This window comes from Triticum urartu, chromosome 7A (genome assembly GCF_056163025.1).
Source record: "Triticum urartu cultivar PI428250 chromosome 7A, HENAU_Tu73, whole genome shotgun sequence".
Classification (NCBI taxonomy): Eukaryota; Viridiplantae; Streptophyta; class Magnoliopsida; order Poales; family Poaceae; genus Triticum; species Triticum urartu.
Window position 1 is genome coordinate 753,717,073 of NC_141879.1, and position 144,179 is coordinate 753,861,251.

Sequence of the window (144,179 nt, forward strand, 5' to 3'; positions counted from 1 at the left end):
CCTGCTGTTGACATAGTATTCTCTAGCCAACCTTGGACTTTACCTCCACAGCCGATCCTTCAAATATTTGAAAGCCCCATTCTTGGAATTTCCTATGTCAGATGGGTATTTTTCATTGAGTGTTTCATTTGGAACATTGAGAGTGTTTTTGATTACTGAAATAGATGGAAGATTTTGCAAAGTTAACCCGTTGGCCCGAAGCTTCACAATAACTGTTCAGTACCAGGTTCACCTCTTCAGCATCAGCATTACTCGCCTTACAAAACAGCAGGCTGTCATCAGCAAATAACAAGTGATTTACTTGGGCGCCGTAGGTGCCACTTGTAACCCACTCAGATTGGATGACTCACTCTTGGATTTTAACAGGCACAATAGGCCCTCTGCTGCAAGCAAGAACAAATAAGGGTTGATTGGGTCCCCTTGTCTGATCCCTCTTGATGGTTCAAACTCCTCCAACTTATTCCCATTGAAAACCACATAGAACTTAACCGAAGTGACTAAGTTCATTACTATATTTACCCACCTTTCCGTGAAGCCCAGTTTCATCATCACCGCCCTCAGATAGGGCCACTCGACCCTGTCATATGCTTTCATCATGTCAAGCTTTAGTGCAAAAGAACGGTGCTTCTTTGATTTGTTCCTTTTCATAAAATGGAGACACTCATATGCGGTGATAATATTGTCAGTTATGAGCCGACCAGGGACAAATGCAGACTACTCCTCAGATATTATATCAGGCAAAATAACTTTGAGACGGTTAGCGATCACTTTTGAAGCAATTTTGTAAAGCACATTGCACAGGCTAATGGGTCTGAACTGAGCTAGCAAGGTGGTTTTTTTACCTTTGGTATTAATACCAGGACTGTCTCATTAATGCATGACGCTGATTCTGTCCCCTCCACTATCCTTAGCACTGCCTTTGTCACTTCATTCCCACACACCTCCAAATGACGCTGAAAGAAATGAGCTGGGTATCCATCTGGGCCTGGTGCCTTCGTTGGGAACATCTGAAAAAGAGCTATTTTCACCTCCTCCTCTCTATATGGAGCATTAAGTGCATCATTCATCAGATCCGTAACTTTGCGAGGGATAGTGTCCAGGACCGGTTCCATATTCGCTACACCTTCTGATGTGTAAAGGTTCTTGTAAAAAGACGTTGCCATAGTCTCCATCTCCAACACATTGTCTGTTACCGTTCCATCCGGGCGCAAGAGTTCTTTAATTTGATTTTTCCTTCGCCTACTAGCCCGCAAGTGAAAAAAGTAGGTGTTCTTATCACCATGCATCAACCAATCAACTCATGCACGTTGTCGCCAGAGTATTTCCTCTCGATGAAAGAGTTCAACTAGACGGTCTGTCATTTTTGTTTCATCTCTACTCGGCCCTGATCGTCCCGGTATGGCGCGTAGAGTCTGCAATTTTGTCTTTAGTGCAGAAATCTCCTGCCGTATGCTGCCAAAATGCACGCGATCCCAGGTTGATAGCTCGCCTGACAGATCCTGTAGTTTCGCCTTGATCTGATCCATTGATTCGCCTGGCACCTCTGCCCACTTGTCGGCCACCACCGCACCCAGCGAGGGATCCCGCTCCCAGCAGACTTCATACTTAAATGATTTTAGGCCCCTCCTGCATGCATGCATCTCTTGCATCGTAAGTAGCAATGCTACGTGATCAGAACTCGCCGTTGCTATGTGTCTAACCTCCGCTGTTGGGAATTCCATCAACCAATCTGGCGTTGCTACTGCTCTGTCTAGTCTCACTCTCGTGAATGATCCCCCGGCGACTTTTTTCTCAAAAGTCCAGTTCTGCCCCTTGTAGCCGGTGTCAGTGAGGTTGCAAGTGTCCAAGGCATCTCGGAACATATCCATCTGCGCCTGGCTTCTTGCACCCACCCCGTCATGCTCGTGGCCATGTAACACTTCATTGAAATCACCAACTACAACCCAGGGGTGATTGCTAGTATTCGCAATGCCCCGCATCATATCCCAGGTTTTATACCTTTGTGGCACTTGTGCCTCGCCATAAACAAAAGTGATCCTAGTTTGCACCGGGACGAGCTCCCTCACAAGAACATCAATGTGATACTCTGAATAACCAAGAATTTCTAGCTTTATTGATTCATTCCAAAAGATTCCAAGACCCCCACTTCTACCTCTACTGCTTACAGCAAAACTCTTTTCAAAACCTAGCGATCCTACCATGCTTTCAACACGTGAGCCCTCTATTTGGGTTTCTAATATGCATACAATAGAGGGGACATGTTGCCTCGAGAGATCTTGAAGCTCTCGAACTGTCGCGGGTTTGCCAGCCCCGCGGCAGTTCCACACCAGGCAACTCATTGCGCCAGGCGCGACCCCCGGGAGGCCCGCCAAACGCGCATCAGAAGTTTTGTTTAGAGCATTGCTCTTTATGTTGGTAGGATCACTTGAACTGGGCTTGGTTCTCTTAGATTCTTGCTTCGAGGAGGGGCTCTCTGGAGCTTTCGCTGGTGGCAAGAGGGGAACTTTGTTTCCCTGGTGTGAAGGCGGGGGGCCGATGTGTTTGCTCCCCTGAGGAGCTCCTATGATACCCCTTTTCCTGTTCTGATCAGCTTCCTCCATGGTGACATCAGCTTGGCGATCATCTGATTCCATAAAATCCTCCCCATGGTTACCCCTTGCAGCACCACGACCCCGGCCTCCTTCAGAACGGCCACGGCCTCTGCCGCCTCTGTTATTGTTACCTCGTCCTTCACTAGGGCCACGTCCCGGACCCCTAAACCAGCTTGCCTTCAGGTCCTTGAAAACTAGCACTTTTGGTGCCCAAACTACATCGCCACACTCCTTAAGAAGATGCCCCAAGTTGCCACATACTGCACACCAATCAGGGAGCCTCTCAAATTTTACACGAAAGATCACCCTTTGCATCACGTCCTTCTTCTTGATAACCAGCGAGACTGCATTCTTTAGCGGCTTTGTGACATCGATCATAACTCTCACGCGGGCAAAGTTACCCTCAAAGTCCTGGGATTTGGGCTCAACATAGATGAACTCACCCACCGTTGCTGATAACGCTTTGATCTCGGGGAAGAAGCCGTCAGGAAGGTCATGAATTTGCATCCATATGTCTCTCTTGGTGAGATCTATCAGTGAGGGTTTAGTGAAACCATCGTAGGGCGCCATGATCACCGCTTTTCCTTTGAAGGTCCACGGGCCCTCCTCCATAACACGTTCCCAGTCGTCGAGGCACGCAAACTGCAACGTATACAAATTCTCCTCCAGCTGATTTTCACTTCCTTTGCCAGATCCCAAGCAACTCTCATATTCTTGTAGAACCAATACTGGCTGTATGTCTTTTCGGTGTGAACCCTAGCTAGAGCCATCCACCGGGTCGCTTCCTCCGTAAGTTCCTTATCCTCCACCACGACATCCTGAAGATCATCTTCCTTTAAGCCCAACTCTTCCATCATCGTTGCCAGATCTGATTCTGCCTCTGCCGCATCCGAGGATGCGCCGTCTTCTTTAGATCGCTTGCCCGAAGAAACCAAGTCCACGAGCGGTAGGGTCCCCATCGCTTCATCCGCCCCCGCCATGATTGGAGCCCCTAGGGCGCCCGAACGTCGGGAGAGGGAGGAGGCAGGGTAGATCAAGGTCTCTACGGCAGGGAGAAAGTCGCCACCGCCGAGAGTAGGAAAACCCTAACGAGAGGGGAACGAACGAACCAGGCCTGGTCTGTCCGCTAGGGCCCAAACCCAATGCCACCATGTTACTGCGTAGGACCGGATGAATAAAACCTACCTCATCTTCACCCCAGCCTTCCACGTGCTTCCGTCCGTCCGTCCCCACATCCATGTACGTCCGCCAGTGAGCAATGATGCGCTGCCACCGCACTTCTCCGCTCCAAGACGACGACATGCTCGGGGAGATCCTCCTTCACCTCCCGCCCCAGCCGTCCTCCCTCCCGCGCGTCTCCGCCATCTGCAAGTGCTGGAGAGGCCTTGTCGCCGACCCTAGATTCCTCCACTGCTTCTATGCACATCACCGGAACCCGCCCCTCCTCGGCATCTTCTTCCAACACGGCGATGAGATCAAATTCACTTCGATCCTACCCGCTCCAGACCGCATTCCTCATGGGCGGCTCAACATGCCCATCGGCAACTTGTCGGACCGGCTGCTCGGGTGCCGCCACGGCCTTGTCCTCATCTTAAACCGGTTGCGTGCGGAGGTCCTCGTGTGCGACCCCATCACCGGGAATCAGCAAAGTGTGCCAATTCCACCCGAGTTCAAGTATGGCTACATCCATGGGGCGGTGTTCTGCGCTGCCCGTGACCGTGGCCACGTGCATGACGGTTGCCACTCCACCCTCTTTTAAGGTAGTCTTGCTGCTTACGCGCACTATGGATGCTCGACCTCTTGCCTCTGTTTATTCTTCCGAGAACGACACATGGGTTGATATCATCGAAGCAGATGTTAACTATCGAGATTGTTTTGGCTCTTATATTAGTACCCTAGTTGGTAATGTTGTTTATTGGTCATTTAAGTTTGTGAAGGAGGGTATACTTGCGTTTGATTTGGAAAGGCAGAGCCTTGATGTGCTCGAGGGGCCTCCCAATATGGATCGTTCCTACAGCCATCAGATCATCCATACAGAGGATGGCGCAGTTGGTGTTGCCATGATGTCTTACCATTACCATAACATTGAAATGTGGCAGAGGAAGATCAATTGTCATGGTGTTGCCACCTGGGTGCTGTGGAAGACCATTGATATAGATAACATTCTTGGGTTACCTCCTCTGGTTGAAGGAGGGATAGTATACTTGAAATTTATAGTAGGATATGTTGAGGATACTGATGGAATATTTTTACGTGTGAAAGGCAGTGTCTATATGGTTAAACTTAACTCAATGTAATCAAGGATACTTTGTGAAGCCGGTGATATTAGTTCCTGTCATTCTTTGAAGAGTTTCTATGCGCCAGGTAATTGTTCAGTTAACCTATTTAACAATGTGTTGGTATTGCATGCCTATTGACTGACTGGCTGTGATAGTGGAAAACCTAACTCAGCTGGATGCATGCATGCGTAGTCATATACTGTATCTCATCCAGTTCAAATCTTAATGTGGACAGGTGCGGGGAAGACTAGCTAGCCGGGCCTGTTAATGGTCTTCACCCTAGTGCTCAGCTTGGTAACACCAAATCGCGTGCGTGCATGTGGATGCAATGCAGGTCCTTCATGGCAATGAAAGGGCAACCAAAGGCTAAAATCTGTGTTGTTGTATATCAGTGTATCTTATAATGTTGGCAGTAGTAAGCTTTTGTGATCGAGGAAACAACTAAGATTGCTTATTTGTCTCATCAAAAGGCATCAATCGAATTATCGAGATTTATGTAGTCCAGGTTATTTTATATTGTCTGATCGATGTGGTGATGATAGTTTTCTTACTAGTTTGTTATACATACAAAAAAATTCTTAATAGTTGGTTATGTAATTTCAGGGCGATTTATACCCATCCACCCCAAAGATTCATCCTTGGTCGAGCATGATCAACGTTGTGCTCACACAATAATTTTATTGTATTGTACTTTGTGCCAGTCTACATGTACTATCTTGTATAAATTGCTAGTGTGTTTGGCAGGACTGAATATAAAAGGATGACGGCACTGCTATCGCCCAGGAAGAATGATATACATTCAAATATGGAACTTATGATGGTGTCCCTCGGCTGCAGCTGCTGGACCTGAGGAACTACATACATTAGTCATCTAGAGTATTTTGATTCATATTTGCTTAATGATATTCTAATTCCAGAATTGAATGTTGGTATTTTGTTAATCTCTATGATTTCGATTAATAAAAGGATGTCGGAATCCTTTGATGTTTACATTCATTTCTTGCTAAATAAATGTTGTTAATATTCAAATGTTCTGAAAATATAATGATTCTATGAATGGTGAAAGGAAAAAGTGGTATTATTGATATCCTGGTGACCATGAAAATATAGTTAACGATAATAAAAGTGGTCATTATTTCCGCACAGTCAACGGTGACACACCATCACGTAATTTGAAAAATAACGACCAAAAAAATATGTGGTCGTTAAAAACCTTTTCCCCAGTGGTGGACGGCCCAGCAACATATACGCGTACTGAAGTGCAAGAATAAAAATGCCAAAACTCAAGCGCTCGCGATAAAATCGAACAAAGTTTATGACTGCAAGCTGCGCCATCGCAACTACCGAGGCTTCGAGTCTATAAAACAACAAGATATATTAAGCACCAACAACAGTGGTAAATCCGATTTATATAAATTTCAGACGTTTTTTGTTGAAAAATGAATATTTTTTAAAATGCGAACACCCTCATATTTGTGAAAGGCTATTTGAAAATGCGACCAATGTTTTGAAATTTATGAACAATTTTCAAAGTAGAAAGATTTTTTAAAATTCTTAAGAAAAAAAATGAAAATGTTAACTTTTTTTGAATCTGTCAACAATTATTCTTAAATGGGAACATTTTTTAAATTCTAAACAAAATTTGAACACTGAGACAATCTTTTGAATATTTTGTCTTCTAAAAAATGGGAACATTTTGGAAACTACCTAAAAAATTATAAAAATGCGAACATTTTTTAAAATCCACGAATAATTTTTTAAACCAGTATATTTTTTGGAATTCTGAACTTTTTTGTGAAATAACTAACATGTATTGAAAATTGTATTTTATTTTGAAATCGAGAACATTTTTTGAATTGGTTTTTTATAAATTTGAATATTTTTAAAAAGGTGAAGAAAATTTGAAATTCCTACGTTTTGAAAGCATGATTTGGTTTAAGAAATTGATTTTTTTTATTTCGGAAAATAATGACAGTTGACAGGTGAGTGAGTCTTGTATGTTGTTTATGCATGACAGGTGTTACTTTCACGGTTGAGCAAGTATCCGGTTCACATCATTAGACATAACAATTTGAGAGCAAAAGTATGCACGGCGAGACACTACAAGAAAGTCCAGCCGTGGATCAGCTTCTAGGATATGTCAGTAATGTGTTGGTTGTTCCTAGCCTACATGATACTAGGGTTTATGGTTCAACTGTACTTGGAAAAAATAATTTTATGCTGCTGAGGGAACACATATTTTTTGGCATGGTAATATGTGTACGTAGGTCCATCAGGGTGGACTGGCGAAGCTTCACTAGAATTAACATCTGGCGAGAAAATAAACAAACAAGATGAAAAAACATAACCTTGGAGATTCAATTTATTTCAGCTCAACGGGGTTTATTTATACTGACATTATAGTGGCCGCGAGAAGCAATCGATCAAGGCCGTCTGTTGTGATGGAGCATACTCTGACAAAACTGATATCAGAAAGAAAAAAAAATATCTTTCATATATCAAAAACGACAGGGAACGAAGGGCGAGGATTTAACACTTCAATGTGACGACCCTAGATCGACCCAAGACCAGATCCACCTCAGAGAGGAGGGCACCGCCATGATCCGCTGCCGCGGCGGTTCGCTGGCTGTGGCGGCGCTGGAAGACGACGACATGCTCGGAGAGATCCTCCTCCGTCTCCCGCCGCAGCCGACCTCCCTTGCGTGCGTGTAACGACCCTGCCGGATCGAAGCAAGAGAGGAAGGGGATCGGGAGGAATCAGATGAGCTTGAGGGAGAAGAAAGAGTAGGTGAGAGCTGGAAGAAGAGGAACGATACAGGATTCAGAATATTCTTTTACAACCATACCCTGGCCTCTGGCCTCACCCGCACATATACTCCCTCGGTAGCCTAGGACCCCACTGGTCACACACACACACGCCTACAAAGACTAGTCTTCTCTCCCTGTTGGTGGGCCCTCGTCATTCTCCTTGTTGGGACGCACCTGTGGTGCATCGCTGTCCGTCTTCTCCTCTATGTGATGAGCAGGAGGGGAAGACGTGACAGTGCGCCCTTGCCGTCTGCAAGCGCTGGCAAGGCCTCGTCACCGACCCCAGATTCCTCCGCCGCTTCTATCAACATCACCGGGAGCCGCCCCTCCTCGGCGTCTTCTTCAATCGCGATGAGAAGCTCAAGTACACTCCCGTCCTGACCGCGTCCTTCCTGCACACCACGACATGGGGGGGCGACTGCTAGGGTGCCACCACGGCCTTGTCCTCATCTTCTACCAGCCGGGCTGCGCTATGAGGTTCTCGATCGTGTGCGACCCCATCACCGGTGGCCAGCACCGTGTACCAATTCCACCCGAGTTCAAGATGGGCTACGTCAACGGCGCCGCACGCAGCAAGGGCCACATGCACGGTGGTTGCCACTCCGCCCCCTTCAAGGTGGTCTTGCTGATTATGCGCGTTACGGATAGTCGACCTCTTGCCTCTGTTTATTCCTCCAAGACTTACACATGGGGCGGTCTCATCTCAACAGAGGTTCCAGGTCCAGCCCTTTGATGCTAAATATCATCTGGGTCACGAATTGTGTGATATACTGCCAGAGTTCTGCTGCTTGTTTTCCTTCTCCGTGTGCAAGCAAACTCCTTGTTGCAAGCTCTACTCCCTTAGTATAAGATCGTTTTGCAAGTTATTTTAGCTTGCACAATGATCTTATATTATGAGACGGAGGAAGCAGTTAATCTCACAAAACTGTTAGCAATTAATGTACTGTACGTGGTAGGCAAAACATGTTAACTACGTTTTTGCAGCTAGTGCTTCCACTGCTGTATATACATGGGAAGTGAAAAAAATATTGATGCCTTAAACCCGGGTGTATGGGATAGGTGGTTTCTCTGCAGCTTATTAGCTTGGCTGTATATACTTCTAAACCACCTTTCATAAAAGAAATGTTTTTTCTTTTTCTAGAATAACAGGGAGAGCTCCCCGGCTCCATTCATAGAAAGAAGCCTGAACAAGACCAGGTCCGATTACAAGGTTCAGAAAAACCCAAAGGACTACAAAGCAACCTCCACTGTGATTCAACAGAAGGTACTACTGCACAAGTTCAGGCACGATACTGCATGGAGAAGACATCTGACCACACAAAACATATCAGCATGCAGCTGAGAATGAGCAATCTCCAACAGTTGAGAATGTAAAAACCGTATCCACACAAGTAGCCCAGTAAAGTAGACATCAATTGTACCAAGAATAAATGGCTCGAATGAATAATTTATGGATAGATAACCTCCATATTCTACACCAAAGGACAAGGCAGCCTCTGCCGAGATCCAAAAGAAACTGCACAGGTTCCAGGTACGACTGTACATGAAGATTGAGCTCTCCAGAAGTACATCACACCATACAAACGATAGAAGCTAGTACACCAACAACCAAAAGGAACACAATGAGATGAGGATAACAAAACAATACTTGTAATAATAACAATACACGTAGAAGGAGATGATCGCAGAAATCGGGTGCTTTGTCCTTTGGTGTAAACTGACGGGTCAACTGCAAGCTGAGAGCTTGAGAGAATCACTCCACCTCACTGACAGGCAATGGAGATGAGGTGCAGTGGCTTCAGGAACCCTGCTGTTCGTAATAAATGAAGAGGGGAAACTTTAGAATTAATGAAGGGAACTTTTAAATACATATAAGATATTGAAATATCAAAATTTTGTGAAATAAAATGTACAAAATGTTAATCTCTTTGAGAGAGAGCAGATGAGGACTTTACCTTTCTATTTCTACATGGTTGCATATCTGGATGAAGACTACCAAAAATATTTTGTGCGGACATGCTCAATCTTTGGCCAGCTTTCTCCATGAGGTGCTTGGCAGCTCTCCTTCAAGAGTTGAGAATTCCATATGCGTATGACCTGGAGAGAGGATGGCAAATCTGGTAAAGATGATAGATTGGAGCATGCACCAATTTGGAGTTCCCTCAGACATGAAAAGCGTTTCAGATTTCCTGGCAGTGAACTGATTTCACAATTCCTAAATATCAGGGTATTGACAGATGAGAAATCTGCTGATTCTTCAAATGAAAAGGATCGCTCCTTGCAATCTTCAAGGGAGAGATATTCTGGAACTGTAAAACCGTCAGCTGAGAGCATGTGGTTGAGTATTGCGGAGCTGCTAAAATAGAGAGCACGGAGCTGCAACCGTGAGATGCACTTCATACTAAGATTCGGGAGATTTCCAAAATGTGCACTGCCAAGTTGCAGCGAAGACAACCCTTCAAGAAAGCACAAGTCCTGTAAATTTCGTAGTGATAAGTGTCCCAGGGAGGTTAAATGACCAATCGACAATGATGAAGAGCTTCTGCACCAATCCATTGAAAGAAAACTCAGGTGCGGCAAGTCACCACTGAAGAAATCTGCTGCAACCACACAGTGTTTTATGCTGAGCATCTCAAGGGGCAATGGCATAAAATCTGATCCATGTGTCAACTCTACAGAAGGGCAGCTCCACAAAAAAAATGTTGAAAGAGTGGCAGCAGCTCGCAGCCCCCCTAATGATCTAAGGCACCAGCACGAGTCGATCTGCAAGTTATCAAGCTTTGTCAACGGTTGGAGAACATCCTGTGACGGAAGTGTAGTTAAAGTCATAATCTCTTTTAATGACAAACGTCTCAATGCAGTGAGACCAACAAGGCAAACCGCTAATGCTTCATCTGTAACGACACATGAATAAAGGTCAAGCCGACAAAGCCCTGATGGTGGAACCAGTTGTAGGCTGATGTTCCTTTTACATATGAGTCTTATCCTCTCCACATGGCAAAATATCCATGCGTTGATGATATCCTCTTTCACTAATACTTCACTCCCCTCTCTTTCTAGAGCACTTTCAATGGTTTCAAGATGAGAAATATCAACATCCATCAATTTCATCAAGCGCTTCAGAGATGAATGTTCTGACAACAGTATGTTCTTGATGTTTGATCCCGAATCCACCCCCCAGGTGGAAGAAAGCCGTGACTTCAGGCTGTATGTCATCATGGTGTTCTCCCTTTGGTCATACTGTTTTAGCTCATCGCTGGAAATAAACATAAGCAATATGCATTTCTTAATCACTAACTCTTCAAGGCTAGCTGGAAGAGAAGGTAATGTCTTCAAGTATGGGACATTCTCGAGGCGAAGTGAGGAGCAATTCCCAAAGAGAGCGGCATTCGATGGTAGGATTTCTAAGGCGCTGCAATTAACAAGGGCAAATGATTCCAAATTCTGGAAATAAGAATCCTCAAGTAACCAGCCTGGGTATTCTGCACATCTGTAACCTTTGATAGTAAGGCCCCTTATTTGCGGTGGTGGCACCAGACCTTCCAGGGTTTCCAAATGTAAGCTATCAGGTTCAGTCATGTCATTTTCTTCACTCCATTCAAGGTGCAATCTCCCGAGATGATTTTTCTGATGTAGCTTTGCTTCTAAGGCTTGATCCTTCCCAGCAACATTCTCAAGATTTGAGACACTTAAACTGCCTCCAAGGTTGTTCAGGTCTTTCAGCTGTCGCACCTCATAGCCCATTTGCTTTTGTACACAAAATTTGTTGAGATGTTGGAGCGAAGTTAACTTGCCAATGTAAGGGATTTGACCACCTTCAAGATATCTCAACTTACTTAAAGTGAATAGTTTTTCAGGCAAAATTTTAACATCGGGGCTAAAATGAAGTAATTGCAAGTGGTGAAGAGCACACAATGATCCAGGCAATTCAGAGATTGAAGTACGGACAACGTCCAAGTAACAAAGGTGCTTCAATTCACCAACAGAATCAGGCAGTTTGCTGCTGTTGTAGAACTGCAGAATAAGTACACGTCACTTCTTCAAATTCTGCAGCACCTGCTGGAAAATGTCTCTTGCATCATCTGTAAGTGGTTTAATGCAGACAAAGCTACGTAAATGATGTAGCATGCAGATAGAGTGCTTATGTTGCTTCAAACTCTTAACACAAACAGATAGATGTCGAACAGTGTGTGGTATTGTTGCCATCTTATCATCTTCTAATCTGAAGCAGACTTCTTTAGACAATGACTCGGCCAAATCATGAACGAGGTCATGCATAACATACCAGTGCATAACTTCGTCACCTCTGTAAACGGGTTGAAAGAATGAAACTGAGAGCATCTCATCAAAGCAGTCCCTCCCAATATCTTCCGTTCTCTTGTTCACATTGCACGAATCAATAAGTCCCTCTCCTACCCACATGCAAACCAACTTATCCCTTTTATAGCAGTGGCCTTTTGGGTGTAAACTGCAATACAGGAAACACCTCTGCAGACTTGGATCTAACTTCTCGTAACTCCACAAAAGTGCTCTACTGGGATCACTTAAGTTGTCAATCCTTAGAGCATCTTCCCATGTTGCCTTATCCTTTTTCCTGCTTAGTTGTGAACCCACAGTTTTTGCTGCCAGTGGAGATCTTCCAAGTCTTTTAGCAAGCTTCTCTGCAATCGTTTCTAGCTGCTCATGCAACCTCTGGTCTCCAATTGCTGCACCAGAAAAGGCATGTTCCTTCAAGAGTGCTAAGATATCAGTGTTTTCCATCTCTTTCAAAATAATAATTTCCTTACAGTAAAGAGCAGCTGGAAGTGTCTCAGATCGAGAAGTTACCAAAACTTTGCTTCCTGTGTGTCGAGAAACTAGAGGAGCCAGTAGTTGCTCCCAGTCCTCATTGCTCTTTTTTTCGAACCAGACATCATCCAACACAAGCAGGAATCTCTTTGATTTTTCCAGTATGTCCCTCAATATGCATTGGAGAGTATCAAGATTATCAACAGATGGACACTGCCCTCCTTTTGCTGATTCAATAATCAACCGTGTATGGCCAATAACATCAAGTTTGCGCGAGATGCAAACCCACATCCTGACCTGAAAATGTTCTTTTACCCTCTTGTCATTGTAAACATACTGCACCAAGGTGGATTTTCCCATGCCTCCAAGTCCAACAATGGCTAGACCAGAAAACCTACTTGTATCTGACTCAACAGCAATCGGCTTGGTAAGAATATCTGTAATATCATCGCGGTCCTTGTCACGACCAATCACTTTCGGAGGTGCTATTGATGTGGCCGCTCGAATAACAGCTGCTGGCATTGCGGAGGCCCCAGCAGTTCCCGGAGGCCCTTGGCTTTCGCAAGTATGAGCTTCAGTTCCTTGAGCTGGTCGAGTAGCTTTTTGTTCTTTGGGCGCAGATTGGACACAGTATGCACATGCTTCATAATAGTACCATTGGAAGATGCATGTTCTATCAAAGAATCCTTCCCACTCTCTGCTTTTGTGCTTGAGGATGTTGTACTCATGCTCGTCTAGCAGGTCCTCAGCTTTACAAAAGGCGTCTTTGAGCTGCTGGACCCAGTTGTCCAACATTGGCCTGTGTGGGCTCTTGTTAGCTGCTTCAACCAGTAGAGCAAACTGCGGCATGATGTTGGTCTCCAGTTCATGGAGCTCACTCACCATGTCCACACCAAGGCACCTTGCAGGGTCAGCTAGGAGCTTCTTTAAAATTGGTGATACCACCAACTGTAAGCCAGCCCGTACACCAGCCACAGCCAGTGCCACTTCCGCCATGGAAAGCACGCCGTGGGACGAGGGGGAGGATGAATCTCTTACTTTTTCTTTATTGGACGTAGTAAGAGACACGGTGGGAAAATTGGGATTTTTTTCTTTTTTGAGGAATGAAAATAGGGAATATAACGGAGCAAAGATGGGCAATAGGTAAAATTACTCTAAAGGCAGATTTGTGTGTGTTAACAGAATCTTCTGTTTGGATGGTGGTTGGGGGAGGGGATCACTAGGATGAAAAATGAAGCGAATAATGATGGCCTCTGGAGTAGCAATAGATGGAAAACCTGCAGGAGCGGGAAACAGGGAGATGAATCAGTGAGCTGCAACACAGAACATATAGTAAACAGAGCCACTGCAAGCTGATTCTTCTTCTTGCTTTTGTGCTAGTGGATGTATTTGAAGAAGAAAAGAGCAAGCAGAGGACTAAAACTGCCAAGAAGAAAACAGATGGGAGAGAGCTTACACAGATGAAGAGGTGCGGTGTTGAGGGACTTCTGTAGCCGGTGCGGCGATGAATGGAATGGGAGTGGAAATCAAAGGTAGAAAACCTGCAGAGCGGGAAACAGGGAGATAAATCAGTGAACAGATAAGCCGCTACAAGCTGATTATTCTTCCTGATTTTGCAGGAGAATATGTATTTGAATGAAGACTACCTCACACAAGAAAGAAAATGAAGGGCAGAGAGCTTACACAGATGAAGAGGTAAAGGATGACGAAGGAACTAGACCGTTGGAGACAGTGCAAGATAAACAAATCTATTAAGTACAAAGATAAACAATATATCAAGAGGGGAAATTAATCCATTATTGAGTTCAAGAAAACATGAGTCGGATCAAATTGGCAAATATTTTAAATGCTGACCCAAGTGACTCATAATTTTAGCATCAACACTCAAAGCAGGCACTTCAACCCAAGATGATATTCAATGAAATATAACACAAACATATATAAAAAAGTCATAGATTAATTCCCGATCGTACTTGTTAATACACATCAACAAAGAAGCCTAATAGTTGATCTAGTTAATACATAGTGGAGCTCATGTGGGTACGGAGAGCTAGGCCGATAAGAAACACCACCACACTCGACACCTCTCAGATAAAAGGCTAAGCGTTCACAACATAATAACCAGCTGGGGCATAGTTAATACATACTGGAGCTCATGTGGGTACGGAGAGCTAGGCCGATAAGAAGCACCACCACACTCAACTCAGCAGCCCTCTAAGTGTTGACAACATAATCGTCGGGTCAGATGAAAGGCGGAGCGTTGACAACATAACCCTCTAGTGTCAAAAAGAAGGTATGTTGAACAAGAGTTTGCTTGAGCAAATAATGAGTGGCAGTGATGCCTCCGGTATGGAAACTGGCAATCAACTTGCCATCGATATCAACCTGAAACAGCCATTCATCACAACTGATGAGAATGAGCAACCCACCGTCGTCTCCAGGCACGACCATGACAACTTGTTTGTGTTCGGAACACTGGCACTGCTGCCTGGTCTCCGCAACAGGCAATTTAACGCGACACTTGAAATCCCAGACCTCACTTTGGTGGTTCGGCATCACCCAGATATCAATGGCCGCGCCTTGTTCATTAGGACCGAAGAGGGCAAGCATGTCACCCATCATAAACACCCGAGCGTCGTGACTAGCAGGCGCCAACCGGGGCACGGATACGCCTGAACGACTCATTGGTGGTGTCGAATACGAGTATTCCAATGTCCGTGTACCAGTATATGCTGCCTCGGAATAGGATTCCGGCGCTATCTTCCAGCAAGAGCAGACGAGGGCACCCTATGCGCCTCAGCGGCTCGGCAGAGCCTAATGTGAAAACAAAGGCGCCATCTTCAACCCCTCGGAACAGCAACAGGCGGTACTTTCCGGTAGGGGGGTGAGGGTACATTCCCATAGCAGTGAATCCCTTGAGCTGGTGGAGAGGAGCATACTGCCGAGTTGCCGGGTTGCAGATGCAAAGGTCGAACGACGGGACGTGGCAGAGGAGGAGGAGGCCGTCGCGGGAGGCGCGCACATACAAGGGGTGAGTGGAGGACGGTTTCCACTCGCAGGGAGCCTTTTTCAGTCGCGCGACGGACTGTAACCGGCCGGCGGCGGCGACCCCTGCACGGTGGTCCAAGGAGACGATGTCGGAAAAGGCGGCGCGGAAGTCGTCGCTGCCGTCGAGGAGGGGGAGGTCGGGCTGGCGGGCGTGGTGGGAGAGGAGGAAGTCGCGGCGGGCTGACGGCGCGGCAGCGGAGCAGGGGTTTGGGGGCCAGGCGGATGAGGATCTCCCAGATGGCGATGTCGTCCGGGAGGGCGGGGAAGAGAGGAGTCGCATCCGCCATGGTCGCCGGCGGCTGAGAGTGGTGGAGTTGCGGCGGCGGCGGAGGTAGGTAGGTTAGGTCATCTGAGACTGAGAGTGGTAGAAAGAGTAAAAAGAGACGGCCATTTGGGCTGCTCTCAAACGGGCTGGGCTGGGCTGGGCTGGGCTTGGATCCACTTGAATGCATTTATTTAGCGTGTAAAAACAGAATAAGAAAACAAATAGATTATGCTCCTTGTCTAGTTTTAGATTATTTTTGTTTGAGATCTTTGGCAAACATTGAAATTCAGGCAGTTTTCAATCTTATTAGTTATCACACAAATTAATTCGTGTCGCAGCTCTATCACTACGTATGTATGTACTTTCGGGCTATTTTTTCTAACCTTATGATCGAGGCGCTCACCCGGCTAATCTAGCGAATTTCGGAACTAATATTTGCTAGCCTTACGTTTTGGTTTAGCGAATAGCTAAAGCAGCGGTATATGCGCCTCCTCTGGTTCTACATAAATTGAATGTGAAACTAAACATCAGATGTTGCTGGATCTTATGACAATTAATGGTCCTTGACACGGCAACACGCGTCGGGGCATTTCTGCGCGGGTTGGATGGGAGCAACGGCCCGTTGATTGTGCTACCTGAAAACTTCTTCGACGGCGAGAGGAAAATGATTTTTTAGAAAATCAAAAAATGTATACAGTATTTATTAACATATTTTACGAAAATGAATTTTCAAAAAAAAAATTATCACATGTTTTAAAAAAATAACCAGAGTTAACAAATGGAGAAAATATATTTGGAAAAGTATATATTTTTTGTATTGTAGATATAAATAGTTTTCACATAATTATATGCTTTTTTCATGTCATATATTAGTATTGTAGATATAAATAGTTTTCACATAATTATATGTTTTTTTCATATTTCATATATTGGTATTGTACATATAAATAGTTTTCTCCATGAACTAGGTAAACAATTCCAAAGTTTGACCTTTAAAAAAATCTATGTATGCACTACATTGTAGAATGGATGGAGTATTAGAGAAGAAAAGTAATAACATTCATGCACATAAATTTGCTTTCATACAGGTTGACATGCCAACAACCGGTTGACTAGAAACATAGATATATGATACATAAATAAAAATCCATGGGTGGATTGAAAAAAAAAGTACATCATAGAGTGAAAAGAAAATGAATTGTAACAAGACCTCGGACGGATGAAAATCTCTCTCCAAAATAGAGTGCAATCAAGTCTTTAGGAAAAATATCAAACGATCCTCATATCATAGGACAAAATCCTTAGGATTCATTCCTAACTACAGTATGTAGTAGTTTATCTGCAATAGCCCATAGTCGCTCTACGATAACAAGTTCCTTACATATATCTGAAAACAGAAGATGGATACTGTTTTTTCTTAAACTAGCATAACTGAACAAAAGATGGATTATATGAATCAATGATCTTTAGTAATAGAACTATACTCATGTCATGTAGGAGCTTCCTCGTCATATCATACAACAAACAAAACCTCATCACTAAAATACATACAAAAGCTGTGCAAAGTTTACACAAGTTAAACATCTCCAGCTTACTATAGTATTAAAAATGTCTAGTTCAAACACTGTAACAGCTCCTCACTGCTGTGCAGGGGATGCTCGCAAGATCCTGCCGACAGAATCCGGCTGAGATCGTCGTAGCAGTCATCTTTGGCCGGTCGACCTCGGTTTGGCACCGTTCGACGAGTTGAGGTGCAGAGAGACAAAGATCACCCCGATCACGACAATCAAGAAGCCGACAAGCGTGCTGAAGAAGAGGGCCCCCGGCTGCCTTGTCTGCACAAACCCGTACACTCCCCCGGATGTCACCAGGATGACGTCGGTCAGACCATCGCCGGAGAAATCCTCGAGGATGAGCGCGTGGGTCGGAGGCGCGGGGAGGTCGATGGATGTCAGTAGGCTACCATCAGGAGAAATCACCACGGCCTCCTGGTCTCCGCCCGCAATGATCACCTGCTTTGGGTCGTACGCTCGCAGAGAGAAGGTCTTGAGAGTAGGAACCACGACGTTCTCCATCATCCCTGATGGAGATGGAAGGTTGGACCATGTTGCGCCTGTCGACAGCTGCCATCTCCACATCGCATCGTGACCAAGTAGGCCTGGAGTGTACGAGGTCACCTACAATGACAAACAAACATGTCAGGGAAAACGAGTGTCATCAGACTTGCTGCATCTAAAATCGCTAAAAATATATACTGACCTCTCCCCTGCTTGTTAGAAAGATGATATCGCCATGACTTCCTCTTCTGTGTTTATGACCATCATCCCTCTCGAGCAGAACTGGGGTTGCCACCTCTAAGCCAGATGGATCAAATGACCTCCCAAAACTTCTTGAAAAGTCACCATGATGGAACAGATTGAGATGGCTGTAATGGCAGATAGAAACATTGAATAGTTGCTCCCGCACTGGTACACCGGATGTAGCAACTGCCCAACAGGGTTTCAGCACCTCCATTTTCTTTCTTTACCTCTTCATCATCCTTTACCTCTTCATCCCACAACAGGGTTACTGTGGGAGACAGTGCAGCGATGAAGGAGGATGGGAGATCGCAGGAGAGGCGAATCGGAGGCAGCACTAGACCGTAAGAGAAATAGGACTCATGACTCTCCAATGGGGGTCAACAAGACATGAATGGATCTGATCCAGCCACTCGCATTTTTTAATTTAAGCTGAGCCCAACTTGCTGAAAAATTAACCGGTACCCACAGTCTGTAGCGCACTCACTAATCAAACGATGATTAAATACATGAAGCGGACGCGTAAGCTATAGTTAATAAAAAGCAAGTGCCCATCCACTCATGTTTTTTAACAATGAAATGGTAGGTCATCTTACCTGCTTCTCTTTTTTTGTTTGTTTCTTTCTTTTCCATTACCATCACTGGTCCTTTTGTGATTTCCAAGAAACATCGCTCCAGTTCTGAAAGGAATAATAAAATTACGATCTCATATGCCTTCAATTTACAGGACATGTATGGCAATTGACAATTGCAAATGGGTAATATGATGTGCATTAAAGGAACAACAATGAAGACAGAACATGACATTGTGAAATACAGAGGAAGTGGGCCTGAACATAGGTCACCTTACCTGCTTCTCCTTCTTTTTTTCCATCACCATCAATGGCCTTTGATGGTTTCCAAGAACAAGCTGGAGCAGGTAGGCTACATCCCTGCATGAACATAGGTGAGAGGTTAACTAACTGCCTCAAGGCATAATGAAGTATGTTAAACACCATCATATGCGGCATATTAGAGATAAGGCTAGGTATATTAGAGATAAGGTTAGGAGGTAGTTTGTATTGAGATATTCTTGTAACCATCTCCTCCTTTCTTCTCTCACAAGATGTATCCTAGATTCTCGCTTATCTCTCTCTCTCAAACCGCATGTAAGCCATCTAGGGTTTCGGCTCCCCTGCTATATAACATGAACACGTCGCCTCGACAAGGGCAAGACGTTTTACCGCTCGCACATGGTAATCAGAGCCCCTCTTCTTCAACTCATCTAGCTACCAAAAACCATCTGTGCCAAAGCTACCATGTCTTCCTCCTCCGGCGCTTCCCTCTTGGCTAGTCTCAATGGCCAGGTCACCGAGAAGCTATCCCGCACGAACTACGTGATGTGGCGCACGCAGATGATCCCCCAACTGCGAGTCGCCGGGGTCTTCGGCTACGTCGACGGCACCCAACCGGAGCCGGCAAAGCTGCTCGTCACCACCGACAAGGAAGGCAAGCAGACTTCAACGCCCAACCCTCTCCACCCAATCTGGGTCCGGGAGGACCGGCAGGTCCTTGGCTACCTGCTGGGCAACCTCACAAAGGAGGTACTCCTCACGGTGACCACGGTCACCACCGCGGGCACGCTATGGACGACGCTCGCCGGCATGTACTCGTCACAATTGGTGAGTCGCATCAACAATATTCGCACCTCTCTCATCAATGCGCAGAAGGGCAACCTCTCCGTCGCCTCCTACTTCGCCACCATGCGTGGCTACGCCGACGAGATGGCCGCGGTGGTCAAGGCGATCCTCGACGATGAGCTCATATCCTACATCATCCACGGGCTCGATGCTGACTACCAGCCTCTGATCTCTGCTTTGGACGCTCGCGTGACCCCGGTCACCCTCGACGAGCTGTTCGCTATGCTCTCCAACTTTGATCAGAGGATGGTGCACTTCCACGAGTCTAGCGGCGGCGGCTTCAAATCCTCCGCCAACTCGGCCTCTCGCGGTCGTGGCGGCTCCTCTCGGCGCGGCGGCTCCTCCCGTGGCAGGGCGAGGTCCAGTGGAGGCGGAAACGGCGGCGGCTCCAACTCATGCAATGGCGGCGGGCGTGCTTCCTCCAACAACCGCACTCGTCGTGGCGGCGGCAACCCTCGCGCACGCCCTGATGCTCCTTGCTGCCAAATATGTGGCAAGTTGGGGCACACAGCAAAAGATTGCTGGTACCGCTATGAAGAGGACGACGACTCCTCTCAAGATGATGACAATGTGGCCGCGGCTGCAGATGGCTCCTACGGCATCGACACCAACTGGTATGTCGACAGCGGCGCCACCAACCACATCACCAACGAGCTCGAGAAGGTGATCATGAAGGAGAAATACCGCAGCAAGGATCAAATCCACACGGCTAGTGGTGAAGGTATGGAGATCCGTCACATTGGTCATTCAAGTTTTAGTACTCCTTCTCGTAAAATCCATCTTAGGAAAATTTTGCATGTTCCTAATGCCGACAAAAGTCTTCTCTCCGTCCATAGAATTGCTCTTGATAATCATGTCTTCCTTGAGTTTCACCCTTACTTCTTTTTGATCAAGGATCAGGTGACGAAGAGAATTATCTATCGAGGTAGATGCGTTCGTGGACTCTACCCGTTGATTCCGGAGCTTAGGAGACTGAATAAACAAGCTTGTAGTGCTATCAAGCTTTCATCCACACGATGGCATGATCGTTTAGGACATGCTTCTTTTTCTTTAGTTGAAAAATTACTTAGGAAGAATAAGCTCCCGTTTGTTGGTGAGCGCAATATTGAAACTATTTGTGATTCCTGACAACGAGCTAAGAGTCATCAGCTACCTTATCCCATATCCACTAGTGTGTCTACCAAACCCTTGCAATTAATTTTTTCAGATGTTTGGGGTCCTGCCCCCAACTCAGTAGGTAGACATACATACTACGTGAGTTTTATTGATGACTACAGTAAATTCTCCTTGATTTATCTTCTTAAGAAAAAATCCGATGTCTTTCATGTTTTTAAGAACTTTCAAGCACTCGTTAAACGCCAATTTGACAGCAAGATACTTGTTGTCCAATCAGACTGGGGCGGAGAGTACGAGAAATTAAACTCTTTCTTTCAAACTCTCGGCATCTCTCACCATGTGTCATGCTCCCACGCTCACCAACAAAACGGCTCTGCTGAACACAAGCACAGGCACATTGTTGAGGTCGGCCTAGCTCTCTTAGCTGGCGCCTCCATGCCTTTGAAATTCTGGGATGAAGCTTTTCTCACTGCCATTCACATCATTAACATGCTTCCTAGTCGCGTTATTAATAATGAAACTCCAGTAGAACGGCTACTCCACACCAAACCTGATTACACGTCGCTACGTGTTTTTGGGTGTGCATGTTGGCCTAATTTTCGTCCATACAATCAACGCAAACTTATGTTTCGATCAAAGCAATGTGTATTTCTTGGGTATAGTGCCCAACACAAAGGTGTCAAGTGCCTAGATGTGTCTACGGTCCGAGTTTATATCTCCCGTGACGTTGTTTTTGAGGAAACAAAGTTTCCTTTCGCTGATCTTCATCCCAACGCCGGTGCCTTACTTCGCAAAGAAATTCTACTTCTACCCTCTTCTCTCACCGGCCTTGATCATGGTGGAATTACTTGTGATGATTCAATGTCGACTAACCCTCCTAATGGTGCACCCGAGTTCTCTTGTGACGTTGCAGGAACAACCAGCAAAAAAAATGATGAAGAAAATGGCTCCCAAGTGCCATATTTGCTGTGTCCAGATTTGGGGAACAAATCCTCCTTGGGATCGGCGCCGAACCAGCTGCAGTTCAGCAGATCCGCGCCAGCATCTGCGCTGGCAGACGCGCCAGACCGGCCTGCGACGGAATCTGCCGCGCGTGTGGACCAGGCCCCGGCTGGTGGCGCCCCCGATGCTACGCGGCGGCGTCCCAGTGGAGCGGGCGGCGTGCGCTTCCCCGACCAACCGCAATGCTACAAGCGGCGGGCCCAGGCGCGGCCGACGGGCGCGAGTGCGGGTTCCAGTGCTGACCCGACCAGCCAGGAGGGCGCGGGCTTCGGTGCTGATTCTCGTGGCCCCGCGCAATCGTTGGCTCATGATGAGCCCGCCGGTCTGGCACGAAAATCTAAGCAAATATGGCCTCATTTGTTCTACAGATGAACATGCCGAACCAAGAACTCTGGATGAGGCACTTGGAGATGAAAAGTGGAGAAAAGCAATGATGGAAGAATATGTAGCACTGAAGAAAAATGAAACATGGCATTTGGCTCCCCCACGGCAAGGTAAAAATCTTATAGATTGCAAGTGGGTGTTCAGAGTTAAAAGGAAATCTGATGGAACTATTGATAGATACAAGGCTAGGCTTGTTGCAAAAGGTTTTAAGCAAAGATATGGTATTGATTATGAGGATACATTTAGTCCAGTTGTAAAAGCTGCCACCATTCGCCTTGTTCTATCTGTTGCTGTATCCAGAGGATGGAGTCTCAGACAGCTAGATGTCCAGAACGCGTTTCTTCATGGTGTTCTTGAAGAAGAGGTGTATATGAAACAACCTCCTGGGTTTGAGAGCAAGTCTAATCCCTCGTTTGTGTGCAAACTTGATAAAGCACTCTATGGCTTGAAGCAGGCTCCAAGGGCGTGGTATTCCCGTCTTAGTCACAAGATGCAATCACTTGGTTTTGTCCCTTCCAAGTCAGACACCTCACTGTTTATTTACAATAAGCTCAATACATGCATATTTGTTCTCATCTGTGTTGATGATATTATTGTTACAAGTTCATCTAGTGAGGCCATTGCATCATTGTTGAAGGATTTAAGTGCAGAATTTGCTCTCAAGGATCTTGGAGATTTGCATTTTTTCCTTGGGATTGAGGTGAAGAAACACAAGGATGGAGTTCATCTCTCTCTAGAGAAGTATGCAACCGATTTGGTAAGAAAGGCAGGCTTGCAAGGTTGTAAACCCTCTTTCACTCCATTATCTAGCTCAGAAAAGCTATCTCTCATAGAAGGGCACCTCTTGAATCAAGAGGATAGTACAAAGTACAGGAGTTTGGTAGGTGCATTACAGTACTTGACTTTAACAAGGCCTGATATCTCATTTGCTGTCAACAAGGTATGTCAGTTTCTGCATGCTCCCACCACTGTGCATTGGACTGCTGCAAAACGCATTGTCAGATATGTCAAACATACTTTGAGCATTGGTCTCAACTTCAGCAAGTCATCCTCAACTCTTGTTAGTGCTTTCTCTGATTCTGATTGGGCAGGTTGTCTGGATGACAGACGCTCCACTGGTGGATTTGCAATATTTTTTGGACCAAACTTGATTTCATGGTGCGCAAGAAAACATGCCACGGTGTCTAGGTCTAGCACAGAGGCAGAGTACAAGGCATTAGCAAATGCTACAGCTGAAATCATATGGGTCCAATCAATGCTAAAAGAACTTGGTATTCGAAGTTCTCAAACTCCATGTTTGTGGTGTGATAACCTTGGTGCCACCTACTTGTCTGCAAATCCAGTCTTTCATGCCAGAACAAAGCACATAGAGATAGTCTTTCATTTTGTCAGAGAAATAGTTGCACTGAAACAGCTTGATATTCGGTTCATTCACTCCAGAGATCAAGTTGCAGATGGGTTTACTAAAGCCTTGCCTATCAAAAGCTTTGAAGAGTTTAAGCATAATCTCAACCTCTTGAAGTTGTGATTAAGGGGGGGGGGGGGTTAAACACCATCATATGCGGCATATTAGAGATAAGGCTAGGTATATTAGAGATAAGGTTAGGAGGTAGTTTGCATTGAGGTATTCTTGTAACCATCTCAACCTTTCTTCTCTCACAAGATGTATCCTAGATTCTCGCTTATCTCTCTCTCAAACCGCATGTAAGCCATCTAGGGTTTCGGCTCCCCTGCTATATAACATGAACACGTCGCCTCGACAAGGGCAAGACGTTTTACCGCTCGCACAAAGTAAACATAGGTAACTAACATGTTTCATCCTCCTCAAAAAAAAAGAAGAAAGATTGCATCTGAATCGGATGGGTTTTTCCCCGCTCTTGGTGACCCAAATTGAGTTGTCAAGGCAAGAATCAGTGGTTACATGGAACAAATTGCCTGGACATAGATAGGTTAACTGACTACTGCCTCAGGCACAGTGAAGCCAGCAAACTCTGCTAAGGGGAATGGGTCTCCCCTGCCACCAACACCAACCTCCCTTACATGGAGCCAGGGGCGTGAGAATACTAACCTGACTTGACCATAGTGATCTGATCTACTCCCTCCGTTCCGAAATAGATGACTCAACTTTGTACTATTTCGGAACGGAGGGAGTAGCTAGTTGCGTTTTTCAACTTGCTGAAAAATGTAACAGGTGCCCTGTGTTCTGTAGCGCACTCACTAATCAAATGGTTATAAATACAACAAGTGGCCGAAGCTGCCGGCCTAAGCTATAGTTGTATCTAATAAGAACTAAGTGCTCATTTACTCATCTTTTGATGTTACTCGATCAAAGAGTATTTGTTGGCGTGAGGTAGTAAACCGAGGCAAGCAAGGTTTCTACTCAGTTGGGTATCAGTCAGCGGTTATATCAAAGTAGTGGTTCTGCAAACATGAGATGAGCGACAAGATAGAAACACTTGGGTTTATGTTTTAAGTTGTTAAACAGAAGGTTCACCGGTTTGAATCTCAGTAGCTAGTTTGCATACTGTGTAGAAGTAGAAGAATTCATGAACTACACACCCTGTGGTGTTGGCGGACCTGGTGGTGGCACATCAATATGAAGAAAGTCAGTGAAGATTGTTTTTTTAGAACATGAATAAAATGGCTTACTTTTTGTTTCTTTTCCATCTGCATTAGTTTTACCCTCCTCGAAACAAAGAAAGGAACAACGAAGATTGCATCTGAATGAATTCGGTGGACCTAATTAATTCAGTTGTCGACACAAACTGCATCAAGCATCTGCTAAGGGGCAGCCTCCAGTCCAGAGGCAGGAATAGGATGGAGCTCACCTGCTAAGGGCGCATGAATCCTCACCTGATCTGACCTCACCATAACTGCCGTCTCCTCGTCGCGGCCCTAGCTAGCAGATCTCAGCAGAGGCGGGGGGCGGAGAAGACTGGAAAACAGAGGAGCTCGATTCAGACATGAGAGGTCGCCGGTGGCGGCGGACTCTGCTCTGCCGGAGATGGAGGATTCTGCCCGGCCGGCGAGGGGATGCGCGAGCCGTCCTCCATCTCCATGGCCGGCCGCCGAGGCGCAGTGGAACTGATTTGATTTTGGTTTTGTGTCCATGGCCGGCCGCCGGGGCGGGGGGATTGGATGATTTGCCCCACTTTACAAGGGGTTGGATGATTTGCCCTGTGATTGTCTCAATGGCAATGGCCCCGGGCCCCATCTGGTAGCCTCTCGGGAGGAGAGGGGGCAAATGATCAAATGAAGAAGTAAAGTGGGGCAAAAGATCCAATTTCTCCCACCGAGGTTCGAGGACAGGAACTGATTTGATTTTCCCCTTGATTTTGTGTCCAAGCAAAACAGGCAGATGAAATGAAAGATAAAAAAGATGAAATACTATATGAAATCTTGGAGTCGAATTTCTGTGAAACATACAACGTTTTGTTTCGAACCAAAGTAAAAAGTCTCTCCATTGGTGTTCTCATCACCTCACATATTATTCTCACCGCAAATTAAGATTGTCCGCACAAGATTAGTTTTTTTAAAAAGATTGTCCGCACAAGATCGCTCCACGGGGGCGACATGGGTGGCCACCTAATCCTATCGCCGCCACCACCTTGGAATGGACTGGTACTCGTGGTGCCTCGGTGTGACCCGGGTGAGGCTCTGGGAGAAAGCTCGGCGCCATCGGTGGCGATGCACGCCGTTGTCGTGTCCTTCTTGTCGGCATCAGCGTGGTCTCTCTCTTTGTGTGTAGTAGAACTCCAGTTGAAAACCCCTGGACCATTTCTTTGGTCTTGGCAGCAGCGATGCGGTACGTCGTTACCCTCCTGAGGGCGTTGCCGGGGAGCCCAGGTTCATCTCGTTCGTATCACATCGTCGTTGGTACGCCAGGTTGGATCCCTTCTCAAAGCTTCTTCGACTCTGGTGTGAGGCGATCTTGCCTTCCTCCTACTTTATATACATGTCCTTGTTGACACCTCGCTCGGTCCTCAGTTTACACATGCAAGATCAGCGCTCCACAATCCGGAGCGGGAGAGCAGGGAGGCCTCCCCGGCGATGCCTTCAGGTGGAGCAATGCAACAAAGGACGACAGTCTTTCTAAGGAGGTGTGGTTTTTATCTCCTATTAATAGTTTCGATCGTGTTGGGGTTGGCTGTAGCTTCTCTTGTAATCTTATTTTTACTTTGATAAGATAGTAAGAGGGTATCCTCGTCACCTTGTATCGATTTGGCTATTTGCTTTATATAAAAAACGGGACGCAAGCTTTCTGGGTATTGCTTGCACAACACAAGGTGTCCAAAAGAACACACTCATATTTGTTTTGATGGCAGACTTCATGGTAAGGCGCGGCTTAAAGATTATGTAAGGCTAAAAAATACCCTCTCAGTAAACAAATATAAGACATTATGTAATTATTCTTTTCAAAGTTTTTGGGTTCACAAAACTAGGGTGAGAACTGAGAGGAGGCGCCCTTGTGGATCCAACACACCTGGCCCACACACCTTAGCCCTACAGTCAAGTGTTGTTTTCCTAAATATCGATCCTGTCTTTTCTTTCTTTTTTTGCGAGGACAACTTCCAATCTATTTATCAACTGACAAGATAGTACAAAGAACACCAGAAGTAAAAAAATACATCCAGGTCGGTAGACCACCTAGGCGACTACAAGAACTGGAGCGAATCGAAGGCGTGCTGCCGTCATTGCCCCTCCTTCATCAGAGCCGGCAAACTTTGTTATGGTAGACAATCAGGAAGTCATCATGTATCAAACTGGTCTTTGATAGCTAGGGCGCATCGAAAGTGTGATGGTTTGGTACCCGGTCCCGTCAGTACCTAATTCAAACAAATATTCAGAAAGTGTTACTTAAAAGTATGATAATATTGTATGGATACATATGAATGTTCTCGATTTATGTGGAAAGTTCCATTTTTTAGAGAATGTAAATTTTCATTAAGTAATACTCCTCCATTAGCAAATATAATATGTTTTAGATATTTCAATATGAATTATATAGAGTGAAATGAATGAACAAACGCACTATAAAACGTTAGAAAAACCGAGGGAGGGGTAATAAACTATATTGTCTTTTTATAAAATGTCTGTATAATATAATATACATATAAAATGTCTGTATACAATTGATTCACGAAAACGTTAGAAAAACCGAGGGAGTACAATAGTTTATGTGTGTCTCTCTTTTATGTGTGTCTCTCTTTTAATAATGCCACATACGAAAATGCATATAGATGCAAATATGTACACGTGTACTATAGATCTATATCTGCATGCACACAATATTCTAGAACGTTTTGTCATATAAAAACAATATTTTTCGCAAAAAGATAATAGTAAAAACAATTTATTTTGTAAAGCGCTCCATGGAGGGAGCCTCCTCTGAATCGGTTAAGCACCCCAAAACAATGCTTGTGTGTCGACTGTCCATCCTAATCATCGGTATAAATTCACTAGAAGAAAAGTATGCATGCGTGCTTGGCCACAACTTCATTAGAAGAAAAGTATGCAAGACCACGACGTGGACTAGGGTGTCAACTTGAAACAGGACGAGTCTTGAATTCAAATTCTAGCCACAGCCTGCTCTGCCGTGCTCTGCAGGGTCGAATGTCCGGATCATTACAAATTCTAGCAATAACTTCAGCATATGAAAAGTATACATGAAAAGACCAGTACGCGGACTAGCTTAAGATGCTTGTGGAGGAATAATAGAGATAAGCTGCTCGCTCCACTCCACTGTCTTCTTCGTCTGCCATTTCCGATCGACCAATATGACTAAGCTCGCGCTCCTCGTTCGAGCAACTGCACTACTCCTTTGCTTCCTCATCTCCCAAATAGCGTCCACTTCCAATGGTCAAGCGAGTGTATCAGAGGCTTGCCTTAGCAGTGAGCGAGATGCGCTCCTGTCCTTCAAGGCAGGCCTCTTAGACCCCGTTGGTCGTCTCTCGTCAGGGCGCCCTGGCGACGACTGTTGTCAATGGAAGGGAGTTCGGTGCAGCAACCGAACTGGCCATGTAATCAAGCTCAACCTCCGCAACATCGACATGGATAACTACGGCTATCCGAACATGAGCAGATGATTGAGCTTGTTGGCAGCAGAGATGAGCTCCTCTTTGGCTAATTTACAACACCTGAGGTATCTTGATCTGAGCTATAGTGACTTCAACAACACAAGCATACCTCTTTTCATGGGTTCCCTCGGCAACTTAAGGTATCCCAACCTCTCGTGGGCATATTTCACTGGGATGATACCTTCCCAACTAGGCAATCTCTTCAAGTTGCAATATCTCGATGTCTGTTGGAATTATAATGGTCTTCAAGCAGTGCATCTTGCATGGTTGCCACGCCTCTCTTTGCTGAGTCATCTTGACATGAGCAGACTTAATCTTAGTTTTGTGGGGGATTGGGTTCACAAGTTTAACATGCTCCCTTCACTTAAAGTGCTTCGCTTGACAAATTGTGGCCTTAATAGTACTGTGACTACTAGTAATTTACATTCCAAGTCCAACTTCACACATCTCGAGGTCCTTGATATGTCTGATAACTACTTATTTGGCACTTCATTCAAGCACAACTGGTTTTGGAACCTTACAAGCGTCAAGGAGCTCTACCTCTTTGGTTGCGCCTGGAATGGGTCCATTCCCAGCCAATTGAGAAACATGAAGTCCCTTCAGGTCATAGACTTGAGTTTTAACAATCTTGAGGGTTTGCTACCAACAGTGGTATAAATTTTGCTCCCGCTGTAGTCAGTCTCGTTGGTTAAATTTACGATCAAACTTGGATCTGAGGAAACACGGGCGCACTACATTGTGGAATGGAGGGAGTATCAGTACAGCTCGCCCTCTCACCCAGCTAGAAAAAATGCGTCAACATGTGACACTATAGCACAAATATAATACATGTGACCACTGTTGCAAGAAGCTTCCCCTTATAAGTATTGGTTGATTAGCAGACATCTTAGGATCATACCTTCAAGAAAGCCCACCAAGACACCACATTATAAAGAAAAACACTCCATCTTTCCCACGTGCCAAACCAAATAACAAAAAAAATGATATTACAACACACAGACGACACGCAGTGAAGTGTGCCAAACCCTTCTAGTATATTATATACAGGAACAAGATACATATAACAAGGATACAAATGATCCAAAATAAAAACAAAAAATACATATCTACGCTACTCTTTTGAGTTCAAATTCCTTACACTCAAGAGTGATCACTAGGTCAGACGGGCACGTTTTTGAGAGGCATGTGTATCTGGCTGAAAATGTACAAACAGAAGAATGTTAACCAGAGACATGGAAATGACGATATTTGATGGATATAATGTAATCATGGGAGTGGCTGTTTTCACATCCAACAACTATTGATGACAACATATCAGTAAGAGATAAGGATTAGATGATGCAAGCAATATTATTGTTGATGATGACTGGAGACAAAGAGTGCGGGTGTGCCACAACCCACAATGTTCATAAATCTCAAGGAAGACACACTATGGTGGCCAAGTGAAGACGAACATCAGATTGTTGAATTCTTAGGCAGCCTGCCGCATATGGAAGCCATCTGGTAGAGGATTATTCACGTTCGTAAATTACGATGTATGTGTTTTGCGATGTGAGCTTTGCTTGGTGCTACTGTAAATAAGATAGCTTGGAGCATACTGGTTTATTTATGTGCTTTCCTGAATGTATGCAAGGTTAGCCAAATTACATTGTACTTTTGTCAACAATTTATCATATCTTTCACATGTTACATTTAGAGAAATTTTGAAATAGATGGTTTATAGAGCCTTGGAGTACTTTAAGTTCGGTGTGTGCGACATGTGCACAATGTAGCTAGAAAATATGGGACACATGATGTGATGATGCCTTCAGTTACGTGTCTCTTACTATCTTTCCCATTTTTCATTATCCTGTCATCCTTCTTTCTATCTTTTTTGTTGAAGATAGCACATGTGTAGCCTGTTTGATTGAATTTATTTCTAGGATTTGAACATTCTAATTCTATGTTATGGAGGTTTTTCGTACATTTGGAAGAAACCTTACAAGTGTTTCCTATGAGCCACTTTATAATCGTGTCTAGAGGACAATCTTCACTAAATATAATTTCTTGGAATCCAACAACTCATGATTTCTAATGTTTTTCCTATAGGGTAATCCAGCACCTTTCGATGCCGACTCTTACGATTTCCAATCATGCAGGATTAAGAGGTAAGTCCACACATTTTAAAACCGACATATTATTCTTGTTCCTAGATTATTTTCACTGATATAATAAACATTACATCACCTATTTAGGGATGTTTTATGTGAAACCTCACCTATTTGTGATATGGAGGGAGCATTAACATACTATTCAATCCTACATGTAATTTTTTCTCAAACAAAATGTTTTGCACATAATCCACATCGAGGCACGTTCTTATAATAATCTATCAAATTAGAATAAATGACTACTCACTGCATCCATGTAATTAAGGTAATGGTAAAGATTATACATAAGAATATTTCATAGAATTGCGTTAGATTTGATTTGATTGAACATAGCTTTTATATCTTTATTCACGGCCTTTTGCTTAAAAAAAGTTTTAAATTTCAATTGTCTTCCGCCAATACAAAATAAACTACACAAAAAATCTAAGTTTGTTTTTGAAACAAAGAATTTTAAATATATAAATTGCAAACTTGTAATTTTTCGTGTTGATAAATCAGTACTAATTTAGTAGAGAGTATTATGAGTATAAAGTGATTCATATATGTGCATTGAATGTTGCCACTCAACGGATTGTTTGGTCTTTACTATTGTACTAAAATTAAAATAAATACAAATTAATAAAAGTCTTAATTGAAAATATGTAATTTAAAGAGGTGAAACTACGTGAGGCCATCTAGATTACAAATTTGTGTTGAAAGTAGATTAAGAAACTTGTATTATACTCCCTCCGTTCCAAATTACTCGTCGTTTGAACTAAAACCACGACGAGTAATTTGGAACGGAGGGAGTAGATATCATCTTCCACATCAAAATTATCATCAGTGTTTGGGGTATAAATATTTTTAACAAATAATAGAAAATACATAGTAGTCAACTCATAGAATCTTAGAATTTTCTATGAGTTGGAAATCAAATTTCGTTATGAAAGTAATACAATCAAGCTTGCAACTTTTACTTCTACGACAATCTAACAGTTATTTCCCCCAAAGTAAACTAAGAGTTCAATTAATGAACACATACTGGTAGGGATCCCGATGATATTAGAGACTCCCACTAGGAAATTCAGCGACCTCAATATTGCACAAGCGTGTGTGTTTCATATGCTCCATGCCTCCATGTGTTAAAATGCTAACCACTTGAAATTGTTGTCCACCATTTTCTATGTATTTTTAGTTCCTTTTTGCAAACAATGCAACATTAAATAATAGTATGAATCTTAAAATGACTACTAATATAGAAAAAAAATTGTTTTACTTACTAGCCCGTGCCAATGCATGGGTTAGGGACTAGTGAGTGGTCTGATTGGGTATTTGAGCTTGTTGAATGGGCTAAATTGTGATAATCCAAAAACAAATCCCAGATATCAACATCCCATGATATTACCAATACCATATCTACTAGATATCTGGTTACCAAAAATCTGTATCCATCAGATTCGTGCAAGTACATAACATGTCTTTAAAATCAAATGCGGATTCGAAACGGAGACTATATGTACCATGTACATCCCGACGCCTACTGCTACTTTAAGTATCGGTCGATCACCACTACCTCAGCACCTTCCTTGAACAAGTCTACAATGGCTAAGACTACTACATGAATGAGACCTGCTACTTTGATAATATTCAAGACAACTTCAATCATGGTCACTACTGCAACGACTACCATGGCCACTCTAACATGATCAACGATCTTCATGCCCTTGGCATCCTGGAGAATTCTCCGTGGAAACGGCTTGGGGACACTAATAACTTTTCACTTAAAGTACATTACCTTCATCAAGGACATGTATGATAATGTTGTGACAAGTGTTCGAACAAGTGATTGCGACACTCATAACTTTTCAGTTAAAATATGACTACAACAAGGTTCAACTTTGAACCCTTAACTTTTTTGCTTTGGTGAGCGATGAGGCCACAAGCGATACAGAAAGAGATATCTCGTGGTGTATGCTCTTTGCGGATGACGTGGTGCTAGCCGGCGATATGGACTATGGCTACAGGAAGTAAGAATTGTGGAGACAGACTTTGGAATCAAAAGGTTAGAGACTTAGTAGAACTAAAACTAAGTATATGAAGTGTGCTTTTAGTACTATTATACACGATGAGGAGGGGGTTAGCCTTGATGGGTAAGTGATACCTCGGAAGAGCACCTTTCGATATCTGCAGTCAATGTTGGAGAAGGATGGTGATATCGATGATTTGAGCCATTGAATCAAAGCCGGATAGATAAAGTGGCGTCAAGCTTGTGGCGTCATCTATGATAAGAGAGTGCTACTAAAGCTAAAAGGTGAGTTCTATAGGACGTCAATTTAACCTGAGTTTATGTGGCACGGAATGTTGGCCAACTAAAAGGTGAGATGTCTAAATATTAGGTGTGGTAGAGATGTGTATTCTGAGATGGATATGTGACCACACAAAAAAAAGGATCTGGTCCGACATGATGATATTGGTGATAGAATTATGATAGCACCAAGCTTGTCCAACATCATCTGAGAATGCTTAGCACATACCACACAGACCTCTAGAAGCGTCGGTAAATAGTGGAAGGTGTTGGAAATATGCCCTAGAGGCAATAATAAAAGCATTATTATTATATTTCCTTGTTCATGATAATTGTCTTTTATTCATGCTATAATTGTGTTATCCGGAAATCGTAATACACGTGTGAATAAATAGACACCAACATGTCCCTAGTAAGCCTCTAGTTGACTAGCTCGTTGATCAACAGATAGTCATGGTTTCCTGACTATGGACATTGGATGTCATTGATAACGAGATCACATCATTAGGAGAATGATGTGATGGACAAGACCCAATCCTAAACATAGCACAAGATCGTATAGTTCGTTTGCTAGAGTTTTCCAATGTCAAGTATCTTTTCCTTAGACCATGAGATCGTGTAACTCCCGGATACCGTAGGAGTGCTTTGGGTATACCAAACGTCACAACGTAACTGGGTGACTATAAAGGTATACTACGGGTATCTCTGAAAGTGTCTGTTGGGTTGACACGGATCAAGACTGGGATTTGTCACTCCGTATGACGGAGAGGTATCACTGGGCCCACTCGGTAATGCATCATCATTATGAGCTCAAAGTGACCAAGTGTCTGGTCACGGGATCATGCATTACGGTACGAGTAAAGTGACTTGCCGGTAACGAGATTGAACGAGGTATTGGGATACCGACGATCGAATCTCGGGCAAGTAACATACCGATTGACAAAGGGAATTGTATACGGGGTTGCTTGAATCCTCCACATCGTGGTTCATCCGATGAGATCATCGAGGAGCATGTGGGAGCCAACATGGGTATCCAGATCCCGCTGTTGGTTATTGACAGGAGAGCAATCTCGGTCATGTCTACATGTCTCCCGAACCCGTAGGGTCTACACACTTAAGGTTCGGTGACGCTAGGGTTGTAAGGATATGTATATGCAGTAACCCGAATGTTGTTCGGAGTCCCAGATGAGATCCCGGACGTCACGAGGAGTTCCGGAATGATCCGGAGGTAAAGAATTATATATAGGAAGTGCTATTTCGGCCATCGGGACAAGTTTCGGGGTCATCGGTATTGTACCGGGACCACCGGAAGGGTCCCGGGGGTCCACCGGGTGGGGCCACCTATCCCGGAGGGCCCCATGGGCTGAAGTGGGAAGGGATCCAGCCCAAAGTGGGCTGGGGCGCCACTTCCCCTAGGGCCCATGCGCCTAGGAGGGGAAACCCTAAAAGGGGGGGCGCCCCCTTGCTTGGGGGGCAAGCCCCCACCCCTTGGCCGCCGCCCCCCTAGGAGATTGCGTCTCCTAGGGCCGCCGCCCCCCTAGGCTCCCTATATATAGTGGGGGGGAGGAAGGGCTTCACACACACGCCATTGGTGCCTCCCTCTCCCTCTCCAACACCTCCTCCTCCTCCATAGAGCTTGGCGAAGCCCTGTCGGAGTACTGCAGCTCCATCACCACCACTCCGTCGTGTTGCTGCTGGAGCCATCTTCCTCAACCTCTCCTTCCCCTTGCTGGATCAAGGAGGAGATGTCACGCTGACCGTACGTGTGTTGAACGCGGAGGTGCCGTCCGTTCGGCGCTAGGATCTCCGGTGATTTGGATCACGTCGAGTACGACTCCCTCATCCCCGTTCTTTGAATGCTTCCGCTCGCGATCTACAAGGTATGTAGATGCATCCGATCACTCGTTGCTAGATGAACTCATAGATGGATCTTGGTGAAACCATAGGAATTTTTTTTTTCTGCAACGTTCCCCAACAGTGGCATCATGAGCTAGGTCTATGCGTAGTTCTCTTTGCACGAGTAGAACACAATTTGTTGTGGGCGTAGATGTTGTCAACTTTCTTGCCGCTACTAGTCTTATTTTGCTTCAGCGGTATTGTGGGATGAAGCGGCCCGGACCAACCTTACACGTACGCTTACGTGAGACCGGTTCCACCGACTAACATGCACTAGTTGCATAAGGTGGCTGGCGGGTGTCTGTCTCTCCCACTTTAGTTGGAGCGGATTCGATGAAAAGGGTCCTTATGAAGGGTAAATAGAAGTTAACAAATCACGTTATGGCTTTCACGTAGGTAAGAAAACGTTCTTGCTAGAACCCTCTTGCAGCCACGTAAAACTTGCAACAACAATTAGAGGACGTCTAACTTATTTTTGCAGCAAGTGCTTTGTGATATGATATGGCCAAAGTTGTGATGAATGATGAATGATATATATGTGATGTATGAGATGTTCATGCTATTGTAATAGGAATCACGACTTGCATGTCGATGAGTATGACAACCGACAGGAGCCATAGGAGTTGTCTTTATTTTTTGTATGACCTGTGTGTCATTGAGAAACGCCATGTAAATTACTTTACTTTATTGCTAAACGCGTTAGCCATAGTAGTAGAAGTAATAGTTGGTGAGCAACTTCATGGAGACACGATGATGGAGATCATGATGATGGAGATCATGGTGTCATGCCGGTGACAAGATGATCATGGAGCCCCAAGATGGAGATCAAAGGAGCTATGTGATATTGGCCATATCATGTCACTATTATTATTTGATTGCATGTGATGTTTATCATGTTTTTGCATCTTGTTTACTTAGAACGACGGTAGTAAATAAGATGATCCCTCATAATAATTTCAAGAAAATGTTCCCCCTAACTGTGCACCGTTGCGACAGTTCGTTGTTTCGAAGCACCACGTGATGATCGGGTGTGATAGATTCCAACGTTCACATACAACGGGTGTAAGACAGATTTACACATGCAAACACTTAGGTTGACTTGACGAGCCTAGCATGTACAGACATGGACTCGGAATATAGAAGACCGAAAGGTCGAGCATGAGCCTAGCATGAACTTAATTATCATGAACTTAGTCTAAAATATTTACAATATGTCTTGTAGATCAAACGGCCAACGTAGTCCTCAACTTCAACGCATTCCTAGAGAAAACCAAGCTGAAAGACGATGGCAGCAACTACACGGACTGGGTCCGGAACCTGAGGATCATCCTCATAACTGCCAAGAAAGATTATGTCCTACAAGCACCGCTAGGTGACGCACCTGTTCTCCCTGCAGAACAAGACGTTATGGACGCTTGGCAGGCACGTACCGATGACTACTCCCTCGTTCAGTGCGGCATGCTTTACAGCTTAGAGCCGGGGCTCCAGAAACGTTTTGAGAGACACAGAGCATATGAGATGTTCGAAGAGCTGAAAATGGTTTTCCAAGCTCATGCCCGGGTCAAGATATATCAAGTCTCCGACAAGTTCTTCAGCTGTAAGATGGAGGAAAACAGTTCTGTTAGTGAGCACATACTCACTATGTCTGGGTTGCATAACCGCTTGACTCAGCTGGGAGTTAATCTCCCGGATGACGCGGTCATTGACAGAATCCTTCAGTCGCTTCCACCGAGCTACAAGAGCTTTGTGATGAACTTCAATATGCAGGGGATGGAAAAGACCATTCCTGAAGTATTTGCAATGCTGAAATCAGCAGAGGTAGAAGTCAAAAAGGAACATCAAGTGTTGATGGTGAATGAAACCACTAAGTTCAAGAAAGGCAAGGGTAAGAAAACCTTCAAGAAGGACGGCAAGGGAGTTGCCGCGCCCGGCAAGTAAGCTGCCGGGAAGAAGCCAAAGAATGGACCCAAGCCCGAGACTGAGTGCTTTTATTGCAAGGGAAGTGGTCACTGGAAGCGGAACTGCCCCAAATACTTAGCGGACAAGAAGGCCGGCATCACGAAAGGTATATGTGATATACATGTAATTGATGTGTACCTTACCAGTACTCGTAGTAGCTCTTGGGTATTTGATACCGGTGCAGTTGCTCACATTTGTAACTCAAAGCAGGAGCTGCGGAATAAGCGGAGACTGGCGAAGGACGAGGTGACGATGCGCGTCGGGAATGGTTCCAAGGTCGATGTGATCGCCGTCGGCACGCTACCTCTACATTTACCTATGGGATTAGTTTTGAACCTCAATAATTGTTATTAGTGCCAAGTTTGAGCATGAACATTGTATCAGGATCTCGTTTAATACGAGATGGCTACTCATTTAAATCCGAGAATAATGGTTGTTCTATTTATATGAGAGATATGTTTTATAGTCATGCTCCGATGGTGAATGGTTTATTCTTAATGAATCTCGAGCGTAATGCTACACATATTCATAGTGTGAATACCAAAAGATGTAAGATTGATAATGATAGTCCCACATACTTGTGGCACTGCCGCCTTGGTCACATAGGTGTCAAACGCATGAAGAAGCTCCATGCAGATGGACTTTTAGAGTCTCTTGATTATGAATCATTTGACACGTGCGAACCATGCCTCATGGGTAAAATGACCAAGACTCCGTTCTCAGGAACAATGGAGCGAGCAACCAACTTATTGGAAATCATACATACTGATGTGTGCGGTCCAATGAGTGTTGAGGCTCGCGGTGGCTATCGTTATGTTCTCTCCCTCACTGATGACTTGAGTAGATATGGGTATATCTATTTAATGAAACACAAGTCTGAGACCTTTGAAAAGTTCAAGGAATTTCAGAGTGAGGTTGAGAATCAACGTGACAGGAAAATCAAATTCCTGCGATCAGATCGTGGAGGAGAATACTTGAGTCACGAATTTGGCACACACTTAAGAAAATATGGAATAGTTTCACAACTGACGCCGCCTGGAACACCTCAGCGTAATGGTGTGTCCGAACGTCCTAATCGCACTCTATTAGATATGGTGCGATCTATGATGTCTCTTACCGATTTACCGCTCTCATTTTGGGGCTATGCTTTAGAGACTGCCGCATTCACTTTAAATAGGGCTCCATCGAAATCCGTTGAGACGACACCGTATGAATTATGGTTTGGGAAGAAACCTAAGCTGTCGTTTCTAAAAGTTTGGGGATGCGATGCTTATGTCAAGAAACTTCAACCTGAAAAGCTCGAACCCAAGTCGGAAAAATGCGTCTTCATAGGATACCCTAAAGAAACTATTGGGTATACCTTCTACCTCATATCCGAAGGCAAGATCTTTGTTGCCAAGAATGGATCCTTTCTAGAGAAGGAGTTTCTCTCGAAAGAAGTAAGTGGGAGGAAAGTAGAACTTGATGAAGTATTACCTCTTGAACCGGAAAATGGCGCAACTTAAGAAAATGTTCCTGAGGTGCCTGCACCGACTAGAGAGGAAATTAATGATGATGATCATGAAACTTCAGATCAAGTTGCTACTGAACTTCGTAGGTCCACAAGGACACGTTCCGCACCAGAGTGGTACGGCAATCCTGTCTTGGAAATCATGTTGTTAGACAACGGTGAACCTTTGAACTATGAAGAAGCGATGGCGGCCCGGATTCCGACAGATGGCTAGAAGCCATGAAATCCGAGATAGGATCCATGTATGAAAACGAAGTGACTTGCCCGTTGAGCGGCGAGCCATAGAAAATAAATGGATCTTTAAGAAGAAGACAGACGCGGATGGTAATGTGACCATCTATAAAGCTCGGCTAGTCGCTAAGGGTTATCGACAAGTTCAAGGGTTGACTACGATGAGACTTTCTCATCGGTAGCGAAGCTAAAGTCCGTCCGAATCATGTTAGCAATTGCCGCATTCTATGATTATGAGATATGGCAAATGGACGTCAAAACGGCATTCCTTAATGGTTTCCTTAAGGAAGAATTGTATATGATGTAGCCGGAAGGTTTTGTCGATCCTAAGAATGCTGACAAGGTGTGCAAGCTCCAACGCTCGATTTATGGGCTGGTGCAAGCATCTCGGAGTTGGAACATTCGCTTTGATGAGATGATCAAAGCGTTTGGGTTTACACAGACTTATGGAGAAGCCTGCGTTTACAAGAAAGTGAGTGGGAGCTCTGTAGCATTTCTCATATTATATGTAGATGACATACTTTTGATGGGAAATGATATAGAACTCTTGGACAGCATTAAGGCCTACTTGAATAAGATTTTTTCAATGAAGGACCTTGGAGAAGCTGCATATATATTAGGCATCAAGATCTATAGAGATAGATCAAGACGCCTCATAGGTCTTTCACAAAGCACATACCTTGATAAGATATTGAAGAAATTCAATATGGATCAGTGTAAGAAGGGGTTCTTGCCTATGTTGCAAGGTGTGAAATTGAGCTCAGCTCAATGTCCGACCACGGCAGAAGATATAGAAGAGATGAGTGTCATCCCCTATGCCTCGGCCATAGGTTCTATTATGTATGCCATGCTGTGTACCAGACCTGATGTAAACCTTGCCGTAAGTTTGGTAGGTAGATACCAAAGTAATCCCGGTAAGGAACACTGGACAGCGGTCAAGAATTTCCTGAAGTACCTGAAAAGGACTAAGGAAATGTTTCTCGTTTATGGAGGTGACGAAGAGCTCGCCATAAAGGGTTACGTCGACGCTAGCTTCGACACAGATCTGGATGACTCTAAGTCACAAACCGGATACGTGTATATTTTGAATGGTGGGGCAGTAAGCTGGTGCAGTTGCAAGCAGAGCGTCGTGGCGGGATCTACATGTGAAGCGGAGTACATGGCAGCCTCGGAGGCAGCCCATGAAGCAATTTGGGTGAAGGAGTTCATCACCGACCTAGGAGTCATACCCAATGCATTGGGGCCAATCAAACTCTTCTGTGACAACACTGGAGCTATTGCACTTGCCAAGGAGCCCAGATTTCACAAGAAGACCAGGCACATCAAGCGTCGCTTCAACTCAATTCGTGAAAATGTTCAAGATGGAGACATAGATATTTGTAAAGTACATACGGACCTGAATGTAGCAGATCCGTTGACTAAACCTCTCCCTAGAGAAAAACATGATCAACACCAGAATTCCATGGGTGTTCGATTCATCACAATGTAACTAGATTATTGACTCTAGTGCAAGTGGGAGACTGTTGGAAATATGCCCTAGAGGCAATAATAAAAGCATTATTATTATATTTCCTTGTTCATGATAATTGTCTTTTATTCATGCTATAATTGTGTTATCCGGAAATCGTAATACATGTGTGAATAAATAGACACCAACATGTCCCTAGTAAGCCTCTAGTTGACTAGCTCGTTGATCAACAGATAGTCATGGTTTCCTGACTATGGACATTGGATGTCATTGATAACGAGATCACGTCATTAGGAGAATGATGTGATGGACAAGACCCAATCCTAAAAATAGCACAAGATCGTATAGTTCGTTTGCTAGAGTTTTCCAATGTCAAGTATCTTTTCCTTAGACCATGAGATCGTGTAACTCCCGGATACCGTAGGAGTGCTTTGGGTATACCAAACGTCACAACGTAACTGGGTGACTATAAAGGTATACTACGGGTATCTCCGAAAGTGTCTGTTGGGTTGACACGGATCAAGACTGGGATTTGTCACTCTGTATGACGGAGAGGTATCACTGGGCCCACTCGGTAATGCATCATCACTATGAGCTCAAAGTGACCAAGTGTCTGGTCACGGGATCATGCATTACGGTACGAGTAAAGTGACTTGCCGGTAACGAGATTGAACGAGGTATTGGGATACCGACGATCGAATCTTGGGCAAGTAACATACCGATTGACAAAGGGAATTGTATACGGGGTTGCTTGAATCCTCGACATCGTGGTTCATCCGATGAGATCATCAAGGAGCATGTGGGAGCCAACATGGGTATCCAGATCCCGCTGTTGGTTATTGACAGGAGAGCAATCTCGGTCATGTCTACATGTCTCCCGAACCCGTAGGATCTACACACTTAAGGTTCGGTGACGCTAGGGTTGTAAGGATATGTATATGCAGTAACCCGAATGTTGTTCGGAGTCCCGGATGAGATCCCGGACGTCACGAGGAGTTCCGGAATGATCCGGAGGTAAAGAATTATATATATAGGAAGTGCTATTTCGGCCATCGGGACAAGTTTCGGGGTCACCGGTATTGTACCGGGACCACCGGAAGGGTCCCGGGGGTCCACCGGGTGGGGCCACCTATCCCGGAGGGCCCCATGGGCTGAAGTGGGAAGGGATCCAGCCCAAAGTGGGCTGGGGCGCCACTTCCCCTAGGGCCCATGCGCCTAGGAGGGGAAACCCTAAAAGGAGGGGGGGCGCCCCCTTGCTTGGGGGGCAAGCCACCCACCCCTTGGCCGCCGCCCCCCCTAGGAGATTGCATCTCCTAGGGCCGGCGCCCCCCCCCTAGGCTCCCTATATATAGTGGGGGGAGGAAGGGCTTCACACACACGCCATTGGTGCCTCCCTCTCCCTCTCCAACACCTCCTCCTCCTCCATACAGCTTGGCGAAGCCCTGCCGGAGTACTGCAGCTCCATCACCACCACGCCGTCGTGTTGCTGCTGGAGCCATCTTCCTCAACCTCTCCTTCCCCTTGCTGGATCAAGGAGGAGACGTCACGCTGACCGTACGTGTGTTGAACGCGGAGGTGCCGTCCGTTCGGCGCTAGGATCTCCGGTGATTTGGATCACGTCGAGTACGACTCCCTCATCCCCGTTCTTTGAACGCTTCCGCTCGCGATCTACAAGGTATGTAGATGCATCCGATCACTCGTTGCTAAATGAACCCATAGATGGATTTTGGTGAAACCGTAGGAAATTTTTTGTTTTCTGCAACATTCCCCAACAGAAGGGTGACGTGTGTTGATAATATCAAGAGAGGTTGGGGCAGACCAAACTTAACATAGGAGGAGTCCGTAAGGATAGACCAAATTTAACATAGGAGGAGTCAAATTTAGTATAGAGGAAGCTAATAAAAAAATAGCTCCAACATATTCCCACTCGGTGAACTTTTTTCTGGGATCCCATACAATCCAGCTCAACCTCCTCAATATCCAGGGAAAAACCATGTAGTAATATTTTACTGAGCCAACAGGTTCATTAGTCACTTACCATGTTACTTCAGGTTCAATAACTTCGTACACATAACACGAGCTAGATGCAAAATTCTTATGCATTATGAGGGAGAGGGTTGAGGGCGATTTAATGCAATAAATCACATAATCTCATCACTTGATGCAATAAAAAGTTATTGGCATCCAAGTGAAGATGATAAATTGTGACAATCAGTTTATTGTATATGATACCTTACTGGAGTTGTTTTGATCTGGAATCACTTGAGCATTTCCATGAGCTTGTTGTGCCTTGCTTTCCATAGCGAGCATTTTCAGAGAAATCTTCCGCAAATAATCAGACTGGGTAATACAAAAGAAAAATGATGCAAAGTTCAATACCGAATTACTAATGGTGGTTTGCAATCAACAATTCTTGTGTGATTAGCAGTTTAACACGGTCCAGAAGGTGTTTCGGATTTCAAACATTTGGATCCAAAAAAATTCAACTAAGCAGCAAAACACACAACCTCAAATAGGTGATATGAACAGAAAATCCAAATCAAAGTAGTGGCAGTGTACCTCAACTTTATCAAATAAACAAATATTCACCATAAGTGAGTTAGGCAAAATGATGGAGAGTTGTAGACTGCTCCTAGGTTTGCCACAAATATGCAGACAAATAGAAATTTGAAATGGAATTAGTGATAATATGGTACACCCTAACCAAACAAATATGTTTTAAAAAAATTTCAAGACTGGAGTGGATGCAATTAAGATGAATCCCATTCAGGCAAAGGGGAGGAGGGAGTAAGGCATTGTTTGATTTTTAGTCTGAGATAAATGATTGCATACCATTGCTTATTCATCCCATGGACTTGGGTAGTACTATCGTTTTAACAAAAGGTAGTTTTGTTTCATCTATAACAAATTCGGATGCATGGACACATGGCGTAGGAACATGAATTGGAAGGTAACTAGCTCAAGACACTCAAGGTAGAAAACACTGCAAGATTCAATCTATGATCGACGATAACAAAGATTATGATCAATATTTCGGTCTATTACTAGCTCATAAACCCTGTTTGACTAAAGGAAAACTCGATAACTACTAATGTGTGCTTTGGTCCGAAGATAGGAAAAATTACCTGATTGGTTGCTAGAGTATACATCCTCTCTTCAAATCGCACAGCGATTTTTTGAAGCTCGTTCTGTCCCTCAGGCGCAGATATTGGCAGGTGCATCTTTAGAGTCACCATTCTGCATGCATAATGCAAAATGTGAATAAATCTAAGGGAGGGGCGTGATGCATTGCATTACAACTATTGTGGGCAATAAAACATGTTGCATCTTCTGAAATGTAAAGTGGAACGAGCAGGTAGAGCAGGCAAGGTTAGATCTCCAATTCTCAACAAAATGTTGTGTTAAATTGTTCAGACTTAGTGTACCTAGATTCAAAGCGGGGATTTTGACTAGTAATAAGGATAAAATAGAAACTGGGAGCTAGATCGGACGAATATGTTGTTGCTGCTATGAATATGGCTAGATCAGAACTATTATATCAGATGGAAATAATTGACCGAGGAAAGGAAATTACTCCTCATTTTTATCTTGTAGATGTGCGGGAAACCGGAAAAGGCGGAGGAAGGATCAAATTAATTAGACATTGGGGAAATCAACTCAACTCAAGTAGAGCCCACACATACATCTTATCGATGATCCTGCTGCGAGCCTCGGGCTGAAGTTGGGCACGCCAATCGCCTCCGGTGAGCGGCGGCATTTTATCGACGATCCTGCTGCGAGCCTCGGGCTGAAGTTGGGCACGCCAATCGCCTCCGGTGAGCGGCGGGTTAATGCCGCCGCCGCCGGCGGGTTCCGACCCGGTGGGTCCGTCAATTGTGCGGATCGGCGATTCCTGTATGCTACTTTGTTAGATCTCAAGGAAAGGGATGGTGTTATGTGGTTAACTTGACCGCCGCACTCAGTATGCATGCTTGGATCATCTCTAAAAAATCCCCTTTTTGACATAATTTTTTAGAGGAACTTGGATAAAGAAAACAGTTCTAACAGATTCCCACTCGATAATTAATTTTATGGGATAATGTATCATCCAGCTCAAACTCCCCACTAGATAGGAAAAAACCCTCCAATAATATTTCATTGAACCAAAAGGTTGAAACTACATAGACATGATACAAGCTAGCTAGATGCAAAATACTTATACCTTATGCTTGAGAGGGTGATTTAATGCAATAAAGCTCATAATCTCAGCACTTGATGCAATAAAAAAAGTATTAACATCCAAGTGAAGATGATAAATTGTGCAACACCCTGTTTGCTGTATATGGTACCTTACTGGAGTTGTTTCGTTCAGGAATGACTGTAGCATTTCTTGGAGCCTGTTGTGTCTTCATCTCCATAAAGAGAATTTTCAGAGAAATCTTCCGCAAATAATCAGACTGTGTAATGCAAAAGAAAATGATGTGAAGTTCCATACCAAATTACTAATAGTGGCTTGCGACCAACAGTTGTTATGTGATTAGCAGTTTCACATGGTCGAGAACGTGTTTCAGTTCTTAAGATTTGATGAAATGTCATCCAAGCAACATATATAACAAAGTGCCTCAAACAAGCAATGTGTGCTGTGCTTGTTAGATATATATTACCTGATTGGTTTCTTGAGTATAGATCCTGTTTTCATATCGCACAGCGATCTCTCGAAGTTGATTCAGTTCCTCTGGCGCAGATACTGGGAGGCGCTTCTTTAGAGCTTCCGTTCTGCACGCATAGTGCAAAATGTGAAGCTGGTTAATTACTGGAACGAGTAGGCGGAGCAGCCAATCAGGGTAGATCTCCAATTCAGTTCTATTATATGCCATGGTAAATTTGTCAATAAACCTGTGTTAAATTGTTGAGAGTTAATGAAGCTGAGAATTTTGACTAAGAAGAATCAAATAGGAACAGAAACTGGGAGGTAGATAGACGACGGACGAATCTGTCACCGCGGCTATGGATATGTGTGTACAGATAGATCAAAGTTCAAAGCTAAATCTTGGATGGATGAATGGATCGATGGCAAAACTGACAGAAATTCCTCTATTTTTGTTCCGAGTGGGAAACCGAAAGAGCCGGGGAGGGGAAACCAGATCAGATGAAACCAGATCGAATGAAATAGAGTGAGTCCCGCCCAACATACATACGTACATCTTATTGACGATCCTGCTGCGTGCCTCGGGCTGGTGCCAATCGCCTCCGGTGGCAGTGGAGGGCGGCTCAACGCCGGCGGCAGGGTCGGGCCGCAGGTTGGCGTCCATGGTTGGATCGGCGATTCCTCGTGTATGCTGCTTGGTCGCCTCCACCTTGTCTCCTTGACTTGGCCGCGGCTTTCAACTGAAACTCAAACTTGGGTTCAGACTCTCGTGTCTCTCTCGCCTTCAACTGAAACTTGTGTTGGCGAGCAAAATACGCTGCACTTTTCACCCCGTTTGTATCCGTCAACCTTGCATACCAGTGGAATAATATATCTATGAAATATGGGTCCCTCCCGCTTATCGACACAGCTGGGTTGGAAAATACTACTCCCTCCGTCCCATAATATAAGATCATTTTTTACACTAGCGAAGTAGGAAAGAATAATTCGTTAAGAGAAGAATAATATACGTTGAGTTGCTAGCTATCGGATCATCCAGCTAAATTTGTATTAGCTGGCATGCATCATCAAGGTTGACTTTGTTGAGTTGAGACAGCTGAGAGTTGTTGAGTTGTTAGCTATCATCATCTAGCTAACATGATTAATTTGAATGTGACGGTGAATACTAAATTAAGCTATAAGGGGTGTTGACATCGATCAGCGCCGTAATTAAAAACTCCTTCATCTTGGTTACCCGATACTGGTAGATAGAGCCTCCGTCCACGTCAACCCATTGTGGACTAGTTCTCGAGTTAGGCCAAATCATGGAGTTACAACTGAAAATCATCTAAGTCACTTACAGGATGGCGCAGCAAAGCTCATACTACTCTAGTTTGAAGTTTCGATCGTGTTGCAACTGAAAATCATCTAAGTCACTTACAGAGAGATGCCTACGAATTTTCGCGTTGATGATCGTTTGCATCTTGTGATGAGTACGTCATTGTTTGAAAAAGCAAATAGTGCATTCGTCACCTTAGCCTTACCATTGACGGGAGCTACCTTTGGACAAGCTGAGTCTGACAAATAGTTCAACGAACCTACACAGCTAGTTTTTTATACATCGTTCTGATGCAGAGGTCGGGGAGTCCCCTCTTTTTAGAAAAAAAAAGCTAGTTGACCTAAACAAATCCCGCCAATCAGGGCAACGAACCCTCGCTCGCAATGTTACACCGCATAGCTAGTCTTCGTCATGCGGCACTTGAAGGAGGAGAGCTGCTGCGCGTGGAGGCAAGGAGTGTCAGCGCGCAGGATCACCTGCAAGACGCGGCGAATGGTTAACTGGCTCCGGCTTTCAAATATTCAACCGTTAGGCCGTGGGCCTTGTAATACCAAAAAAGCTTTCGTCCCGCTCTATATATAAACCATAGATCAACATCATCCGGAATAAACGCACGCCAACACCACACACACCCAAGGCAGGATACATAAGCGCTGAACGCAGCAACACCACCCCTAGCACACTACCACGAAGAGATAAAGGCACATGCAACGAACCGTGGACTCCAATGCGGCGCCTTCAGGAAGGATACGTCACCGGAGCGCGCCGCCACCGCCCGATCCAAGGATCAGAGTTTCTCCTGAAGCCGCACGACAGGCAGTGAGAGCCGCGACGACGCCTTCAAGAAGGGAACGAGCTTCGCCGCCACCGGTCCGTCCGAAGATAGAACAGGTTTGCACCCCGGCCAACACTCACCGCCACACCCCGGCTACCACGCCGCCCACACGGCCATGGCCACCGGGCAGCACCAAGTCACGGGCTCTGCCCAAGAGCATCGCGCTACCGCCACCAGAGCCGCCGCCCCAGCGTCCAAGACCTTGACACCACCTCACCCGAGACCCGCAGCTACCCCAACCAAAGAGACGATCGGAAAGGTCCAACCTTTCGCACCACTAGGCGACCCCCAGCGTCGAGACCCACTAGGACGGCCAGCACTGGCATCCATCAGCCCGACCAGCAGCCCCTACCGCGAGACGAGTTCGGTCTTGCAGCACCGTGAGGGGGACGAGGTCAGTCCTGCTGCACCGTGCGCGAGATGAGTTCGGTCCTGCTGCACTGTGCGCGAGACAAGCTCAGTCCTGCTGCACCGGGCGCGAGACGAGCGATGGACCACAGCTGAGAGAGGGCCAGCCCTTCGATGGAAGTAGCACTCGGGCGATGAGTAGATGGGACGAAGGTCGAAACGGTCCGATCACAGACGAGCCGATGCCGGACAAGCCGGTTGACGCCGCAGGCAGATCCGCCGAGCCACCGTGAAACCGCCACGACACCGGGAGGTCACCATCCGGACCTCCCCACGCCGCCACCCACAGCCAGAGCAACGACCACGCCGGCCGGCCAGCTCCAAGCACCAGAGCCACCGGGCACGCACCACCACTGCCACAAGCCGCCGGCCGCCCCCCATCGCGAGGAGAAAGGCGGCCGCTTCCACCACCCGCGCCAACTGCATCAGCCGCCCCTGCAGCCACCACTAGATCGCAGCCGACCGACCCCTACAGATCCGCCCCGCCACCAGTGCACCTGCCGGCGCGCCCCATCATGCTGGAGGCCGGCCCAGGCTAGCTGGACCACCCCCAGCCCACGCCGCCGCAGCCCTTGACCCCTGCCGTCGGGATCTGACGAGGGAGCACCACCGCAGCTTGCAGCCTCGCCATCCCCACGCGCAGGCTCGCACCACCTGACCTCACGCAGTCGTCGCCCCCGTCGCCGAACAGCCGCACCACCGGCACGCCACCCAGGTCGCCGTCGTGCCGTCCCGCGCGAACGACGCGCTCCTCGCCAGGGCCCCGCGTCCCGCGCCGCAGTACACCAGGGAAGGAGGGAGTGGAGCCCCGCCGCCACTGACGCTAGGCCCGGCGGCGCCCTCCGGCGGTGGTGAGGCGGAGGGGAGGTGGGGGAGGTGCGCGGCCAACGGCGGCTAGGGTTCGCCCTGCCGCCCCGCGAGAGCAGCACGGGCGAGGTGGGTTCTTTATTTGTTTCATGCCCTAACTTCCTGCACATGAATGAATATAATATTAGTTCCTTGCATACCCCAAGGAAATTAAGGTAGAGTAATAAACTAGAACTAGCTATTGTCAGCAGATCTCAAGGCAAGCACACTGCAGTTGTGATCTTAGTTCGTGCCGACTGATGGTCATGGTTTTGGATAAATATAATCTTAGTTCGTGCCGACTAATGGTCATGGTTTTGGATAAATATAATCTTAGTTCGTGCCAGCATGGTCTCCAGGTAGTGGACTTTTTTAAAATTAAATCCAGATCCAAATCTTACTGATGGCACTTAACAAACTATTCATTTGTTCAAAATTGCAAATATGCAGGATCGGCATCCTGACAGCTAGGCCATGTTATGTATTTGGTTAGTTAATTAGGTCCATCGCGGAAAATAATATGCGGATCAGAGCTACCTTTCGACAGACAAGCCCGACAAACACGCCGTGCCTGCAACGAACCTACATAATTAGAGGCGTAGAGCTAGTTGACCTGAACGAATCATGCCAATCATTAAAAAGATTAAGCAAAAAATTAATCCGTAACATGACAGCTATAGCCCACGTTATGGAATCAATGAAGAGATGTGGTGGGGTCATGTCAATATGTTATAGTACAACGGAAGCTTCCCTTTTGCTAAACATCATTTAGCTAGTTCCCATTTAATTCATACACAATGGAAGCCTCATTTGATCTTTGCCAGGGCCGAGTGGCTCTCTAGAGCTGAATGAGCAGGACATCCGTCCGTTTCAAAGGTTGGTCAGGTAGTTCATGTTTAATTTTTCTCTTCTAATTACACCTAGCTGAGCTTCTTGCTCGTTTTCCATGTCTCTCATCTAGTTAACTTTCACCTTACCTTTATTATCACAGCAAAAGCCATCAAGTGCAATGGCAATGGTGCTGGATGCATTTGCTTCCTACTTGGCAGACTTGCTCATGCAGGTGGATGCAGAACAGCTGGGAATGCTGATCGGTGCTTCTGACGAGATCGACAAGATGGGGAACAAGCTTCACGACCTTAAGAACTTCCTCGCAGACGTCGATAGGAGGAGCATTAGCGACAAGAGCATGCAAGTGTGGGTGGGGCAGCTGAAGCGTGCCATGTATGAAGTTGCTGACATCCTCGACCTTTGTCATCTCAACATCATGGAGAGTGGAACATCACATGTAAACATAGGGTGTTTTGACCCCCTTCTATTCTGCATGCAAAATTTTAGAGGGTGTTTCAATCCACATGCAGAATCCCTCCCATGCTCATGACATCAGCACCCGCATCAAGGCGCTCAACCAGAGGCTTGACACCATCAAGGAGAAGAGTGTTGCCTTTGGCTTCATCAATCTTGGGTCCAATGAGTATCATAGCAGTCATATGCACTTCTCTCATCGTGGTAATCCTAGCTGGGAGATGTCGGGGGATCCCGACCGGTTCGGTGTGGTTGGAGAGAAGATCGAAGAAGACACAAAATCACTAGTGGCTCAGATCATGCAGGCAGGAAACAATGCCAACAACAACATCATGGTGCTTGCCATCGTAGGTGTCGGCGGGGTTGGCAAGACCACCCTTGCTGAGAAGGTCTTCAATGATAAGGCCATCCAAGGTGACTTCAGCAAACATATATGGTTGAGCATTGACAAAAACTTTCACTACAAGAAATATGTCAACTTGTGACCATCACTATTGGTCACTGAATGGTCACAAATTTCCATTTATGACCTTTTTGTGACCAAAAACATAAGGTCAAAAGCTGGCCATCGTAAACTGACTATAGCGACCTTTCTTCTGGAATGGTCGTAGACGTTTATGACCAAAATATGTCTACTGTGGCGTTTTGGTCACTAGCAACCTCCCCAGGCCACGTAGGCATCCAGCGTGGCAAGCTGATGTGGTACAAGATTCAGCTCGGTCCAATTCGGTTTTCTACATGGGCCTAGCCCAACAATTCAGCCTATTTGTGTTTTTTTTGTCTGTCAATTTTTGGTTGGGTTCATGGGCCAAGCCCAATATTGCAGCCTTTTTATTGTTGGGTTGTGGCCTTCTTACCATCAATTGATTTTTTATTTTTCAATCATTTTATTTTAGAGCTGGTCCCACTAGTCAAATGGGCACCACACGTCAAAAATTTCAAAATATCTCAAATTATATTCATAAGTGGGACATAAATTGGTCCTGCTGGTCATGTTTCCATTTCACATCTTTTTAACATACATAATCACTTTCAAATAGGACGGGATAAATATAATTCATCAAATAACACTACATTAGTCTTTTACAATCTATTACAATATTACAATTTACAGTCTACTACAGAACCAAAAAACTCTTCGCTAAGTAGGGCTTCACTCATTCGCACTTGGCTTCATGGCTTCACACTCCAAAAAAATTAGGCCCGAAGCTCCTGTAAAAGAGTGAACAACTTCAATATTAGTGTACTAGTGCTGAGGCCAGAACCAACAACTTTGATATTACAATAGAAAGAAGTCTCAGGTTTATCAAGCACAACAAAACAGCAGTGTGACTAAAAACAAGAGAGGTCTCAGGTTTAGACTGAAAAGGAAGAGTTAGATATGCATGATGTCCCAGGTTTAAAGAAAAGATCAAGAGCACAATTTTAACAAGAGATATATAGTCAGTCCAATTGAACAAAGGCTGGACTGTAGCATTATGAGTATTTAAGTGGAGATGTAGCAGACAATCAAATGAATATATTGTGGAGACCATGAATAAAATTAGGCAATCATCGATGGAGAGCGTCTAATGCTCCTAATTAAACAAACGGATATGGTTAGCCAACCAAGAAGGAAACACTAACCAAACAGTGGCAATTTGAGGTGGTGAGCTAGATGAGGTACAAACTGAGATGACATTCAATCATCCGGTAGCAAAACAAGCTTACTAGCTAGCTAGTACACTAGAATGTGACCATCCAACATGCAAACATGCATCATGCAGGAACATATATGAACATTTTCTGTAAGGGGGACATCAAGACCTTGTTTTGGAAGGACTAAAGAGCACTTGAACGAGTTTTGGTCGTCAGGTGCTTCTTCACCATCAGGCTCATTTGTTGCTGCTGCTCATCCTCCTACTCCATCTACATGGACAAGAGCAAGTTAGTTGTTTGCATGGCATTCACTTAATAAAACTGCATATATATTCATCTACATTACTTCTTCAGTATAGTATAGTACATAGCATGGATGGGTTTGAGTTCAAATGTTTGCTTGCACGTTTATTACCCATATACTTAGGCACATGGAAAATCAACTACAAGCGGGAACACGATGAGTCAAAACAAGCTAGTAAGACACTAGCAGTAGAGCAACCATAATGTGAAGCAAACAGAGGAATCACAAGGTAATTCTACTAATTTCATTGAAAGAATAGTGGCAATTTTAGGCAGTGTGCTAGATGAGGTACAAACTGAATACTAGTACGGATTAAAGCAGGTTGAATGTTGAGCGGCACATATAATATGATGGTAAGAAAATGATGGCATCAAACAGATTGACAACAAGAATTTCTCAGCTTGGGCATGGAGAGCTCTGTATAATTGACAGATCCTCAAAGCAATTTTCATTACGTCAGGATTACATCAGTTACAGCTTACAGCTTACAGGTTACAGTACTAACATGTCCTGGGCGTCAACACATCCACTCTCAACACAGAGAAACACTTGAGCATTGGGATTAGTTTGTTCATGTGGGTTGCGATTGGTGCGGCAGTGCCGGTTGAACCCCCGGGTTCAGACCATTTTAGGTTGTACGGCATCAAACCAAACCACCCCAGTCCAGTTCGATTTTCTGTTCAACATAGACCAATCCAGTTCGTTCCTATTAAGCACCCATTTGAACCCATACGTACCAAACTAGCCCAAAGCAACAACAGAACCAAATAAACCAAACTAACCCGCCTGATTCCCATGTTGAATGGACAGCAAGCAAGCACGCACTCTATTTTGATAGTACAAAGCTGTGCAAGCAAGCACACACTATAACATGGACAACAAGTTCAGAGATTCAGTGTATAAGCGGAAACCGGGAAGCAATGATTCTCCAAGAACTCACCCACGAGGCCAGGATCGGCACTGGAAACAGGGACAACCAGTGCTGGAGGAGATGAGGGCGTCGGCTTTCACCTGTCAGGACTAGAGGCGGGAGCAGTGGTGTCTGTGCTCTAATGGCAAGGGACTGGAGACGGGAGCAGCGGTGCCCTAGTCTGAGTCGGAGAAGATGATGCCGACGTCCGTGATCCAACCCAGTGCTCCCGGCCGCCTCCCGCAGGAGGAGGCCACCCCGCCCGCCCGCCCGAAGGAGGTGAACTCCGGCGCATGCTCCCGCCCCTCACCATAGCCGGAGACCAGGAACACGGTGAACGCATATGTACAAAAAGGAGCATGAGACGAGGTGAGGTGAGGAGATGCTGCACGAAGAAGGAGGGGAGGGGCTTACCGGTGCTAGATCCGGCCACCTCTGGCCTCGCCTTCATCGCATGTGGCAGATCCCGACGAAGTTAAAGTGGTGGCCGGAACCCTAGCCACGGGTGATGTTGCGGGCTTGCACTAGAGGGTGCGAGACACGGATCTGACGGGAGAGGGGAAGAGCTCCGTGAGGGGAGCCCGGGGTGTGCTGCGCGCCGGCGAGAGCCGCCTCAACTCGCCGGAATCGAGTGGAGCAGAGGAGTTGCGGGAGGGAGAGAGAGAGGGCTCGCGGGGGAGAAGGGCTCGCGGTGAGGGAAGGGGATGGGAGATAGGAGGAGGGCATGGGGAAGGCCATGGACGGCGGGGAGCTCGGCCGGAGGAAGGTGGAGGCGGCGATCTAGAAAGGAGGAGGTGGCGGCTGCGATCTGGAAGGGAGGAGGAGTGGTGTGCGGGGGAGAGAGGGGCTAGGGCGGATCTGGAAGGGGAGAGGAGGAGTGGTGTGCGGGGGAGAGAGGGGCTAGGGCGGATCTGGAAGGGGAGAGGAGGAGAAGAGAGCGAGGGAAAGAAAGGAGGCGGGGGGTGGATGTAAAATTACAACAGGGCAGAGCTAGGGTTTCGGGGATGGTGTGGAAGGACAGATGACTGCCGTTGGATCCACGATCATCCGACGGTGTTCGATGCATGATCCGCGTGATGTGTCCACGGACCAATCAGAATACAGTACGACGTTATGACCATCTAAATTGGTAAAAAAATTCATTTTCTATTTTTTGAGTGCGTAAATTGAGTTTTTTTTTAAATGACCTACCATATATTTGTTGCAAAATGGGACCAGATCATTTTTATAATATATTAGGCCATATTTAATGTTCAATTGACAAAATGATTGGTTGTCAAAAGTTTTCATTTTCTTTGGACGAAAAAACCATTTTTCATTTTTCGAGTGCCCGAAAGGAGGTTTTTTTGTGAAGGAACTACCAAATAATTGTTGCAAAATTGGACCAAATCAATTTTCTAAAATACTAGGACATATTTAATGCACAATTGACAAAATGGTTGGGTGTAAAAAGTTTTGATCCACCTCTCGTGAAAAAGACAAATTTCCGCCGATTCAGCTGGAAGCGGGTCAAATTTGAACTACAGCTGCCTCATAGTTCGCTATTTATTTTTTACAAAAATCATTTCTAGGTACATAAGTATCTATTTAATCAGAGAAACACCAAAAGTTTTCCAAGACTCAACCACTAGCTAGGAACGGTCAAGCCCGCCGTTTTGACCGCATTTTGAAACGAGCATAAAAAATTAAAAAAAAATCAAAAAATTGGGAAACCTTCGCATTGTGTCATTATATGTGGCCAAGTTCCCAAGAAAAATAACCAACTTGTAATACGGCAATTATTTTAAAAAAGTGTTCTCAGAAATGAGCTACCATCTGTGAAGATTCATGGCTTTCAAGCCAAATGATCAATCTTATGGCCACATTCGTGGCATAGTTTGTTCAAATGATCTCATATTGTGCACAAGGGTGCATATTGGAATGGCAAACAATGTTGCCTAAGGAAGTTTCCATTTTCTTTGGACGAAAAAACCATTTTTCATTTTCCGAGTGCCCGAAAGGAGGTTTTTTTGTCAAGGAACTACCAAATAATTGTTGCAAAATTGGACCAAATCAATTTTCTAAAATACTAGGACATATTTAATGCACAATTGACAAAATGGTTGGGTGTAAAAAGTTTTGATCCACCTCTCGTGAAAAAGACAAATTTCCGCCGATTCAGGTGGAAGCGGGTCAAATTTGAACTGCAGCTGCCTCATAGTTCGCTATTTATTTTTTACAAAAATCATTTCTAGGTACATAAGTATCTATTTAATCAGAGAAACACCAAAAGTTTTCCAAGACTCAACCACCAGCTAGGAACGGTCAAGCCCGCCGTTTTGACCGCATTTTAAAACGGGCATAAAAAATTCAAAAAAAATCAAAAAATTGGGAAACCTTCGCATTGTGTCATTATATGTGGCCAAGTTCCCAAGAAAAATAACAAACTTGTAATACGGCAATTATTTTAAAAAAATGTTCTCAGAAATGAGCTATCATTTGTGAAGATTCATGGCTTTCAAGCCAAATGATCAATCTTATGGCCACATTCGTGGCATAGTTTGTTCAAATGATCTCATATTGTGCACAAGGGTGCATATTGGAATAGCAAACAATGTTGCCTAAGGAAGTTTTCATTTTCTTTGGACGAAAAAACCATTTTTCATTTTCCGAGTGCCCGAAAGGAGGTTTTTTTGTGAAGGAACTACCAAATAATTGTTGCAAAATTGGACCAAATCGATTTTCTAAAATACTAGGACATATTTAATGCACAATTGACAAAATGGTTGGGTATAAAAAGTTCTGATCCACCTCTCGTGAAAAAGACAAATTTCCGTCGATTCAGTTGGAAGCGGGTCAAATTTGAACTGCAGCTGCCTCATAGTTCGCTATTTATTTTTTACAAAAATCATTTCTAGGTGCATAAGTATCTATTTAATCAGAGAAACACCAAAATTTTTCCAAGATTCAACCACTAGCTAGGAACGGTCAAGCCCGCCGTTTTGACCGCATTTTGAAACGGGCATAAAAAATTCAAAAAAAATCAAAAAATTGGGAAACCTTCGCATTGTGTCATTATATGTGGCCAAGTTCCCAAGAAAGATAACAAACTTGTAATACGGCAATTATTTTAAAAAGGTGTTCTCAAAAATGAGCAATCATCTCTGAAGATTCACGGCTTTCAAGCCAAATGATCAATCTTATGGCCACATTCGTGGCATAGTTTTTTCAAATGATCTAATATTGTGCACAAGGGTGCATATTGGAATGGCAAACAATGTTGCCTAAGGAAGTTTTCATTTTCTTTGGACGAAAAAACCATTTTTCATTTTCCGAGTGCCAGAAAGGAGGTTTTTTTGTGAAGGAACTACCAAATAATTGTTGAAAAATTTGACCAAATCGATTTTCTAAAATACTAGGACATATTTAATGCACAATTGACAAAATGGTTGGGTGTAAAAAGTTTTGATCCACCTCTCGTGAAAAAGACAAATTTCCGCCGATTCAGTTGGAAGCGGGTCAAATTTGAACTGCAGCTGCCTCATAGTTCGCTATTTATTTTTTACAAAAATCATTTCTAGGTACATAAGTATCTATTTAATCCGAGAAACACCAAAAGTTTTCCAAGACTCAACCACTAGCTAGGAACGGTCAAGCCCGCCGTTTTGACCGCATTTTGAAACGGGCATAAAAAATTCAAAAAAATCAGAAAATTGGGAAACCTTCGCATTGTGTCATTATATGTGGCCAAGTTCCCAAGAAAAATAACAAACTTGTAATACGGCAATTATTTTAAAAAAGTGTTCTCAGAAATGAGCTATCATCGGTGAAGATTCATGGCTTTCAAGCCAAATGATCAATCTTATGGCCACATTCGTGGCATAGTTTGTTCAAATGATCTCATATTGTGCGCAAGGGTGTATATTGGAATGGCAAACAATGTTGCCTAAGGAAGTTTTCATTTTCTTTGGACGAAAAAACCATTTTTCATTTTCCGAGTGCCCGAAAGGAGGTTTTTTTGTGAAGGAACTACCAAATAATTGTTGCAAAATTGGACAAAATCGATTTTCTAAAATACTAGGACATATTTAATGCACAATTGACAAAATGGTTGGGTGTAAAAAGTTTTGATCCACCTCTCGTGAAAAAGACAAATTTCCGCCGATTCAGTTGGAAGCGGGTCAAATTTGAACTGCAGTTGCCTCATAGTTCGCTATTTATTTTTTACAAAAATCATTTCTAGGTACATAAGTATCTATTTAATTCCAGAAACACCAAAAGTTTTCCAAGACTCAACCACTAGCTAGGAACTGTCAATCCCGCCGTTTTGACCGGATTTTGAAACGGGCATAAAAAATTCAAAAAAATCAAAAAATTGGGAAACCTTCGCATTGTGTCATTATATGTGGCCAAGTTCCCAAGAAAAATAACAAACTTGTAATATGGAAGTTATTTTAAAAAAGTGTTCTCAGAAATGAGCTATCATCGGTGAAGATTCATGGCTTTCAAGCCAAATGATCAATCTTATGGCCACATTCGTGGCATAGTTTGTTCAGATGATCTCATATTGTGCGCAAGGGTGCATATTGGAATGACAAACAATGTTGCCTAAGGAAGTTTTCATTTTCTTTGGACGAAAAAACCATTTTTCATTCTCCGAGTGCCCGAAAGGAGGTTTTTTTGTGAACGAACTACCAAATAATTGTTGCAAAATTGGACCAAATCGATTTTCTAAAATACTAGGACATATTTAATGCACAATTGACAAAATGGTTGGGTGTAAAAAGTTTTGATCCACCTCTCGTGAAAAAGACAAATTTCCGCTGATTCAGTTGGAAGCGGGTCAAATTTGAACTGCAGTTGCCTCATAGTTCGCTATTTATTTTTTACAAAAATCATTTCTAGGTACATAAGTATCTATTTAATCTGAGAAACACCAAAAGTTTTCCAAGACTCAACCACTAGCTAGGAACGGTCAAGCCCGTCGTTTTGACCGCATTATGAAACGGGCATAAAAAATTCAAAAAAATCAGAAAATTGGGAAACCTTCGCATTGTGTCATTATATGTGGCCAAGTTCCCAAGAAAAATAACAAACTTGTAATACCGCAATTATTTTAAAAAAGTGTTCTCAGAAATGAGCTATCATCGGTGAAGATTCATGGCTTTCAAGCCAAATGATCAATCTTATGGCCACATTCGTGGCATAGTTTGTTCAAATGATCTCATATTGTGCGCAAGGGTGCATATTGGAATGGCAAACAATGTTGCCTAAGGAAGTTTACATTTTCTTTGGACGAAAAAACCATTTTTCATTTTCCGAGTGCCCGAAAGGAGGTTTTTTTGTGAAGGAACTACCAAATAATTGTTGCAAAATTGGACAAAATCGATTTTCTAAAATACTAGGACATATTTAATGCACAATTGACAAAATGGTTGGGTGTAAAAAGTTTTGATCCACCTCTCGTGAAAAAGACAAATTTCCGCCGATTCAGTTGGAAGCGGGTCAAATTTGAACTGCAGTTGCCTCATAGTTCGCTATTTATTTTTTACAAAAATCATTTCTAGGTACATAAGTATCTATTTAATTCGAGAAACACCAAAAGTTTTCCAAGACTCAACCACTAGCTAGGAACTGTCAATCCCGCCGTTTTGACCGGATTTTGAAACGGGCATAAAAAATTCAAAAAAATCAAAAAATTGGGAAACCTTCGCATTGTGTCATTATATGTGGCCAAGTTCCCAAGAAAAATAACAAACTTGTAATATGGCAGTTATTTTAAAAAAGTGTTCTCAGAAATGAGCTATCATCGGTGAAGATTCATGGCTTTCAAGCCAAATGATCAATCTTATGGCCACATTCGTGGCATAGTTTGTTCAAATGATCTCATATTGTGCGCAAGGGTGCATATTGGAATGGCAAACAATGTTGCCTAAGGAAGTTTTCATTTTCTTTGGACGAAAAAACCATTTTTCATTCTCCGAGTGCCCGAAAGGAGGTTTTTTTGTGAACGAACTACCAAATAATTGTTGCAAAATTGGACAAAATCGATTTTCTAAAATACTAGGACATATTTAATGCACAATTGACAAAATGGTTGGGTGTAAAAAGTTTTGATCCACCTCTCGTGAAAAAGACAAATTTCCGCCGATTCAGTTGGAAGAGGGTCAAATTTGAACTGCAGCTGCCTCATAGTTCGCTATTTATTTTTTACAAAAATCATTTCTAGGTACATAAGTATCTATTTAATCAGAAATACATGGTTTGATGGAGAGACATCGAGGTTTGGACGGTGGCCGAGGGCCCCAACTCTAGAGCGCGTAAGCTCGCATGCCCGCCGCGTGGTCACCGGGTGACCGTGGCGTTGCCATGTGTTCTGGGCGGCCTAGGCATGTCTAGTGGGTTGGGCACTCCCCAGGTTGGTGCTAGGAAGAAAATTACAACATAAGATTCTCACGAGAAGACCGATCGATGCTCAAACATGAATTAGAAGCCAAGTGTTTGATTAGCGGTACGGGAAATGCACATGGCCAATGGGCGTGAGTTTTGGCTGAGGATGATCATTTACTAAGGAGAATGTCTTCACAAATTTTTAGCTCAAAAGGAGGATCCTAGGTGGTACTTGCTTTGCAAAGTACCACGTTGGACAAAAATATGAATGTTGAAGCTGGGCTCAAAATAATTAATGGATTGAGCTGAAATTTTGTGGAGGATGGTTATTTGGGCATAGGAAAGCATTGTAGAAAATTGATACCATTTGGACATGCCAAAGTAGTACTTCCTTCACAATGCTCTTCTATGGACAGAAACTTGGGAAAACTAGTGAGAGAGATTGGATGAATGAAATGAGCTCAAAATTGGGGTAGGTAAGTTACTTAGGTATGGTCATGCGCTGGTCAATTTTCAGATCATTTGGGTAAGCTTAGCTAGTACTTACTTCACAAAGCTTCTCTCAAGGTAGAAATTTGGAAATTTCCCGAGAAAGATTTACTAGGAAAATTGAGCTGAATATTATCATGTGGCAATGATTTGGGTATGGAAGAGTGCCCGAAAAGTTTGAGGGTAATAGGAGGGGTCTATATAACACTTGCTTTGCAATGTGCCAATTTGGCCATAAAATATAAATTGAACCTGGGCTCACATAGATGATTTGACTGAGCTGCAATTTGGAGGAGGGTGATAATTTGGGCATATGAAGAAACTGTATAAATTTCATGTCATTTAGAGATATAAAAAAGTTACTTCCTTCACAATGCTTCTAGGTGGACAAAAACTTTGGAAATTTGCCGAGGAAGATTTGCTAGGCAAATGGAGCTGAATTTTGTCATGCGGTAATGATTTGGATAGGAAAGAGTGCCCAAAAATTCGTAGGGCAATTAAGAATATATAAATAGCACTTCCTTCATAAAGTGTTGTTATGAACATAATAGGAAAATGAATATTGTTGAATTAGTTTTGAACTAGGCAAGGAAGGATTTTTACATATTTGATGAAGATATGACCCAAAGAATTTATGAGATTTTTTTGGGAATTTTGGGAATGATAGAAATATAGGTTGCTTCACAACCTAGGGCAAAAACTGCCACATGGACATGACACATAGGCAAAACTGATGAGATGGCGCCTAGTCATCGCAATCCACCACAATCTACAAGGCTATGACCATCTATATTGGTCATTAACAACTAGAAATAAGGCAGCGGACTAGCACTGTTTACTTTGTGACCATTTCGTGTAAGGAAATTACGACCTTTCTGACCAAAATGGTCGCAATGGTTTAGGGTTTGAAGCCCCCTGAACATCTTTTGACCAATTGGTCTAAAATGGTCATAAATTTATGACCAATTCTTTGAGGGTCACTGACAGAAGGTCATAAGTTGACATATTTCTTGTAGTGTTTAGTGAGGCTGAGCTCTTGAGAAGAGCGGATATTGAAGCCGGAGGAGACCACTGGCAGGCTGGAAATACGAAGACCACGCTTCATCAAACCCTCAAGGATGCCTTGATTGGCCACAAGACCTTACTAGTAATGGATGATGTGTGGGACCATGAAGCATGGGAGGGTGTGCTCAAAGTTCCCTTCAATGCTGCTGCTTCAGGCAGCCGAGTCCTAATCACCACCAGAGATGAAGGTGTTGCGCTGGGGATGATAGCCACATGGCCGTACCACCATGTCAACACATTAGCGCCTGATGAGGCTTGGTTATTGCTCAAGAAGCAGGTTAGTACATATCAATGGCTTCTATGCACTAATACCTGCTGGAGTGCAAGCCATGTTAATAATTTTATAGGTCTGATATTAATCTTGCTATTTTGCAAATAAATAAGTAAATAATAATGTCATCAAAGCATGGTGCTAAACAAAGAAATATATCATAATACCAACTGGATTTTCCATACTTTGTTGCCTACATGACACATTCAAAACACTAGGATTTTATTTTACCGAACTTTAGTAATTTGTAAAAAATCCGCATAATTAATAGATATGTTGTCTTTTACCATTGAAGAATTGTGGGGTGTATATACATGTAGTGATTAGATTGTTGCTAATTTTTAATTGTTTTGTCAAACCCAAGATGAAGATCTGAGTGATCAGCTGCTCTTCCACTACCTTAGTATATAACAGAAACAAAATATTATTTAAGACAAGAAACCAATAGTTTTTGTGAAACCTACCAATACAAGAAAAATCATAAAAAAATAACCAGACTAAAAGTTGCAGTGGTTTTCCGTAAAAATTGCACTCAGATTTTTGGCTGCGGTGTTTGTCTAGTATTATGATTTTTGCAATTTTTGCTATATTTGGAGTATAGTTTTATGTAACAATGATGAGAGAGTAGTGCAAAAGTATATTTTTCTGACAATGCATTCCATTTTATAAAGGAAATGAAAGAATTTCTTCATATATAGTGTGTACGTCATATGTGGAAGTCATTGCATAAACCTTTGGAGCATAGGAGCATGATAAGTAAATCCATCCATTGATTCATAGCATTTCCCTTTTGACAAGCACTTTCTGTACTTTGAATATTTAGATAGTCAAACCTACCTTGTGAAGGAAATATGCCCTAGAGGCAATAATAAAGTTATTATTTATTTCCTTATATCATGATAAATGTTTATTATTCATGCTAGAATTGTATTAACCGGAAACATAATACATGTGTGAATACATAGACAAACAGAGTGTCACTAGTATGCCTCTACTTGACTAGCTCGTTAATCAAAGATGGTTATGTTTCCTAACCATGAACAAAGAGTTTTTATTTGATTAACGAGGTCACATCATTAGTTGAATGATCTGATTGACATGACCCATTCCATTAGCTTAGCACCCGATCGTTTAGTATGTTGCTATTGCTTTCTTCATGACTTATACATGTTCCTATGACTATGAGATTATGCAACTCCCGTTTGCCGGAGGAACACTTTGTGTGCTACCAAACGTCACAACGTAAATGGGTGATTATAAAGGAGCTCTACAGGTGTCTCCAATGGTAGATGTTGGGTTGGCGTATTTCGAGAATAGGATTTGTCACTCCGATTGTTGGAGAGGTATCTCTGGGCCCTCTCGGTAATGCACATCACATAAGCCTTGCAAGCATTGCAACTAATGAGTTAGTTGCGGGATGATGTATTACGGAACGAGTAAAGAGACTTGCCAGTAACGAGATTGAACTAGGTATTGGATACCGACGATCGAATCTCGGGCAAGTAACATACCGATGACAAAGGGAACAACGTATGTTGTTATGCGGTCTGACCGATAAAGATCTTCGTAGAATATGTAGGAGCCAATATGGGCATCCAGGTCCCGCTATTGGTTATTGACCGGAGATGTGTCTCAGTCATGTCTGCATTGTTCTCGAACCGTAGGGTCCGCACGCTTAACGTTACGATGACAGTTATTATAAGTTTATGCATTTTGATGTACCGAAGTTAGTTCGGAGTCTCGGATGTGATCACAGACATGAAGAGGAGTCTCGAAATGGTCGAGACATAAAGATTGATATATTGGAAGCCTATGTTTGGATATCGGAAGTGTTCCGGGTGAAATCGGGATTTTACCGGAGTACCGGGAGGTTACCGGCACCCCCCGGGAGCCATATGGGCCTTAGTGGGCTTTAGTGGAAAAGAGAAGGGGCAGCCCTAGATGGGCCGCGCGCCTGCCCCCTCCCCTAGTCCTATTAGGACAAGGAGAGGTGGCCGGCCCCCTCTCTCTCTTCCCCCTCGGGGAATCCTATTCCAACTAGGATTGGGGGGGGGGGAGTCCTACTCCCGGTAGGAGTAGGACTCCTCCTGCGCCCTCCTCCTGGCCGGCCGCCCCCTCCCCCTTGGCTCCTTTATATACGGGGGCAGGGGGGCACCTCTAGACACACAAGTTGATCCTTGAGATCGTTCCTTAGCCGTGTGCGGTGCCCCCTGCCACCATATTCCACCTCGATCATATCGTTGTAGTGCTTAGGCGAAGCCCTGCGTCGGTAGAACATCATCATCGTCACCACGCCGTTGTGCTGACGGAACTCATCCCCGAAGCTTTGCTGGATCGGAGCCCGGGGAGCGTCATCGAGCTGTACGTGTGCTAAGAACTCGGAGGTGCCGGAGTAACGGTGCTTGGATTGGTCGGATCGGGAAGACGTACGACTACTTCCTCTACGTTGCGTCAACGCTTCCGCAGTCGGTCTGCGTGGGTACGTAGACAACACTCTCCCCTCTCGTTGCTATGCATCACCATGATCTTGCGTGTGCATAGGAATTTTTTTGAAATTACTACGTTCCCCAACACCTTGATGAATAGATGACTACATCCAATAGTACTCTTGTCTATTAAGAGGTATATTTGAGCGCCTTAGAGGAGCTTGGTACGTAGTCAATTAACTGTATCGGTTTGTTCAATAATATGTTTCCAGGTACTTTCAAGTGATATGGATGAAAACCACACCAATACGCTGAAGGATATCGGACTGAAAATTATACAAAAATTTGGTGGTTTACCACTAGCCATTAAATTAATGGGAGGACTCTTGCGTCAAAGAGAGGGGTTGCGCTGTTACTGGGAGAAGGTTTTGGATGATACTAAATGGTCAATAGCTGAAATGCCTCGAGATCTCAGTTATGCAGTATGCTTGAGCTATGAAGACATGCCTTCTTATCCGAGGCAGTGCTTTCTATACTACTCTCTTCTTCCTAAGTGTAAAAAATTTCATGTGGGTGAAGTAGTTGCCATGTGGATTAGTGAAGGATTTATTCATGGCAGCTTGAATGATTTAGAAGAATATGGAAGATATTACTACAATCAGCTGATATCTAGGAACCTAATAGAGCCAGATAAATCTTATTTTGATCAATCTTATTGTAGCATGCATGATGTTGTTTGCTCATTTGCTCAGTATGTGATGAAAGATGAAGCACTTATAGTTCACAATGAAGACATCAATATTCTTGCTAAACTCAATTCACAGAAGTTTCTTTGGTTGTCTATAGAAACCAACATGCTCCAATCAGGTGAAATTTATTGGCAATCTATGCACAAGCAGCATGTGAGAACATTAATCTCAAATATCCACATCAAGATGAAGCATGGTGATTCATTGGCTAACTTTTCTTGTCTGCGGGTTCTACATATTGAATCTACAGATGTGGCCACATTGGTTGAAACGTTGCATCAACTCAAGAACCTGAGGTATCTGGCACTGATAAATACTGATATATCTGTACTTCCAGGGAACATTGGCAATATGAAATTATTGCAGTTCCTCAACCTTTATGGATGCAGACAATTAGTGAATCTATCTGATAGCATTGTGAACCTTGGCCAGCTGAGGTTACTTAGTATTCCAAGCATAAGGATGATACCTAGAGGCTTCTGCGGTCTGACAAGTATGAGGAGACTACATGGCTTTCGAGCCCACATGGACGGTGATTGGTGCAGTTTGGACGAGTTGGGCCCTCTTTCCCAACTCAAACTTCTTAAAGTAATTCAATTGGAGAGTGTATCTTCTGCTTCGTTTGCTGCTAAAGCTAGGCTTGGTGAAAAAATACATCTCATCGACCTATTCTTGCACTGCACCAGCAAATTGGGAGATTATTGGTTTGGTAAAGAGTATGAAGGCATCTCTCAAGCAGAGCAGCAACGAATTGAGGAGGTGTTTGATGAGCTCTGCCCTCCTCCTAGTGTAGAAAATCTTCATATCGAAGGGTATTTTGGCCGTCAACTCCCGAGCTGGATGATGTCGACATTGACAGTGCCCCTCCACAACTTGAAGACACTATATTTTTCTGACCTGGCTTGTTGCACCCAACTTCCCAATGGGTTGTGTCAGCTCCCCTATCTGCATTTGCTTCAGGTCTGCAATGCTCCATGCATCAGGCGTGTTGAGAGTGGATTCTTGCAGGCAGCGGCAACACCATTTCCAAGGTTAAAAAATTTGTCCTTAATAGGATTGGTGGAATGGGAGGAGTGGGAGTGGGAGGATCAAGTGGAAGTTATGCCCCATTTGGATGAGCTCTTTCTCTGTAATTGCAGACGGAGGCGTGTTCCTCTTGGGCTTGCCTCCAATGCAAGGGCTCTGAAGAAATTAATCATACAAGATATCCAACACCTGTGCTATCTTGAGAACTTTCCTCTTATTGTTGATCTTACATTGCTTGGAAGCCCCGACTTGGAGAGGATCACCAATTTCCCAAATCTGCAGAAGCTTACCATCACCGATTGCCCAAAGTTGAATGTGCTGGAGAGTGTCCCTGCGCTCAATATGTTGGTCCTTGAAGATTACACCATGGAAGAACTCCCAGAATACATGCGAGATATAAAGCCAAGACATTTTCAATTATTCTGCAGGTTATGGCTGCTCTGTTCAGTAGCCACAGGCCAATCTAGTATCGAGTGGGACAAATTCAGCCACGTGGAGCATGTCAAGGCATATGCGTATGATGGTATGAACAAAAGGAAGTGGTATGTGATGTACACAAGAAGTGACAACTTCAAGATTGATTCGAATATTAGCCGCTCTTCCATATTTAAAGGTACAGAAAATTAAAAATTACTCTTTGCCTTAATTTGTTGGGCACTCTAACTCTGTCATTTTATAAGTTTGTTTCATTTCGTCTCCTATATATATGCTGCATGAAGACTGCATATATTCCATACTTTTTTGTTTCACATGATTAAGGCATCTCGGAGGACATGTAGACATGGTTGTACTAGACATGCAAATTAAGTCTTAGCCACAACCGTGAGCATTGTTTAAGGCCACTCTCTGATTTCGTTGCACCCCCTCATGTTGCTAAGGATTTGTTTTTCTACTTGTTCTGTAGATCAATTACCTCAAGTTAAACAAATCAAGAGTAATATGTTATGCATAACTTTCCTTGCCATGCAGAAATTTATCGTCTTGTATGGTATTCACACAAGGAATTGAGTCTTTGTACAAAATGAGAAGAAGTACCTTTAGTTACATCTGCAGCTTGGTGAAGGTGCCCCTTTCCGAAGATATGATGGTAAAACGTCACACCTTAATTGATGAGAGAGTGTTGTCTTTCCATGATGCAGTAGCCATTGCTCTGAGAATGTTGAACTCAGGTGAGACCCCAGAGATTATAGGATCATCATTTGGTGTGGATGGGTCAATGGTTTCGCTGTTAACTCAGAAGTTTGTTAAGGCTGTGGAAGGGCGAGCAATGCACCACATCAGTTTGCCAGGCTCCGCTCAAGTGGATAAGATCGAGCGCAAGTTTGACAAGATCCATGGCCTCCCAAACTACTGCGGTGTTGTACATACAACTCACATCAAATTTGGATCACAAAAACATGAGAATGAGGAAAATGATGGCATGCTAATGCATGCCGTGGTTGATGCGGATATGAGGTTCACGGGCATTTCATTGTGGCCGCAAGGTACCATGAACCAATCAAGATTTTTTCATGACGCTTATGTCGTCGAGTCCTGCGTGGAGGGTGTTCGGCTGAATGGTAGAAAGCTGAATGTATCATCAGGTGCGGGATCGGAAGTTAGTGAATACATAATTGGTGATGTAGGATACCCTCATTGCCCCGGGCTCCCCACACCTTACCGGTTGGATAATGGCCTCTCATTCTCAGACGCCAAAGTTGAGTTCAACAGGAGACATTCTGCAGCTACAGCTGTTGATCTGAGGCCGCTAACAAGGCTAAAAGAAACGTGGAAGTGCCTGGAGGGAGAATGGTGGCAACCAAATAATCAACTTGAGATGTACTGGACAGTGAGCACATGCTGCATGTTGCATAACATAGTGATAGACATGGAGGAGGAGGGTGTAGGCGTGCGCCGAGTGATCGGGAGGATAATTACATTGAGCAAGTGCTGCAAGTAGAAGATGAGGACGCCATCGGGGTGAGGGATGCACTGCTCCAACGCCTGATCGAATCTGGAGGTTAAACAGCAATACTCAGACAATGTTGTATTTCTTCATTTCGTTTTTGTTCCATCCTATCCTATTTGTTCCATCTTATTAATTTCGTCTGTTTGGACGTTAGTCCACACAATGGCTACAGAGGAAGAACAAGAAGCAGCAACAGTTGCACCCGGTTCAGGAGATGAAAACAAGGAACAAGAAGAACACCACCGACAAAAAGCTGGCCAAGAAAAAGAGAAAGTGCATGATAGCTAGCTGCGGACATCGGATCAGGCCGTTTTCTCCACCTAATTAATCTGGTATTCACTTACCTCTCCTATTACGAACTGTGCTTCTAGTGGCAGTTCTCTTCTGAGTCACTACACATGACACTAACTAATTAATGTCAGTTGAAACCATTATTAAATCCCTTGGAGATATATGTTAAATTGACTTGGAAAGAAACTAATCTGATCTATACATGCACCTATTTTATTAGCAATTGCTAAGCAGAACATTACCTATTAGGACTGGCTCTCATGTATTCCCTTTCTGCGCAGGCCCTGACTATGCAGCCAAATTGGTGTTGCCACATGATTGAAAAGATGGATTGCGGAAAAAGACCTGTGTTGTGTAGGATTGGTCACATCTTTGGCAAGACAAGTGTCATGTATTGTATATTATTGGCTGTAAGTTTTGATGTGTTGAGAGAACAATTAATAATGTAGCTGCACATAGGCTAAGAACTATAGTCAGTGAGTGGGTGTTGGTTGTTTCCGTATATTCTTTCAGCTGGTTGTTGTAATGTAGCTGCACAGAGGTAGTAAGTTTTTATGTGATTTCCATATATTCTTTCAGTTGGTTGTCGTAACCTGAAGGAAGAATCTGCAAACATGCATAATGTCAGTGAGTGGGTGTTGTATGTTTATAAATGACAGGTGCTTGGGCATGATTCTTTCATTTAGCTATAGCAGCAGTTAGCGCTAAGCACGCCGTGGATGATATTGTCATCATGGTGTATTTTCTGGGGCAATTTAGACAAGAACAGAGATGACAAGGTCGAGTGTTTGCGACAGTTGATCAACTGATTTGGCTCACCTGGATGGAAATTCAGATATGTGTCCCTTAAGTAGTGGAAGGCGTGTCCTGTTGCTTGAGGATAAGATCAGATGCAACAATTCATACTAGTACTAAAACTAAGGCTTGAGGACAACAATCCTTCTTATCACGTACATGTGCATTGCTTATGCATCTACTAGTTTTCATGTAATTTGGCTGCAGATATATGCTTCTGTACGACGATGTTACTGGTAAAGTGATCTCTCTCCGGTTCATATATAATGGGAGCTTTATGTTTTTCTTCTGTTTAACTTGCTAGAGCTTCTTACCACGTACATGACGCTGAACCTTGTGGATGGGTATGGCCAGCCGGTGCTGCTATACATCGTTCCTTTCATCGTGGGTAAGAAACCGACATCGTCTATCTATCACCGGCTTTTCGTAGGTGCAACATATGGCGCCAGTTAATTAATATGTCAGTTGGGAACCACTAAATGCCCTGGTGATATTTGAATTTGCTTGGAAAAAAAACTAGGCTGGTGACCCCTCTTATATGAGCAAAGTGAGTTGTGGCGTTTCCATAACCTCACAAGAAAGAAGAGAGCAGAGTTGAAGTTACCTGTCTACTTGTAGCTACACTTACACCCATGCATGTTGACATGTTGTTGCTCTTCGCAAAATCGGTCGAGGGTTCAGTTGAGAGGGAAGACAAGTGTTGATTAATTAATCTAACAATTCGCCAATCCGCAACCACAGCTGTTAATTAATTCAGCGAGATGAGATTAGCAAGTTCACGAGTCAACCTAGTCTGTACGACACTAATTATATTCAATTGTGGCTAACAAAAAGTCCATGACACTAAGATTTATCTTTTGCAAATACTAGTGTTTTGTATATTGTATACTATTGGCAGTAAGCTTTCATGCGTCCGGAGAACTAGCGATAATGTTCATTCATGCTGATTAATGTCTTGGTTGTCCCTACTCTACATAGAGAAGAGCAGAGCAGATAATAGTGTACAAGCTTTGTCAGTCGGCATTTTTCATATCAGTCTTCATTTTTTATGATTCTCAAGTAATGTCAATAATGTTTCATTCTTTAATTCTCTTGCACTAAAATTTGTACTAGCAACCATCTTTAGTTCATGGTCCTCTTCAGCCTGAAATCCGCAATAAAAAGCCTGAATCCTGTAGTAGCACTACCCAATGTTTAACTTGTACTGCCATAAAGATGCTAGACGTATGAGGCACTCAGTTGCCAACTCGATATGTTGCGAGAAAACAATTAAGAGTATGTTGAAAGCATGATGAGAGGTGAGCAAGTCTTGTATGTTGTTTATGCATGACAGGTGTTTGCCCATAGGATTCAATAATTTGGTCAGAGCAGCTGTTTTTTTTCCAAAAGGGGGGGCTCCCCGGCCTCTGCATCAAGGGTGATGCATACGGCCATCTTATTAACCAAGAAGGTCAGAGCAGCTGTTAGGAATGAAATTCAGAGAAGAGCAGAGTAGAGTGGGGAGATGACAGTACTACTTGTGTAGTAGCGTATTTATAACAGTCAAAGGTCAACAGATTTGGCATTCACCTGGAAGAAAATGCATAGGGTTCCGTTTTGTATCTTGCCAGCACAAGAGTGGTTGCAGAGGTGGACAGAGAGATGACTACTATCTGTCAGGAGCTGAGACTCTGAAATTTCCAAAGAAATCGACACTTTAGCATGGCTCTCACATAACGTTTCGGTGCTTGCAAGTCTTCTAATGGACGATGTACGTCTCCCATCTTATGGCACAGATTGCAACTTGTTATCGGTTCATGCTATAGTGCTCAACTTGTTATCTCTGAATTTTTTCTGAACTTTGTTGGAGCCTATTACTGCCATGTTCAGCTACCTAGTGCTAGTGGTCCAATATAAGAACAGAACCAACGGCTTGAGGGCAGAGATCCATAGGATGGGCACAGCATCATTCGTTAACTATTTGCGTTGCTTCCACATGCTTGCCAGTAGTAAATGTTTTGGACAATCAATTTAGCTGCTGTGCTGTATTACATGTTTTGTGCCTCTCCTCTTCTCTTGCTAAATGGGCAGCTCATGGTTGCATTATACGACTTGTACGCAGCAACCATGTACGTGCCTCCTGCACAGATTGGACTGTAATGCGCAGTGTGTGCGCCTTGCTTCACGTCAGCCACATGCAAGTGTGAGTTAGCTTCCCTCGCGACAGGACTCGCCATATCAGACATGCGTGCAACGTCGGCGTTTCTTGCTGCACCAGCGTTTCGTCCCGCCTTGTGATTTTTTAGCGCTACAACATCGGCATACTTTATGTCCTGGACTGCTGGCGCCATGACTTCGCCTAGAGTCGAAACTTTTATATCGCTCTTCCGGCCGCCTACAGGCATCTTCTCCAGTTGACCAACACAAAGACTGCTTCTCCATGATCGAGCACACGCAGCTATCGCTTCTTTCGCTCCAGCAAAGATAGCACTTACGCCCATAGCATTGTCGTAAGTTTCGGAATCACCTCCCGCATCAGTAGCATCGACACGAGTTTCCAAACCATGATTATGAACGTGAACTTTTTCTTCCACGAACGCGACAATTTCTTTAGCCGGCGCTTGAAGAACTGGATCCTCTTCGTCCACGAGTTCACTCATCAATGTCATGTCACCATCATCTTCTTGCTGGGCCATGAGCGCCTTCTGCTTCGGTGCTTCCTCGCAGTCAGCCTTGAAGTGGTCGAGGAGACCACAGTTATAACACCTCACTTTTCTGATGTCAAACTTTCTCCTCGGTGGCGGTGCAGCCTCATCGTCTGAGTCGTCGTCCCAGTAGGCGAAGTTCTTTCTCGCCGAACGCTGCTTCCCCTTCTTTTTGCTACTGCTCGTGGATCCGCCTTGCTTTTCCTTTGACAAAGCGACCCACTGCGCCCTTGTGAGCATCACAAGCTCGTCGTTCCTCCCGTCCCCAAGACTGTACCGCATCCGCTCATCGTGAGCCTTGTACCGTCCAACAAGATCGTCGATGGAGAGAGTCGCGAGATCGACGCACTGCTCGATCGCCGTGACAATTTGCAGGTACCGGGGAGGGGCCGCACGCAAGAACCGCCAGACAACCGAGGCCTCCGTGAGGTTTTCTCCAAGCGCGCGGATCCGATTGACGAGAGTTGCCACCCGTGAAGCGAACGCATCCACGGACTCATTGTCGCCCATGACCAAAGTCTCATAGTTTCTTAGGAGAGTTTGGAGATTAGCTTGCTTGACGCGGGTGTGTCCCTCGAACATGAGTTTCAGCGTATCCCACACCTCCTTCGCCGTTGCTTTGACGATTAGGTGCTGGAGAACATCCATCGGCATCACCGAGTAAATCGCCGACGCCGCCTGCCGATCCTTCCGGTGCTCGGCTCCCTCCTTCTTAAACGCGTCGCCTCTGGGATCCACCGCGTCCCATAGCTCGTTGGCGCGGAGACCACACTCCATGAGGGCCTTCCAGACCCCAAAGTTCTCGCGATCAAACTGTGGATACGACGAACTCGCCGGAGCAGCAATTACTTTAGCCGCACCGGAGTACTCCGCCAGCTGCTTGGTCTTCTCGTCGTCGAGTACTTACTCTGATACCAATTGTTGGCCCAGACCGTGCACGTCGAGTACTTTCCGACGACACGCAAACGACCGACGACGAACGACGATGAAGAACTTGTCGACAGTCTTGGTTTCTGCCCCAAGCTGGCTCGATCCGTCCGGATCGATCGAAACTAGCACAGCTAGCTACGTAGCCTGGTGAGTTGCACTCGTACACGAACTCCTACGCCGAACACGCACGTAGACAGCAACCGGCTGATTGATACGGCCGGCCTGCACTACACACACGTACGCACACGAGGAGGCTGGCCAAGTATTGCCAAAGGCTCGTATCGAGCCTTGTGTTTTATTTCAACTCACGGTACAAAGATTACAAGGGGTGGTTACATATTTATACTAGTATAGCTAGCCTATACGTAAACCTATCAGGTGACTGAGTCTTAGTCCGAGCCGGCTAGGAGACGGAGACGTGTTTAACTCCAACACTGGACAGAGGTGTCGGTTCATTCCCAGTTATGGAAACAATCGATGTGTGTTGCATCTTGCATAATATAGTGATAGACATGGAGGAGGTAGAGGAGGAGGAAGTTGCGGGCATGGAGGAGGTGAATTACATCGGGCAAGTGCGGCAGGTAGGAGATGAGGATGCTGTCAGGGTGAGGGATATATTGTCCCAGTACTTGACCGGATCTGGAGGTAAATCGACACAACTCTTGATGTGTTTGTTTGACCGCTAGCTTTGTCTATGTACTTTATTTGTAATTCCCTTGTATTAATTACTACATCTTTCTTATGCTTGCTTAGTCCACACAATGGCCGCGGAGGAGAAAAAAGAAGCTGCAGCAGTAGTTTCGTCCGGTCCAGGAGATGAAAACAAGGAACTGCAAGCCCAGCGACCACAAACATCAGACCGAGGAAAGGAGAGGGCGCATGATAATGGAGCCAAAGGCTGAAGTGATGCTGCAGCCGAACTGCAGAAGATGAATTAAACATTCGATCGACCAAATTATGAGTCATTGCCATATGTATTTGGATAAGACAAGTGCTCTGTGCTTCATATTATTGGCAGCAAAGCTTTTATGCGGTTGAGAGAGTAATAATGATGTAGCTAGCTGCATCGGGTGTATGTAAAATCTATTCGTGGTTTATATTCTTTTAGTTGATTTGTGTAACCTGAAGAATCTGCAAACAGAATGGGTGTCTGGTCATGGTTGATTTAGTTGTTGCAGCTGTTGGGATAAGTCATGGTAGCTATTGTGTTGGTTGCTCTACTCTGCTCTGCTTGGAGAAAGGAAGAGAAGAGCGGAGCGTAACAGAGTGGGGAGATGATAGTACGCCTGGAGTGTTTGTAAGAATTGATTTGGCACCTGGAATTCAGAATTGTGTACCTTGGCAAGTGGGTATAGTACAGCAATTCAGAATTGTATACGACAGCTAAAGTGAAGCGATGCTGCAAAAACATGAATTAGAAGTTGGACTGACAAATTGTTTTCGGTGCCATATATGTGGCAAAGACAATTTTTAATAAGCTTTTGTGACAGTAAGCTTTTGTGATTGAGAAAACCATTCATTAATAATGTAGCTTCATGGAGACGGGGTGTTTGTGATTTGTATTCTTTCAGTTGCTTTTCTGTAACCTGAAGCTTTCATGGGTTGATGAGTACACAATACCATAGCTGTATGAGGACTATTTGTGATGTCTATCCTTGACATTGAGTTGGCTGTTGTAACCTCAAGGAAAGATCTGCAAACATGCATGATCTGTATCATACAAGTTGTATGGTTTTGACAGGTGCCGTGTTTGGGCAGCAATCAATTCAATTGTCAAGTGCGTTTCAGGATATGTCATGGCAATATGGCTGTGACAGTTGAAATGACCGATGTGACCGATGTTTGGTTACTGCGTCTACCCGATGGGAGATGGTAGCTCGGGATATTTTCAACCAGTTTGGATGTCGGTCATGTAATAGGATAGGCATGCAGTGCTCCTATTGTATTTGCCAGCCGGTTGTGGCTTTGGGTTTTAGCTCTTTTGAGCTTTTGTTTATTTTTGCATTAGGACACTTGGAGACTTTGTTACTGGATTATCCTTTTAATAATATGAGCCGTATGCATCTTTCTGATGCAGAGGCTGGGGTAAACCCCCTTTTCGAAAAAAAGAAAAAAATGGAGTAGGCTCAGGAAGAGAATTAGCAGATGAGAACAGCATCACGGCTTGTTGGCCTGCAGATTGTTCAAGCCTGGTATGTTGGCTCAAGTGCTCCTTCCTACATTTTGATCCATTCCGATTATCTGAGCCTGTGAAAGTTGAGATGATGAAGGTGTGCTGCATGCTGCATAACATTTCCTGCAGGTAAGTGCTCCAGCATTTTAATTTTTTTTTCTAGCCACCAGGTTGCTCTCTTCACTTGGTTTGCTTTATAAATTTTATCATGTGGAGTAGATTCCATCTTCCGTCTGGCTCACGGGATGAAGTCAAGGAACACGAAGCAGAGCTAGGAGGCGGATCATCCTCACGGCGTAATGCTTCCACTATCATGCATGCATGTGTTTGGACAACCAATTGAGCTGCTGTGCTGTATTGCATTTTTTTTTTGACCCGGGCCACAACCCCTTTCCATTAAATGCATAACGGAGATACAAAGTTCAACGTTCAGCGAACACCGACCCAGCATAAGCGACTACAGCATAAGGAAACGAGAAAGGGGTAAGGCGAGATCAAAGCATCACTGGGAAACCCACTATGAGCACTCGTCATCGAGCAGCCCATCACGGGACGAAAACCCAGTGACACCTAGCATCACGCAAACCACTAGACCTAACCAGTTCAAGACAAACTTCAACAGGAAACATAACAGTACTACAAACGCCCTGCTCGCAGGCAAGACACAGGGGAGCAAAAGACCCTCGCGCAGGAATGCGATCCACCAAACAGCTGCGCACAGTTTCGAAGCTCTATTCTGCCTTGGTGGGGTAGATTCAGTTCGTCGCCGATGGAGGTGCACAAATCCTCATCATCGTCGAGGCATTCGATCTCAGCATCTTGGCTCCGCGCTCCATGGACTCTCGATCCTCACCAGCCATCAAACCTGCCCAGTATGTCAAAAAGCCACAAGCAGCATAAACCACATTAAAAGGACTTTTAAGAGATTTATGTTCAAAGGTAGCCTGATTGCGACGGGTCCAAATTGCCCAACAAATAGCTGCCAAACCAAATGTATAAAACTTGGCCCCATCGGGAAGGAAAATGTAACACCATGAGAAAAACTGCCAAAGGTTGTTTGGACACAGCGATGTGCCAAACACACACCCAACCGTCCTCCAAACCACCCGAGCAACAGGACAAGTAAAGAAAAGGTGCTGTGAGGTTTCCGCCTCATTGCAGAACGAGCATTTGGGATTTCCTGCCCATTTCCTTTTTTTCATAACTTCTCGAGTCAAAACTGCATCTTGGAACAATTGCCAGAGAAAGATTTGAATCTTAAGGGGGATTTTTGCTTTCCATATCCATCTGAAATCACACCCCGCCAGGTTTCTTTCCAAATAGGCATAGACCGATTTGGTCGAAAATTTACCTTTCTTTTTTCCCAATCTCCAACTAATATAGTCCGTCTCATCCGACAATTGCCAAGAGTTCACCACTTTAACTAGATCATTCCATTGATCCACCAGAGGTGGATGCAGGTTCCTTCTAAAAAGGTCACCACCCTCAAACTTTTTGAATTCAGCAACAGTAATCTCCTGATAGTTACAGATACTGAACAGGATCGGAAATTTGACACACAAGGGAGCATCACCCCTAATGGGATAATTCCAGGCTCTGGCTATATTCCCAGTGTTTAAAATCACCTCTCTGCCTGCCAGATAAGTTTCCTTTACTTTCATAATAGCTTTCCAAATGGGGGAATCCCCAAATTTACTCTTCACCGAGGGAACCGTGTCATTTCTAAAGTATTTAGCACGGATAATCTCCTGCCAAAGGCCTTGTTGGGTTTCCAGCTTCCACCACCATTTGGTGAGGAGACTGATATTTTGTCTGTGTAAGTCTTTAACCCCCAAACCCCCTTTATTCTTGGATCTGCAGATCCTAGACCATCTAGCCAGGTGGTATCTTCTCCGACCGTCAGTCTCTTGCCATAAAAACTTTTTTCTATGTTTATCTAGCTTCTCAATATTCTTCTTAGAAAGCATAAACATAGACATGTAGAAGAAAACAATGCTCGTCAGGGACGAGTTGAGAAGAGTCAACCTTCCTCCTGAGGAGGCCGCATTACCAATCTAGGATTCACAACACTTAAGGAATTTGTCATCAACAAAATCCCAGTCAATCGCACGGAGGGTAGAATAGCTCACCGGCACCCCTAAATACTTCATAGGGAAGTGGCCAATTTGGCAGTTGAAGAGTTCTGAATGAAACACAAGAACCTCATCATCCCCCCCAACACACAGAATTTCACTTTTCAGAAAATTAATCTTAAGCCCTGACATAAGCTCAAACAAATAAAGTAGGAGTTTCAAGTTAACCGCGGCCTCTATCATGCTCGAAACATACAACCGTATCGTCTGCATATTGGAGGATAGCTACCCCCCCCCCATCAATCAGGTCCGAAGCCAGACCTGTTATCAATTTCTCTCTTTGAGCTTTTAGGATCATTTTGGATAGGGCTTCCACAGCCATATTGAAAAGGAAAGGTGAGTGCGGGTCCCCTTGTCGCACTCCTTTGAAGCTTTGGAAGTAAGGACCTTTTTCGTTGTTCAATTTGATATTAATGGTTCCATTTTTAAGGATATTCTGGATCCATCCACACCACACTGGGCCAAAACCCCTGTTACTGTGGCATTCAAGGAGGAAATCCCAATTGATCTTATCATAGGCTTTCTCGAAGTCGAGTTTCAGCACCACACCAACTTTCTTTTTTCTGTGTGTGTGATGAAGTATTTCATGAAGGGTTAAAATGCCATCCATAATGTTTCTGTGCTTTATGAATGCATTCTGATGTTTGCTGATAAGAATATCTGCAAACATGGAGGCTCTATTGTCCAACACTTTGGTGATAAGTTTGTAAGGGCACCGTAGCAGACATATAGGCCTATATTGTTGGATTTTTTTAGCTCCATTCATTTTAGGAATAAGGGTAATCACCCCATAATTCAGCCGAGCCACATCCAATGTATTATTGTGAAAAGCATCGAATAACTTCATAATATCTTCTTTCACAAACTCCCAGCAGTGTTTATAGAATTCTGCCGGTATGTTATCTGGGCCCGGGGCTCGATTGCTCTTCATATTGAAGAGAGCCTTTTTCACTTCTTCTTCAGTAAATCTACTAGTTATTAGTATATTATCATCTTCAGTTAACTTCTCGTTATCAGCCCACATATCAGGGGATAGGTGGAAAAGATTTCCACTAGCGGGACCAAATAGCTCCTTATAGTATGCAGTTGCATGAGCTAGAAGGTTAGTGGTCCCCTCAATCACAACATCCCCATCTGTAAAGGATTGGATCGTATTTTTTCTCTTTTTGCCATTAGCCACTCTGTGGTAAAAGGCTGTGTTTCGATCTCCTTTTAAGAGCCAGCGTTCATTCGACTGTTGCAGCCAATACAGCTCATCTTTGAACAAAATCTCGCTGAGTTCTACCTGAAGTGTAGTTTTCCTCTCGTATAACTCAGGGTCGAGAGGTCCTTCCTCTTCTTTACTCTCTATATCTTCTAGCTCCCTCTTAATTTCTTTTTTTCTCTTCTTGGCATGGCCAAATATGTTCGAGCCCCATCCTTTAAAATATTTTTTGAGACGTTTCAGCTTGATATTAAGAATATCAATAGGATCTTCAGATCGTACAGGTTGCTCCCAAATCTCCTTGGCAATGTGGTAAAAGTTTTCATCACACAGCCAGCTAAGCTCGAATCTGAACTCGTGTGACTTAGGTTTATTTTGTCTCTCCTCTCCCGAGGACAAAAGGAGTGGATTGTGGTCCAAAACATCCCTCACTAGTTTGCGAACCGTAACCAAAGGAAACTTGTCCTCCCAATCAAAGCTCATCAAGACTCTATCAAGTTTTTCCAAAGTAGGGTGCTTTTGGTTATTAGTCCACGTATACTTGCCACCCCCCATATAAATCTCTCGAAGGTTTGAAGAGTTTATAATGGAATTGAATTTATCCAGATAAGGAGATCTATTCAAGATTTTGTTTTTATCACAAGCCTCTCTAAGGATATTGAAATCCCCCCCCCCACTATGTACGGGACATGAGTGTGGGCACACGTCGCAGCTAGTTCAGTCAGGAAATCATCTTTACTGTCATCATGGGCTGCACCATACACAGTAATGAGAGCCCAAACAAATTTACGGTTAACATCATAAAGGTTAGCCTACAAACAAAATCTACCAGGAATATCCAAGAAACAACTTCCAGGGTCTCCTTTTTAACACCACAAAGGATCTCCCCCCCCCCCCCCCGCTTTGCCAATCGACGGAATCCAGTTCCAATCAAAATGATCCACGGGGTCTATTTTCCTGAGATTCTTAGGAAGGAACCTCTTCTTCATAGTCTCCTGAATGCAAAGGAAATCTAGGGAGTGATCTTTTATCATGTCAGAGAAGCAGGCACTCCTCCCCTTTTTGCCTGCTCCCCTGCAATTCCAAAAGATACCATTCATTTAATCACATTGGATTTTCTTCCCCGTTTGGCATTCCTACCAGGGGGCATGGTAGGGCTACCATTTCCTCGTACAGGAGCTTTCTTACCATTCTGACTTCTAGTAACAGGTCTAGATATAATAACATTCACCTTTCTCTCCTTCTTTTTCCTAGACCAAACTAAAGTAAAAGGTTCCTCCTCCAGCTCATTTTCCTCACTCCATTTCATGTCCAAAGGTGTTTGGTCTCCTTTTCCATTAGTTAACGTCAGGATTCGACTGCTATCCTCTTTATTAATATCTTTATCATCCCAGAAGTCTCTATTTCTGGATCTTTCTAGCTCTCTTAAAATATCTATATTAGCAAAGTTTGCATCAGGTATATCCACCCCCATTTTAATAGCCCTAAGCATAAGCACTGGATCTGACAAGGTATCGAATGAGTTATGCTTTGAATAGTTACCTTCCATGTTCCTTTTCTTTGTTGCAGCTGCAGCCTTGTCCTCCACACGCTCCAGTTTACTCTGCACATTTCTCAAGCTGAAGCGTAAGTTTTCCTCAGAGACCAAAGGAGGGGTGGGAATCACCTCAATATTTTCAGGAGACTCCACCCTATATTCATTGACTACTTTCAGAGCTGAGTCATGATGCCCCACCACCTCCACAACCTATGGCAAGGATTTGACCACATCAGAATAGGATTTCACAATTTCCTTATATTCAATATTATTTTTTATAGGAGTGTTGGGTAAGGGTACTTACTTTCTCTTTCATTCTCTGCTCATGTTCATTTTTCATGGTTTCAATGAGCAGTGAAGTGTGAAGGGAGTCATCAGATTCCACACTTTCTTGAGATCCTCGCATCGGGTCAGGTACATGTTGGGGAATGGGAGGAGATTTCCCCCCAAGCCCAGATGAAGTACTGCCCATCTGCAAACCAGAATTCGTAGTATGATTATTCTTTTCATTTTTCCCTCCATCATCACTCGTAGGCATCCGTATCTCATTGTGTTCACGGTTAGGGTCCCTGATCAGCACCTGCTCTACCTCATAAGCGAAATCATAGAAATGCCCTCCTAAGACAGACTCAGCTATCCCGGGCATCACATCCACATTTCTGCACCCAATTTTCACACGAACAGAAGCAGGACGATGCAAAGTTGCCTTATCGATCTCTAAAGGAATCCCCACCAGCGAGGCCACAAAAGCTACATTCCTCTCACTTCTCTTATCAAGTGGAATATTGATCACCCTCACCCAAGCCACTTCCATAACACCTTTAGACCCCACAGCTGACGACCATTGAGTGGCATGTATAACAGCTCCACTTGTTTTCAGGGTAACTTTCCCCACATAGCAGATTTGAGCAACCGCACGAGGGTTAGGAAATCGCACCACATAAACCCCAGGACCAATGGCATGCGCAGAGCATCGCCATCCAGTAGCAAGATAATCAGATAAATCCAACTCCATCTGCCTAGTCGAAGTTTCCCCCTCAACAATTCTAACCATAATATTATTGGACCTCTCCTTAAGCTGACTAGCAGTGCAAGAGTCATGGATATAGTAAAACCCCTGCCCCTTTGACTGAAAAGCACACATCGGGGCAATACACTCCCATGGAGCGAACGCCGTACAGACAGAGGCCAGATGTCCTAAGTTATTGCATCTCTCACAGAAAACTTGAGGACAACTAGCAGGAGGATGATCATTCGACTTGCATATGGGGTAGGAGTTAGGGTTCTTGGTAGGAGGCACCTGAATGATGTTCTGTTTTCCACGGGGGCGACGAACTGGTGAAGAGGTCTAGCCGCTTCCAGTGTCCCCTGACGCCGCCGCCGATTGCTGCTTCTCCACCCAGATCCCACCGTCATGATGCTCTTGGCGCCTGGTGGTTGCAGCGGCCTCCCAGCGCGTCGTGTCCGCCGCCGCGGAGGTGGGATTGGACGAGGCAGAGATGGTGCGGTCGCCGTCGCCGTCGCCCTCGCTCCGCTTCCAGGAGTACATGTTCTTATCGCCGCCACGACCATTGCCACGGCCAGCGTTTCCCCCCGCGCCGCGACCCATGCCGCGTCCCGCACAGGCCGCATCCGCGCCTTGACGCCGGTCTCCCTGGATCCCGCGCCCCGCATCAAACGCCATGGGTGGCGAGGCAGCAACCTCCGCGAACGATCGTCTCCGCCAACCTTGCCTCTGTTGGGGAACGTAGTAATTTCAAAAAAATTCCTACGCACACGCAAGATCATGGTGATGCATAGCAACGAGAGGGGAGAGTGTGATCTACGTACCCTTGTAGATCGACAACGGTAGCGTTGACACAATGTAGAGGAAGTAGTCGTACGTCTTCCCGATCCGACCGATCCAAGCACCGTTACTCCGGCACCTCCGAGTTCTTAGCACACGTACAGCTCGATGATGATCCCCGGGCTCTGATCCAGCAAAGCGTCGGGGAAGAGTTCTGTCAGCACGACGGCGTGGTGACGATGATGATGTTCTACTGGCGCAGGGCTTCGCCTAAGCGCTGCAACGATATGACCGAGGTGGAATATGGTGGAGGGGGGCACCGCACACAGCTAAGGAACGATCACGAGGATCAACTTGTGTGTCTAGGGGTGCTCCCCTGCCCCCGTATATAAAGGAGCAAGGGGGAGGCCAGCCGGCCCTTGGTGCGCCAAGGAGAGGGGGGAGTCCTTCTCCTAGTGGGAGTAGGACTCCCCTTTCCTAGTCCAACTAGGAAGGAAGAGGGGGAAGGAAAGAGAGGGAGAGGGAGAGGGAAAGGGGGGCCGCCCCCCCCCTCCTAGTCCAATTCGGACTCCCCATGGGGGGGCGCGCCACCTCCTAGGCTGCAGCCCTCTCTCTCCCCTCAGGCCCACTAAGGCCCAATACTTCCCCGGGGGGTTCCGGTAACCCCTCCGGCACTCCGGTTTTCTCCGAAATCACCCGGAACAATTCCGGTGTCCGAATATAGCCGTCCAATATATCAATCTTTATGTCTCGACCATTTCGAGACTCCTCGTCATGTCCGTGATCACATCCGGGACTCCGAACAAACTTCGGTACATCAAAATTGCATAAACTCATAATAACTATCATCGTAACTTTAAGCGTGCGGACCCTACGGTTTGAGAACAATGTGGACATGACCGAGACACGTCTCCGGTCAATAACCAATAGCGGGACCTGGATGCCCATATTGGCTCCTACATATTCTACGAAGATCTTTATCGGTCAGACCGCATAACAACATACGTTGTTCCCTTTGTCATCGGTATGTTACTTGCCCGAGATTCGATCGTCGGTATCCAATACCTAGTTCAATCTCGTTACCGGCAAGTCTCTTTACTCGTTCCGTAATACATCATCTCACAACTAACATATTAGTTGTAATGCTTGCAAGGCTTATGTTATGTGCATTACCGAGAGGGCCCAGAGATACCTCTCCGACAATCGGAGTGACAAATCCTAATCTCGAAATACGCCAACCCAACATCTACTTTTGGAGACACGTGTAGAGCACCTTTATAATCACCCATTTACGTTGTGACGTTTGGTAGCACACAAAGTGTTCCTCCGGCAAACGGGAGTTGCATAATCTCATAGTCATAGGAACATGTATAAGTCATGAAGAGAGCAATAGCAACATGCTAAACGATCGGGTGCTAAGCTAATGGAATGGGTCATGTCAATCAGATCATTCAACTAATGATGTGATCTCGTTAATCAAATAACAACTCTTTGTTCATGGTTAGGAAACATAACCATCTTTGATTAACGAGCTAGTCAAGTAGAGGCATACTAGTGACACTCTGTTTGTCTATGTATTCACACATGTATTATGTTTCCGGTTAATACAATTCTAGCATGAATAATAAACATTTATCATGATATGAGGAAATAAATAATAACTTTATTATTGCCTCTAGGGCATATTTCCTTCAGTCTCTCACTTGCACTAGAGTCAATAATCTAGATTACACAGTAATGATTCTAACACCCATGGAGCCTTGGTGCTGATCATGTTTTGCTCGTGGAAGAGGCTTAGTCAACGGGTCTGCTACATTTAGATCTGTATGTATCTGGCAAATCTCTATGTCTCCCACCTGGACTAGATCCCGGATGGAATTGAAGCGTCTCTTGATGTGTTTGGTTCTCTTGTGAAATCTGGATTCCTTTGCCAAGGCAATTGCACCAGTATTGTCACAAAAGATTTTCATTGGACCCGATGCACTAGGTATGACACCTAGATCGGATATGAACTCCTTCATCCAGACTCCTTCGTTTGCTGCTTCCGAAGCAGCTATGTACTCCGCTTCACATGTAGATCCCGCCACGACACTTTGTTTAGAACTGCACCAACTGACAGCTCCACCGTTTAATGTAAACACGTATCCGGTTTGCGATTTAGAATCGTCCGGATCAGTGTCAAAGCTTGCATCAACGTAACCATTTACGATGAGCTCTTTGTCACCTCCATATACGAGAAACATATCCTTAGTCCTTTTCAGGTACTTCAGGATGTTCTTGACTGCTGTCCAGTGATCCACTCCTGGATTACTTTGGTACCTCCCTGCTAAAATTATAGCAAGGCACACATCAGGTCTGGTACACAGCATTGCATACATGATAGAGCCTATGGCTGAAGCATAGGGAACATCTTTCATTTTCTCTCTATCTTCTGCAGTGGTCGGGCATTGAGTCCTACTCAATTTCACACCTTGTAACAAGGCAAGAACCCTTTCTTTGCTTGATCCATTTTGGAACTTCTTCAAAATTTTGTCAAGGTATGTGCTTTGTGAAAGTCCAATTAAGCGTTTTGATCTATCTCTATAGATCTTAATGCCTAATATGTAAGCAGCTTCACCGAGGTCTTTCATTGAAAAACTCTTATTCAAGTATTCCTTTATGCTATCTAGAAATTCTATATCATTTCCAATTAGTAATATGTCATCCACATATAATATCAGAAATGCTACAGAGCTCCCACTCACTTTCTTGTAAATACAGGCTTCTCCAAAAGTCTGTACAAACCCAAATGCTTTGATCACACTATCAAAGCGTTTATTCCAACTCCGAGAGGCTTGCACCAGTCCATAAATGGATTGCTGGAGCTTGCACACTTTGTTAGCTCCCTTTGGATCGATAAAACCTTCTGGTTGCATCATATACAACTCTTCTTCGAGAAATCCATTCAGGGATGCAGTTTTTACATCCATTTGCCAAATTTCATAATCATAAAATGCGGCAATTGCTAACATGATTCGGACAGACTTAAGCATCGCTACGGGTGAGAAGGTCTCATCGTAGTCAATCCCTTGAACTTGTCGAAAACCTTTTGCGACAAGTCGAGCTTTGTAGACAGTAACATTACCGTCAGCGTCAGTCTTCTTCTTGAAGATCCATTTATTCTTAATTGATTGCCGATCATCGGCAAGTCAACCAAAGTCCATACTTTGTTCTCATACATGGATCCCATCTCAGATTTCATGGCTTCAAGCCATTTTGCGGAATCTGGGCTCACCATCGCTTCTTCATAGTTCGCAGGTTCATCATGATCTAGTAGCATGACTTCCAAAACAGGATTACCGTACCACTCTGGTGCGGATCTCACTCTGGTTGATCTACGAGGTTCAGTAGTATCTTGTTCTGAAGTTTCATGATCATCATCATTAGCTTCCTCACTAACTGGTGTAGGTGTCACTTTCTGTGATGCACTACTTTCCAATAAGGGAGCAGGTACAGTTACCTCGTCAAGTTCTACTTTCCTCCCACTCACTTCTTTCGAGAGAAACTCCTTTTCTAGAAAGGATCCATTTTTTGCAACGAATATCTTGCCTTCGGATCTGTGATAGAAGGTGTACCCAACAGTCTCCTTTGGGTATCCTATGAAGACACATTTCTCCGATTTGGGTTCGAGCTTGAAGGTTTTTCACATAAGCATCGCAGCCCCAAACTTTAAGAAACGAAAACTTTGGTTTCTTGCCAAACCATAGTTCATAAGGCGTCGTCTCAACGGATTTCGATGGTGCCCTATTTAACGTGAATGCGGCCGTCTCTAAAGCATAACCCCAAAATGATAGCGGTAAATCAGTAAGAGACATCATAGATCGCACCATATCTAGTAAAGTACGATTACGACGTTCGGACACACCATTACGCTGTGGTGTTCCGGGTGGCGTGAGTTGCGAAACTATTCCGCATTGTTTCAAATGTACACCAAACTCGTAACTCAAATATTCTCCTCCACGATCAGATCATAGAAACTTTATTTTCTTGTTACGATGATTTTCAACTTCACTCTGAAATTCTTTGAACTTTTCAAATGTTTCAGACTTATGTTTCATTAAGTAGATATACCCATATCTGCTTAAATCATCTGTGAAGGTGAGAAAATAATGATATCCGCCACGAGCCTCAACGTTCATTGGACCACATACATCTGTATGTATGATTTCCAATAAATCTGTTGCTCTCTCCATAGTACCGGAGAATGGCGTTTTAGTCATCTTGCCCATGAGGCACGGTTCGCAAGTACCAAGTGATTCATAATCAAGTGGTTCCAAAAGTCCATCAGTATGGAGTTTCTTCATGCACTTTACACCGATATGACCTAAATGGCAGTGCCACAAATAAGTTGCACTATCATTATCAACTCTGCATCTTTTGGCTTCAACATTATGAATATGTCTATCACTACTATCGAGATTCATCAAAAATAGACCACTCTTCAAAGGTGCATGACCATAAAAGATATTACTCATATAAATAGAACAACCATTATTCTCTGATTTAAATGAATAACCGTCTCGCATCAAACAAGATCCAGATATAATGTTCATGCTTAACGCTGGCACCAAATAACAATTATTTAGGTCTAATACTAATCCCGAAGGTAGATGTAGAGGTAGCATGCCGACCGCGATCACATCGACTTTGGAACCATTTCCCACGCGCATCGTCACCTCATCCTTTGCCAGTGTTCGCTTAATCCGTAGTCCATGTTTCGAGTTGCAAATATTAGCACCAGAACCAGTATCAAATACCCAGGTGCTACTGCGAGCTCTAGTAAGGTACACATCAATAACATGTATATCACATATACCTTTGTTCACCTTGTCATCCTTCTTATCCGCCAAATACTTGGGGCAGTTCCGCTTCCAGTGACCAGTCTGCTTGCAGTAGAAGCACTCAGTTTCAGGCTTTGGTCCAGACTTAGGTTTCTTCTCCTGAGCAGCAACTTGCTTGCTGTTCTTCTTGAAGTTCCCCTTCTTTTTTCCCTTTGCCCTTTTTCTTGAAACTAGTGGTCTTGTTGACCATCAAAACTTGATGCTCCTTCTTGATTTCTACCTTCGCAGCTTTCAGCATTGCGAAGAGCTCGGGAATAGTCTTATTCATCCCTAGCATATTATAGTTCATCACGAAGCTCTTGTAGCTTGGTGGCAGTGATTGGAGAATTCTGTCAATGACGCAATCATCTGGAAGATTAACTCCCAATTGAATCAAGTGATATTATACCCAGACATTTTGAGTATATGCTCACTGACAGAACTGTTCTCCTCCATCTTGCAGCTATGGAACTTATTGGAGACTTCATATCTCTCAATCCGGGCATTTGCTTGAAATATTAACTTCAACTCCTGGAACATCTCATATGCTCCATGACGTTCAAAACGTCGTTGAAGTCCTGATTCTAAGCCGTAAAGCATGGCACACTGAACTATCGAGTAGTCATCAGCTTTGCTCTGCCAGACGTTCAAAACATATGGTGTTGCTCCAGCAGTAGGCCTGGCACCCAGCGGTGCTTCCAGGACGTAATTCTTCTGTGCAGCAATGAGGATAATCCTAAGTTACGGACCCAGTCCATGTAATTGCTACCATCATCTTTCAACTTTGCTTTCTCAAGGAACGCATTAAAATTCAACGGCACAACAACACGGGCCATCTATCTACAATCAATATAAACAAGCAAGATACTATCAGGGACTAAGTTCATGATAAATTTAAGTTCAATTAATCATATTACTTAAGAACTCCCACTTAGATAGACATCCCTCTAATCTTCTAAGTGATCACGTGATCCAAATCAACTAAACCATAACCGATCATCACGTGAAATGGATTAGTCTTCAATGGTGAACATCATTATGTTGATCATATCTACTATATGATTCACGCTCGACCTTTCGGTCTCCGTGTTCCGAGGCCATATCTGTATATGCTAGGCTCGTCAAGTATAACCCGAGTATTCCGCGTGTGCAAAACTGGCTTGCACCCGTTGTAGATGGACGTAGAGTTTATCACACCCGATCATCACGTGGTGTCTGGGCACGACGAACTTTGGCAACGGTGCATACTCAGGGAGAACACTTCTTGATAATTAGTGAGAGATCATCTTATAATGCTACCATCAATCAAAGCAAGATAAGATGCATAAAAAAGATAAACATCACATGCAATCAATATAAGTGATATGATATGGCCATCATCATCTTGTGCTTGTGATCTCCATCTCCGAAGCACCGTCATGATCACCATCGTCACCGGCACGACAGCTTGATCTCCATCGTAGCATCGTTGTCGTCTCGCCAATCTTATGCTTCTACGACTATCGCTACCGCTTAGTGATAAAGTAAAGCATTACAGGGCGATTGCATTGCATACAATAAAGCGACACCATATGGCTCCTGCCAGTTGCCGATAACTCGGTTACATAACATGATCATCTCATACAATAAAATTTAGCATCATGTCTTGACCATATCACATTACAACATGCCCTGCAAAAACAAGTTAGACGTCCTCTACTTTGTTGTTGCAAGTTTTACATGGCTGCTACGGGCTTAAGCAAGAACCAATCTTACCTACGCATCAAAACCACAACGATAGTTTGTCAAGTTGGTGTTGTTTTAACCTTCGCAAGGACCGGGCGTAGCCACACTTGGTTCAACTAAAGTTGGAGAAACTGTCACCCGCAAGCCACCTCTGTGCAAAGCACGTCGGGAGAACCGGTCTCACGTAAGCGTACGCGTAATGTTGGTCCGGGCCGCTTCGTCCAACAATACCGCCGAACCAAAGTATGACATGCTGGTAAGCAGTATGACTTATATCGCCCACAACTCACTTGTGTTCTACTCGTGCATATAACATCAAACCATAAAACCTAGGCTCTGATACCACTGTTGGGGAACGTAGTAATTTCAAAAAAATTCCTACGCACACGCAAGATCATGGAGATGCATAGCAACGAGAGGGGAGAGTGTGATCTACGTACCCTTGTAGAACGACAACGGAAGCGTTGACACAATATAGAGGAAGTAGTCGTACGTCTTCCCGATCCGACCGACCCAAGCACCGTTACTCCGGCACCTCCGAGTTCTTAGCACACGTACAGCTCGATGATGATCCTCGGGCTCCGATCCAGGAAAGCGTCGGGGAAGAGTTCCGTCAGCACGACGGCGTGGTGACGATGATGATGTTCTACCGGCGCAGGGCTTCGCCTAAGCGCTGCAACGATATGACCGAGGTGGAATATGGTGGAGGGGGGCACCGCACACGGCTAAGGAACGATCACGAGGATCAACTTGTGTGTCTAGGGGTGCTCCCCTGCCCCCGTATATAAAGGAGCAAGGGGGAGGCCGGCCGGCCCTTGGTGCGCCAAGGAGAGGGGGGAGTCCTTCTCCCACTGGGAGTAGGACTCCCCTTTCCTAGTCCAACTAGGAAGGAAGAGGGGGAAGGAAAGAGAGGGAGAGGGAAAGGGGGGCTGCGCCCCCCCCCTCCTAGTCCAATTCGGATTCCCCATGGGGGGGCGCGCCACCTCCTAGACTGCAGCCCTCTCTCTCCCCTCAGGCCCACTAAGGCCCAATACTTCCCCGGGGGGTTCCGGTAACCCCTCCGGCACTCCGGTTTTCTCCGAAATCACCCGGAACAATTCCGGTGTCCGAATATAGCCGCCAATATATCAATCTTTATGTCTCGACCATTTCGAGACTCCTCGTCATGTCCGTGATCACATCCGGGACTCCGAACAAACTTCGGTACATCAAAATTGCATAAACTCATAATAACTGTCATCGTAACTTTAAGCGTGCGGACCCTACGGTTCGAGAACAATGTAGACATGACCGAGACACGTCTCCGGTCAATAACCAATAGCAGGACCTGGATGCCCATATTGGCTCCTACATATTCTACGAAGATCTTTATCGGTCAGACCGCATAACAACATACGTTGTTCCCTTTGTCATCGGTATGTTACTTGCCCGAGATTCGATCGTCGGTATCCAATACCTAGTTCAATCTCGTTACCGGCGAGTCTCTTTACTCGTTCCGTAATACATCATCTCACAACTAACATATTAGTTGTAATGCTTGCAAGGCTTATGTGATGTGCATTACCGAGAGGGCCCAGAGATACCTCTCCGACAATCGGAGTGACAAATCCTAATCTCGAAATACGCCAACCCAACATCTACTTTTGGAGACACCTGTAGAGCACCTTTATAATCACCCATTTACGTTGTGACGTTTGGTAGCACGCAAAGTGTTCCTCCGGCAAACGGGAGTTGCATAATCTCATAGTCATAGGAACATGTATAAGTCATGAAGAGAGCAATAGCAACATGCTAAACGATCGGGTGCTAAGCTAATGGAATGGGTCATGTCAATCAGATCATTCAACTAATGATGTGATCTCGTTAATCAAATAACAACTCTTTGTTCATGGTTAGGAAACATACCCATCTTTGATTAACGAGCTAGTCAAGTAGAGGCATACTAGTGACATTCTGTTTGTCTATGTATTCACACATGTATTATGTTTCCGGTTAATACAATTCTAGCATGAATAATAAACATTTATCATAATATGAGGAAATAAATAATAACTTTATTATTGCCTCTAGGGCATATTTCCTTCAGCCTCTCCACCACCCCCACTCCTCTCTAGATCTCGATCTAGGGTTTTTTTCCGCCGTCCAGAGATGGGCGAGGGCAGAATCTAGGTCAAGCAGCGGGCGAGATGGGGAATTTATACCCGCGCCGCACGCCCGTGGTCGAGGATGGACGCCCGGATGCGAGCCCACGTGTCGCGCATCCGCCATGGATGTTTGGGGGCGGAAGGTCGTGCTCGCGTCGTACCTCATCCGGGCCTCCGTGTACCGGGTCCTCGTGTACCGCTCCTCGTTGTCCCCGTGTACCGCACCCGCGTGGCTCGAACCCTCTGCCGACTCATCCGCCGACGAGCTCGTCGCCGGCAAGCGATCCCGAATCTTCGCGAAATGGCAAGGAAAAGAGATCACGTCTCCAATATCGATGTGTTCGCTCTCGCGGAGATACCGCGCATCCACGGTGACGCCACGGTCATCCACTAGCACGATGCGCAGCGCCCCTCGCCGGAGGGCGACCTCCCCGTTGGAGAAGCGGAGAGATCCCGTCATCCGGTCGGCAGCGAAAGAGACTCGCCATCGCACGTCGTACTCGCGAGACGCCATCTCTCCCAACAATACAGTCACGTTGTCAGCCAAAGTTGTACGTATCAACTTGCCTGCACATAAACCAGATTCATTAGCTCCGAAATCATTGCCAACCAAGCAGGAGTCATGACCAAAAAAAGCTTAATCCCTCCCGTAAAAAAAAGGCATAATCGTGCACCTGGGATTACCTTATCAAGAATTTTTAATTTTTACTTCCCATGCAATACAGCACAGTTTACAGCCATGGAACTGGATTTAGAAAGATTTTGCCGCCGCTGGCGGTGGCGACGACGCCCGGTTCCAAGGCACTGAGGCAAGAGGAGACGGCGGCAACCACTCAAGGCGGCTGGGGGCTTCCCACCACGGCCAGGGAGGCTCCCTAGCCGTGCGGCGGCAACCGACGACCCCATGGCTGGTGGTGCTGGTGATGGTGGGCATGGCGGCGGCCGTGGATTTGGATCCCACCCAGATCCGTCGTTGATTCTGCACGTGGATGACATACGTCCTCATGGCGAAGCTCCGCATGATTCCAGCTAGCCGCGAGATCGCGACGCGGCTTCCCGTGAAAGCCCCGCCTAACTGCGGTCTTGATGGACGATGGCGGCGTCTCCGACGTCATTTCCTTCTCGAGGCATCGTTGTTGCAGGTCATATCAACTCGACCAGGATGTTCTAGTGGAAACCCTAGATCTGGGTCTACCAAATCGGACGATAACGGCGCCTTCGGTGTCATTCTCCCTCCCGTGGGTATCGATTTTGAGCAAGTGCAGGCTGGAGGGGACAAGAGGAGGGCGGTGTTACATCTACGGCAAGGCCGACGGCGGATCCCAACGGCATGGCGTTGCGGAGTTTCGGTAGCGGGCACGTGTGGATGGATATGCGCAGGATGGCTGCATTGTCTGGCGCTATGGTGGCCTCGACGGCAGGTCTGGTAAGGTCAGTGTGTCAGTGCCTGCTCGAGAGATGGATCGGTGGAAGACCTCTAAGATTGCGCTGGACCGGTGTGTGACCTTGTCCCGACATTGTGGCTTAGCTGGGGCATCCGGCTTTAGATGTTAGACTTTGGTGCCATGTCTGTTTGGTATTCGGCTAGGACATTCGGCCCACTTTCATCAAGGGGATATGAGTAGCGACAGGTGTTGCCAAGATGGTGACTTCAGGCTTACTAATATATTACTTTATAAGGTCTTTGTGAATAAAATAAAATGGCTGCATGCATCACCCAGATGCAGAGGCCGGAGTAATATCCTCTTTTTTCTAAAAAGGAAAATCTTTTTTTCAGAATAAAAGAAGAGAGAATAAAAGAGAGAACTACTGGTCTCGTCCCCCTTCCCCATAGTGATGGTCGGCGTTATGGGCCGGGGTTGTGAAAATGAAGTGTTACTTCCTCGTGGGATATCCTCCCCCAGATTACAGATGCACAGCGTCGTCGCCTCCCCGACCTTATCAGCTTCCTCGCCGCCGGCCAAAACCAAATGCGTCCAGTGATGGCGACCGAGGCCCCCATTCCCCACAGCGGAGGAGACCACGGGGCATTGCGACGACGGCGGCGAAGCACACATGGTTAGTTGCGATTTCCCCTTTCCACCGACGGTTCTTAAATTATTTACCTTTTTTACCCTAAATTACATGCAACAATTACTTTTTCTTGATTTTGGTGGCATTCTATCGATTCGATACAGAATTATTTTGTTATCTTATTTTTGATGGAATCGACGCAAAGAGTAGGGTAATGCTCTAAAACAAAAACTGCAGACGCTAGTGCCTTCCTTGCACCAGCCATTGATCAGTTCATGCCGACAGATGGTCTTGAATGAATAATACTAGTTCCTGCCTGCCCCGAGGTAATAAACTAGACCTAGCCCGAAGATCTCAGGGAAATTTCACCGCATCTCTCACCGAATATGTGCCTTACCTAATTACTCCTTCCGTCTCATAATGTAAGACATTTTTTGACATTACTACAGGTGCCTACCTAATTATGATGTAAATTGTTATGTATTCAAACAAGATAATGTTACTTCCTGCCTGCCTCAAAGGTAGAGTAATAAACTAGACTTATCTAATCTCAAGGAAAGTACCCCGCATCTCTCATCAACTAGTTGCCTACCTAATTATGATGTAAATCAATCGCTATGTATTCAAACAAGACTTGCAGGCTAGACGAGCGCAAGTCATTCTTGTTAACAAGGCAGCAGTTGCATCAAATATTAATTGATTTGTCATATAGCCTAAGAGCTAGCTAGACAACACGCCAGGAGCCAGGCCCATTGGTCCCGGTTCGTCCCACCAATCGGGACCAAAAGGTCCTGATGAACCGGGACCAATGGCCCACGTGGCCCGGCCAGCCCCCTGGGCTCACGAACCGGGTCCAATGCCCCCATTGGTCCCGGTTCTAGATTGAATCGGGACTAATGGGCTAACCCACCCTGGACCGTTGCCCCCTTTTCTACTAGTGTTACTCCCTCCGTCTCATAATGTAAGACATTTTTTGACACTACTACAGGTGCCAAGTTAATGTTACTTCCTGCCTGCCCCAAAGGTAGAGTAATAAACTAACTAGACTTATCTAATCTCAAGAAAAGTACCCTGCATCTCTCATCAACTAGTTGTCTACCTAATTATGATGTAAATGTTTATGTATTCAAACAAGACTTTCAAGCTAGACGAGCCCAAGTCATTCTTGTTAACAAGGCAGCAGTTGCATCAAATATTAATTGATTTGTCATATAACCTAAGAGCTAGCTAGACAACACGCCACATATCGATGGAGGACTTAATCAATCCTTGCCAGTTCATTGAATCCACACCACGGTGCATGTGATTAGATGGATAAGAGCGTGCTGCACGACTAGTCGCAGGCAGGTTGTCCGGCATAAACAACTCAAAACGCACTGGCCCAATACTCATATTAGTTGTTTCGAGTTGAGTTGCTCCTATTATCCAGCTCGATCCGAGTGTGATGGCGAATACCAAAATTTAGCCAACATGCATCCTCAAAGTAGACTTTGTTGATTTAAGAAACTTGGGGGTTGAGTTGCTAGCTATCATCCAGCTCGATCTGACTGTGATGGCGAATACTAAAATAAAGCCATCGTGCATCATCAAAGTAGACTTTGTTTTGCGTGCATACCTCTCCACACAATCTATATACTGTACAAGAAGTAGCCATAAGAAGTCTTGACATCAATCGACGTCCTACATAAGAAAGCTCATTTATTTTTCTCAGCCAATCTATGGAGAGCTCTGTACGTTCACGCTAACAAAATGTGGACCAATTCTGGAATTAGCTAAAACGTAGATTTACATCTGAAAGTTAGCGAAGTAACTTACCGGATGGAACAACTGAGAACCCATACCCGCAGCTCATACCGGATGTAATGTTGATTTCGAACCTATTCATTAGTTCGTTTTTCCAGCGAGTCTAGCACCTATATTTTGAAATCTGCTACGATTCACTATGTGTTGACTTTGAACTCTGTTTGTAGACAAGAGTATGCACTTGATGGCTCATGAATTTGTAATTTAAGTTGTTGGTTTTGAACTATTGTTTATGTGAATTTTTGGTTCCCATGGATGACTGCGAAACATGAGTTGGGTTACGTTTATACTGCATCGGTTTAAAGTTTCAGTTCACTTTGCTTGTTGAGTTGTACATGGTCCATCTTCCCAGCTCTCCTTTTGTTCCAAACGGCATGTGGATGGATCAAGTAGCGATGTGGATGGAAAGTTAAACTAATGGCTAAAATTACTAAACAAGATCAGCAACATGACATCAGACCATGTTATGTAATTAGTTAATTATAATAAGCCCCGCCCAGTTCAGCTGTCTGCAGCTCTTATTACTCCATTCAATGCCCCCCGCAGTCTCACGCCTTGCTCCTTCCCGTCCATTTCCACCCACCTGCACCGTCGCCTTTGCCTTTGCCAGAGAACACCTGCTGCTACACCTGTGGCTGTGTAGCTCCACACGGAGGCGACACGCCGAAGGAGGAGCTAAACTGCTGCTCGCGGTGCCGGAACGCCAGAGGGGTTGCTAAGCTGCTGCTCCCGGAGGCGACGCGTTGGAGAGGAGCTGAGTTTCTGCTCCCAAGGCGACAATCCATCGGATCGACAATGCATTTTCTCCGCTGACCCCCGCGTCTTCTCCGTCTCAGAGATTGGTGAGGCAGTTCAAGTGTTATTTGTCTCTCTTTACAACTATGTAGCCAATTTTCCTTCTTAGATTTAATAATACCTTTATTATTACAGTAAAAATTGACAGCAACAATGGCGATGGTGTTGGACGCATTTGCGTCCTACCTGGTGGACATGGTCACGCAGGTGGCAGCAGATGAGGTAGGGGCGATGCTCGGTGTCTCGGGTGAGATCAACAAGATGGGCGACAAGCTCCAAGACCTCAAAAACTTCTTGGCCGACGCCGATAGGAGGAACATCACCGACAAGACCGTCCAAGAGTGGGTGGGGCAGCTCAAGCGTGCCATGTATGAAGCTAATGATATCCTCGACCTCTGCCAGCTCAAGGCCATGGAGCATGGATCATCCTCTATAGATGCAGGGTGTTGCAATCCCTTGCTCTTCTGCATGCGAAACCCCTTCCATGCTCATGAGATCAGCATCCGCATCAAGGCACTCAACCAGAGGCTTGACACCATCAAGCAGCGAAGCGTCACTTTCGGCTTCATCAATCTCGGGTCTTATGAGGATCGTAGCGGCAATTCCCTTGCCTCTCACTATGGTAATCCAAGTCGGGAGACGGTAGCAGACTTTGACCGGTCGGCTGTTGTTGGGGACAAGATTGAAGATGACAAAAGAGCATTGGTGACCCATATCATGCAGACAAGAAAGGAGGTCGACGATGACATCATGGTGGTCGCCATTGTAGGTGTCGGCGGGATTGGCAAGACCACACTCGCGCAGAAGATCTTCAATGACGAGGCAATCCAAGGTGAGTTCAGCAAAAAGATATGGTTGAGCGTCAACCAATACTTCAGTGAGGTTGAGCTACTAAGAAGAGCCATCATCGAAGCCGGAGGAGACGCCCAACTAGCTGGAAATGCAAAGGCCACACTTCACCGAAGCCTCAAGGATGCCTTGATTGGCCACAAGACCTTGCTTGTAATGGATGACGTGTGGGACCGTGAAGCATGGGAGGGTGTGCTCAAAATACCCTTAGCCAGTGTTGTTGCTTCAGGCAGCCGAGTCCTTGTCACCACTAGGGATGAAGGTGTTGCTCGAGGAATGCTAGCCAGGTGGCCCTACCACCAAGTCGACACATTATTGCCTGAAGATGCTTGGTCATTGCTCAAGAAGCAGGTACGTACTTAATTAAATACTAATGTCTATCTCGAGTCAATAACCACTGAAGTCAATTAAATATTACTATATGTAGTTAATTAGAGCAAGTACAATAGTGGGCTTATAGCCTGCTTACATGGCACTTTTGCCTATGTGGAGGAGAGAGATGTGAAAAATTAAGGGAAGTGGGCTCTGATGCAAGAGCCTAGCTATATACGCATTCGTAGGTAAATGCAATAAATGTGAAGAAAGAGATAGAGAGGAGATGAAAAAAAAGTATTAATGTAATAGCCAATCTTATAGCCACACTATTGTATGAATGCATATAGATGATGGCTATAAATGATACAGCAGTTCCTTATAGCCATCGGTTGGCTATATTATTAACAATGCTCTTAAGAGAAACATTAGTATGCTCCCAGATTAATATGAGCCATTAATTACGTGTAGTTCAATGACTTGTATGTACTATTAGCTCTTGGCTCTTGGAAGGTTAGAGGTTGTCGATAATTTTGCAGGGCAATGGTGCTAAACAAGGAAATATGCCACAGCACCAACTGGGCTTTCCTCAATTTATTTATGCGAACATGACACATATTCAGACACACTTAAATTTTGTTTAGCCGAGCTTGATTAATAATTAGACATTCAGATAATTATATATGTATGGTTTTTACCTGTGAAGACATGGGTCCTATATTCAGGTAATGACTATTTTTTTGTGGATATCTAGTCTAATATTCCAACTTACGGATGAAAGATCTAAAAGCATCTATAGCCGGACTTTGCAAATCTGCACCCCTATACGTCCGCGGATGCGCCCGGCTGCTCCCGCAGACGCATCCGGACCATCCCTTATATCTTGTGCCAGCATCCACATACCTCAAATCCGGACTCTCAAATACATGCAAATCCATGCACGTACATCATACACACCAATGTCGCACGTAAATAACAAATATTGATAGCGAAAATACATATTTCTTATAAAATTTTTATTTTGAGTGCACAGCTCAAACATTAACTCTTTAGTTTCCATCATATGTCCACATATGCTTCACAAGATCACTGAATATAGGAAAAAAGTTGACCGCAACAATATCTTATGAGCTTGAAATAGTCATCGTGTGCCTCCACTTCCTCCATAGTATGCAAAAACAATGGTTTCCGCATGCAAAATGGCGACGAAAACATGGATTGTCCAACAAAGTTCGGTCTGGAGTAAAGAAGTCCTTGTATGCTCATGAGCATGAGCATGTCCAGAGCAAAGTTCGGTCCGGAGGAAAGTTCAGTCTGAAGTCATGCTCCAGAGACCCTATCCTGATTGATCACTCTTCTCCCTTTGATTGAGCCCTTAAAGTTGAGAATATGTTCCACCTGTAGGTTCATTTCCTCTTGCATGCTCATGCGCATAAGCATGTCCACTTCTTCTTCCGAATCCGACAAATCGAAGAACTCATCTTGAATTATTTGATCAAGCTATGTTGGTCCATACTCCTCATCCCATGTAGTATCTGAATTCGTTATTTTCCCTACAAATAAATTGCAAAAAACCGGGTCGAACATTGCGTCAAACACATAAAGCGCAAGGGACAGCCCGAGAGTTGCCGGATGTAGCACGCTGGCATCCGGGCCTGCGACGATCTCTGCAGTGACGAGAACAGGAGAGAGGATTGTTGTGCTGGTGTTGGCGGCGCAGAGGATCAGAACGGCTGCAGAGCAAGGGTGTCGGTGGAGCTGCCAGACGTCCGGCGCATAGGAGGAAGAAGAGAGTAGAGAGCAAATGGATCCGGTAGGTTGAGGGGGTAGATTTGGTGCAATTTGCGGTGGGGTAGGCATGTCGGGTCCGACGTGGTGAACTCGCCCAGGTGCGCCCGGGCATCCCTATGTCCGCCATACATTTGGGCTGGATTGAGGCGTGCCGGTTAGTCCGGGCATTCGAGGCCCGTTTGAGGCGCCCGTCTAGGTCGGCTTTTTTGACCGGTCACTGTGCGGAGCATCTGCCCAGGCGTGCGGGGGGGGGGGGGGGGGGGGGCAATAGATGCTCTGAGTGCTCAGCTACTCAACAGTGACATAGGATGTAATATAAATGAAAAAAGATTAAGATGGAGAAAATAACAATTTCTGTGAACCCCTGCCAATATGACAAAATTATATATAACACAAAAAAGTAACTAGACTAGAAGTTGGTAGTAATATTGCTAGAAAATTTGCACACAAATTTATTCATTAATGTTTTCCTTGGTATTATGAATTTTAGGTGATTGAGAGATAAGATAATTTCACATAACCTTAAAATATTTTCAAAAACTAATAAAATAATATACAAATTCTGCTAAATTTGGAGTACAACTTTGTATAGCAGCTATGACAGAGTATTGCAAAAGTATATTTTCTAGCAACACGCTCGATTTTGTGAAATAAAAGGAAGAAGAACTGTTTACTAGGTAAAGTATGTATGCTATATGTGGAAGCCATTGCACAAATTTACGGTATGTAGGAGCAAGAAAAGTAAACACATTCTGTACTTTAAGTATTTACCATCAATCATAACTTCTACTGTATGTTCACAGGTAGTCTCAAGTGTGATAGATGAAGAGCACGTCAATACGTTAATGGATATTGGATTGAAAATTATACTAAAATGTGGTTGTTTACCACTTGCCGTTAAAGTAATGGGTGGACTCTTGCGTGAAAGAGGGGGGCTCCGTCGTGACTGGGAGCAGGTTTTGGATGATTCTAAATGGTCAATAACTAAAATGCCCCAAGAGCTCAACCACACAGTATACTTAAGCTATGAATATATGCCGCCTTATTTGAAGCAGTGCTTTCTATACTACTCACTTCTTCCTAAAAGTAAAGTTTTTCATATGGATGAAGTCATTGCAATGTGGATGAGTGAAGGATTTATTCATGGAAACTGTAGAGATTTAGAAGAATTGGGAAAAAAGTACTACAAGGAGTTGATATCTAGGAACCTTATAGAGCTAGACAAATCATATGCTCATATATGGGTTTGTAGTATGCATGATGTTGTTCGCTCATTTGCTCAGTATATGACTAAAGATGAAGCACTCGTAGCTCAAGACGGAGACAATGATATTCTTACAAAACTTAGTTCACAAAAGTTTCTTCGGTTGTCGATAGAAACAAACCGATCACAATCAGGTGATCTAGATTGGACATCTCTACAGGCGCAACAATCAGTGAGAACATTAATCTCAACTATTCAGATCAAGATGAAGCCTGGTGATTCATTGGTTACCTTCTCAAGTCTGCGTGTCCTATATATAGAAGCTGCAGATGTGGCTGCATTGGTTGAATCATTGCATCAACTCAAGCACCTGAGGTATCTGGCACTATTAGATACTCATATTTCTGTACTTCCTGGGAACATTGGCAAGATGAAACTACTGCAATTCCTTGACCTTCGTCGATGCACAAAATTGGTGAATCTTCCTGATAGTATCGTGATGCTTAGCCAGCTACAATTTCTTTACATTCCCAACATACATATGATACCTAGAGGGTTCCGTGGTCTGACAGACATAAGGAAACTAATTGGGTTTCCAGCCCACATGGATGGTGATTGCTGCAGTTTGGACGAGTTGGGGCCTCTTTCCCAACTCAAAAATCTTTTCTTAAATGAATTGGAAAATGTATCTGCTGCCTCATTTGCTGCTAATGCTAGGCTTGGTGAGAAGATGCATCTTATCGAACTATTCTTGTGGTGCACCAGCAGACTGGGAGATGATGGGCTGATCAAAGAGAACCAAGGTGTCTCTGAAGAAGAGCAGCGACGAATCGAGACTGTGTTCGATGAGCTCTGCCCTCCTCCCAGTGTAGAGATTATTAATATCAAAGGGTATTTTGGCAAACAACTCCCGAGGTGGATGATGTCCACATCAACTGTGCACCTCAACAACTTGACGATTCTATTTTTTTCTGACCTGGCTTGTTGCACACAACTTCCCAATGGGTTGTGTCAGCTCCCCTACCTGCAGTTTCTTCAGGTCAACCATGCTCCAAGCATCAAGCGTGTTGGGACTGAATTCTTGCAGGCAGCAGTAGCAGCTCCATTTCCGAGGTTAAACAATATGACCTTAAGTAAAATGTTGGAATGGGAGGAGTGGGAGTGGGAGGACCGAGTACAAGCCATGCCCCGTTTGGAGAAGCTACGGCTCATTAATTGTAAACTGAGGCATCTTCCTCCAGGCCTTGCCTCCAACACAAGGGCTTTGAAACAATTAACTCTACAATATGTCCAGCACCTCAGCTACATTGGGAGTTTTCCTTCTGTTGTTGAGCTTACAGTGAATGGATGCCCTGACTTGGAGAGGATCACCAATCTCCCCAATCTGCAGAAGCTTACCATCATAGACTGCCCGAAGCTGAAGGTGCTGGAGCATATCGCTTCGCTCGAGCGGTTGGTCCTGGAGGATTACATGATGGAAAAACTCCCAGAATACTTGCGAGACATAAAGCCAAGGCATTTGCAGTTATTCTGTAGGCTATGGCTGCTCTCTGCGGTAGCTGCAGGACAATCTGGCATTGAGTGGGACAAGTTCAGCAAGGTGGAGCATGTCAAGGCATATGCACGTGATGGAGACAACCAAAGAAAATGGTACGTCTTATACACGAGAGGAGACAACTGCAAGTTGGATTCAAATATTAGCAGCTCTACCATATTTGAAGGTACAGAAAATCAAACATACAAGCTTTGTAACTTCATTTGATTTTATCTCCTGCTTTTCGTCCATATATATTGCATGATGACCGAATATATTCTGTACCTTCCTAGTGCATGTTGCCAAGTATTTGTCTTCTTACTTGTTGTTCCAGATTTTCTCGAGATTAACTTATCTAGAGTATCATGTAACCACTTCTGTATTTTTCTTTCCATGCAGAAACCTTATCATCTTCTATGGTGGATGCACAAGGATTTGATTCTCTGTACAAAATGAGAAGAAGTACCTTCAGTTACGTCTGCGGCTTGGTGAGGATCCCATTTTTGGAAGATATGATGGCAAGGGATCACACTTTCGTTGATGGGAGAGTGTTGTCTTTACAAGACAGAGTGGCTATCGCTCTGAGAATGCTGAACTCTGGTGACGCTCCGGTTACCGTAGGATCCTCTCTTGGTGTGAGCGAGTCAACTGCCTTGCTGGTAACTAAGGTTTTTCTTAAGGCCATGCAAAATCCAACAGCGCACCACTTCAAATGGCCATGCTCCTATCAAATGGACAAAACCAAGCGCAAATTTGACAAGATACACGGCCTGCCAAACTGCTGCGGTGTTGTACACACAGCCCAAATCACGTTTGGATCGCAAGATGGTGACGGTGAGGAAAATGATTCTGTGCTAATGCGAGCCATTGTTGATCCAGATATGAGGTTCACACAGGTCTGGTTGGCCTCTGATCTCTTGGAGTTGGACTCTGATCTCTTGAAGTACTATGAGGAGGGTGCTTCACTGAATGGCAGCAAGCTGAAGTTATCATATGGCTCGGAAGTTGGAGAATACATAATTGGTGATGCAGGATACCCTATTCGTCCCTGGATCCTCACACCTTACCTGTTGGAGGATGGCCTCTCAATCTCAGACGCCAAAGTTGAGTTCAACAGGAGACATTGTGCAGTGACAGCTTTTGCGCTAAGGGCGCTAGCAAAGTTAAAAGACACATGGAAGTGCCTCCAGGGAGAAGGGTGGCATCCAGATAATGACATATTGAAACGGACAATCTGGGTATGCTGCATGTTGCATAACATAGTGATAGACATGGAGGAGAAGGAGAAGGACGAGGATCAGGAGGAAGGTGAGTATGAGGATGAGGGTCAGGAGGAATTGCGGCAGGTGGCAGACGAGGATGCTGTCGGGGTGAGGGGTGCACTGTCCCAGCACTTGATCAAGTCTGCAGGTAAATGAGCACAACTCTTTATATGTATTGAATCGAAGACTTTGTCAATTAAATTTACTTTTTTGGCCCTATTGATTCCATCTTTCACCTGCCGCAGAGGAGGAACAAGGAGCAGAAGATAAAAACAAGGAAGAAGAAGCACAGCAAAGGAAAGGAGAAAGTGCATGATAGCTAGGTAGGCAGATCAGACCAAACTGCCATCTCCACTAAATCAGAAATTATTTGAGCCTCAAGTCGCAGTGCTCTTCTTAATTCAGTCGTTTCATATGTCGCTAATTGGTTAACTAATGTGAGCGGAAATCATTTAATTCCCTTTCTGATTTGGTAAAACAATACAGGGGAAGAAACTAAGCTGATGGATACATGTACCTATTATGATAACAGTACCTATTAAGGCTGGCTCTCATGTACTTCCCTTTCTGTGCAGGCCCTGTCTGGCAATGGAGGCAGAGTGATCCTGCGGCATGAATGAAAAGTTGGATCAGAAAAGAAGAGTGCCGTGCATTGTGCATTATCGGCAGGCTATTTGTATTGTGATTTGTATTTGCGCTTTTATGCGGCTGAGAGAACCAAGTAATTAATAACGTAGCTGCATGTGAGGAGGCTAAAGACTACTTGTGATTTCGTTATACGTATTACTTTCAGTTGTTTGTTGTAACCTGAAGGAATAATCTGCAAGCAAAATAGCAGTGAGCAAGTCCTGGACTGGATGACATGTGTTTGGTCATGATTCATTTGGGTGTAGCATGATCTCTAGTGTTAAGCACGTCGTGGATATGTCATTGTAGTATATGTTTGCTGTCGCAGTTTACAGAAAAAGAGGGATGACAGTGATAGGAGTTGTTTCAAATGATTTGGCAGACCAACTGATGAAAGGAAGGTAATGCAGAGGAGGATGGAGATGCCCCCTGTCATGACGAAAGGCTCCAGCAAGGATCAGTTACAGTATTATGGAACAAAAGAGTATTTGTGATTTCTAAATCCTTGAGTCTCTGCTTGCAACCTCAAGCGAGAATCTGCAAACATGCATAATGGCTGTGAGTCCTGTATGTTTTACTCCCTCGGTACCATATTACTTGTCTCTCAAACGGATAGTGCTAGATACGTCTGTTTGAGTGACAAGTAATATAGGACGAGGGGTGTGGTTGATTCAGTTGTTAGGATTTGCCGTGGTTGATTCAGTTGTAAATTGGGGCCATTTGTGCTTTACATTTGAGTTTGTTCTCCTGATCGATCAGGTTGCTCTGTTCATGCCTGGAGTATGGTTTGTAATTTCCTCGTGTTGATTCAATCTTCCATCAGTTTAATCGACTAAACTGTAGTATTTGGTACACCTTTTTGCACCAAACACATGTTCAGTTCCATTTTTCGTCTGTTGCCATTTTCTTGTACTAGTATTGATAAGACTGATGTTCCTAAAGAGTTGTAACTCCCAAGTTCTCTGCATCCTACATAGTACATATCCAAGTCATTCGCAAATGGAGAAGTTTTTCTTTTGTACGTGTTTGGCACTGAGAGTAACTTACCGTTAACTTATTCAGAAGTACGTTTTTGTACTGTTAACTTACTGTGGAGCTGATAGATACACTCCAGTTTGATTAGATAAGATTAGATTAGGTAGATACCAATTGCTGCTGGTGGCTCCGCAGCATGCCGTGTGACTCTACCTGTAGTATCTGTTGGACGCTACCTGTAACACAATGTAATCCCAACTCCAACCTTGTCTTAAAAAGCAAAAGAAAAAAAAGGTATGCTGTTTGGTACCTTATTTTTCCCACATCAACAACATTCAAGGCAAGAGTATACATGAAATTCATAAGAAATTATTTTAATTAAAAATATAGAGAGTCTCTCCTTTTTTGTGGTCTTTTTTACATTTCGTACAAAACCATGATTTTTTAGAAATAAAATATGAAAAACAATAATAGTTCAGCAAACAATTTTTAAACCACGTGAACATTTCTAAAAATATGTGAATATTTTATAAATATTAATGTTTTAAAAAATATCCGAACATTCACATAAAAATGCATTCACATTTTTGTAAAAATACATTCAGCGTGTATATCAAAATGATTATCATGTACTAAGAAAATGTTCACCATGTTTTAATGAATCTTGGTAGGCTTCAAAGCAAGTTCATGGTGTACTAAAAAAGTCCGACGAGTTAAAAAAAATGTTCACCATGTATTAGAAAATGTTCACCAGGATTACATTAATGTTCATCCTGTCATAAGAAATGCTTATAGTGTATTGCCCATCATCTACAAAATATGTCCACCGTGTTTTTTAAAGTATTCACCATATATTAAAACATGTTTTTTGTTCAAAAAAATTAAACATGTTTACTGGGCTGAAAAAAATATTCACCATGTATTAAAGTAATGTTCAGCGTGTGTTAAATAAACATTCTGGCTTAAAAACTCATTCAATATGTATTTTAAAATTATTCACCAGGCTTTAAAACATGTCTTTTGTGTTCTTTTTTCACAAATACTCATATAAACACAAAGACAAATGCTTTTACTAATGAAAAAGGTAATAAAGGGGGGGGGGCATGAGCAAAAAAAGAAGTGAAAAAACAAAGAATGGAAAAGGGAAAATGAAAAAATAAAAAGGAAATAGGATAAAATGAGTCTCCAAAATTGGTGCGAAGGAAATAATTCGGCGATAGAAGTACTAATGGGCCAGCAAAACTCAGTGCAAAACTACACCAAACAACCATGCCACCATCGAAATTATACTAATCCTCGGGTAAATTACCATAATAAGAATTTACACTAATACTCAAATTATATCAATCCCTCATACATATTGTCTCACAAATTACTCCAATTTTGCAATTGCACACGAAGAAGCGAGGCCATCATAAATATTCACCAATATAAGCTATTAATTGTCTATACTACAATCCGAAAATTAATATCCATCCTAAATATTCTCCTGAGATCCAATCTGACATGGCCTTCACTGCTCATTGGTTGAAGCCACCAACAACTCCTCCCATCCCATCAACGAGCTAAGGGTGGGAGAATATTGATCTTACCTGACTAGAGACCGCGGCGGAGGTCCTCGTTGGTGCCTTGGCAGATCTCAGAGAGTGGGGGGTGCGCGACGGTGAAGAAGACGGGAAAGAGAGGAGATCTATCGACTCAGAGATGAGACGAGAGGTCGGCAGCGGAAGACTCTGATTTGGCGGACAAGGGAAGCCCGGCTGACGAGGGGCTGTGCCAAGGACAGCCAGACACACACAAGGACTGATTCCATGGATTACCATTTGCAACAAACAAAAAATGTATTAATTGAATTTTCTCTGGGAAAATATGTATTCTGACATGTTTGGATAAAGAAATATTCTCCTTTGATTTTTTTTCTGTCAAAAATCTGGAATTCTATTAACTATGCAATGGTAATAGAAATGTACTTTTATACAAGAACAATCATGAAGAAAGGTCGTAACAAAGTTGATACACATTTTAAATAGCCTGTTTAGCACAACGACGAGCCACTACATTGGCCTCCCACCTTACATGAGTTAACCGAAAGCTTCTGTTCATCTCCTTAACCGACAAGTCACATAGATATCCGATCTGACATAGTCTCAAGAATACCATGGTTTGACCAGATCTTGTGTTGGCATGACCCAGGCCCAATGTGACTAGTCAATCTAACAACATCTCTAACTGCACAAGCCTCCTGCAACCTTTGCGTTGGTGCCACAACTTGATCTTGCTTTTCATGTTTGTCATCTCTGCAACTCGCAATTTTCACAAGAGAACCAAATCCAAATTGGCGAAGATCATGATTTGGGCCAAACAAATTACTAAAATACATTGTTTGTAGCGCCCCCACTAATCAAATGATTAAATATCATGTGGCCTAAGCTTCCGGCCTAAGCTATATTTGATAAGAAGCATGAGGAAGTAAACTGATGTAACAAAGGTTTCAACTGGGTTGGATATCACTCCGCTGTTAATTAAAAGTACTAGTTATGCAAACACGAGAGCAGTCACAAGAAAGAAGCACTTGGTTTGTGTTGAGTTGCTAACCTGAAGTTCACCAGTTTGAATGAATTTCCTCTAGCTAGTTTGCATACCGTGTATGAGAGTAAAAGAATACATTTTCTACCCTAGGGTGCTGGCAGACCTGGTGCACACATCGAAATGAAGAAAGTCAGTGAAATTTGTATTAAAGAAAGGGGAAATTTTAACATGCTCCCTCTTACCCCCTATTTTTACATGTGAGGTAAGAAGGTAGGGGTTAATATCAGACCACTAATTAATGAGATCAACGACTCAAAGCTATTATATACTCTAATCTTTTATGTGAAAAGAGGAGGTAAGAGGGAGCATGTTAAAACTGCTTGAAAGCTCCGCTCCCCTCGAGACGGCTGATCACCTCATCTTCGGATGCGCGTTCGCCCGACGCTTCTGGGCTGTGGTCGGGAAGAGCTCCCTGGAGACTACCTCCGTCCGCTCGCTTCACCTCCTCGCCGCGCCGCCACGGGTGCCGGAGGGGACGGGCCCAACCTTCCTGCTCCTCTGCTGCTGGCACCTTTGGAAGCACCGGAACGCGGTGGTCTTTCAGAGGGCTCCTCCGTCGCTCCCTGGACTCCTCAGCCGGTGCAGGGACGACGCGGTGCTCTGGCGTGTTCGTCTGCCTCGCCCCCTAAAACACGCGGTGGATGCCTGGCTGCCCTGTTTTTCCAATCCTGTTTGAGCCCCCTGCTGCTGGGTTTGAACCCCCCCCCCCCCCCCACCCCTCTCTCTCTCTCTCTCTCTTGACCTTGTGAATGTACGATGCCTCATCTGGGCCTTTGGTCCACATATCTATACAAAAAATTCAGGTGGGGAAAACTCCCCCCCCCCCCCTGTGAAAATTCAAAAAAAAAACTGCTTGAAAGAATATGCACAAAAATGGTACGCAGGTCACCATCACTGGCCCTTCATGGTTTCCGAGCAAATATTTGCTCGAGTTCTAAAAGCTACTTTAAAGAGTGTGAACAAAATGGTAGCTCACGTTACCTGCTTCTATTTCCTTCTTTCCCATCACCATCACTTGCCCTTCTTTTGTGATTTCCAAGAACCAAAGCTCTAGTTTGGAAAGGTCTGACGAAGAACAAAATATAATATCATATGCCAATTAAATAGGTAAAATGCAACGACAAACAGGTAATATGATGTGCATCAAACTACCAATGGGGCAGCGATGAAGAAAGATTGTGACAATGTGAAACACAGACGAAATGGGAGGATTCCGTTACCACCGGTGGATTGTTTCAAAGAACAAATTGGAGTAGGCAGCCCTGCCTTAGGCATAATCAGTAGTGAAGGCCATATGCATCAAAGGAGCAAAAACGAAGGCACATTATGAAGCTGTTATGACAAATTGGGCCTGAACATAGCTTGACTTACTTGCTTTTTTTATTTTATTTTTCCGTCACCATCAATGACCTTTCTAAGAAAAAATTAGAGCAGGCAGGCAATGTCAATGCCTGAACATAGAGATTAGCTAAGTGCCTCAAGGAATAATCAGCAGCAGTGAAGATTGGTTAGAGAACTGCCCCAGGAATAGGAAAAAAAGAGAGTTTTAGCACATAAACATGTAACCTCGCCACGCTGGTGCCAAAGAAAGATTCTGCTAAGGCCTTGTACGATGCAAGACGCTTAGAGGAGGTGCTTAGAGAAATAAACCAATCTTTCTTTAAGAACCGGTGCTTATTTGTAGGGAGTAGACACTTAATTAGGTGTCTCTCCTGTAGAATAGGCACTCGTGCTTCAGAAAAAGTCAGTTTATTTTTCTAAGCGCCTCCCTAAGCATCTAACATAGTACAAGGCCTAAGAGGAATGCTTCTCCGTTGCCCATTGGTTTCAACCGCCAACAACAGGCTCTCCCCCACTGATGGAGCGTCGCGGCCGGGGCGGAGGTCCTCATGGGGGCCCTAGCAGATCTTGATCAGGTCAGAGAGGTCAATGATCTATAGTGAACAAGGGAAGAAGCTCCGCTGCATGCGGAAAATAATGGAGGTTCTTTTAACAGAAAATAAAAACGCTAAACGGGCTGGCCCAATGGAGAGGGATGGTGTGCGCCCGTTTTGAAAAACAAAGAAACGGTCGAACATAAGGCGAATCGGAAATCCTGGCCACCAAGCCGTGCCACCCCTATATCTCGTCTTTAGCAAGTCTAGATTCCGACTCGCTAAAGGGAGCGAGCAAGATAGGCCGACCCATGCGGGCGGGATGCCACGACCTCCTTTTCAGATTTTTTTTCTATTTTTGGTTTATTCTTGTAGTTTTTTTATATTTTAAAATATTCTAAATATATATGTTACAAAAAACACTATGGAAAAAACATTTGGAAAATATTGAACAAGTATTTGAAAAATATTAATCAAGCATTCATAAAATGTTGAACAAGTACTTCAAAAATGTTGATCAACTATTTGAAAATTTTAGAGCAAGTATTTAAAAAAAATGTTAATCAAGCGGTCGGAAAATATTGAACAAGTATTTGAAAAATGTCAATCAAGTATTAAAAAAATGATGAAATTGTTTGATCACGTATATAAAAATGTTAATCAAGCATTTTGAAAAACAATGTTGAACAAGTATTTGAAAAATGTTAGGTGTGTATAGAATAAATGTTCACCATGAATTACAAAAATGATGAAAATCTTTTGCCATGTATATACGAATTTAGTCATGCATTTCTAAAAATGTTTAAAACTATATAAATTTTTTAATCAAGCATTTAGAAATATTAATTGTGCATAGAAAAAATGATTATCATGTATTAAAAAATGATGAATTTTCTGATTATGTATAAAAGTTTTTAATCAAGCATTTAAAAAAAGTTGAAAAAGTAATTGAAAAATGTTAATCAAGCATTTGGAAAATGTTAAATCTGTATAGATGAAATGTTAATATATTATCTGAAAAATGTTAATCAAGTTTTTAAAAATGATTAAAATATATAAGAAAAATGTTGATCAGATATTCATAAAATGTTAATCTTTTATTTTATAATTTTTAATCAATGGTTCATAAAATGTTACATAAAATGTGTATAAAACTTGTAACCATGTATTGAATTTTTTTAATTTTTTATTAGAAATATAAGTTAGATATACACAAAAAATTGTGGATAGAAAAATAATGAAAAACTAAGGGGAAACCGAGAGAAATAAGGAAAAAGGAAAGGAAAGATAAAAGCATTGAAAACCAAGAAATAAACATAGAAGACCGGACAAAACAAAGAAAAAGAAAGGAAATAAAAAACCATGAGAATGGTGGAGAATAAATAAAACCATATAAATTGAAAGAAAACCTGTGAAAATGTAGAAAAGAACGAAGAAAAATTATGAAAAACTAAAGGAAAAATAAAAAATAGCCCAAAAAATCCTATGACAAAACGGCTCTATACCCATTAAGTCGGTCGCGCCCTACAGGATTCCACGAACCAGACGATCACTAGATAGTAGCTCATCTTATCGTCTCGCATAATGCTAGATATAGGCACCGGCGCAGTGGAGACAGACAAACTTCCTTGTCATGGCCCCAACTTTCGCTTGATCCATTTCCTGAGAGACGAGAACAAATCGGCTTATTGGTCTTACGTTGTGGAAAGATAACCTGGTGGACTTTCGTTCAACCTAATACTTTCCTCCAGGTCCCCACATTTTTCATATACATTGTATATTTTTATATACATCTAAAACATTTTTTATACACATTTCACATTTTCCAAATACGTGATTAACATTTTTTCAAATATATGTTTTCCAATATGTGATAAAAATACAAATACATGATGAAACATTTTTTCCAATGCGATTAATTGTTTTTAAAACTATGTGTTTTTTAAATTTTATTAAAAAAATGCCACGAACATATTTTAAAACTAATATTTCATTTTTGTAAATTTAATGTATTCTTTGAATGGTATGGAACATTTATTTTTCATTGTACAAACATTATTTTAAATGGCACATACATTTTTTGGAACATAAGCATATTTTTTTAAATGTCACAAGATTTTGTTTGAATGCACTCAACATTTTTAAAAATTACCTTAACAAATTATGTAGACTACATTAAAAAAATTAAAGTAAATTGAAATTTTGGTATATATGTATTTAGAATATTTTTGATAATATGAACAAAAGAGAAGAAATATAACTAACCTAAGGCGAGACATAGCCGCTCCGATGCAGTTCCACCGTCAGCTTCATCTCTAACTCACGCACGACTGTATCGGCTTCCACGCTGACATGCAAATCCATATCCAAATGGGGAACTCCAGGACATTCCGCCAACCCAACGTCCGCTCCCCACCATCCATAGCTCCCCCTCCCTCCCCACACCAACTAAGGAAATCCAGTTTTCTCCAAACCGAAGGTGCGCTCGTGGCATGGCATCGGAGGTGAACTACGCAAGGTCAGTCACCATTTGAAAGTAAATAAGTTTCCTCCGCATTTGAAAACATGATCCCATGATAATATCCCTAGATATCTCACTACACATAACAAAACATGCATATTTACACACATAGAGTTGCCATGCACATGGACACAATGACACACACTATGGAGGCATTGCTATCACATCACATACCATGTGCTAAAGGTTACAATAGGTACATAGTCATCCTACTTTCCATCGTGCACAATAACCAACCAGTATACGATGATGTACACTAATCTGTTGATACGAGCTTTAGGTAAACAAATGGCTTAATGTTAATCTCCATATTTTTTGAAATTGTGCCCGTGAAGATTTTTTGAAACACCGTGAGTATACTTCAAAAATCATCCAACCATTCTGTTTTTGCACAACACCACTTCTCATGTTGTTTGCTGTCTGGAGATTTCAGGGATTTGCTGTTATCATCCAGTGTGTGTGTAGGGGGCTGATTTTCCCTCTCTCATTGCAATGCACAGGCATGTTTGCTACTAATCACTAACGCAGGTTGACATCTGATCATGAATGGACTGTCATGATCCCTGTTCAAGAATTCATCCGATTAACCAGTTAACTTGCCGATTAATCCCTACTCGTAGGGTCACCGAGTAGCCGATAAACTCAAAAATCGTCCGATTAATTGATTAAATGGCCGATTAACTTGCCGATTAGCCGATTAATCCCCTACTCACCAGCCAACCGAGCAGCTACCAGTTAACGATTTCCTCAACAATGGTCATGATATAGATATGTATCCACCTCCGAGAGCCTCACGCCCCCAGCACTTCCCCGCGTCTTGCCTTGCTTCGTACCCCCACCCCACCCAGTCTCGGACTAGGACAAACCTATGTGGATCACCGACACGGTCATCGTTGGAGTGAGAAAATGAGGGGGAGCCGGATGCAGTGTGAGAAACGACAGAAATGGCAACCATGGGATGAAGCACATCTCAACGAAAGTCACAAAAAAAGATCATGGTGATCACGGCATCGGGTGCCTGCTTCCTACAATGATGTCCCCATCATCATGGCGATTGCAGCGGATGGTGCTTGCTTTCTCCGACGATGTCACTATCATCCAGATGGAGAATCTTGCCAGCAATAGCAAGTCCATCCCGATCTAATAGTTTGTGTCTCTTACCCTTCCTTGCATCCCCCAATTTTGATGGATTTAATTACTCGATCTGATCTCGGTGTTGGTGGAATGGGAGATGAGTGGAGGATCAGTCGACGTATTCAAATTGCAAGAAAGCGGAGGCTTTCCAGTTCAATTTATTCCTCCTTATCATGCAGGTGTTAGGGTGGCGCCCACCTCGAGGGGCGCCGCTCACGGCAAATCGTTGTCTTGCTGGTGCAGGCCGGTTGAACCGGTGTCTTGGGTCCAATACAACTTCTACACTTCTGCCCTACATCGACTCTAGCCATGTCTTCCTCCAAGATGTATGAGGAAAAGCACACAGGAGGACAAGGAGGACCACACCTCTATCATGTATGTCTTTGCACGTTATGAAATCCAAAACAGATTACCTTGCAAGGTCAGTACTACCTTTTGATGTTTGTGGTTACCATCATTTTATTGTTACTTTTATAATGTCAAGCCACCAATCCTTCTCCATACTAGCACGATGTCTGTGCATTGCTACGGAACCATTGGCTTAGAGGTGGTGAAATAACATTAGTGCCCTTTATCAATGTCGTCCGAGAATATTAAATGACCATATTAGGTTGGGAGAGAACTAAAATCATGATCGATTTGGGTTGAAGTCACCTCTTTGTCTTTGTTATTTATGTCTTTTACAAAAAGTTGGTCTCACATGGAAGTAGTGTATTTGTTTATTTATGATATATCTCATATCTGAGTAAATTACATTTGTTTATATGTCTTTTGGAGTCCCTTTGGGGACATCCAATAAAATATACTCCCTCCGTTCCAAAATAGATGACTCAACTTTATACTAAAGTTAGTACCAAGTTGAGTCATCTATATTGGAACGGAGGGAGTATGTCTCAGGGAAGGTTGCTAGTTTCACATGTGGATGTTGGACCCATATGTGAACTCACCACCAACTCCAATCTTTATACGTAGCAAAGATATATGCAGTTGTACAGTTCTACAACCGGAAATTTACATGTTATTTTTTTGCCTGATTCACACATAAATATTTAGAGATGGTTCAATGCATAATACAGGAGTAAGATGTATGATAATTATCTTACTCTGCTAGCATGAGGGGCTTGAGCTTTCTGTGTGGTATTCTGCACTCCTCTCACCATCAATTCGTAGTCAATAGTATTGACAAAGGATGAAACATACTGGTTGCTCAGCTTCCTGTATTGTGAGTTCTTTGACGTGACAGATGTCAACCTGATGGTATGACTGACAAGTTTCAGAAGCCTGCAGAACTTGATCTGGGCATGTCTTTGGATCCCTGGAGGTAGGTGTCACAGGCTGCCAGTTGCCTTCCATGAGACACTACAAGAAACCTGTTAATCTATGATGGATTTCTGATGACGTTTTCGAATACTGTCATGGACGGACAAGTACAGCCCCGCAGGCCCACTCAAGCCCGATCGAGCCCGGCTAACCGTTCCTGGTATAAAATGCTAACCCTAATCCCTTCTCAGCCGCTCCTCTCTCCCTCTGCAGCCCCCATATCTCCTCCCACGCGACTCCTCGCCACCGCCCCATGATTCCGATGACTTCCGGCCGCTATGGCCGGCGCGCAGCCTACCTCCATCTCCCCCTCTCTCTGCTCCTTCCTCCCCTTCGGCTAGATTCACCACTAGCGCTCTCCAGCAACCCATCCCCGTGGCAAGGGTTTCGGCGACGGCGCGGCTCCGGCCGATCCTCTTCGTCGCCTGCCACCTGCTGGATGGTGCTCCTGGAATAGGGCCATGCGAGGCCGACCTCCCGCAGGATGTCCTGATGGGCGCACCCTGCAGCGGCATGTTCGGGATGAGTGCTTGCCCGATGGCCTTATCCCGCTCGACGATGGCGGCGGCGAACGCCAGTGCTCCTCGTCCCTGAACCCGTCCACCCATCCGGCGATGTACAGCTTGTCGTCATGCGCGTGTACGTGGTGGGCTTCCTCTCTCTCCCCCCTCTACCCCTAATCTGGATGGTATTTGCATCTGTTACATATATAAATATGAACTAGCACATATGCCCATGCGTTGCAACGGGAAAAAAGAAAATTCTCGCACACTCCAAGTGACCTATCCATGTTACCACTCTCTTCGTCATCATGGTCACGTTGTCCACCTCACAACAAACATGACAACCTCAAGGCAATGAGCTTGGTCATCACACTCTAGCACACTGCTTTCGAAAGACCTTACGGTGTGTCACAACGGAAAATTTTATCCCCATAACCAGCCTCCGTCTTAAAGAACAGAATACATCTAAACTAATAAATATCTACCTAAATTTTTTGTTACAGTGAAAAATGCAAATTATGTCAGCTATGTTTGAATTGAAAAATAATAGAATAATTATTCTTAAAGCTAGCAAAAGTTTGATTAGCTGTTACCACTGAGACATAAAGTTTGGAATTGGAACACATATTTTTTATGATACTTTTCTAGAATTGAAACACGTATCATTCAGTACATCCAGATATTCAGAGTGACGGTGGAAAGAAGGAAAAAAAAATAAAAGCATTCTTTGTAAGAAAACGACATAAAATATCATATAGCCCAAGCCCAATAATAACACATAAAATCAAGTGAAACATCTATTTAATTATCTTCTAAAAATGAAGGATGTAATTAAAGAAAAAACAAATTAGGGCGAAAAACAACATAGATCATTTAATCAATCACTTTTTTCATGCATGTCTTCCTCATACCGCAACTATTGTTAAACATATTCAATGATTCAAATACACATTAGAGGAAAACAAACCACATAGCTAGTACAACCACTCTAGTGCACTTCATTTGAAAGAGTCACGCACGGATCAAAATAATGAATAGATCTACTTAAGAAAGTATCAGCTTGCAACCGATAAATAATAAAGAACAAAATAAAATATGGCAGCTACGAATTTTGAAGAACATACATAAACATGTATGTCAACATGCCACCAATCTTTGCAGCAGTCACGAAATCGCCTATCTCATAAAGACCGACAAATAATGGCAGTGGTAGTTACCGACCGAACGGTCGCCTTCCGAATCTTTCCATCACGTGGCTGGGCCAAAGTTTTTCCATTCCACATCCCTTATTATTCTTGCTTACTGATTCACGAGAAGCTTCCTTGATACCTAAGAACTTGAAAGAGATATATAAATTGAAAGGATTGAATATAAGAAAGCAAGATGGGACTATTTAATAATTCGAGGCTAGATAATCAATTAAATGTGGCTGCGTTGATAAACGGGTTGAGGCCAGGTGGTCCATTACTTGGGCCGGCCTCATTGCAGTTGACGATATCAAGTACCTAACTTGCCCCTAAAAGGAGTACCTAACTCCCCTAGCACGGCTCCTGTATGTACCTTATATACGCACGCCTACTCTTGTATCAAAAAGAGTCAGGCGATTTATTTTAACACACATAGCAGCGTAGCTGAGCTGGTTGGCACCGTGATTATCAAGCCAGCATTCTAGGGATCAAATCCCACCAGTGGTGCTTGTTTTTCTGGTTCAGGATTCTTCCTTTTTTTTCCCTTAAAAACGGACAAGCCAACACAGCTAGCAACAAATCGCGGGCTTACGTAAGAGGCACCAAAGACGGACCAAAAAACTGGTGGTCCCGCTATGGAAAAAAAAAGTGGAGAAACAATCCTTCCTTTAATATTAGGTAAAGATAAGCACCACGGTTTGGTATGCATCTAGATCGGGATGGTACCTGTAGTAAACGGTCGCTCCCCATCTGTATGCGTCCATGAGTCTGCACACGGTAGCTACTTGGCTTTTATTTTGAACAAAACTCCTCCCTAATCTTCCTGTACTCCATGTTTGTGGTTGCTGTCATGTACTCGATGCCTTTCTTGTTTCAAAATTCCAATACCTGAAAGTGGCACATCATATTTCCAGTTGTGGTCCTGTATACATGGCTTTTTCTGATTTAGTTTCGGTCAAGTTTATGTGAAATATAATCTCCTTTTCTCTGTTACTTTGGTCTGAATATTTACATTTTAATTACCATATACGTACTAGTGCAGCATCCAGATATTTTGTTGGTGTTATCTTCCAAAATAATAGTAAATGCAGTCCTCAGATAGAAGTAAAAGTAGCATGTCTGCAAACAGAGTTGTACATGCAAACTTACTACAAGTGATGTAGATGATTGCTTGGAATCATAAAGATCTCAAATAAACATACAAAAACAGATTCTTAACACAAATTAATATTGACTCATCAAATATATATATATATATATATATATATATATATATATATATATATATATATACTCAACTTGTGATGCCATGCAACCTATAAACAACAGTTTACAGTTCTATGATCATTTCCCTCCTGCAGTTCTAAATATTATGCGAACATACATTGCTTTATACAAGAGAAAGAAGTATGTGTACTTTAGAAAGCAAAATGTTGAAGAAACATATAAAAAAGATGTTGCATGGCTGTTGTTTAGGTCACTTCTTTATAGGTTATAATCTCTGAAAATCCACAAATTATACGGTTGGTTCACAATTGCTATTCAGGTCACTTTTTTATAGGTTAATACTTGCTTCATCCATTTATGAATGTGCAGGAAGGACTGTAGAACAGAGAAGGGGTTCATTGTAGAACAGAGAAGGGGTTCATCCACTAGTAGAAAACAGGGCTTTCGTTCGGCCAGAAAAGAGCATTAATCCCGGTTGCGTTACGAACCGGGACTAATGTGAGCATTAGTCCCAGTTCGAGCGGCGAGGGCACCGTACAGGCATTACTCAAGGTTCAAATGGGACCTTTAGTCCCAGTTGGTGCCACGAACCGGTATTAAAGGGTGCGATGCCCATTAGTACCGGTTCATGGCACGAACCGGTACTAAAGGTTAGCCTTTAGTACCGGTTCGTGCCACGAACCGGTACTAATGGTGTTGAGACCTTTTCAGTTTTGTAAAAAGCAAAAGGAAATGATAAAAACTTCAAAAGTTAAAATCCTTTGAGATGTAGTTATGTTACCACATCTACTAGTTAGGAAAATTTAAAAATTTAAATTTGGACATGTTTTGCAAAAAGTGCAGGGAAAATGTAAAACGGCTATAACTTTTGCATACGATGTTAGAAAAAAAACATATAATATATCAAAATGTTCAGCACGAAAATACGACCTGTTTGCAAATTGTTAGAATCCTCAAGTTCTAAAAGGAAAAAAAGTTATGCTCAAATTTTAGTTTTTTTGAATTTTTGTTAAATCTGGTCAAACTACTTATTCAAGAAGTATTAGTGTTACTAAATAATTATTCAAGTATATTAGTGTTACTAAATAATTATTTCAGTTTTTTTGAATTTTTGTCAAATCTGGTCAAACTGTGGTCAAACAATGGTCAAACTACTTATTCAAGAAATATTAGTGTTACTAAATAATTATTCAAGAATATTAGTGTTACTAAATAATTATTTCAATTTTTTGAATTTTGGTCAAACCTGGTCAAACTGTGATCAAACTATGGTCAAACTGTGGTCAAACTACTTATTCAAGAAATATTAGTGTTACTAAATAATTATTGTTTTTAAGAACAATAGTTTCAAACTCAAACAGTGAAATGTGTGACTTCATGCTCAAGCTGAATTCCTGAGGGTTAATAGGATTGACATCTTATTATTGTTAGGAAAACAACAAGTGCAGAGACTTGGAAACGAGGGAGAATAGAACCCGGAAGTTAAGCGTGCTCAGGCTGGAGTAGTGAGAGGATGGGTGACCGTCCGGGAAGTTAGATGATTTGGAATGATGAGGGGTGATTAGATATTAGAGGTTAAATTGAGCAGTGATGAGGGGTGATTAGAGATTAGAGGTTAAAAAATTCAGAAATTTGAAAATAAAAAAATCAAAAAAAAATTCAAAAAAAAATCATAAAATTTCCTTTAGTACCGGTTGGTGTTACCAACCGGAACTAAAGGTGGACCTCCAGGCAGCAGCCACGTGGAGGACCTTTAGTCCCGGTTCGTATAAGAACCGGGACTAAAGGCCCTTTTTCTACTAGTGATCATGTTGTTTGGGTTGGTTTGCGCTAGCTCCGGCGATGGTGTTGTCGTCCTCAGCCACAAATGTTGAAGGTATCCCCCTCCCTTCTTCCCTTTGCTCTTGTCATGTGTTCATTTTGCTTGCTTTCCACAAGATACTATCCCAGCTTGTTGGCAAACAAGCTCATTTCATTTGCTTTTCTCATATGTGAGTTAAGTATGTTTATACCATATAAAGTGAGCTAACCAAAGATCGTTCCCTTATCTGGTAGAGAGACTCGGCTGCGTTGTTGTAGCAGAAAACAAGATATTAAAATGATAATCATTAGTGCCATTTTTATTACCTTCTCCAAGCAAAATCTTGGTAGCAAATTAACTAGACTGTTTGCTTCTAGTCATGGAAACTAAATAAATTTTATGGTTCTTATTTTTCTTAGTAGAGGGGTTGTCCTTTCCCACATAATGACATACCTCGATAGATTTTTAGAACGCTCTGGGAGCTGGAATGCGTTGTTACATTCAGACCTCTAACGCGGTCACTCCATTGAGTTGTGATAAATTTATTTCACCAAGTTGTCGTTCCAATCTTCAGTTTGTGAAATTCGTTGCCTGATATTTATGAAAATTAAAACTCATGAACCATGGTTAGTACTATGTATATTATATTCTGTGGACCTGGAACTTTCTTAGGCAGGGCTATGATGTTACTAACATCTTATAATGTACTTATGCTAAGAAACTTTCAGGACATCTTATAATGCTCTGGGAGCTAGCTTTGCACGTACGTGTGTGTGCTGCTGCTATCTGGTGAATTTATCTAGTGATCAAAAGCCAACAAATGATGTAATGTTCTATACCAAATTACTAATAGTGTCTTGCAACCAACAATTCTTATAATCCCTTGAGCACCGGAGTCCCTCCATTGTGCCCATGGCCGCAATGACCATCGCCCTGCTAGGCTCGAATTCGAGCAGAGCAGCACCCCCACCCCCTCTCATCCCTCCACCAGTAGACCTCCCAGATCCTAGCACATCTCCCACCCCTTCTATTGTCACCGGAGCACCCGTGGCTGTGCCCCCGAAGTTCTGTCGCTGCCCGTGTCCGCGGCCACCTCGAGCTGCCGCTGCTCTGCCCTTCCTCGATGACCGTGTCCAGGCTAGGCGGGCGCAACCACTACTAGGGAAAACCCCAACAGTAGTGCGGTGTTTTCGGCTAGCAATAGCGCAGGGCCCCGCGCTATTGCTAGGGCTCTACAGCAAATATTTAATAGTGGTGCAGTTTGACCTACGCTACTGCTATGGTACCTAGCGGTAGCACTGGCGGAACCAGTGCTACTCCTAAACATAGTAGTAGCGCCTGTCATACCAACGCTACAGCTAATTATTTTTTCTTCTGCGTGTTTGCACTGTGTTTGTAAATTTTTTATACTGTAGTTTTATCACATTATTTTATGATCATCATTAGTTATTATATCAGTGGGTGAATGAGACATGGATTAGATTCAAGTGGAGGCAACATGGCGCAGATCTAAAGTACTACTAATCAAAGTGACTTTGTTTGGATTGGTAGTACTTTATATTTGTACCGTGCCGCCTCCACTTGAATCTCATGCACGTTTCTTTCATCGACAGATATAATAGCTCATCATGCTCACAATGATATAACAACTAAGCATCATCATCATAATAATAACTCATCATCATTATCATGATAACACAAGGCATACCCATCATTATCATAGTCATCTAGCAACTTCAACTCGTTATCATAGTCATAAACAACCCTAGTTAATTATTTTTAGCACATGATCATGAGTATTTGCTAGGAACTGCTACGCTCTCTAAGGTGAAAAATACCATATAACCAAATAGCCCCTAACTCTCCATTATGAAGAATGAAGATTACCTTGTCTTCAATTCATGCGCTTCGCTCAATGTTGCTTCCAAGTAGCTCCCTATGATTATTCATAAAAAAAATCCATTCTTTGATTGTGAGGTCTTCATTGGTTTTAGAAATCTTGTATGAAGAGCGGTGAACCTAGGCGGACCTGGCCTATAAGGTAATAACATCAAGGCGACCTTTCGGAAACATCAGATGCGGCAAACAATCCTTCAGGATTTTTTGTTAAAGAACGTAACAATAACGTCGTAGTTAGCAATGTACATTAGCTTTAGAAGAATGTATGCTAAAGATGCATTGATGTCGTAATATTACAAAATCTTACCATGCCACCTCCATGGATGTTGACGTAGTTCAACACATGCACTAGTGGACGTATTGACCATTTCGGACTAAAGGGGTTCTGCAATTTTCAAACTCTACCCCCCCCCCCCCCCATCGCCATTTCAGTTTAAAAAAACAAAAGAAAATGATAAATACTTCAAAATTTAAAATCCTTTAAGTTGTAGTTATGTTACTACATCTACTAGTTAGGAAATTTAAAAAACATAAATTTTGACATGTTTTGCAAAGAAGTGTTATGAAAAATTAAAACGGCTATAATTTTTGCATACGATGTCGAAAAAACGTATAATATATCAAAATGTTCAGCACAAAAAGTCGGTTCCGAATTCGAAGGCCATAGGCCGCCTTGCATATTTTTAAAATCCTCAAGTTCTGAAAGGAAAAAAGTTATCCTCAAATTTTAGTTTTTTTGAATTTTTGGTCAAACTCTGGTTAAACTGTTGTCAAACTATAGTCAAACTACTTATTCAAGAAATATTAGTGTTATTAAATAATTATAGTTTTTGTAATAATAGTTTCAAACTCAGACGGTGAAACGTGTGACTTCATGCTCAAGTTCAACTCCTAAGGGTTAATAGGATTGACAGCTTACTATTGTCAGGAAACTAGGGGGAATATGACTCGAAAGTTAAGCGTGCTTAGGCTTATAGCGAGGATGATTAGCAGTTTCCCAAAATTAGCAGCAGCAAAATTGAATGGATCTAACACATATGTCAGAGGTCCTAATGGTACTAAAATTGTTTCTTATGTATATTGTGTGTGATTTCATGTGGCATTACTACTGTTTCATTGTCAATGTCAATAAGAACTTTGAGATCCAGACATTCAAAAAAATTAGATCCTTCTCAAGTTTTTCTGTTCCCATAACAAACTAATAAGGAACTGAAGTAGCATGAATAGTGAATAAGTTTTATTGTTGCAAGCAGAGAGGTGCATCTATGCCATGTATACTTGATCATGCCTCGTTACTGTTTATCAAATGTTTTATTCTCTCTCAAGAAATTTGTTCATGGAGATTGAAATCATTACAAATCCATGTCCTCCACCTCCAACTTCCATATAGTACAACACATAGCAGAGTGCCCGCAATGAAGCTTGATAAAAACTGTAATCTCATCATAAACAATTCAGCGGAGATAACTGTGCATCCTGAGTTCTGATACAAACCTAATATAGGGGACTATTATTTTTAGATAATCAAAATACTGGAGCTAAAGAAAACTAAGCAAAACGATACAAACAAAATCAGGTGAAAAGCCATCATGTCTCCTTTGGGGGAAAGGCAAAAAAAATGCGGTGAACAACATCAGCTTGGACAGGTGAATGGGTGATGACGGCAGAGTTTACGGGATGGCACTTCGTCTTGTCAGCTTGAGTTATAGGATCTTCATTTTGTTGTCACTTTGAACGAATAATAAGTTGACACCGCACATGGAAAAAGAAACCCAAATCTAGAAAAATGGACCTTATTTTTTTATGTGAAAAAGGGAGTTTATAGGCATACCTATGTTGCATGCTCCTAGTAGCCCTTGCAGAGGCAGAAAAAGGTCGTGATCTACATGTATAGCATCCTAGTAAATAACATACCAGAACTTGACAAATTTGTACATTCAGTAGGCAGAACCCCGCTGCACTTTGCCAAAAGAAATATGTAAATAATTCAGAGGATCTTGGAGATAAATTGAAGCAAATACAAATAAACAAATTATGTAGACATGTTTAAGAACAGGCGGCCCACGATACAATGAGTTTGGTCAACAAACAGCATCATAGATCGCTAGTTTGCTGCATCATGAAGAAAGAGCAGCATATATCTCTACCCTGTAACTATTTTGGCTTCCACCAAAGTATATGCGTGTCCTTCCGGCATCTGCGATCTGAACCTTCTTCCACCAAAGGTTTCGTGGATGGAAATCAAGTCGTGAGGGAGAGGAAGAATGAGGAATCTGCGCAGAGAAGTGTAGAAGATGAGGAATTAGATGGAGAATAATCATTAGCGTGTTAGGGAAAGAAAGCTATAGCATGAGAGATGAGAGATTAGATGGATATCAAGTGTTACCGTGCTAGAGAAGGAAAGCTACAGAAATTCTACAAAGTTTAGCGTGGGAGATGAGCGATTAATGGATATTATTGTTACCGTGTTAAAGAAGAAAGTAGCATCGTACGTGCCATCTCTTATTTATCGGATGCTCAAACAAACTCGGTCCGAATGCCAATCGTTTTCCTCCTGTCCCTGGCGGCTGGAACCCTAGCCGCCGCCAGGAGAGCCAAATCTTCCAGCGCCGTCCTCCGGCGGCTCCCCTCCACCGGCAACCTCGGTCGTCAGTGGTGAGGGGGGTCGCCGGATTCATGCGTGTGGATCATTTTTACTCCCTCGTATTCTAGATTTTTAGGCTGTTCATCGTCTTTGCTTCGGCGCTACGATGATAGCACTGAATAAAGATTCTTTGGATCCTTCCTTACAAAGGCCATCGGTCCTATGGTTGGGGATGGATTTGGAAACCAGTCTGTTCAAGCAAGGATGGCGTGGCGGCGGCGACATCCTCGTGGTGGATCTGTGTCCTCGGGCTCCGCCGTTGCGACGGCGTTTGCTCCAGCGTCGGTGTGAAGCTTGGGAGGTAGTCCAAGAGCGGATGCAGATTGTGGTCTGCATCGATGACGTCTGGAAGACGGAACATGTGCTGGGTTCGTGGTTCGTGGATGGCAGGTATGGTTTCCTTCTGCGACGTCTTAGTCGTGGTGGAGTGTCAGATCTGGAGTTCGATGGCATTGTCCGGGGTGTTGCCCCGGTCTGATTCGTTCAATGGTAAGGGCTTCACTTTTGGTGAGCCACCTTGGAGGTCCGCAAAGCTGCATATCAGCGATGGAGCCGCGTCGAGCTCGGGTGAGGAGGTGATACATCATTCTTTTCTTCGGTGGCTGCTGTCGTGGTGCCGGAGGCAGGTGATGGGCGTTGGTGTCAAGCTCAGAGATGTTCTGCTATCTTTTCAGTTTTGTCATGTCGGTCCTTACGTGACATGTACTTTAATCCTTTTGATATGAATGAGACACGTATTACCATGCAAAAAAAGGAACTCGTGCGATTTTTTTTACGTTCCATCTCCTGTTTATTGTATTCTAACTAAAGGAGAAGGAAATTATGTGATGATATTTGTTTTAGAATGTCAGATCTCTTTTTTTGTAACGGTGATTCAAGTCTAATGTTTTAGGAAAGCTATATCGGGCGATATCTTTTTTACGTGACATGTCCGGTTTATTGTATCATGATTAAAGTGGAAGTATATTCTGTGATAATATTTCTTGTTTTAGGAGGTGAGATCTCTTTTTTCTTAAGGGTTATTCAATTCTTATTTTTTAGGAAAGCAAGTATCCTGTGATATCTTTTTTTATCGTGGCATGCATCTCCTGATTATTGTACCGTGATTAGGAGAAGGAAAGTCTGTGTTTTTTAGGCATGAGATCTCTTTCTTTTTTTAATGCTGATTGAAGTCTAATTTTTTAGGCATGATTCAAGGAGATAGGTAGTATCGTGTCATATCTTTTTTTTTTTGAAATTCAACCACGACTTCATTCAATCATAAAAGGCAGGGATTTCTGCCGAAAGAATTTGCAAAATACAATCTGGGGGATCATTCACCCAGAGCTTACTAAGATTATTTGCTACTCCCTCCTTTGCTAGTTCGTGCGCGGCTCCATTCGTAGTCCTTCGGACCAAAGACACCTTCCATTTCCTTAACGCCAGCATGGTTTTCACCTCCTTTATCATTCGTCCCAACGAGGAGAGGTCGGCATCTGCACTTTGCAGCGTGCGTACCACTTCTTGGTAGTCCATCTCAATGTGCAGCTTGGCAAAGTTTAAGTCCCCCGCAAGTTGCACTGCCCTCTTGCAGGCCTGAAGCTCCACCAATGCTGGGTCACCACCCATAGGATAGTATTGGCACGCTCCCGCAATGAAAGTTCCGTCTGCGTTCCTGAACCCCCCCCCCCCGGCTCCCCCTTTCCTCCTCCCTTGGCAGTTGCACCATCTACATTCGCCTTGATCCAACCATCAGCTGGAACGCTCCATTTTTGGACCGGGGTTACTCGGGGCATCTTGCTCCCTCTGCCATTGACCTGCTGTCACTCCTCCATAAGCCTCTTGACCATCGCAGCCATGTCACCCGCCTCCTCAATTCTTGTCCCTTCTCGCGCATTGTTCCGTGCCATCCACAGCGCATATAGTCCCTGCACCATTATAGCTCGAGCATCATCCGAAGCATCAGCAAACCAAGTCATGAGCCACTGAGATAGCGCACTCTGAGAGCGAACTGACTCTGGCTGGATTGCCGCCGGTGCTCCCAATTCCGAGTGCAAAAATTTCCAGAATTTTGCATAGTGGGGACACCGCCAAAACCTGTGTAAGTTCGTCTCCTCCCTTCCACACACTGCACAAAAACACCCTAGGTTTGATCTTGCGCCTATGCAGCTCCGAGCCCACCGCCAATCCATTACGGATCAGGCGCCAAGTGTGGATTTTCACTCTCCCCGGCGCCACCATATCCCACAAGTTCATCCAAGCTTTGGGGTTCACGACCGATGACGGCGACCCCGGGCTCCCGGTCTTTGCCTTTTTCTGCGTCATGCCAAGATGGTAGGCTGATCTAACTGTGAACACACCATCTTTTGTATAATTCCATGCTAGGTAATCCTCCACCATCGCCCCCCACTGTTATCTGCATGATATCGCATGCTTCCACTGGGGGGGGACATATTCTGCACCTTCTCCCGATCCCAGCTCGAGCTAGTTTCATCTAGAAGATCTCCAACTCTAGTTATGCCCGGGACAAACACTTGGCCCAGTGGCTTCAGGATGCCCTTACGCGGAATCCAGTTGTCATGATGTATACGGACTCAGGATCTATCTCCAATATGCCAAATGAGCCCGTCCCGGAGTAGTTTACGACTATGAATGATGCTCCTGAACGTGAATGACCCCCCATCGGGACAAGTGGCATTGAGTATCGAGCTGTCTGGGTAGTACCTCGCCTTGAGCACTCTTGCACACAATGAGTTTGGGACCTGCAGTAGCCGCCAAGCTTTCTTAGCAAGCAACGCTTGGTTGAAAACTTCCGGGTCCCTGAATCCAAGTCCCCCTTCGTGCTTCCTCGTGCACATTTTATCCCATGCAATCCAGTGTACTCTTTTCTCACCATTTGCCTCACCCCACCGGAAGTTTGAAGAGATAGAAGACAGATTCCCGCACATTTTTTTGGTGAGCTGAAAGCTGCTCATGGTGAAGATAGGAGTAGATTGTAACCCCGATTTGATTAATACCTCCCTGGCCATCTTGGATAGGCCCTGGCCCTTCCACCCTGAAACTTTCCCCTTAGCACTCTCTTTGACATATTTAAAAGTTCCATCCTTGGATTTCCCCACCACCGTTGGTAGGCCCAAATATCTCTCGCTGAGAGCCTCCGATGAAATGCCCATAGTTTGTTTCGGAGCCTCCTTTTCCTCCTCAGCACACCCATTCCCAAAAAATATAGCCGATTTCTCCAGGTTTACTTTTTGTCCGGAGGCCACTTCATGATCCTGCAAGATAGCACGGAGGCAAACAAAGTTGTCATGAGACCCTTCTAGGAAGACAATACTATCTTCAGCAAATAGCAAGTGAGTGACCGTGGGGCCAGTGCTCCCAAACGAGACACCCTTAATCTTCTTCTCCTCTTGGGCATGCTTCAACAAAGCTGAGAAACCCTCCACACAAAAGAGAAAAAGATATGGTGACAACGGATCCCCCTGCCGGAGGCCCCTAGACGGGAGAAATCTGTGTGAAAGGCCACCATTTAACTTCACCGAGAAACTCGCTGTCCTGACACACCTCATGATCATCTCTCTCCAGTGAGCTGAGAAACCATACTTTGTCATCACCTGGTCCAGAAAAGTCCACCCCACCCTGTCATAAGCCTTCATCATATCAAGCTTAATCGCACAAAGTGGTTTCCTCCTCTTCCTTTTCCTAATTGCATGAACACACTCATAAGCCACCAACACGTTGTCCGTGATTAATCTCCCTAGGACGAACGCACTTTTGCTCCTCCGCAATCAACATAGGCAGCACCTCCTTGAGCCTGTTTGCCAAAGTTTTTGACGCGACCTTATATAGTACGTTGCACAGACTAATCTGTCTGAACTGAGTGAGCATCTCCGGCGAGGCCACCTTGGGAATCATCACAATAACTATATCGTTGAAACCTTCCGGCGTCGTCCTCCCTACCAAGAAATCCCATATAGCTGCACACACCTCCTCTTTTACCAACGACCAGTGTCGTTGGTAAAACATCACTAGGAAACCGTCTGGTCCCGGGGCTTTTGTTGGCCCCATCTAAAATAGTGCTTTCTCAATCTTCTCATCTGCAAACGGTGTTGACAGCCTATCATTCATGTCGTCCGTCACGGTCGTCTCAATATGTTGTAGAATCTTGTCACCGTCCCGCAACCCCTCTGATGTGAATAGCAGCACATAAAAATTTGCGGCCTTCACTCGCATACCCTCATCATCAGTGCATTTGGTACCATCCTCCCTCTGTAACGCCTTGACAGTATTTTTCCACTTTTGATGCGAAGCTCTGTTCTGAAAATACTGAGTATTCTGATCACCATATTGTAGCCAATCCACTCTTGGTCTCTGTTTGTAATAAATCTCCTCCCTCTCGTACAACTCATGCAGCTGATCTTCAATGTCCATTATTTCCTGCCTATACCCTGTTCGTAGAGCCCGTTCCTTCGCATCTTTCAGTTGCCATTTTAAATGCACTATCTGCTTTTTTATGGACCCAAAAACCTCCTTGCTCCAAGTTTGCATCGCCTTGGCCATCAAGGCAAGCTTCTTGTATGCCGCTCCCACTCAGGGCTGCATCTGATTGGCCACATGGGCCTCTTCCCATGCATTGGCTACCATGGTCTCGTAGTCCGCATGCCTAGCCCACGCCGCCTCGTACATGAATGACCTCTGCGCCCGCGCCGATTGGTCGACCAGCGTCGACGCAACCCGCATGAATAGCGCCTGATGATCAGACTCCTCCGTTAAGATATGTTGCACCTCGGACGCCGGGAACAGCTGCATGAAAGAAGCAGAACACATGGCCCGATCCAGTCTGACTTGAATATTCTCTGTTGCATGCCTCTTATTATCCCAAGTGAACGGGTACCCTAAGAACCCCATGTCCGCAAGCCCACAGTCGGCCAAACAATCACGAAACTCGTCCATCTGTCTGATGCATCTGGGTTTGCCACCAATCTGTTCCTTTTGCACCATTGCTTCATTATAGTCTCCAACACAGATCCACGACAAATTATCTTGGGTCCTCAATACCTCAATACTTCCCACGTTTTCGCCCTTTTTTCCACACATGGCTCCCCATAGATTCCAGTGAATCTATAGATTTTCCTGACCACCTCTAGTTGGGCATCTATATAATACTGACACCACGGCCTAACTATTGCATTGACATGATCTCGCCACCACAGAGCAAGCCCTCCACTCTTGCCCACACAATTCACCGCAACTCCTTGACTAAACCCTAACCTCTACTTGAGCCTCTCCATTGCTTTTGCCAAAAATTTTTTATCTCCGATAAGAACACCATCGCTGGGTTGTAGGACCGTATCAGGTCTCGAAGCTCGCCAACTGTCGAGTCCAACCCCAATCCTCGATAGTTCCAGGCAAATAGACTCATTGTGACCGGCGGCCCTGCCTCGCAGGGTCCGCCGATGTATCATTGCGCTCTTCAATACGATCAAACACTGACGAAGTCTTCTGCCTCGTCTCACGAACAAAAGTATCATGCCCCTCCTGCCTCTCTCTGTCACCTTTAGCAACCCAGTACTGTTTAGGCGTCCTCTTCCTCTCTTCCTTAGCCTCGTATCTAGGGCTGTCCGGGGTGCGCTGCTCTGGCCTATAGTCTGGTCTAGGTTTTCTCACATAGTAACCTTGCCTCCTTTCTCTCTCCCTACCGTGGCTCGACGATCCAGCCCCATCATACCACCACTGCCCGTACTGTCTATAGCTGGCCCTGAGCTCTGACTATCTTTCTTGTTGCCGTTGTCTCAGTTTAGAATGCAGCTCCCTTTCTCTATTCTGATCTAAATCATCTTGAAGGTCCCTCTCTTTCAAAGGAGAGCCACCCTGCTTCTGCTTGTTTGAGTTTTTCCCTTCCTCATGGACTCCCTTACCATCCCTGCCAGTGCGCGAGACAGCCGGAGTGGTGAACTCCTTCTGCAAGTTGCATTTTGTCGGGAGATCTCTGACAGACCCTGTCTTCTTGCTATGCCTTTCTCCCTCGCTTGATCTTACACTTCCAAAGCTGTTGGCACTTCCTGATGGACCACGTACCGGTCCCTCCTTATGTCCCCAAGAACGCCTAGGAGATGCCCGTAGCCACCCTCCCCATTGCTAATCCGGATCCCTGGCCGGGGCACAACCCTTCTCTCCATGAACCAGACACCCACAATCAAACCACGTTTTCTCTACATCATCTTCAGATTTCTTCAAGTAAAAACCCCTCACAAGAGGCTCCATAATAGGCAGCTTAACCCTGAATCTCAGCTCCGAACCTTTTGCGAATCCATCTTTCTCCACATCTACCCGCACAATCTTACCCAACCAATTCCCCAGCCCTTCACCAAAGGCCTTTGATTGTTTGTTGAGTGGAAGATCATCAACCCGGACCCAAACATCGACATATTCAAACGTCATCTCAGATGGCCTCGTTGCTCCATCATAATCCTTAAGCACTAAAACATTGAAATCAAATTGCCATGGACCATTATTAAGAGCGTGTTTCTAGTCTCCTTCACTGCCGAACGTCACGGCGAAAAGATTCCTACCGATGATCTTGAACTGCGCTTCTCGATGAAGACCCCGTGCCCTAGCCATGGATTTCTCACTAGTAGAAAACGGGCCATTAGCACCGGTTCGTAAGGCCCTTTAGTGCCGGTTTCGGAACCGGCACTAACATTTCGGCACTAAAGGCCCCCCCCCCTTTAGTACCGGTTCAGCACGAACCGATGCTAAAGGGCAACCACGTGCTACGAGCCAGCTCCGGGGGCCGGGAGCCCTTTAGTACCGGTTGGTAACACCAACCGGTACTAAATGTTTGGGGGATTTTTGGTTTTATGATTTCTTTTTCATTTAATTTTGTGTTTTCCATTTTAATTCTTTTTCGTTTGCTGGTATTTTACGGTACTACACATTGTACACGTTATGCATATATATATATATAAATAGAATTTCTAGTAGAACCAATCATATATATATATATATCATCAATGTCTCACAAACCACCATATTAATTTACACATACACACATGTATAGCTATATACAATTTCTCCTACATATGCATGTTGCCTTCGGAGCCAGTGGCATTAGCCTAATTGGTGCCTTCGGAGCACGATGACAATTGGAAGTGGTTCATGACATGTTCGATGGGGGCGGTAGCGGGTAATAGTATTCTCCCTTCGGATTTATGACCTGGTCGAGCAAAAATCCCGCTATTTCCTCTTGAAGTGCTTCTACACGCTCCGTTTCTAGGAGCTTGTCCCGCACCTCTTTGAACTGTTAAGAAGGAGATCAATATGCATGTGTATTAGTTGTGTGACTAGATATCGATAATGGTGTAAAAATTGTGAATAGTGTTCTGACAAGCGTACCCATCCTGTCTTTGAGATCTGCTCCTTTCGGACGCCATCATGCGAATGTTCTCGCAAACGCAGTATGCACACAGATTAGTCCCCTGCGCCTGCTTCAGGGCCTTTATTACGAGAATGGAATTTAATTTGATCAGATAATAATTAATCAAGCATGATAATTAAAGAGATGGCAGCTAGCTAGCTAGCTAGTACTACTTAATTACTTACCTTGGATCGAAACCATTTCAGCTGTGGTTTCCATTCGCCTTCCGTGACGCTGATGAACCTTGCCCAAGCCCTGCCCGCCGACAAAGAAAATGAATAAAGGGGTTATTAAATAGTTCATATCATGAAATGACGAACTAAATAGGCCGAGATATATAGTTAATAATGATTGAAATTACCTGTTGACTATCCCATACAAGATGTTGTAGTCACTATTTGCTTTGAGTAGCGAGTCCAGTATTTCAACTGTTCCGGCGTCAACTTTAATGATACACAAGATCGAGTGAAATCTGCATGCACACACGTTTGCATGTCTTAATTAAAGTAGCTAGCTAGTAGGCAAAAACATGTAGCTAGCTAGTAGGCAAAAACAGAGAATTTGTAGTACAAGAAAGTGTGACTCACTCGAAGTTGTAAGGAAGTAGTATATCTTCATTGTATTTGAGGCCCTTCAAGAACTCTACCATGCTGTCCTCTACCTACTTTTCATAATACTTGCTCATTTTCCATGTGTATTGATTAACGGTGTTTGGGTCAATGAACCCAATGCCATAGCGTCCACCTTTTCTCATTTCATACATCTTCATCCTGCATAATACCACAGAAAAGAATATAGTGAGGATAATTACAGGTAATGATTGATCAAAAAGATCACTACAGCTAGCTTGAGACTTAAATTAATTACAGAAAGAAATCACTTACAGACAATAGCAACTGACGATAGATTTGTCGAGTGCGTCTTGATTGTATAAATGAAACAGTTCAGAATACTCAACGGCCACAGCTTTCTCATGGTAGTAATGATCCTTCTTGACATACACCATGAGGGACTCTCGATCGGATCTCTTGGTAATGTCCATGTACCATTGATGCAATTCATACATTCTCGTTGGGAGCTTCTTGACATCTTCTGGCTTGACCAAAGGTTGGCCCCGGACATATTTCCGTTTTATTTCCTCCTCTGTAATCACAGGCATGTCCTCGATCTCGAGGAGTTGTCCAACAGTGATCTTGAGTTCTTCAGCCTGCATTATATGCTCCTGGGTTATTACCACATCGCCCACCTCGGGAACGTAAAATGTTTGGCCACAATAATATTGGGCGCGCGTACTGTCACGTGTTGTCGGCACAACAAGCGGGGGGGGGGGGGGGTCGATTGCACCGCCTATTCTCCTAGCTGGGCAACGGTTTTCCCGCATTTTTCGACAGCTGCTTGTTGTTTGCTCGAGCTCGAGCTCGCCTCCTTCTGTAGACATTGTCGATGTAACTTCCTGATGTGGCGCTCATAGTCTGTGTCAACAGGCTTAGGAGCTGGTGGTTGAGCCATACGAATGAAGTGGTCAACTACTTCCACAGGCACTTTCTCCCTTGGCGGCGGTGGCGGTTTCGGTCCAAAATGGGCGTCGACTTCTGCCCGCACTATGGCATTGGTTTGCTCCTCGGTCCTGTCGTAAGCCCTCACAGGAAGAGGAGTAGTGAGGTTTGGACCATATTTATATCGCTTGCCTCCTCCTGTACTTCCTGTACTATGACCTCGACTGATACCGCTACGCACCATAGCTGCGGGGTGTCTCTTCTGCGATTGCTGAGGTGGCGGAGACGGCTGACGGGGCTGAGTTGGACGAGGAGGAGTGGCCTGAAGCTGTGCCGGACTTGGAGGAGGAGTGGCTTGACACTTTGCCGGACTTGGAGGAGGAGGAGTGGCCTCACGCGTTGGTGGACTTGGAGGAGCGGGAGTCTGCTGACTCGGTGGCGGACTTCGACGAGGAGTCGGGTGACGCGGTGTCGGTGGCCTTCGAAAAATGATGCAATCCTTTCTCCATAGGATGATACGATGTTTGGCATCTCCGAGTGTGTGCTCCTCATCACCTCCGGGAATGTCAAGCTCTAGCCCCGAATATTGGTCTGCCACCTCATCAACCAAGACATGAGCATAGCCCGCTGGAATCGGGTTGCAATGGAAGGTTGCCTCGGGGGAATTTGAAAAAGCAACGGCGTCCGCCACCTTCATGGATATGTTCTTAATTTTGAAGTGTAGCTCGCAGTTAGTGTTCTCCGTGATGTCATCCACGGGGTATCTATCCAGCACTACTGCGTCGCTCGGGGCGGAACCCACGCTGCTTCTCGGCATGGATGGGGCGGTGGTATCCAATGCTGGATCATCCGCTAGCTGCTGCAGCTGCTGAGACCCCCTTTGCTGGCTAAGTGAGTCGATCTGCTCCTGCTGCCGCTGGAATTTAGCTGCCAATTCCGCTTGACTTGCTTCTAGGCCTTGAAGGCGTTCATAGTCGAGCTTCCTTTGCTCCTCCTCCATCTTCCTCTTCTTCTCCTCCGCAATTTTCTTTCTCGCACGGGTTCTGTAGTCGGCGTTCCAGTCCGAAAACCCCTCATACCACGGAATAGCGCCCTTGCCTCGTGTTCTTCCCGGGTGTTCAGGATTTCCCAGGGCACGCTTAAGCTCGTCGTTCTCTCTGTTGGGCTGGAACACCCCCGATCGAGCCTCTTCTATTGCAACAAGTAGCGCATCGTCGGCTCCGTTCAGACATGCCTTCGTCGAAACATTGCCTGTCTTCGGGTCCAACTCCCCCCCATGCACATAGAACCAAGTCCTGCACCTGGGGGGCCAGCTCTTACTAACCGGAGTGACACCTACATCCTCCATCTCTTTCTCAGACTTATCCCACTTAGGCATTGCCACCGCGTAGCCACCTGGCCCCAGCTTATGGAACTTATCCTTTTTTTCGGCATTGGCCTTGTTTATTCCCGACCGTTCCTTAGCTAATTCTGAATCCTTGAATTTCACGAAATCGTCCCAATGAGCACTTTGATTCTCTAGTATCCCCTCGAATACTGGAGTCTTCCTTCCTCCCTTGACGTACTTCTCCCACGTCATTCTCTTGTGGTTCTTGAATGCAACCGCCATCTTCCTAAAAGCAGCGTCCTTGACTTTCCGCACGTCTGCTTCTGTGAAATTATCTGGTAAGGTGAAATGTTCCATGAGAGTATCCCAAAGCAGATTTTTTTGCTTCTCGTCGACAAAAGTAACATCTGGACGTGGATTTGCTGGCTTTCTCCATTCTTGAAGGGAGATCGGGAGTTGGTCCTTCACAATAACTCTGCACTGACGAACGAACTTGTCCGCAATCTACTTAGGCGCTAATGGTTCGCCATTAGGTCTGATTGCCTCGATATTGTACTTTACGCCCTCCTTCAACTTTTTGTTCGGGCCTCGTTTTGTCCTTTTGCCTGAAGATTTGCTCGATCCGGATGGCTGAAAGAAGAAAGATCGATTCGTTAATATATCTTCAACTCATTTAAAACATGCGACGATCACCAGATTCCTGCTTATATAAATATATATACCTCGCCGGTGTTTGTTGTTTCAGGATCAACATGTTCTTCGTCGTAGTTCATGACATCATCTTCTCGGTCGTCGCGATCGAATATCATATCACCCTCTCCGGTGTTGTTTAGAAATTCGGAGCCGTCAAAATCTTCTTCATTCTGATCATCATCTGGCCCGCGTATGATATCGAGCATGGTCTGTTCTCTATCTCTGTCGGTATTGTCCGCCATAGCTTTTATTTAACTATGCCAAAAGAAATATAAAACAATTTAGTATAATCTCGAATAATAGATATAATCTCGAATACATCGTCTCGAATAATAGATATAATCTCGAATACATCATCTCGAATAATAGATATAATATTGAATACATCACTAGCTAGCTAGCTAGCAAGCTAATAAAGATCGAATAGTATAGAGTAATCTAGGCCACTCGCGGTTCCTGAGGTGCGGGCGGTGGACACCCAAAGAGAAGGAACCATCACTGGATCATAGCTCGGGTGATCTCCCCAAAGAACCTGCCAGGTATTGGAGAACCTGACGTCCATAGCAGCCATGTAGCGATGGACGTGCTCGTCCTCCTCCCTGACACGGCGACGTACCACCTCCGGCGGGGCCGGCTCCCTCCGCACCGAAAGTGGCCCACGTGAATGCCACCAAAGGAGATGAGGGTCGACGACGGGACCCGGGGCCGGGTTCCTCACCAAGCGTCGCACCCCTGAAGGTAGCACCTCCCAGTGCCAGCCCGGCGGAGCCCAGTCCCGGACATGGGTCCTCTGAAGCAGGACGTCGTCGCGGACGTGTCGACGGCGAGGATGCGGGCCGGGCATCGTCGACAACAAAATACTATATGCCGCAAAAGTAAAGTAACATTTTTTAAATGATGGATTGTGATGATTTCATATATGCAAATTCTAAATTTTATAACTAAAAATATAAGAAACTAAAAAAACATCGATCATCGTCTAACAATTTGAAATTAATCTAATTCATCTAGCTAGCTAAAACTAACATTTCCAAAATTTCTAACATTTCTATATAACTAACATTTCTATAACATTTGACATTATATATATTATAACTAACATTTCTACATACTATTTGACATTAATCTAATCTAATTAATTAATTCATCTAAAACTTTGTATGAAAAACAGAAAAACAGAAAAAACTAAAAGCTAAAAACAGAAAAATTGTGTGTGTGTGCGCGTCTAGTGTGTGTGTAGTGTGTGTGTGTGTGTGTGCATGTAGTGTCTGTGTGTGCGCGCGCGTGTGTGTGCGCACGGTGGGCGCCGGCGCCGGTGCCGGTGTGCGCTACGATCGATTGGAGGGAGGAGAGGGGCCGGGGGAGGGGCTCACAGCGCGCGCGGGCAAGGTCGAGGCGACGGCGACGGCGACGGCGAGGTCGATCCAAAGGCGACAGCGACGGCGAAGCGAGGGGATCGGCGACCGGGACGGCGACGGGGGTGCCGCGGAGTCGACGGGGATGACGCGACGAGGACGGGGGCGTCGCGGAGTCGACGGGGACGGTGCGACGGGGGCGGCGACGACGCGGGACGGGGCGGCGGCAGAGAGAAGTGGGAGATGAGAAACAGAAAATTTTCGAAGTGTTTCTTATATAGGGGACACCTTTAGTACCGGTTGGAGCCACCAACCGGTACTAAAGGCCTGTTTTGGCCAGGCCAAGCGGGGGGGGGGGGGGGAGCACCCCCCTTTAGTACCGGTTCCTGGCTCCAACCGGTACTAAAGGCCCCCCCTTTAGTACCGGTTGGTGCCACGACCCGGTACTAAAGGGGGTGCGCTGCCAGGCGAGGGGCGCAGAAGTTTAGTCCCACCTCGCTAGCCGAAGGGCGCTCACACCTGCTTATAAGCCCCGCCGCCGCTGCTGTCTCGAGCTCCTCTCTAAAGCAGGCCTTCTGGGCCTACCTCTGCTACTCTGCCCTGTGGGGCCTATTGAGCTTGCGGGCCTGCATCCTGGCCCAACAACAGGTTGGGTTTCTAGTCGTATGCAGGCCGCTGTGGCCCGGTAGGTGGGCTTTTTTCATTTAGTTTTTTCTTTTCTGCTTTATTTATTTTGTTTTATTTATTTTTAGTTGTTTTTTTGCTGTATTTAGAGTTTCTTTGTGAATATTTTTGATAGTTTTTAGAAACTTTCAGTTAGTGTCGGTAGTTTTTAAATTTGAATAGTTTAAATTTTGAATTATTTGAAATTTGTGTGAATCACTAGTTTGTGAATAACTTAACTTTAAAAATACATTTTCCAGTGATTCTTTTTTATTATGTTTAATATTAGTGTGTTTTATCATTATATTCAATTTGGTAATGCTTAAGTTATTTAAAAATGAAATGCCTTTGTAACGGATGAGTTTTCGTCCGAAACCCTGATACTTCGAAACAGATTGTCCATTTTGTACACGAATTGTATCCAGTTTTTGCGGTAACCCTCTCTACTTTTTTGCACATGCTATGTGGGTGAAATTATGATACCATGCCAACTTTCATCCTTTTCTGAGTTCATTTGAAATGCTTTTCAATTTCAGGGTCATTTAGCTGAAAAAATCAATAAATGCATGAAAGAATTTGCTTGCACATAAAATTTCTTCGCGTTTCAAATGCCAAAACACATAACTAGCTACCCTAACTATTACAGAGATTCCCTCCTGGGTGTGAAACACAGAAGAAAGTGATGATAGCTAAGCCGATCACATCCCAGATCTTTGGGTGTGAAACTTTTTCTTCGCGTGTGTCCCTTTGCGTCGTAGCCATGGAAAATCTTCATCATTTAACGGGATGCTCGGGTCAATATTCACTGTGAATGGAGCAATTTCATCAAACTTTTCATAATCTTCTGACTTGTCTGTCTTGTCATCCACTCCCACGATGTTTCTCTTCCCAGAAAGAACTATGTGCCGCTTTGACTCATCGTACGATGCATTCGCTTCCTTATCTTTTCTTTTTCTTGGCTTGGTAGACATGTCCTTCACATAGAAAACCTGTGCCACATCATTGGCTAGGACGAATGGTTCGTCTGCATACGCAAGATTGTTGTGATCCACTGTTGTCATTCCGTACTGCGGGTCTTCCGTTACCCCGCCTCGTGTCATATTGACCCATTTGCACCGAAACAAAGGGACCTTCAAACCACGTCGATAGTCAAGTTCCCATATGTCCTGTATATAACCATAATATGTTTCCTTTCCCGTCTTGGTTTCTGCATCAAAGCGGACACCACTGTTTTGGTTGGTGCTCTTCTTATCTTGGGCGGTCGTGTAAAATGTATTACCATTTATCTCGTACCCTTTGAAAGTCATTATATTCGAAGATGGTAACTGGGACAGCAAGTACAGGTCATCTTCAATAGAGGTGTCATGCATGGTAGGTGCTTGCAACCAGCTGGCGAAACTCCTGGTTTGTTCACGTGTAATCCAGTCATCAGACCGCTCCGGGTGTTTGGAGCGTAGCAAATTCTTGTGTTCATCCATATACGGAGCCACCAAGGCGGAATTCTGTAGTACTGTGTAGTGTGCTTCAGTGAGAGAATGTCCGTCCATACATATTATTTGTTCCCCTCCTAGCGTGCCTTTTCCATCCAGTCTGCCCTTATGCCGCGATTCAGGAACACCAATCAGCTTAAGGTCAGGAATAAAGTCAATACAAAACTCAATGACCTCCTCATTTTGACGGCCCTTGGAGATGCTTCCTTCTGGCCTAGCACGGTTATGAACATATTTCTTTAAGACTCCCATGAACCTCTCAAAGGGGAACATATTGTGTAGAAATACAGGACCCAAAATGTTAATCTCTTCGCATAGGTGAACTAGGACGTGCGTCATGATGTTGAAGAAGGATGGTGGGAACACCAACTCGAAACTGGCAAGACATTGCACCAAATCATTCTGTAACCTTGGTATGATTTCTGGATCGATTACCTTCTGAGAGATTGCATTGAGAAATGCACATAGCTTCACAATGGCTAATCGAACGTTTTCCGGTAGAAGCCCCCTCAATGCAACCAGAAGCAGTTGCATCATAATCACGTGGCAGTCATGAGACTTTAGGTTCTGGAACTTTTTCTCTGCCATGTTTATTATTCCCTTTATATTCGACGAGAAGCCAGATGGTACCTTAATACTGAGCAGGCATTCAAAGAAGATTTCCTTCTCTTCTTTGGTAAGAGCGTAGCTTGCATGACCCTGATGTATGCCGTCTTTTCCGTGCATACGTTGCTGGTCCTCCCGTGCCTCAGGTGTATCTTTTGTCTTCCCATACACGCCCAAGAAGCCAAGCAGGGTCACACAAAGATTCTTCGTCACGTGCATCACGTCGATTGCGGAGCGGACCTCGAGGTCTTTCCAATAGGGCAGGTCCCAAAATATAGATTTCTTCTTCCACATGGGTGCGCGTCCGTCAGCGTCATTCGGAACAGGTTGTCCACCAGGACCCTTTCCAAAGACCACCTTCAAATCCTTGGCCATATCATGTACATCAGCACCAGTACGGTGGCGAGGCTTCGTCCGGTGATCTGCCTCACCTTTGAAATGCTTGCCTTTCTTTCTTACGGGATGCCTGCTCGGAAGAAATCGACGATGTCCCAGGTACAAACAGCCAAATATATACTGTCGGTATCGTCCAAACAGTGCGTGCATGCGCGGTATCCCTTGTTTGTCTGTCCTGAAAAGTTACTGAGAGCAGGCCAATCATTGATGGTCACGAACAACAACGCCTTTAGGTCAAATTCTTCCCCCATGTGCTCATCCCACGCACGTACACCTGTTCCATTCCATAGTTGTAAGAGTTCTTCAACTAATGGCCTTAGGTACACATCAATGTCATTGCCGGGTTGCTTAGGGCCTTGGATGAGCACTGGCATCATAATGGACTTCCGCTTCATGCACAACCAAGGAGGAAGGTTATACAAACATAGAGTCACAGGCCAGGTGCTATGGTTGCTGCTCTGCTCCCCAAAAGGATTAATGCCATCTGCGCTTAGACCAAACCATACGCTCCTTGCGTCATCTGCAAACTCCTTCCCGTACTTTCTTTCGATTTTTCTCCACTGCGACCCGTCAGCGGGTACTCTCAACTTTCCGTCTTTCTTACGGTCTTCTCTGTGCCATCGCATCGCCTTGGCATGCTCTTTGTTTTGGAACAAACGTTTCAACCGTGGTATTATAGGAGCATACCACATCACCTTGGCAGGAATCTTCTTCCTGGGGCGCCGGCCCTCGACATCACCAGGGTCATCGCGGCAGATCTTATAGCGCAATGCACCACATACCGGGCAAGCGTTCAAATCCTCGTACTCACCGCGGTAGAGGATGCAATCATTAGGGCATGCATGTATCTTCTGCACCTCTAACCCTAGAGGGCAGACAACCTTCTTTGCTTCGTACGTACTCTCGGGCAATTCGTTGTCCTCTGGAAGTATCATTACCAGCAACTTTCCAAATCCCTTGTCAGATACACCATTCTCTGCCTTCCATTGCAGCAATTCCAGTGTGGTGCCCAGCTTTTTCTTGTCACCTACGCAATTCGGGTACAACAATTTTTTGTGATCCTCTAACATGCGTTGCAACTTCTTCTTCTCCAAATCACTTGCGCAGTTTCTCTTTGCATCGGCAATGGCCCGACCTAGATCATCAACGGGCTCATCTGATGCCTCTTCTTCAGCTTCTTCCCGCATTGCCGGCTCAGCTTCTTCCCGCATTACCGGCTCAGCTTCTTCCCCCATTGTTGTATCATCGTATTCAGGGAACCCATGGCCAGGATAGTTGTCGTCGTCCTCTTCTTCTTCATTGTCTTCCATCATAACCCCTCTTTCTCCGTGCTTGGTCCAAACATTATAATGGGGCATGAAACCGGTCTTAAACAGGTGGACGTGAATGGTTCTTGACGTAGAGTAATTGTGACCATTCTTACAGCGAGCACATGGACAAGGCATAAAACCATCCGCCCGCTTGTTTGCCTCAGCCGCAAGCAGAAAAGTACGCACGCCCTCAACGAACTGGGGAGAGCATCGGTCATCGTACATCCATTTCCGGCTCATCTTCATTACACAACACCGAATAGACCAAATTAATACAAGTTCATACATAAAGTTCATACAACACTTAAATGCAACAAACAAATAACTCTCTAGCTAAAGCATTTAAATGCAACAACAAATACGATCAAGATCGCAACTAAGGTAACAATGGATCCAACAGCATAATGATACCAAGCCTCACTATCGATGGCATATTTTCTAATCTTTCTAATCTTCAAGCGCATTTTCTCCATCTTGATCTTGTGATCATCGACGACATCGGCAACATGCAACTCCAATTCCATCTTCTCCCCCTCAATTCTTTTCAATTTTTCTTTCAAGTACTCGTTTTCTCTTTCAACTAAATTTAACCTCTCGGCAATAGGGTCGGTTGGAATTTCAGGTTCAGATACCTCCTAGAAAAAATTTCTATGTCAACTTGATGGGCATAATTTGTCATAAACACGAAATGCAACTAGTTTTAAAAGAGAATATACATACCACATCCGAATCATAACAAGGACTAGGGCCGACGGGGACGGATATCAAAACCATGGCACTATATGTATAACAAACAACGTACGGGTAAGATAATTATACGAGTAACCATATATCCAAATCACAAACATCAATTTTTATATAAAATTTCATGAACAAGAGGCTCACCACAAGGTGGTGCCGGCGACGGGACGGTGCGGGCGATCGACGGTGGCTACGATGGAGATTTAGAAGGCACTAAGTAAACCACACCTACATATGCAAACTAAGTGTTATTTTTGACCTCAAATTGCATATAAATCAAATACTAGCACATATATATATATCCTCCCAAATTACTAAACTCACAAATTAATCACTATATAAACCAATGCAAGAGCTAATCTAGCAATGAGAGATGAAAGGACAAAGTTGCTAACCTTTGTGATCATTTGAATGGATGAGGGCCTTCAAATCTTGACAAATTTTGGGCAAATTTTGTGATGAACTCGAGAGGAAGAAGGGAAGAACAGAGGAGAGGACCGGAGAGGGGAAAGGGGGAAGAACAGAGTGCTGGTGGACGAAGGGTTTATATAGGACGACCTTTAGTACCGGTTCGTGGCACGAACCGGTACTAAAGGTGCTGGAGGGGCCCCACTCTGGCAACATCCTGCCACCACTCTCATTAGTACCGGTTCGTGGCACGAACCGGTACTAAAGGTGCTGGAGGGGCCCCACTCTGGCAACATCCTGCCACCACTCTCATTAGTACCGGTTCGTGGCACGAACCGGTGCTAAAGGTTAGCCACGAACCGGTACTAATGAAAGCGGCCCGGCTAGCTGTTGGAACCGGCACTAATGTATACATTAGTGCCGGCTCAAATACAAACCGGCACTAATGTGCTTCACGATTGACCATTTTTCTACTAGTGTCTCTAGCACGCTCTTGTTCATCGGTCTGGGCGTGAACGCTTTACCTATTGCCGACCACCTCGCCGGCCGCCCTTGCTCCTGATCAGATTCCTTGAAGATAAAACCTTTTGCCTCCTCCGTTAGCACTAAGCCCCTGAGACGAGCCGTCAAGCCTGGGGAAACGGATGCGTTCCTGCTATGGGAGTCCAGTGGCGTCCTCATCGCTGGGTCGATCGCCTCCTTCTGTGCCGCCGGACGCGGCGTAGAGGCCATTCTTGGGGTATTCGCCCTGGCCCCCGCCACCTTTCCAGGAGCAGCCGTCACGCCGCTCGCCATTGCATCTCCTTCCTTCTTCCTCTCTGCCATGGTTCTTTGGTCGGAGAGAGTTCCCACACCAGCTCAAAGCATGCTTGGAGACGTCGTCGCCCCCTCACGTGCCGCCAAGATCCTCACCACCACAGCTCGAGAAACCCTAACCCTAGCTGTCGAGACGATCGCCACACAATCGCCTCAATCACCTCTTCGTGTTTTTCGAACGAGGTGGGTGTCATATCTTTCTTGGGAGGGAGAAACGGTGGCTACTATTTTATACCGGACAAACAAAAATAAATAGGGTAAAATAGCTATGGGAAATAAAATTTCAATACGATATCATCATGAATAAAAATTATAGGTTTATTTAAAAGGTAATTACATATTTATACTAACTTTTTGATATAAAAGGATAAAAGTATTATAGGTTTATTTTTTTTGGCCGGTATTGCCACATATCAATAAAAGTGAATAGTATTGAAGAGCCTAGAAAAATTAGGAGAGATTATGTTAAACATATGTGAGATGGACTCCCACATTTTTTAGCAAGAGATGGACTCTCGCTTTGGATAATATTAATACACTAGTAGATTGCCCGTGCATTGCCACGGGCCAACAAATGAATTTGTAAACAATGCTCATTTTATTCCCCACGAACAAACACATTGCACTCAATGTTCAACCACAACACAAACACAAGTATCTTCTATGTATTTCAACAAACACCATGCACCACTCTAGTCTCTCTTCTCCATTGAACATGTCGTTCATCGCCTTCTTTGTCTATACATCAATCATCATATCATTGCCCCTTGACTCTTCATGTGGCTTCTATGCCATTGTTTTGTTGTCTCACTCTACTACATACGCCATGCAATTTTCTTTTACAGAAGGAGCGCCCGAGGGCGCTATTCATTGAACTTTCATAGCATCTTTCATCAAGGATACGAAATCCATAGATTACAAAGTTGCTCAAAGCGAGCAACACTCGACATTGGATACTCCTATGAGATGAGCTAATACAGTATAGTACAACATGAGCTAATATAGTATGTGGTACAGTAATGAGCAACACCATTCAAATCTCTTTTGATGTGATTATCTTTAACATAAGAGACCTGCAAACATTGAAGTATTCTACTATCTGTAAATGGATTTCACAATGTCCCGGTTTGAAATTCGACAGAATCTGCAGCTCTTGCAAGTACCTGATTATCTGTCAGAATGGTGGACCGATAAAACCTGTAACTTTGGACTCTACCTGAAGCCCTTTCATTATAACTTGAGAAGCTTGATGCACCTGATTTGGATGTCCCTATTTTATTCCAAAATGTTTGTCATTTCCCACCTTCCATATACACCAGAAAAAAGTCATTAGATTGCATATGGAAGCATAGTGGTGTCCTGAAGTTAAGATTGCTTGAATAATATTAGGAATTGATCTGTAGTGTTGCACAAATTAATCTGACCTAAGAAACCATGGTTCTAAATAATGATTTCCTAATCGTAAATGCTACAGATAAAAGAATGCAGCAGAGAGCTGCAGTTAGAACATAAGATCAAACTTCAATTAACAAAACATCAAAATAATGATTTCCTATCAACCCCAAATTATCTCACACATATGTATATCCGTCCACACACATAGCTAATATCACTGATATAAGCCATTTATAAATGCAGCTCGTAAAGCATAAATGCTATATATAAAAGAATGTAGGGTCCCAAAAATCGTAATATAGGAACAAAGCCCCATCTCTTGTCAGGAACATCATTCCATAGAGATCATTTTTGGCTTGTTTGCATGTCTACATCAGAACAAATAAAATATGGATGGAGAAATATCCAAGTCTCTCTCTAACCAAACATGTTATACGTACAAATACACACCTTACTACTATTTCTATCAGAACAAGCAAACTCCCTAGTACAACAATTTTTTGGTGAATCATGGGAATCCTTCTCTGGACCAATAAGTCTACTGCCTAAACATATCGGGTGCTACAAATCTGATTAACAAAATAAGTACACTACAAGAATCCTGTTAATACATGACAGTTCTAGTCCGTCACCGATCAATGAAAAACCGTCATGGGTGCCCTTCCATGACGGATTTGAAATCCGTCATGTATATCGCGTCATAATTTGGTATGGTAGCTTCCATGACAGCTCTTGGCCGTCATGGATCTGTGCCAAGCCCGCCCAGGCCCAATCTTCTGTGACGGAACAAGCCGTCATGGACGTATGCCATGTTGGATTTTTGCTTAGACCAGTTGGAATGACGTGGCAGCCTACGTGGACACTACTAGACAATTGTTTTTGTGTTTTTCTTCTTAACCCACATCAGGTGGAGATAACTGTTAGATATTTCTGGTATATATAAATTTCACACCTAATATTCAAACAAGGCCATAAATCAAATTTAATTTTCACAAAACAACCCAAACTCATTACAATCACGGCAATGTTCAGATACCAAAAATACATATTTACATATATAGCTCAACAAGTAGTACAACCATTATTACTACATCACTCTCTTGGAACCGATCTGAAAAAGGAGCCTCTAAACAAATTACTACACAACTTTGCATTTTCTTGGAATCAATCTGGAAAAGTAGCCTCTGATTTCTCTGTGTATTCGTTTTGAAAAAGGAGCCTCTGATTTCTTGGAACCTGCACTAAACAAAGGCATAAAAAACAAGTTAGCCAGCATGTGGACAAATCTGCGTGGCGTGGGAATTTTTTCAACTCCAGTGATCGGCCAATGGTAGCTCACTGGTCAGCTAATCTGATGCCGCAGTCCATGTATACTAGAGAAAATTTCAAGAAAATAAGTAAAAAATAACGTTGATTACAAAGTGATCAAGTTGTTTTCTCGTCCAAGCTTTGCACGATTACACTATTTGATTTGGTCAAATTACATGATATATATCATAACTTTCCTAAATAGTTCCACCTGCTGATTGACTTATCAATTCAGCACCATCAGTCTTGAAGGAACGGGAATGTGGTTTTGATGGATTCTTGGATGGCCACTGTATAGGCAGTTAGGCACTTGAGACATGAAGGCCAGATTAGACGAATCAATATGGATGCGCCAGCGGCGAAACAATACAGAGGCATGTATAAACAGACAGATTGGGTTACTTGTGACACTTGACACATGAAGATCGAAATAGATGAAGAACTGCTGCGTTGATGCATGATCTTGGTGGGCCATATATGTAGATAATAGACGAAAAAAGATGGAGAGAGAGAGAGAGTTAAAGTTTACTTACTAAGGTTGAAGCTGCCACCGACGACTGCACCCAGCAGAACGGTAGTCCACATCTCCGTTGACCAACAGCCACATGGTAGAGCTTCTTCTACACATGTGCATCCATAATTAAGCAAGCCAGAGCAGATTGAAACATAATCAGCTAATTGATGGGATTAGCAAAGGTAGAAAGGCAAGCTAGGTAAGATCATTAATCTTGGCTGAATACACGCAAAATATCAGGGAAGACGCCCATACCAGAGAGAAAGAACAGGTGAACCGGTTCCAATACTAACAGCCAAGGATTCCACGAAGAAAGGTTGCCTGTAGCTTGACCAGGAGTGGCGCCCTTGATCTGGGAACACAGCTTTCATAGTGAAATCCTCCCGCATCAGAGGAGGCGGGGAGTAGCGCAGTATAGAGAGAAGAGAACGCAGAGGAAGGAGGCCTTGATGTGTCGATCAGGTCACCACGGGAACAAACGGCGGCGGCACGGTTTTAGGAGAGAGAGAGAGAGAGAGGGGGGAGGGAGGAAGAAAGAGGGTTAATAGGAGTTGGACTCGGGATATATGTACGAATACGATCGAAAAACAGTTGGACTCGTGATATGGGGATCCATACGATAGGAAAACTTCTCTATTCTTTGTAGCAAGATTAAAAAATATATTTTTTTATCATATCAAAGGATCCACACCGTTATTACTTGGTCCCACTGGATTAACAGTTTCTAATTACTGATTAACATGTGAATTTCTAGGAAGTCCATAATTGGTATAGGTATATAGATTGGAACTGGGCAGAGTCTTTGTTACATGTACGTTATGCCTGTCTTTTTTTCAGCATAAGAGTTGTTTTTTGGCCGAACTGAACATTATTTTAGCATGGAGTTACGCAGGTTAATCTACACCGTTATAATTCGGTCCCATCGGATTAACGGTTCCTAATTACTAATTAATGTGGGAATTTCTAGAAAGTGTCTAATTAGTATAGGTATAGAAGATAGATAGATAGATAGATAGATAGATAGATAGATAGATAGATGGATGGATGGACCATGCACCTCTTATTGTATGGCAACATGGAAATATATTGATCCTAAATTAATATGTCTTTGGGGCACCTGCATCTTTGAAAAAATTCTATAGATCGGGAGTAGGGACAGAGCAAAACAAGTTACCGGATTTTGTTTCTTCATATAAAATAAATGTTCCATGATTTCTTTCCCCACAACTCTTTTGGCTAACTGAAATATTAATTTATTAAATGCATAGTTTTAAATGGCATATCTTGTTTTATCTTAGCGGCAGACCTCTGTAATCACTATGGCACACTATTTAGAACATACAAAAGGATGTGAATCGGCCGACCGGCCGAAGCCAGACGCGGGTTGCCTCACGCAAGCTCACTCAACTAGTTCGTTACACAAGCCACGAGTCTTGGTTGGGTTCCACACGCCGCTCCCCCTCAAACCTCATCCTCTCCGAGTGTAAGTCGTTTGCTTCAGTCCTTCTCATCTGCTCTCCCACCACAACGCTCTGTCCGGCCGCCCCCAATGGCCCCTCCCTAGCTCTGGCACACAACGACAATCGAGGGGCATGCTGCAAGGAGCGATAGTGTGCCACGCACCGCCGGAAACGGGCTGTCCAAGCTGGGAATCCTGCGCCCATGACGCTAATTAGAGCCCATCCCGGGCGCTTGTTGTTGGCTCCCTCGCTGGCCACCGGGATGGTGAGCGTGATGACGGCGACAAAGGTGGCGGTGCAAGGTTGATGGGTGGG

At 44.1% G+C, this 144,179-nt stretch overlaps 4 protein-coding genes and 4 pseudogenes across 7 annotated transcripts; 4 read left to right on the plus strand and 4 right to left on the minus strand.

The window, feature by feature from the left end:
• The first annotated feature begins 3,849 nt into the window (after window positions 1-3,849).
• On the plus strand, window positions 3,850-5,008 carry LOC147962882 (uncharacterized; annotated as a pseudogene).
• Window positions 5,009-9,113: 4,105 nt separating this feature from the next.
• Window positions 9,114-14,218, minus strand: LOC125521113 (disease resistance protein RGA2-like; annotated as a pseudogene). The gene is made up of 4 exons (XR_015611076.1): window positions 14,150-14,218; window positions 13,923-14,007; window positions 9,634-13,743; window positions 9,114-9,485 (listed from the first exon to the last, which is right to left on the minus strand). The product of XR_015611076.1 is annotated as a disease resistance protein RGA2-like (transcript).
• A 158-nt stretch (window positions 14,219-14,376) lies between these two features.
• LOC147962883 (putative F-box protein At4g38870) lies at window positions 14,377-15,801 on the minus strand (annotated as a pseudogene).
• Window positions 15,802-27,976: 12,175 nt separating this feature from the next.
• On the plus strand, window positions 27,977-29,165 carry LOC125525752 (receptor-like protein EIX1; annotated as a pseudogene).
• A 190-nt stretch (window positions 29,166-29,355) lies between these two features.
• On the minus strand, window positions 29,356-45,288 carry LOC125525754 (uncharacterized). The gene is made up of 7 exons (XM_048690763.2): window positions 45,014-45,288; window positions 44,476-44,587; window positions 44,161-44,268; window positions 43,516-43,724; window positions 42,958-43,069; window positions 42,065-42,172; window positions 29,356-29,529 (listed from the first exon to the last, which is right to left on the minus strand). The coding sequence occupies exons 1-7, from the start codon at window positions 45,121-45,123 to the stop codon at window positions 29,488-29,490; spliced, it is 801 nt and encodes a 266-aa protein (XP_048546720.2). The 5' UTR covers window positions 45,124-45,288; the 3' UTR covers window positions 29,356-29,487.
• Window positions 45,289-48,875: 3,587 nt separating this feature from the next.
• Window positions 48,876-66,979, plus strand: LOC125519644 (putative disease resistance protein RGA3). The gene is made up of 5 exons (XM_087535875.1): window positions 48,876-49,190; window positions 49,222-49,626; window positions 59,900-60,223; window positions 62,916-65,031; window positions 66,939-66,979. Exons 1-5 carry the CDS (start codon window positions 48,876-48,878, stop codon window positions 66,977-66,979), a joined length of 3,201 nt encoding a protein of 1,066 aa, XP_087392001.1.
• A 7,015-nt stretch (window positions 66,980-73,994) lies between these two features.
• Window positions 73,995-79,796, minus strand: LOC147962884 (uncharacterized). Its single transcript, XM_087534345.1, has 4 exons — window positions 78,417-79,796; window positions 78,242-78,322; window positions 78,118-78,178; window positions 73,995-74,104 (listed from the first exon to the last, which is right to left on the minus strand). The coding sequence occupies exons 1-4, from the start codon at window positions 79,254-79,256 to the stop codon at window positions 73,995-73,997; spliced, it is 1,092 nt and encodes a 363-aa protein (XP_087390471.1). The 5' UTR covers window positions 79,257-79,796.
• A 13,151-nt stretch (window positions 79,797-92,947) lies between these two features.
• On the plus strand, window positions 92,948-101,047 carry LOC125524592 (putative disease resistance protein RGA3). Of its 3 annotated transcripts, none has more exons than XM_087535872.1 (6): window positions 92,948-93,289; window positions 93,373-94,437; window positions 96,993-99,114; window positions 99,327-100,337; window positions 100,435-100,512; window positions 100,765-101,047. In XM_087535872.1, the coding sequence occupies exons 2-5, from the start codon at window positions 93,391-93,393 to the stop codon at window positions 100,503-100,505; spliced, it is 4,251 nt and encodes a 1,416-aa protein (XP_087391998.1). In that variant the 5' UTR covers window positions 92,948-93,289; window positions 93,373-93,390; the 3' UTR covers window positions 100,506-100,512; window positions 100,765-101,047. The 3 variants fall into 3 exon arrangements, with proteins under 3 accessions (XP_087391998.1, XP_087392000.1, XP_087391999.1); XM_087535874.1 differs by having other exon boundaries at window positions 97,473-99,114; XM_087535873.1 differs by having other exon boundaries at window positions 92,948-93,284.
• The last annotated feature ends 43,132 nt before the right edge of the window (window positions 101,048-144,179 follow it).

Excerpts from the sequence above, each read along its gene's own strand:
- LOC147962884 (XM_087534345.1), bottom strand. The coding sequence starts at position 79,256 with ATGTGTGCTTTTCAGTCAAAGGGGCAGGGGTTTTACTATATCCATGAC. Across the intron at positions 78,179-78,241 it reads AGTCTCCTGAAAATATTGAG|AGTAAACTGGAGCGTGTGGA; the intron begins GTGATTCCCACC and ends AGAAATGTGCAG. Across the intron at positions 74,105-78,117 it reads AAAGAAAAGGAACATGGAAG|GTTTGATGGCTGGTGAGGAT; the intron begins GTAACTATTCAA and ends CATACTGGGCAG.
- LOC125525754 (XM_048690763.2), bottom strand. The coding sequence starts at position 45,123 with ATGGACGCCAACCTGCGGCCCGACCCTGCCGCCGGCGTTGAGCCGCCC. Across the intron at positions 43,725-44,160 it reads AACGAAACAACTCCAGTAAG|GAATCGCCGATCCGCACAAT; the intron begins GTACCATATACA and ends AGTAGCATACAG. Across the intron at positions 43,070-43,515 it reads AGCAGGATCATCGATAAGAT|AATGGTGACTCTAAAGATGC; the intron begins GTATGTGTGGGC and ends TTATGCATGCAG.
- LOC125524592 (XM_087535872.1), top strand. The coding sequence starts at position 93,391 with ATGGCGATGGTGTTGGACGCATTTGCGTCCTACCTGGTGGACATGGTC. Across the intron at positions 99,115-99,326 it reads CAGCTCTACCATATTTGAAG|AAACCTTATCATCTTCTATG; the intron begins GTACAGAAAATC and ends CTTTCCATGCAG. Across the intron at positions 100,338-100,434 it reads GCACTTGATCAAGTCTGCAG|AGGAGGAACAAGGAGCAGAA; the intron begins GTAAATGAGCAC and ends CACCTGCCGCAG.
- LOC125519644 (XM_087535875.1), top strand. The coding sequence starts at position 48,876 with ATGGCAATGGTGCTGGATGCATTTGCTTCCTACTTGGCAGACTTGCTC. Across the intron at positions 49,627-59,899 it reads GGTTGAGCATTGACAAAAAC|TTTAGTGAGGCTGAGCTCTT; the intron begins TTTCACTACAAG and ends TTTCTTGTAGTG. Across the intron at positions 60,224-62,915 it reads GGTTATTGCTCAAGAAGCAG|GTACTTTCAAGTGATATGGA; the intron begins GTTAGTACATAT and ends ATATGTTTCCAG.